At 55.9% G+C, this 139,600-nt stretch overlaps 2 protein-coding genes across 7 annotated transcripts; one reads left to right on the forward strand and one right to left on the reverse strand.

Annotated features, from left to right (window-relative positions):
* Positions 1-5,227: 5,227 nt before the first annotated feature.
* On the forward strand, positions 5,228-85,396 carry Slc45a4 (solute carrier family 45 member 4). Of its 3 annotated transcripts, none has more exons than XM_026403051.2 (8): positions 5,228-5,293; positions 51,173-51,749; positions 76,663-76,851; positions 78,463-78,642; positions 79,108-80,159; positions 80,872-80,971; positions 81,922-82,133; positions 84,580-85,396. In XM_026403051.2, exons 2-8 carry the CDS (start codon positions 51,506-51,508, stop codon positions 84,943-84,945), a joined length of 2,343 nt encoding a protein of 780 aa, XP_026258836.1. In that variant the 5' UTR covers positions 5,228-5,293; positions 51,173-51,505; the 3' UTR covers positions 84,946-85,396. The 3 variants fall into 3 exon arrangements, with proteins under 3 accessions (XP_026258836.1, XP_026258837.1, XP_077657014.1); XM_026403052.2 differs by lacking the exon at positions 5,228-5,293 and adding an exon at positions 6,067-6,126; XM_077800888.1 differs by lacking the exons at positions 5,228-5,293; positions 84,580-85,396 and adding exons at positions 6,067-6,126; positions 83,247-83,421.
* Positions 85,397-90,236: 4,840 nt separating this feature from the next.
* Positions 90,237-138,915, reverse strand: Dennd3 (DENN domain containing 3). 4 transcript variants are annotated; one of them, XM_026403048.2, is made up of 23 exons: positions 138,757-138,915; positions 134,099-134,378; positions 133,095-133,210; positions 130,847-130,989; positions 127,336-127,447; positions 124,757-124,876; positions 124,232-124,450; positions 121,211-121,332; positions 117,388-117,543; positions 115,801-115,897; positions 113,879-113,982; positions 113,242-113,444; positions 111,177-111,698; positions 105,906-106,165; positions 104,663-104,833; positions 103,474-103,603; positions 101,896-102,003; positions 99,855-99,994; positions 98,184-98,341; positions 97,197-97,312; positions 94,394-94,512; positions 94,180-94,317; positions 90,237-93,665 (listed from the first exon to the last, which is right to left on the reverse strand). In XM_026403048.2, the coding sequence occupies exons 1-23, from the start codon at positions 138,856-138,858 to the stop codon at positions 93,465-93,467; spliced, it is 3,837 nt and encodes a 1,278-aa protein (XP_026258833.2). In that variant the 5' UTR covers positions 138,859-138,915; the 3' UTR covers positions 90,237-93,464. The 4 variants fall into 4 exon arrangements, with proteins under 4 accessions (XP_026258833.2, XP_026258832.2, XP_026258831.2 ...); XM_026403047.2 differs by having other exon boundaries at positions 94,180-94,314; positions 97,197-97,330; XM_026403046.2 differs by having other exon boundaries at positions 97,197-97,330.
* Between the last annotated feature and the right edge of the window lie 685 nt (positions 138,916-139,600).

Below are 139,600 nucleotides of genomic sequence, written 5' to 3' on the forward strand. Positions count from 1 at the left end.
CATGAATAAAACTTGTGTGCATATGTATGTGTGCGTGCGAGTGTATGTGTGCCCGCTTTAGGGAGTTGTGACCTCTCAGTGGACACCGGCCCCCCTGTGGTGCTGTCCTGGGGGAAGTGCTGCTCCGTCTAAGGAGCCAGCAGGCTGACCTACCCGGAGAGGGACAGGCAGACCTGAACACAGTGCTGGGCAGCCAGAGAGCGAGGGGCCAGGAGAAAGGGATCCAGGCAATCTTTAGGGAGCACAGAGGCAGCCTGTAATCGTTCCTTCGTGCAGCGTGAGAGTCGCACCAGGGCCCGTGGCAGCCCTGTGCTGCGCCCCGACCACACCTTACCCACCGGCCTCCCCACAGCCTCTCTGGCCTCCGGAAGCCCTTCAAAGCTCCCTTACCCTCAGGAAAACGGCCTGATTCTGAGGCTTCTCCAACTGGACAAAACTGATGCCCTGTTCCATTGTTCTGCTTGTTGGTGGTACATGTTTAACTGTGGGATTTGAACCATTACCCAGATAGGCAGAGCACCGCTGCCAACTCAGGCCAGCCTCTCCTAGCTCCCCTCCCACATGCCCTGCCCCCCATCCCAGGCCCTGCACCCTCGCTCTGTTGGCCTGAGGGATCCCCTGCATGCCTTGTTATCCTCTGGTGGAAACCTGCCCCCGTCTCTCCTGGGAGCCACTGATGGCTGCTGCCTGTTCTGGACAACTGCCCCTTCCCAGCACTGTGGCCATTTATTGATCTGCCTCTGGGCCCTTCTCCACGCTCTGGAAACAGATTCTGCCCACCTCACACGTGTGGAGACGGAGGCTCAGGGACAGATGGGGGCCACCTAGGACGTGGAGCCTCCTGAACTTGCAACAACACCCACCTGCATAGGGAGCCACATCACCCCAGGCATCCACGAGACCTGGGAAGCCAGAGGACCTTGGGTCACTGTTAGACCAGGTAACCAAATAGCTCCTGTCGTAGTGTAAGCCTAGGCAGTTGTATGACTCCAGGTAGCCACATGACCCCCAAACCTATGACCATGGCAAGCTATATGGTCCCTAAGTGGCCACATGACCTTGGGAGGCTAGATGACCCTGAGAAGCCATTGGACATAGAAGTCTTAGGACTCTAGGAAGCTCTAGAGCCAATTAGAGCACCTGGAAGTCCTGATGCGGACTCGCGCCTCTACCTGGGGGCCCCTCTGAAGCCCCTCACTGCCCAGGACACCTGGGCAAGTATGTCTCAGGTCCCATTTGGATGACTGGGGGGCTTGGCCTTGCTGGAAATCTCTTAAGGAGTCAACCCCCTCCCTCTGTGGAGGTCACATCCTGTCCCTCTTACTCATGGCCACCAGGTACCCCAGGTCACACAGCAGGAAGGGGAAGAGTCTTGGGGTCTCCACTCTCCCAGCCATGCTTAAGGCTCTTTTAGAGGGTAAGGAACAGGAAGGAAGGACACTGTGAGGGCACCCACAGCAGCCTGGAAAGCAAGGTGCTCAGAAAAGCCTGCATAAATAAGCATGATAACTGGCATTGGGCTTTCCCAGTTAAAAGTGGTTTTTGTTGTTGTTGTTTTTTTTTTTTTTTTTTTTTTTTTTGCTTAAAAAACTGGTTTGGGGGCTGGGGTTGTGGCTCAGCTGTAGAGCACTCACCTGGCACGCATGAGGCCCTGGGTTCCATCCTCAGCACCACATAAAAATAAAATAAAGGTATTGTGTCTACCTACAACTAAAAATATACATTTTTAAAAAAGATTTATAAATTAGTAGAAGAGGTGTTGACCAGTGTCCAGCTGGAACACTACCTCAGTATCTTCCCTTTCTGGCCACTGTCCCTTCACTGTGTAGGCTGCAGTCTCTGGAGGATCCAGCAAGGTTTGGAAGGGCCTGGGTTGATGAGTGTATGCACATAAAGCTTGAGCCACCTGGTGTAGGAGGGCTTCAACACATACCGCCCCTGCCCTTTCCAGGAGCGGGGAAGTCCAAGGTTATTGCTTATCAGACACTTCCAAGGCAGGAGAGGAACAAGGACACTCCCAGAAGAGGAAATGTCAGGTGCAAAGGTCCAGAGCTGGGCTCAGAAGGGTGGCATGGGCAGTCGGTCCCCTGGTGTGACCAGGCAAGGAGCCAGGAGGAAGAATGCAGAACTCCTCGCCCAGTCAACTACACGGAGACCTGCCATCTCACCAGCCCTCCAGCCTGCACTCTGGAGCCCCATTCCCGCCCTTTAGCTTGAAGTCTTCCTACAAGCAGAAAGACTGGCATTGCTCCCTGAGCCTCAGTTTCCTTGTCTGGGAAATGGGACTTTACTTCTGGTGCATGCAGAGGACTGAGGACAGGGGATGGGTAAATGTGAATGAGTGTTCCCTCTCCTCTCCTGCACACTTTATCTGTTCTGCAGAATACCTTCTGCCTCTACTGTTGCCCAGGGGATTTGCCACAAGACCCAGAGGCGGGAGTCTCCCAACACTGAGCTATGAGCCACTCACACATGACCACCAACCTGCAGTCAGCTGGGATAGGTCACTGCAGGAGGATGTGGAGTGCAAAGTGCCACACTTCATTCAGAGATGAACAGGAAAGAAATAATGTCCAGGGATGACAAGATGGGCATCCTTCCTTCATCATCATACTGTTCACCCTGCACCTGACCAAAGGCACCCCAGCTGTGAATCCTGGCTTGTCACCTACCAGCTGTGCAGCTGCAGGTAACAGCCTCTTGTGTCCCAGCTTCTTTATCTGCAGGATGACACCCATGTCGGGGGATGGTGTGTGCACACAGGGCTAGGTATGAGAGGAACACAGAGCTGCTCAGGAGTCTACAGGTGAGGTGGGAGATGAAGTCACAGACTCAGACAGTGATGGAGTCGTCATGCCCAGGTGCCTCCCAAGCACCAGGGAGGTCAGTGTGCTTTACAAACAAGGATGCAGGATCTGCTTCATAGTTTGTGGGGGTGCTTGTTAGACTGTTGAGCATTTGAAGACAGTGACAGCCCTTGGAACTGAGGCATGGAACTCTTCTGAGCAAGCCCATGTGAGTACACAGGTGCATGCTAGGACAGGTAGTGGCCATGCTTGCCCAGCTCTGGGGCCAGGCCAGATCCAGGTCTTTTTGACTCCTGGGCAAGAGGCCCGCTCTGTGCCAAGCTCGCTCCTCACAGGAGAGGACCTCATTTCCAGGCTTCCACATACAAATGGACAGCAGAGCCACGGACACAGATACATCTTACTGCACTTCTTGGAGGCAGCAGCTGGGATGAGGCCCTCACTAGCCAGGCTGTGACAGAGTGCTGTCAGGGTGGCCCTGCCCTTGTCCTCTTGCATGTGCATGCATACACATGTGTGCAGGACACATGCAAGTGTGGCGACATGTTTTTCCCTAACCCTACTTTGTCTCATCTTTGTGTCTAACTCCAAATTACAGAAGTAAATTAACAGGATGTTTCCTCATCCAGCCTTAGAAAGCATTTTCCAAATTCTGTCTTCATGAAAACTTCTACACACACTTTCATGCATTCATTTATTCTTCAAGAAATATTTCTAAAGCACCCACTGCAAGTCATATCCTACACTGGGCTCCATGTCTGCAGCTAGTTAGCCACTCCCCCACTACATGAGTTTCTGACTCCCTTATGGGTTTCTTAAGGAGAATGACCAATTGTGTTGCAAGCTCCAGTGCCCAAATCCAGGAAGCGTGTGGACATAGTAGGCACATGCTGACACAGTTGCTTGCTGCTGAATGAAAATGGAAAAGGTTCAACAAATGCAGTAACCAGTGAATACATAAAGTTACTAAATCATTACTTGGTGCTCCTTACTGTCTTTTTAAAAAGCATGTTTTTTTTTCATTATTTTATTAAAGCCTTGTGACAACCGTGAATTAGGTATTATTAGAATGCTCACATCCAGATGAGGACTCAGGGAGGTTCAGGAAGGCTCCCAAGTCACACAGTTGGCATGCAGCACAGCTGGAATTGCCTCTGGCCACCAGAGTTAAAATCAACAGGGAAGGCAGATACTTAGCAATGAGACCCACAACTGTCAGGTGCAGCTCTGAAGCCTATGCACACACCACTGGCATCCTGCTTGTCCTTCATGGAGGTGTTTCACACACATGGAAGAGCATACACATCTTGACTGCACAGCTGGAGAAATTGTCACAAACTGAGCACACTGTGTTACCAGCATCCAGACAGGACACCGTCAGCCCCCCACTGCACTCTCCACACCTGCTCCTGGCCCTGGCACCCCTGTCTTGACGCTAACCACTGTCCTGACTCCTAACACCACCCACACATCTACCCCATGTACATGGGAACTTGTATTTTTTAAAAATGTCTGACATTTTTGAGAAGGGATGCTGGTGACTGAATCCAGAGCCTAGCACATATTAGGCAAGCACTGAGCTATATCCCCACCCTTTCTGTTTTTTGAGACAGGTCTGACTAAGTTGCCAAGGTTGGCTTCAATCGTGTGATCCTCCTGCCTCAGTCTCCCAAGTAGCTGGGATTACAGGTAAGCAGCACCATGCCCAGCAATGTGACTTTTGCTCAACATTACTCGTGAGAGCCATCCAATGGAATCAAGTGTGTAGTTATAGGTTATTCACTGTTGTCATTCCACTGAGTGAATATGCCACAATTTATGTATCCCTTTAATCATTGATGAGCATTAGGGTGCATTCCAGTTTGGGTGTACCATAAACAGTGCTGCTATGAACAGAAATACCAAGTTAGGTGTGTTTCTAGGAGGGGCACTGCTTGGTAATCAAGTGGTTCCTAACAGATTTCCAAGGTAGCTGGGTGCCTTGCATCCCCATAGGCAAATGTAGGAGAGTTCCAGTTGCTCTGCTTCCAGGTCAACACTTGGTATTGTCATTTTTTCCCCATTTTAGCTGTTCTGCAGGCTCCATTGGCTACTTTGTTTCTAAATTCCTTCCAAAGTGTTAACGTGCATCTTTACCATCTCTATTTTCAGATGAAGACACCAAAGCTTTGAGAGTGAAGTAATTTGTCCAAAGCCTCTTAAACCCTGGCACAGGCTTAGAGCTCTGATGCAAACACGGCTCTCTCACCTTGCCCATCCTTTTCTCTTTTTGTTTATTTGTCCAGCTGCCTTTCCAACTTCGTCTTGATGGCTTTCCAACAGTCCCCTCCTGGGGGTGATGAAAATTCCACACGTGGGGAGTACCTGATCTTTGCCCCTCACCCCCGCCCCTGGTGCCCCGCAAAAGGTCAGTCCTGTAGCGGGAGGCCATGCCCACAGGAGGCTTGAGTCCTGCGTCCTGCCCAGTACTCCAGGGCTGGAGGAAGGTAGTAGAGGGTAGACTATGAGGAAGGGGTGGGATGGACGTCCCAGTAGGGGACTGGCCAGCGCCCTGAGCAAGGAAGAAAGTTTGCAGGGGTGGGGTTGGGGATGGGGGCAAGTTACAAGGAGAATGTTTGCTGCCCAGGAAGAGGTGCAACCCCTACAGCGGGGGCCCGACCCGTCTCGGTACTGGTAGAGGGCGGTGTTTGCTCGTGGCTGGGGGGCGGGGAGATGGTGACTCCGCTCCCTGACCCCTTGGCTATGGCAGGAAAATGGGGGAAGGCGAGGGGAGTGGGAAAGTGGAGGGGGCGCGCGCAGGGGTCCCAGTCCCGCGGCCACCGAGGGGGAGGGAGTACGCTCTTGTCGCGGAGGGGAATCAGGGATCCAGCAGCCTGGACATGGGGACAGGGGGCACAGCTGGGGGCGCACGCGGAGGAGGCCCGCGGGGCGGGGCTCCAGGTCGTGGGCGGGGCCCCGAGGAGGGCGGGGCCGCGTGCGCCGGAGGCGGCCAATGGGCGCGCGCGGCGCAGGCCCCGCCCCCGCGGCCGCTGCATAGTCATGAGGCGCAGGCCGGCGCTGCGTCAGCGGAAGCGGCGCGGAGCGGCTGTTTCCGACCCGATAAAGCGGCGTTGTCCCCGCGCGCCGGCCGCAGCCTCGCAGCGCTCGCTCTGCGCCAGCGTCGCTGACTGACGGATCCCCCGGCTGGCCGCCGAGGGCGCAGCCGCCTCCCGGACGCCCCGCCGCCGCCTCAGTGCGCCCGGGGCCCGCGCCGAACGCCCGCCGCCTGCCCGGCCGGCCCGCCGCCCCGCCGCCCCGCGGCCCCGGCCGGAGAAGACAGGTGAGCGGCCGCGCCCGCCCGCCCGGCCCCGCCGCACCTGGCACCTGCCGCCGGCACCTGCCGCACCCCCCATCCTCTTCTGCGCGTCCTGGCCGCGAACTCGTGGCCGCCCCCAGCCCCAGCCCTGCGACTCCCTCTCCTGAGGGGCATCCGCACCCCTCTGGCCTGGCGCTGGCCCCCCGACGCCCCGCCCCCACGCCTGGCCCCTTTCCTTCCCGACTGCACCTGCCCTTCCTCGACCGCATCCCAGCAGCCTCCTCGAGCATCCCAGGCCCCCACCCCGCAGTGTACACCCTCTTTTGGATCTACCCGCCGCTTCCATCCATCAGCATCTCCGTCACCCCCAGTGCTCCGGTTCTTTGCCCAGAGAGGAGCCTGACGCCTGTCGTTCTTGTGAGACTCCCCACCTGCCGCGCCCCCCAACTTCTGAGAGTTCAGCTTCTGTGCCCACCACAGAAATGTCCCCCACCCCTTCCCTAACCCTCTCTTCTTCCCAGCACCCACGCTCCTCGGCCCCCTGTAGCGATGCTAGTGTCCCGCCTGGGCTCGGAGCCTGCCCCTTGGGCTGCGGCTCTGCCCTGTGTGTTATCGGTACTGTCCCTTCTAGATGCCCTTATTTCCTGAGGCCGACCTTGTCCCTGGAAGAAGGGCCAGAGCGTCCATGCTCCAGGTTCAGAGTCTCTGTTGTGGAGACCCCTGCACGTATCTCTGGACTTAAGAACACCCACTTTTTTCACTGGCACCCCCTATTCTTTCTGGCCCTTGAGTTTAACCCATTCGTCCCCAAAATGAGCTACTTCAGGGGCTCCCCAGGAGCACAGTCCTGCGAGGGCTTTTCCTGGGAAGGTATGTTCATATGAGGAGCACAGCTTGCTGGTTAATTATCTCTAGTGATTTTAGAAGGTGTAACCAGCAAGGAGTGGGAAGGGGCACTTGGTCTTCTAGGGAGCCTTGGGCCCCTGATGAAGTGTGGCTTCAGATCCACAGACTGAGCCCTTGGGACTGGCCCTCTGCCCAATCTGGCACCTCATCCAGTTCCAGCAGAAGGAGGCTTGTACCTCCTTATTATTGGGTGCTGTTTTCTAGACCAGCACCTAGGGACCCCGGAGGGTGTATAAGCTGAGTGATTGTCGTAGGTCCAGAGGCTATGACTAATGGGGCAAAACATTGCTGGACCTCCCCAGTACTGTGTCCTGTGCTTTTGTTCCCTGCAGTGGCAGACAGGTAGGATGAGGTAGAAATCTTTCTCGGCTATTTCTCGTAGTAGGAAAGAGTAAGAAAATGAGAAACTGGAAGATTGTTTTACTTATTAAGAAGTGTGAGAATGGTTGGCCATCAGCACCAGGAACACCCACCTGCCTTGAACAAATGTGAATGATTTCCTCACTTTTTTGGTGGATCTGAATTAACATACTAAAAGAGCCAATGGAGTCTGAGTGCTCTGGAGACTTTACAAAGGCTGTGTGAGAATGGGGAAGGGCAGCAATTGTGGCCTGAAGCCCCCTGGCTCCAGGTGGGGATTCAGGCATGATAAGAAATCAGATGCTGTGGGGAGAGGCTGGGGAAGTGGGTCGTTCTGAAATCAAGGATTTCAGTCCCATTCAGTCTAATTGTTTTTGTGAATGCCTATGAAAAGGAAAGTAGATCATTTGACATCTTTGAAGTGCATATTAGGTGTGCAGAGGTGGATCTGTCTGGAACCCGTGTCCTGGGGCCCTGGGAGTGGGGACGCTGCCATGGGGGTTGTTCACTTCCCTCCATGTGTACTGCAGCTTTGGCCCTTTTTGCCTCCTGAAAGCAGGTCAGATTGGACTGGGTGATCTCCAGGGTGGCTTGTAGCTTGTAACACCCTCCTAACTTTGCTGATTGGGGAAGAGGGAGTGGGGGAGGGGCCTGTAAACCTGAGTCTGCCCCCTTCAGGGAGCAGGAGATCCCCGCCTCCATCCGCCCTGCAGATCTGCAGGGGAGGAGAGGGCTGCGGCAGTGGCAGCTCCCCCGTGCCCGCTGGAGGAGAGAAGCTTGGGAAGGCGTTCAAGCTGATGCTTAGGTTGCCTGGTGTTGAATTGATTTCATCTCTGCTGTCTGAACACAGATGAGGACAGACGAGGGGCAGCGTTGGGGTTGGGGCTGCTGCTGCTGCTATCATTTTCCAATTGTGGCATTGCCCTCTGCCTGTGCCCTCTCTTGCTCATGTTGAGGGCCCTGAATTCCAGCTTTGGGTAGCTAGCAAGAGTGGTTTGTGACAGCCCCACGGCCTGGCATGGAGTGAGGGCTACTGGTGAACACTGTAGGTGGCAGACAACCTCAAATTGCCAGTGCCCTTCTTGGGAACACCCCTGGCAGAGCTGTGTCTGTAATTTGTGGAGCTGGAATGTGCTGGAAGCCCGTGTTCCTGTTAAGGATGGGCGAGGATGTGGCTCCACACTTGCCTCCTGTGGTTTTCCATGTTCTTATCACATCATAGTTCTGTTTAAGGTATACTTAGTGAAACACATTAGAAGGGTGCTTTGACTTTAGGCCAGGGGATAGGGAACATTTTAGCTGTGCTGAGTGACAGTACAGCAGAGGAACAAGCACCACAGATGAAGAGCAGCCATATGGGGGGGGGGTAAGAGGACCCCAGGAGCACGAGTCTGCAGAGGGCCAGAGTTCCGCACCTCCCCCACTGGCTCCTAAACAAGGTCCCCTTGTTTAGATTAGCGTAAGTGCCCCACCAAAATCAATGAACAAGGATCTTTTTAAATGTGGAACTTTCAAAATGTGCTTCAAGTGGCCTTTTTTTTTTTTTGGTATCAAATTCCGAGCCTCTTTGAAATGAGGCACATTTTTCAGAGAACTGTGAGACCTGCATGCCCGGGGAAGGGACTGGGCTCTGCCCAGAGCCAAGAGAGAAACTTGACCAGGCTGTGCCATAGGCACTTCCAGCCCCTGCCCACTTGGGTGGAGGTGGGGTGAGAAACCTTCAGGGGAGGCCTGATAGTGTTGGTGAGGTGGCTGTCTTGGCAGGGAACTTACAAAGAGGCGTTTTAGGAAGATTAAAGTGTGCTTGGGCTTGGGGGTTGCAGCAAAGCCCTCTTGCTGTGAGTCTTTTGGTGCCCTCCTCCTAATAGATTTTTCCATCTAAAATGTGCATTCCCAGGAGTCCTGTGGAAGCCCTGGATGCCAATGCCCACAGGCCTGCAGTCGGGTGGGTCACCTGTTGAGCTCCTATCTCCAGTTAGGCACATTACTGTTTTCTTGAGGGAGGTGGAGTTCCCTTTGGCTCTGGGCCCTTGGGTGAGAAAGCAGGATTTTTCTTTTTCAAAAAAACCACATTCTCTTGCATGTCGTCCTCAAGGCCACCTTCCTGTGCAGTGAGGGCTCCAAAACTCAGGTTCACTCCCAGAGCCTTTGGGGCTCCAAGGAAGGTGTGCTTTGTGCTGGGCATTTTGCCCCCAGTGCAGGAATGAGAGGGTGCCATCTGTTCCCAAGCGGGACCCAGGGATCCTCACTACCCCAAGGGGTTTGTGAAACTGTCTCAAGTCACAAAGGACGGCCACCGTGCCCTCCCACCTCTGCTTGGCGGGAAGCCCAGGTCGGGGAGGCATTGTTCAGACCGAGGTCTTGGTGTTTTCATCCCCTAAACCTGTTGAAGGATTTTGCTGGCAGCGTGAGGAAGCCACATTCCTGAACCAAGCCCAGGGTGCTTAATTTACCATGCTGGAGTCGCCCCTCCCACCCCCAGTCTGCTGCTCGCGGCGAGTGGATTGCTGTAGTTTATGGTCTCTCCTGGGCTTCTGCCTGTCCTCGGACCACTGCATTGGTTGGCAGAAGGAAAGGGAGCTCTTGAGTGAGACTGACTAGCAGACCCTCAGAGTCTGCACCCTTTGGCGCAGGTGCAGCGGTCCCTGCACTCACACCTTACTCGCAGCTTTAAGCAGTCACTCAGGTGTAATAAGTCCTCTTCACCTGTCCATCACCCATGATAGAGTTATCACTCTGGGGAAATGTGTTAATCTTAAGGAGTGTGAGTTTGGAGTGGGAAGGGAGTATTTTTGCATTGATTTTTGTTTGGTTGTGTTGTTTTGGTGCTGGGGGTTGAAGTCTGCCTCCCAAGCCAGTGAGCATGGCTTTTTTTTTTTTTTTTTTTTTTTTGAGGGGAGGGGTTTGAAGGCTCTGCAGTGGAGGTGAAGCCACTTTTTAGAAGTGTGCTGGGCACAGGGGAAGGGCTAGCCAGCCAGGAGCTGGTAGAAGGCCACTTTCTGATCAGTGGTCATGGATTAAGTTAGGACTGTGTTAGTGTCAGGTCGCGTTGAAGCAGGGCTTTCTGCTCATGAGTTAAATAAAATAACTTTGAAGAACTATGGACATATGTCAATATTTTTCTCATAATTTTAAATAGCTGTAAAAGGTGTTGTTTCTAGAATCTGGAAGGCTTTTAAAATGAGTAGGTCAGTGTGCTGCTGGTTTTAGAAATAAAGTAGGTGCCCTGATGATTCCGCACCCACCACTGGCTGCCTCTAAAACAGCATGAGAATTGCATCTTTCTTTTTTGTCCCTAAACTTGTATGTTTGCTCTATGTTCCTCTTGGAATCTTATCTAATGCAATGTGCCTTTAAACTTGAAAGTCTTTTCAGTGGGCATTCTTCTTTCTTTTTCTGTGACAAAAGTACATGTAAATCACAATTTAAAACATCCCTTTAATCCTCAGGCCATTAACCCAATCCAGAACAATGTGTTTCTCTTTGTGATCCCCCACCCCATTACGGGGATGGAACCCAGGAGTGCTCTACCACTGAGCTACATCCCCAGCCTTTTTAATTTTATTTAAAGTCAGAGTCTCGTTAAATTGCTGGAGCTTGCGATCCTCTTACCTCAGCCCCCTAGTCCCTGGGATTATAGCCGTTTGCCACTGTACCCATTGTAGTTATCGATACAGAATTGGTCACAGAAGCGAAAATGTCATAGATCTTCCTAAGTAGTTATTGAATGCAAAAAATAAAAAGAAGGGGTTCTCAAAGAGCTAGATGGGGGTCCTTGTAAGGTGCCTGAACTAGGGCAATTTCTGACTGCCCTGGTGCCAGGTACAGCTCTGCTGCTGAGTCCCGGTGAAGAACACCTCCCCTTGCCCAGGTGGGGAAAGGGGAGAATGGAGGTGGTTGCATGGTGGTAGGGCCCGCAGGAGGGTACTTCGGCTTCCACCAGGGCTGTTTCTCAGTTTTAGGAAGCAGTTTGTGGAGACTCAGGATCTTATGGAGTTCCCCGGTGGTCTGTGTTGACACACCCTCAAGTGCAGCCTGCGGGTGTGCTGGGTATTACTGTGCTTGGTGCAGGGTGAAGCCCTGTACCATGTCGGCTTGTGACACAGAGCTGCTCCGTTTTGAACCTTAGTATTTAGCTGCATGCTGTCTAAATGCAGTGTGCTAAAGGGTGAAATGATGAATTTCCTGAACATGCATGGCTTGGTTAATGGAGTTGCATTTTTATTTGGTTGAGTTAAAATGTAAGCCTTTGGAATTGTGCCTTGAGTTAAATTTTAATTTGCCAGAAAGATGTGTTAGAAGCAGAAAAGACTGAGGTGGCTGGGTCTGGGCTCCTCAGGCTTTGCCTGGCAGGAATCCAGTGCCCTATCTGCTCTTGGTCCCTCAGGGTCAATGTGTCTTCTCTGCCTAGGGCCATCTGAGTGTTCCTGGGGTCAGGGCCTTTTGGTGGGCTGGGGGTGCTGATGAAGAGGAGATTGGCTGGGGGTTGGAAGGTGGCCCCCTTCCAAAGCCTGGGACGGGGTTGGTGTGGGGAGCCCCGAGGGCTTGCTCAGATCTGGAAATGCTGCCAGAGCAGAGCCATTTATTATTTTTAGCCTAAGAGCCAACTGATATTTGGTATGAGAATAAGTTTAGTAATTAAATGACAACAACAAATTACCTTCACATGTAGAAACAGAACACCATGGACTCAGCCCTGGGGCTTGACACTGTGCATAGTTCATGACCTAGGGCGGGCCTGTGACTGCAGGCAGGGTGCAGGCTGCTCTGGGGTTTGGCCACTCTTCTGTTCCCCCTCAGGGGCCCACTGAGGAACGCTTCAGTGTTTGGGGAGGTCACCACACCCTGGGACTGTAGGCCAGCGCCTGGTTCTGGGGGCCAGTGAAGAGAGCAGTTGGCTCCAGACCTTGTTCTGGGAACCCTGTGGTGTATCCAAGCAGCAAAGAAGAGGCTGGGTGAGATAGTCCCCACCACCCCAAGAACAAGTGAGCAGGCCTGGAAGTTGGCTCCTCCTCGGCCTCCTCTCTCACGCTGCCAGTGCTCACATCTTCTTGGCATTTGGGATTTCTGTACTGAAATTAAGGTTTCAGGCTCTTGAACACTGAGAAGTGCTCTGTGCCGAACGAAGGAGAGCAGGTCCAGCGAGTTGGGTTGTTTCTAGAATCCCCCATGCTCACCTGGGGCTTCTCTCCTGTGCGCATCTTCTCCCAGCCAGGTGTGCTGCAGGAATGCTAGAGTGGCTGTTATTGGCCTTTTCCCTGAGACGCCCTTCCTGGTGGCTGGGTGGAGAGCACGGGGAGAGCATGCTGCCCGGTTCCCTGTCCCTCGGGGGACTAGTGTCCCCTGCATAAGCTGAAGGGTAGCTTAGCACTGTGTATAGCATTTTTAGCCCAGCATTGAGTTATCCAGATGTCTGAAATGTTTTTAATTCCTAAAAAGATGGGGAAGGCCTGTGCCTCTCCTTCAATGGGAACAGTACAGTGCCCAGCGTGACCATGAAGGAGTGCAGGGCCACCACAGCTGGCAGGACCACCGTGGCTTAGAGACCTTGACCCAGAAGCCAACTGGCGCCTACAGCTCCACCTTCTGCATGGTCACTGGGGAGCACAGGGTGTTTGTTCCTAACATTTAGTAGACCCTTAAGGAATAGCAGTGACAACCACTGACTCAGCCCTGGGCCACACTGAGCACTGGGCCCCCTCTCCCTGACAGAGCCCATGGGGGGAGGGTGAGCAACCTGCCAAAGCTGCGTGGTAGAGGGTGAGCAGAGCCTGCCCAGGTGTTGCCTGGCTCCCGGCTCTCACGCTGCCCCTGCTTAAGAATGCTGCTTGTTTTCTGCACAGAGCAACAGGGACGTGCCATTCTTCTTCATATGCCACCTCACTGTTGGTGCCAGGAGGGTGCTGGCCCTGGAAGCTGTGGCACCAGGCCTGCATCCCCACACCACACTTCCCCAGCCAGGAGAGTGGCAGGAAAAGGACCCCAGCAACTGACTCATCCCTTGTGTTGGCGCCGTTGGTCTTGAAGTACCACTTGGTTGAATTCCTAGCCTTGTCTGTCATGCTGGCCAGTCATCTTGCTTGGCTTTGTTGGGTGCCTAGTTCAGCCTGTGACTGTCACTTGCTAGGTGAGGCTATAGCTTTGGAAGTGCTGGGCCGTTGGTGGTCCATTCTTTTCCAAAGATGCTCACCAGGTGAGCCACTCCAAACGAAGCTTCTGGGTGTAGATGCTAAGGAGTCTGCTGATCACAGTCAGTCCTAAACACAGTCAGTCCTAAAGAACCAAAGTTTGTCATGGACGTTTGCAGATGTAGCTGAAAGCACTGAGCATGGTGTGATAATGGCGTCCACACGCCATGGCCTAGCATCAGTGGCTCTGTTGATGTATTGCTTGTCTTGAACTTTAAGAGACAGTAGCTGTGGGAAGATGTGAATATGGAGGCCTGTGGGAACGGGCTGGCCGTGTACCCAGAGTCAGGCCAGTCAGGGAGCTGCCTGGGGGGCTTGGCCCCCTGCCCAGCATGGGAGCCTCATGGGCAGTGTGCTCTCTGCATGTGGACAGTGGGTGGCTAGGTGTGTGGAGCATGTGTGTAGCCTTCGCACACATGTTTCCTCTTTAATGCTGACTGTGTGGAAAGCATCGGTACCTTTTCACACAAGGGGTGCGGTGGTGTGTGGTCCAGGGCTGGGTGCCTCCTGGGGCGGAGCTTGGCACGTGTGCACCTGGTCCATCTCCAGCACACAGAAACAATAAGAAAGTAAGTAAACAAAATGGGAAACGTCTGGAGTGTGTGAGTCGCCGTGGCAGCCCACCGGTATGGAGCAGGGTGAGAAGAGGGCCTCTGCTCCTGAGGTCCCTGGTCGATCGGCGTCCTTGTCAGGCCTGGCGGCTGGCTGGAGGCTGCCGCAGGGGGGTGCCTGCAGATAAGGCTCCTGTGGGCGGTGCTGGCTGTGGCTGTCCAGCTGAGATAGGTCTTGCTTCAGTTCTGTGGCCCGTGGGAGACTGGAAGCCAAGTAAATGTAGGCCAAGCTTTCTGCCTGGTCACCATGTGGTTTGGAAGGTAGCTTTACAGCGTTTAATGTGGATTTCCTCATGGTCTCCCCAGCTCTCCGTCTGCCTGGGCCTCCCCCCCCCCCCCGCCCAGTTCTCCTGTGGCTTGGGGGGTCTTTGGGCTTGGACTGGGATCCCAGGCCTGCCTTCCCCACATAGCATCTGCCTGCACTGCTGCCAGGTGGGACGTTCCTGCATCTAGCCATGTCCCTGAACCCTTTTTGTCAGTGTCTGCATGCATTTGACCTTAATGACTCAGGGGAGGGGCCAGCTGTGATGATGATACTCCTAAAACGCCAAGTTCATTACACAGTGAAGGACCGGTCACCCAGCTGTGTCCTCTGTGAGCCGGGTCTGCTCCTGGAGCAGTGTGCTGGCCCTGGAGCAGTATGGGCCTGGGCGTGGAGAAGCAGGGATGTACCTCCTGCAGTGCTGGAGGTCCTTGGGACACAGTCAGGCTCCTCCCATGGTGGAGGGGCTGTAGCTGCTCCACCTCTTCATGAGGGCATGACCTCTTTCTCAGAGGCCCTGCCCACATGGGCTGGCCACCTAAGGTTACCACCTCCTAACAAACACCACAGCCTGGGAGGCAGCATGTGAATTTGAGGAGACACATGCTCAGACCACGGCTCAGCTGCTGCTAGTGCTGGTAGCCTTCCCCACCACTAGAACCCGTTGCGCTGTGCAGAGGTGGCACACCTTGAAGTCATCGCTGGTCTCCTGCCCCAAGGGAGTCGCTGTGCATCTCCTCAGGCACTCAGAGGTGTGCCCGAGCAGGCTGTCTGCAGGGCCAGGTGGTTCAGAACTGACTTCTGGATCTGCTCCCGCATGTGGAAGCAGTGATATCTGCATTTTGTGGAAGTGTAAGCTGAGGCTCAGAGCCCTGGAGTAACTTGCTGGGACTCCACCCCCTGGCTGGCTGTCCCTGCCGTAAGACACACTCAGGATAGTGGGTGCAGCAGATGCCATCTGGGAAGATGGAACTGGAGTGGCCTTGGCGTGTCTCCATTGGTTTCATGTGTGTATATTTATTTAATTATAAATGGACACAGTACCTTTTTTTTTAAAGAATCTTCTTAAGATGTTTTTTGGACATAGTACCTTTATTTTTTATGTATCTATTTATTTGTATGTGGCGCTGAGGATTGAACCCAGTGCCTCACGCGTGCTAGGCGAGCGCTCTACCACTGAGTTACAATCCCAGTCCGTCTGTTGGTGGTTTTTCTTTAATATTTATTTTTTATTTTTATTTTTTTATTTTGTTTTATTGGTTGTTCAAAACATTATAATGCTCTTAACATATCATATTTCATACATTAGATTCAAGTGGGTTATGAACTCCCATTTTTACCCCAAATACAGATTGCAGAATCACATCGGTTACACATCCACATTTTTACATAATGCCATATTAGTAACTGTTGTATTCTGCTACCTTTCCTATCCTCTACTATCCCCCCTCCCCTCCCATCTTCTCTCTCTACCCCATCTACTGTAATTCATTTCTTTCCTCGTTTATTTTCCCATTCCCCTCACAACCTCTTATATGTAATTTTGTATAACAATGAGGGTCTCCCTCCATTTCCATGCAATTTCCCTTTTCTCTCCCTTTCCCTCCCTCCTCATGTCTCTGTTTAATGGTAATCTTTTTCTCCTGCTCTTCCTCCCTGCTCTGTTCTTAGTTGGACACAATACCTTTATTTTATTTATTTATTTTTATGTGATGCTGAGGATCGAACCCAGGGCCTTGCACGTGCTAGGCTAGTGCTCTACCACTGAGCCACAACCCCAGCCCCACCGTCTGTTGGTTTTTCTAAGTGGCCAGGGAAGAAGCAAGCCTGACTGGCAGGTGTCCTCAGGGCCAGGCCTGGATGGTGGCCTGGTCAGGGGCTGGCCCCCTGGGCTGTCATGCCAAGAGGGGCAGGGATCCCGTCTCTGGACCAAGGAGATGCAGAAGAGATGGGATAGATCCCACAAGTGCTGCTGTCTCCGAGAGACTTTCACCTCCCTGCTGGGCTGTGCTCAAGGGGCACCCTGCAGCCATCCAAGGGGCTGCTTTAACGTTGTGAACCTCTGGGTGCAGCTTGGGTCTGAGGGCTTTTATCTTTGACAGATAGTTTTTCTTTCATTCCATCCTGTGAAATGTCTAGTGCTAGGAAAAGCCCCAGAAAACTGTTGCAGCCTGTCCCAGGCCATCTGCCCTGTGCTTCCACCTGGGAGGTGCAGTGGCCAGGACTCCCTTGCCCCTACTGCTGCCAGTACTGTCTCTCAGGAGAAGAGACTGGGAGTAGGGCTGCTTGGCTGAGCCCACGTGATCCCAGCTTTCTGGACCTCCTGGGTGCTGTAGACCAGGTGCTTTGTGTTGGGCGTCCTGCCCAGGGGAGCCAGGGAGGATCTGCAGTGCCCGATGCCGCCAGGCACCTAGAGTTTGTGATAGTATTTAAACATAAAGGCAGTCTTCCAACGAGCAGTTATGCTCATTTTTTAGATGAAAGCTCTCCTTTTTATCTTCCTGGCAAACCGTGGCCCTGGGAATATTGGCCTCACACCGTGGGCCAGGACCACCAGTGTTTACGGGGCTCTAGGTCTGCAGCAACTGGACATGCATCCCTCCTTCCAGTGGTCTGGGACTCTGGCTGTGCTACTCAGCTCTGTGAGTCCCAGGGCCCCAGCTGTAAAATAGGCATGATACAGCCAGGGCAACGTGCTGGGTGAAGTGAAGTGGGCTGAAGTGGACTTGCCCCTGCCACCCACTTGCCTGGAAGGGTTGCTGGCCTCCCAGCCTTGGGCCCTGCTGCAGCCAGAGACTGCACCTCGCAGCTCTTCTTCCCCATGTTAGGGTGCGCTTTCCCACCCTCCATGGATCATCAAGCCCCTTCTTTTCCAACAGATAGATTGGTAGGTTCGCTGCTGCTTGATGCTCCTGTGGAACACCATGTATCTGGTGTCCCCATTGAGCTTCAGGGCCGCCTGGAGACCTTTGTGTGTGCCTCTGGGCAGCTGTTTGTTGCTGTATCACTCAGGTTCTGGTGCCAGAAAGCAGATGCCACCTGCAAGGAGGGGAGAGGAGGGGAGTTAATGGAAGGTCCACAGGAAGGGGAAGGGGTGGGGATGATGGCCACAGCAGGGAGCTTCAACCCTTGGTCCATGGGCATGGAGAGGGAGCAGGTACCAAAGCCACCTAAGGAAGAGAGGCTGTAGGAAAGGGTGGGTCTTCCCCGGAGGAGGTTAGTGGAGATGGGACCTCCAGGGACCTGAGGCTCCCTGCCCTGCAGCTTCCTGCCCCAGGTCCCTTTCTGGAGGGAGCTGCTGGCTATGTGTTTATGGTATCGGTGGGGTCCTGCCGGGTGGGGGCAGAAGGGGTCTGCCTTGGCAGCGTAGCTGAGAAATCCCAACTCAGAGCAGGGTGAGAAGTTTTAGGGGAGGTTTTAGGGTTCCTTGTGCCTCCTGGGCATGCACCACCTGAATTGAAGCTGTGGGGCCCTGAGAGCATTCGGTGGGGAGAGCTTTTGTTTACGTCAGGTTTCTGTGCGCTGAGAACTTGAGTGGTCTGCCTGGCCCTGTGCACCTGGTGGGCAGGTGTGGCAGGCTCTGAGCACCAAGCAGGGAAGGAGCATGCAGGCTAGGTGCTCGCCTCATCTGGGGGGACGCCAGCATTTGCTAACGGGGGGTCTATGTGGAGTTTCCTCTCAAAGCATGGGAGCTGATGCCATGTGTGGGTTGTCCAGAGCATGCCACCCACCCCCAAGCAGGGTAGGTTCACCCAGGGAACACTCCACACCCCTGCCTGCCTCCCTGATTGGCTTTATCTGACAGGGTGGCAGTTGTTTTATTTGTAGTTGTTCATATTTTGGTCCATGTCTCTGGGATCAGTTCTAGAAAATGTAGTTTGACTGTTGCTGTCTGATGTCATCCAGTGTATGTGTGGTAGCTGCAGAAGGTTCTGGCTCCTGTGATCTGGGCTGGTCCTTACAGTTTTCCCTAACTTAGAGTACCTTTCTATTTTCCTCTCCTGCTCCCCTTTGTGACACGGTTTCACAGTCAACAGTCAAGGCTGGCCTCAAATTCCTCGGTTCAAGCAATCCTCCTGCCTCAGTCTCCAAAGTGTGGGGCTACAGGCATGTGCTAGTTTTGTATTTTTCTTTGTTTCTTCTGCCTTTTTTTTTTTTTTGTATGAACTAAAATTGCTCAACCAAGTCCTAAAGGAAACAAAAGGGAGGACCTACTTTTAAAAAAATTACAAAAAGATTATGTAATAACCACATCACAAAGAAAACTCCTTTAGCCAGTTGAGAGACCAAGTGGCTATCCCCTTCCCCCTGTCTCTAGACTGGGACAGTTTTAATGTTTCCTGGGCCATAAATGCTTTTGAATCTGGTGAAAGATGTGTGCCTCTCTGACAACACAAATTGACATAATTTTTTGTGTAACTTAGGTGACATTTGCAGGTCCCCTAATACCCAGCCAGGGAGAATTCTGCTTGCTCCCATGCACAGGGTGGGCCACTGCTCATCTCTGCATCCAGGAGGGTGATGACCAGTGGTCCTGAGAACTGCGTTGTGCTGTGTTGCACTGCTGCTGAGGCAGATGCTGCTGGTTAGGCCCTCTGCTCCCGGCCCTGTAGAGATCAGCCCTGAGGCAGGCTGCCCTGGCTGGTGCCGCATGTAGACCAAGGTTAAAGGTGACTGTGGCCACAGGACTAAGCCCCTGCCGGGCACTCGCGCATCTGCTGGTTGTGTGGTCAGATGCCATCCCTAGTCACTGCCGGAGTGCTGTGGCAATGTAGCATTGGGGGAAACGTCAGGGATTTAACATCAGCAGTGAACACAGCAGAGAGACAGGGTTGTCCAGAAGAGCTAAGCAGGGTGACGTCGGACATTTGGTGGAGATGGGAGTTGGCAGTCAGGGACTGGCAGGTGGGAGGCCAGGTCCGGAACTGCAGCCTGGGGGGCCCGGTGGGACCTTCCTGCCAGCATGGAAGAGCCCTGGGAGAGGGCTCTTCTATTTTCTATCTGCAGTTCAATCTTTGCATCTGCATGTGTGCTTAATCCCACTCCCAGATGTGCACAGTAGTGCACCGTGTGCCAGGACCTAAAAAATTGCAGTTGTCCCATTTTATCCTTGGGAAATTGCTTCCAGGACCCTGGCCCATACCAAAGTCCAGGATGGCCAGTCCCTGGTGAACAGCGCTGGTGTTTGCATGCAGCCTCTGTACCTGAAGTCATCTGTAGATTGCTTATAACCCTAATACAACGTGAATGCTTTGAAAAGAGTTGTTATACTATATTGTTTAGGGAATAACAAGAAGAAAAAACTTCATTTATGTTCACTATAGATGTAGGGTGTTTTCTGAATATTTTCTTTTTTAAAAAATTATTTTTTAGTTTTAGGTGGACACAGTATCTTTATTTTACATTTATGTGGTGCTGAGGATCGAACCCAGTGCCTCGTGCATGCTAGGCAAACACTCTACCACTGAGCCACAACCCCAGCCCTTTCTGAATATTTTCCATCTGCAGTTGTTTGGATCTGTGGATGTAGAAACATGCTGATTATATATATTCTCTTACACATAGTGGGATGTTATGTTACCATAGAAGGTGTAGATCATGTATTAGTGCATGTATTTATTTAGAAGATGCAAATATTTATGTAATATACTGCAAGTTGTAATATATGCGCGATGCACCCATATAATCATACATGTTATGTCTGGCGTGGTGTTATCTGTGTTCTTTGAGGCTGGCTGGCTATCAGGGTTTTTTGATCTACAGTGGTTCACTTTTGCTGTGTTTCATCAAGGACTGTGGTCTGGAGTCACCTGGGAGCCCTGTGTTTTGGGCCTGCAGGCATGCAGGAGTGGAGGGTCCCTGGCACAGCTTGACCATGGCTCTTTCTGGGCTGGGCTGTAGGACCCAGAGCTGCAGCTCTTTCCAGCATTGACCATCAGTTTCCCAGGAAACCCCCTTTGCAGGGGACACCCAGAGTCTCTTGCATGTGGTTGCTCTTATAAGCCCAGGAGAACCAGATTCACACTCATAAGTCACCTCTGCAAGCCTTTGGTCTCTGGTATGGACAGTTGCCATCTGCAGCTCTGCAGTCAGAGTCCTTGTCTGAATGGTAAGCCACCATCTGAATAGCATCCTTGTCCTCCTAGACCTCACTCCAGATGAATGTCTGCTGCTCTTAGAGGGGCTGAAGTAGGGCTGTTTCATATGGAGGTTTCCATTAGCCCAGGGTTTCATCTCTTCCATGAAAAGAAAAAACCCAGCAGTTTCAGCTGTAAGCACAGCTCCCTCCAGCGGCTGCTCTGCTCTGTCCTTCAGAAGTGTGAGCGCGGCCTGCCTCCTCCTTCCCTCGCCTCAGCCCCTCTGCTCTGGCCTCTGCCCACCCCTCCCTGAAGCTGCCTTAGAAGGCCATTCGCATCCCAAGGCTCCAGCATCCAGTGCCAGTGTGCTGCCCTCTGCTCACTCCTCTTGGGACCAGCCCCTTGCCTTCTGCCTTCCCTCTTGGGAATGGTGGGCCCTTCCTAACCTGGTCCCCACCCGTGCCAAGGACCAGCACCTGGAGGTAGCCTATTAGCTCTCATTGTGCCTAGCTGCCTGTCCTGCTTGTGTGGACAAAGATTCCTACAGAAAAGTGTGCCCACATGGGGCTTCTAGCCTGCCCCCTCCTCTTCCTGCCTTTGGGTGGCACCTTGCGAATAGGTGGGTACCCCAGGGGCAGAACTGCTGTCCAGGCTGAGCACACTGCATGCTGAGGAAGGCCAAAGCCAGGCATCTCAGTCTTGGGCCCAAAACAGTGCTGCATGCTGTACGCGGGCCACAGGCCTGGCAAAGCAGGCCCAGGTAAAAGGCCCAGCCCAAACCCCTGTCCCCACCGGCAGCATGTGAATGAGCATGTGGGCGCAGTGTTGCGAGTCGCCTCCTTGCTGCCGGCTTGCTGGTCTAGTTCTGGGCGGGAGTTAGAGTCAGGCAGCCATTTCCTGAGGGTTTCCGCCCAGTGCAGGGAAAGCAGAGGTGCTGGGAACACTGATCCCAGTTTGTTTGTGACTGCTCAGGGTGACAGGTATCCTTTCTCCTGGGGCTTCTTCTTTCTTCTGGAGACTTCTTTCTTCAGGGCCTTCTCTCCAGAGTGATGGCTTTTCTGTGCAGACATTTTTGCCCCAAGTCTCTCCTCTCATGCAGGGAGCTGGTGAGGGCCGCCTCCTGCCTCCCTTCCAGCCTTCTGTGTGAGCGTGCCGTCTGCTTGGATTTCCTCCTCTCTCTGGGGCTGCTGCCCCTGTGTGCTTTTCTCACCACCTCTCCGAAACCTCAGCCTGCCCCTCCTCCTTCCCACGGGCTTTTCCAGACGAGCTTGAGAACCATTTGGCCCATTCCACACCTGATGAGGAGAGACCCACAGGTGCTGCTGCTAGAGAGCGAAATACCCAGGCCACCTGTGTGCCCTTCAGGACACTGGGGTGCTCAGTGGGTTCCTCGCCTAGGCTGTAAGTGGCTTCTGTGAAGCATGTCCCTAGGTGTCAGTTTAGGGGTTCTCTGTAGGAATGCACAGGCCACCCGCTGCATTGTCTCTCCACAGGGAGGCTCAGGCCATCACTGGGACGGTGCAGATGGCTTGGACCAGAGGGAGACGGCCAGACTGCCTGGGTTCTAATCTCACATCTCTGGGCAAATGACATGGTCTTCCATGCCTCAGTTTCTTTGTCTGTAAAATGGAGCTGATAATGGGATTACCTGCTCCAGATTGCTGTGAGTTAGTAGATATCCAGTTTTTAGCGTGGAAATGGGTTCATAGGAAGTGCTTTCCCAAGTTTTAGTTACAAATGCTGAACACCCACACGGAGCAGTTGAAGAGGCAGACTCTATGCAGATACAACGCTCTGACTACCCAGGAAGGCATGAGGAGGCGTGGCAGAGTGGTGAGGGATTTGGGGGTAAGCTGAGCTCACTTCTGGATTCACTGTTGAACAAAGCCTTGATGAACAAAAAGGGCGCAGCTGAACATTTCGAACTTCGGGACTCACATCCCATCAGGAAGAAGTAGCCAGTCAGGCCCAGGGTCACCTGGCGCAGAGGAGGCCACTGCTAGTAAAGGCGAGCAGGCTGGGAGGCACATTTCTGCCTGCTCAGGCTGGTGCGGGGTAGAGCAGGTGATCCTGGCAGGCCTCCGGAGTGCACCTGGTCCTCCTCTGCGCATGCTGGGTCCAGGCTCTGCAGAGCATTGCAGGAGACCAGCTGGAAGAGGGTTTGGAGGGTTGAAATGGCAAGGGCTCAGAGGGCCTGGGGCGCTCGTGCCCTGGGAGCCGCCCCCACTCTGCCTTCCCAGGTCTGCTTGCAGGCAGCAGCAGGATCTGAAGAGGCCAGCAGCTCTGCCTGACCACTGGTCTGTGTGCCAGGGTCCCGGCTGAGTATCCTTTTTGGCCCAGCAAGGAGCTGCTGCAGTGGTGGCAGCCCTTGGAGAGGGGGATAGGCAAAAGACACATCTCACCTTTCATAGCCTCAGTTTTTTTCTTGCTAGACTTTCAAAATGCCCCAAATACATAAGTAATTTTCACATCTGTAGTTTACTGTCCTTAATTGCGTGCTCAATGACTCTTTGGCCACAGGACCAACATCCCTGCTGGGAGTGTTCCCTGCAGGAGGTGGAGGGTTAACAGGGACCTGGGGAGGGGCAGGTCTGCTCTCTGCCCTGGGCAGGGATTTCCTCCTGGAAAGGGCCTTTTTCTCCCCAGGTTGAGCTCACCTGTCAGTCATCAGGGCAGCTGAGTCATAGTGCCATGAATTAGCGTCTGCCGGGAAGGTTTTCTTAGTTGTGGTTATGTTTTCTACCTGTTAAAATTAGTCTTTTGCAGAAAGAGTTGTGTCGAGTTTATAGCTGTCTTGTGGGCCTCCTGCCTGTCCTGCAGGCCTTCTCCTGCCCAGGTGTGTGGCACAGGCTTTCAGAGCAGCCACTCTGCTTGCACCTTGTCATTTAACTTAGACCTGAGAGGTAACATGACCCAGTCAAGGTCACAGTGGTAGCTGGCCTGAGATTTCTGCTCGCTGCTGTTTCTCAGTGTTCAGTGGCAGGGGCAGGCTGCAGGTGGAAAGCTGGGGCCCACTGGAGGACCTTCCAGCTGAGGTTGAACTGTTAATTTGTTTGGCTTCTCTCTTTTTTTTTCTTTCTCCTTGCACTTGGGAGGAACCCAGGGCTTGATACCTGTAGGCAAGTGCTCTACCAGTGAGCTGCACCATCAGGGAGCTTTATTGCAAGGTTAAGCGGGCTTGGGCTACCTCTGTTTTTCCCCGGTCTAGAATAGAACTTCCCGGGAAGGGGGTGAGGTCGAAGGCAGTGGTGTTGGGGGATGGACTGCAGGACGGGAGCAGCAGCAGAGCTGGCCCCTTTCCATTCCTAGGGGCTCTGGAAGTCAAGGGGCCACGCTGCCGAGGGCAGGGCCCAGGAGCCAGTGAAGGTGCTTGCAGTGTGTGCTGCGTGGGAGGTGCTCACTTTTGAGGTAAACCCTTCTGTTTGTACTCACCCTGTTGTGGAAGGGATCCAGGTAGGGGAGCCTCTTTGCGGCTGTGTTAAAGGTAAGGCATGTTTACAGGCTCCTGGGCTTGCCTTGCTGTCCTTGGTCAGTTCTTAATGGTTGCAGGTGAGGCTGACTCTCAGTCTTGAAGAATCCCCGGTTGGAGTGTGCTGTGCCCCAAGGTGGCATGTGACATGGAGTGCAACCAGTCTCTGCTCTTTGTCCATCCCCACTTCAGCAGGAGCTGGGGCAGAAGGGGAGCTGTGAGCTTCATCCTGCTGACGTGGTGGGGGCTCCTGAGGGCTGTGGCACTTGGGCTCTTGGGAGTCCTTGCTGGAACCCACCTTTTACCCTCTAGGGATTCCGGAGTGGGAACGCCTTCCCTGGTTTTCAAGCAGGCCCTTGGGCAGCCCACAGGGAGGCCCGTCCTCCTTTTTGCTATCTGTAAGCTGGCTCCCAGGCTCTCTGGAGCTTCCCACCACAGCAAGTCTTTCCATCTTGTCCACTGTCCTGGCCTCCTGAGCAGGGCTGATCTGACTGGGGTGCCCACCCTGGGAAATGACAGAGGGGAGTGGCATGCAGAGGTCACGGTGTTCTCTGGATGCTCAGCTGAGCCAGGGTCATGCATCTGCTATGGACACATGGGACACACTCTGGCCTAGGGGCAAGGGCCTAGCCCATCTGTGTGAGGTGGGGACTGACAGTATTTGGTGAGGTGGAACGTGTGTGCTGGGGAGGAGACGAAGCTCTCCGCCTGTATTTTAGCACCGCCATGGCGGAGAGCCTTGGCCCGAGGCGGCTGGGCTGCATGTGGTGACTACAGGCCTCTGAGTACCGGAGCCAGGCACGGCCTGCCAAGATGGGGTGTGACATTGTTGCTTCAGTGGATGTTCAGAGGTCAGGGTGATAACCCTGCAGTGGAGGCAGGAGCCCTCCTCTTACCCACAAAATAAGGCAGCCTGAGAAGGTGAGGCAAGGCCAGGAGGGGCCTGCCCTAAGATGCAGGCCCTGAGCTCCATCTGTAGCCCCAGGGGCTCTGCCCTTGCCAGCCCGTTGTTCTTACCGACTGCCTTCTTGCTGGTCGCTGGCGGTCTGGGCTCCAGGGATGTGCAGGGCAGCTCTGCAGCCACAATTGTTAGTCAGGTTTTGGTCACTGTGATGAAAACCTGAGAAGAACTAGTTATAGGAGAAAGGCCTTATTGTGGCTCACAGTGTCATAAAAGTCTCAGTCCATGGCGTTGGTACTGTAGGCTGGCGATGAGGCGCCCAGCATCATGGTGGAAGGGCGTGGTGTAGAACAGCGTCTGCTTATGGCAGCTGAGACTAGAGAGAAAGGGGCCACGGACCAGAAGGAACCTTCCAGGACACAGCCTCCGGTGATCTCTTCCTCCACCTAGCCTTCCTTCTGAACACTTCTGGACTGGGGACCAAGCCTTCAGCACTTGAGCCTTTGGGGTACAGTCCAGATCCAAAGCATGACCCCTGTGGACCTGGAGCCACGGCTGGACCCAACAGTTGCCCTCACCCACAGGCCTGGCGGAAGCAGGAGCGTGTGGGGCCGGCAGGGCAGATGCCCTCCGCATGAGCTCTTCTCCCTAGGACTCCGACAGACGGGGCTGCCTGGGTGTGGGATTAGGTGTTTAATCCCCCAAGAGGGTTTCTCTTTCACCAAGTAAACAGAGTAGAGTCACTGGGGCCGCTTGCCACACTAGAAATATCTTGGGCCTGGCAATCCTGTTTCTTGGGTTGCTGTTTGCTGTGGAAGGTTCCAACCCCTTTCCTTTCAGAGTAGGAAGAACAGCTTATTTTTCAGAGTGGCAAATAAGGAAAAGAATGAAAGTATCTCCCAGTGTCTGTTTCTAGCAGTCTCCCAGGAGGGACATTTTTATAGACACCAGACGTCCTTGCCAGCCCAGCCAACTTTCCATCCTGAGATGGCCAGAGTGTGCCACCAGCCGCTCTCCTCTCTCTCCAGCTGAGCCAGCCAGAGGAGCTGTGGGCCTTCAGGCGGCTGGCCTGCCTCGGCTCCTGGCCGAGTACTCTCTGCGGCTCCTCCTCTCACACAGACCTCTGGTTCTGCTTACTGACCTGCAGATGCGGGATCTGGGTGTGCTCAGTCCACGGGTAGGCCATCGCCATGGGGTTTTGGAGGGAGCTCAGTGCTTATTCTGCTCTTACTGTCTTGTAACTGCTGTTAAGATCCTCATTAAACACCATCTCTGGCTTTGTGGATCCAAGTGGCACGTGCTCAGGGGAAGTGCTTAGTATGTATGATTGGTTCTGGAGCCCAGTGGCAGGTGTCCAGGGCCGGTGTCACAGCTCTTCTGTGCCTTCATGCTGCTCAGCAGTGGCTGCAGGGCAGTCCCTGAAGCTCTGCCCTTGGGTGACAGAAAGCTGCCCTTCCACAGCCCCTTGGGCATCCTTGGTGTTCATGGCTCCTGGGACTGTCTAGGGGCAGGGTCAGAGTTGTTGTGGATGCCTAGAACTTCTGGGGAAGTTGAGACACCCAAGGATGCAATGTCAGAAGTGCCCGTGTCTTCCTTCCAGCTGTCTCCTCCTGCCTATCAAGGGCCCTGGGGATACTGGGGAGGAGACACAGAGACAGCACCAGTGCAGGAGGCTAGGACGCTGCTGCTAGACCTTGCAGGAAGTGCCCTCCCTGACCTGGCCAGCACAGGCTTCCCGATGTCCATGGGTGTTGGCCTGGGCTCCCACCACTGCACTGTGCTCCACAGGTCTGCCTGGTGGCTCAGGACTAGGGTATTGCGTGCTGTTGAGGTTGTGGGATAGGAGAAGCAGGACAGGACAGATTTTGCACATGGTAAGCTGTAGAGTAACAGAAGTCCCAGAGGCAGCTGGGGTGGCTTATGGGTGCCTTCTTAGACCTGCAGGCTTGGCCCCGAACAGCTTTTCTCCCTGGTGGTGGGCCACGGGCAGGACTCTGGCCTGAAGCTCTGCTTGTGGGTCTGTGAGGGGCACCATGCGGGGCTCCTCTGCTGGCTGTCTCCCCTGGTGGACCATGCATGAGGCCTGTTCTCTGATTCAGGTCCCATTTGACGGGTCCCACCACTAGGTGCACAGATAAGCAAGAACTGTGGAGCCCGGCCTGATGCTCAGAGAAACACAGCAGGCGCCCAGTGTTGCCCAGACCGATCTTGCTGCCTCCAGGGGACACTGGGGACATCCATTATGTGTGGCCTGGATGGGAACCATGAGGAATGGATGTTTGGGGTGGGAGCAGGAGAAGAGTACATAGCAAGGAGAAGATGGGCGGTGTTGTGCTGGGTGTTTGCCGTGTTGTGCTGAGTGTGTCGGGTGAAGCAGCTCTGGAGTTCAGGCGTCCCTCTCTCCCTGAGGACGAGGGCGCCAGCCTTCTTGCCACTGTGCATGCAGTGCTCAGACTTGGTATTTTTGTAGCAACTTGGTATTTTTGTAGATAGTTTACGCAGAAAGCTTAGTGAGTGACAGATAAAATCAGACTGCCGCTTCTGAGAGGTTCTGGGAGGGCTGGTGCTTCCAGTTCCAGCCACAGGTCTGCTGGAGGTAGAACCACCCCGAAAGTCAGCTTGTCATCAGGAGCCAGGGGTCCTCTACCTGCTGGCCCTGGGCCCCTCTACATGCTGGCCCTCGGCCCTTCCAAGCCAACAGGTCCCTGCCCTGCCTCAAGCCAGTTGGAGCAGGGCTGCACAGGGCTGCACGGGGCTGCAGGGAGGCTGACTCTTGGCTGTCCTCATCCTCCCCTGCGCTTCATTCCCGAGGACTGGCCAGCAGCACTTGCTAACCTATAATTTCCAGTTACCACTCTAGGAATGCATCCCTTTTAGTACAACTTTGGGTAGAAATTCTTGTCAAACTAATGATATTATCACTATTAGTTTATTCTTTTGAGCTATTCAAAGAAAAATTCCAGTTTCAGCTAAGCTGTTCTCTGTAGTTGAGTGCTCTCTGGGCTCAGTGCTTGTGTCTGCACACTGTGACAGGAGGTGGGTGGCGTCTGACTCACCTAACTGACCATCTGCTGAATCTCCAGGTGTAGCGGCTGCAGCTCTGCCCTGGGAGCCTATGAGCAGGGGCAGGGCCTGGCTGTAGCTGTTGGAGGGGACACCTCTGCACCCCGAGTTCTTGTGTGTTCCACAGTCACTGCTAGAGGCCCAGGAGCACTGTGCTGTAGGACGTGAAGAAGACAGTGGTGTGGTGCAGCCCGTCTTTCCTGAGAGACAAGCTTGTGCTCGGAGGTCCCCTCTGCCCAGCTGCCTGGCTCAGGAGAACTGCTGCTGCTGCTCCCAGCGCTGATGGGGCCAGTGGCCTGTTGACAAGTATTCAGGTCACCTGTGCCATGCTGCCTGTTCAGGCTGTTGGCATTCCCTGGGTGAGGCCGGCAATGGACAGCCTGGCTCTTTGTGGTCTGGGCTCCAGCTGACGATGTTGGGGTCCCAGGGCCCTCTGTTGGCATGCTCCATGGCCATGCTTCTGTTGGTCACCCAGGCAGTTTACGTGTCTTTTTTTTTTTTTTTTTTTACAGAAATAGTTTCCTTTAATTATGCATTATATACTAAATGCATGGTTCCAATTACAAAACAGCATTATTTGAGGTACTGAAGGCATATTTGTCCATTATTTTTTTTCTTTTTTTAATTTTTATTGGTTGTTCACAACATTACAAAGCTCTTGACATATCATATTTCATACATTAGATTCAAGTGGGTTATGAACTCCCAATTTTACCCCAAATGCAGATTGCAGAATCACGTCGGTTACACATCCACAATTTTACATAATGCCCAATTAGTAATTGTTGTATTCTGCTACCTTTCCTATCCCCTACTATCCCCCCTCCCCTCCCATCTTCTCTCTCTACCCCATCTACTGTAATTCATTTCTCTCCTTGTTTATTTTCCCATTCCCCTCACAACCTCTTATATGTAATTTTGTATAGCAATGAGGGTCTCCCTCCATTTCCATGCAATTTCCCTTTTCTCTCCCTTTCCCTCCCATCTCATGTCTCTGTTTAATGTTAATCTTTTCTTCCTGCTCTTCCTCCCTCTCTGTTCATAGTTGCTCTCATTATATCAAAGAAGACATTTGGTATTTGTTTTTTAGGGATTGACTAGCTTCAGTTTACGTGTCTTTCAAGAAACCTAAGTTGAAGTCAGAGTTAAGCCTTAATGCCCCCTTGTTCCCTTTCATCCCAGTAAGCATCTTAAAATACCTCCTTTTAATTAACTCCTTTCCTACTGTTTGTTTGTTGTGGGCTGGACTCAGGAGACAGAGCTGTAGCTGCCCTTGGGCAGGGGCTTGTGGGGGCAGGGGTCTTGGCGTCCTAGCCTCACTGCAGGATGCTGAGGACCCGCAGGGCAGACAGCCCAGCAAGGTCTGAAGCCAGCCGGGCCAGGCACTCTGCTCCCCTGCAGCCTGCTGCACTGCTTCCCTCTAGAAGGGCTGCTTTGGCAGCTTTCGCATCTCATGTAGGCAAGTCCCAAGCTAATATTTATCCTGCAGAGTATCTTAACAATGCTGGGGTGCCAAGCATTTGCAGGGACTTCATTAATCTCTGAAAGAGAGTCATTGTTACATTGATAAACTGAGGCACTGTTACAATGGCAGATTGTGTTCGAACTTGCAGCCTGTTAGTTCTTGCCAACAGATGGATTGTTTGGAGCTTTCTTGTGCAGGCTGCTTTACCCCTGTGGGTTCCCTTTGCCGGAGCAGGCGTGGGGCGTGTGCTGGGTGGGGCCTGCAGCCCAGGCCCTGTGGTCAGCAGGTGTTGCTGCTTGTGTGATTGGCAGGCTGCTTTGTGGAAGTGCAGAATTTGGTACTGGAGCCCTCTACTTTTTATGAACATCACTTTAAAGCTGGAGGTGCCTTTTTCTGAGGGGAAACTGGTCCTCAGACCACTTGCTCAGGCAAGTTCCAAAGAACAGTGATTGTCCAGATCAGGGAGGCCAGGTAGGTGGCATGTGCCAGTGCCCTGGGAGATGCTGCTCTGAAGGAAAGCAGTACAGAACTGCCCCTCCCTCCACTGGTACCAGGTTGGACCCAGGGGTGGTCTGGCACTGAGCCACACCTCAGCCCTTTTATTTTACTTGGAGACAGGGTCTCAATAAGTTGCTGAGGCTGACCTTGAACTTGTGAGTTCTTCCTGCCTCAGCCCCCCAAGTTGCTGGGATCACAGGCAGGTGCCACTGTGAGGGGCTCGGAAATTACTCCTTTAAAAACGTCTTTCCTTCCCGATGAAAGGAGCCCCTCTGCCTCTTCTCCAGAGCCTCTGCCTTGGCCAGGCCACGGTCCTGGGCTGCTTGGTGTGCAGATGGGAGGGAGGCAGGGGTGGAGCAGGGCTTGGCACTCACCCGCCTTCCTTGTGTGTGTGTGTGTGTGTGTGTGTGTGAGAGAGAGAGAGAGAGAGAGAGAGAGAGAACAGGTGGGTGAGGGAGGCGAGTCGTGGTGTCAGGACAGGTGTGAGCTGAGAGCAGAGAAGGCAGGTCTGAGGTGGAGCCCAGCTGAGCCCCCAGCTTCACCCAGGAGCCAGAGTAGCCAGGGTGAGGCTTAGGCCTGGCTGGCTGGCCTTTTGTGGACAGGAAGGGTCCAGGTGGCTGCTCTGCAGGCTGGAGTCCCTTCCACAGCCCTGTGCAGTGTGCCCTGGGGACTGAGCTGAGGCTGGAGCAGCAGCCGCCTGCTGTCCTTCAGGACCCTGCTGCTCACTGGCAGTGGTGCTGGCTGTGTTGGTAAGCAGCCCTGGGACTTCCTCTTTGGTCAGATGACTCTGCTTTCTTGCTGGCTTGCAGTTCTCCTTCCCCCTCAGCCTGGCTCCTGCCCCCTGGGTGTGGCCAGCGCTAGGCCAGGAGGCAGTCTGCTGTCCCCCCAACCCCCACCAGGTGCCATGCCCATGTCCCTGTGGGTTTCACAGTCTGTTTGAAGTTTTTCTTTTTCCTGCCTGTGTAGTGTTGGGGACAGAACCCAGGGCTATACATGCTAGGCAAGGGTCTGTCCCTGGGCTGCACCCTGGCTGGTGTGTGTTGAAAAGATGGCTGTTGGGAGGTGCGCTAAGTGCCCATGGGGCAGGGGAGGGGTGTGGCTTTACTCTTGCTGCCCAGATGGCGTGTGTGGAAGGCCTCCTGAGCTTGCTGACGTGGGGGGGGGGGGTGCTGCACCTGAGAGCTGCAGCTTTTAAGGGAGTTGCCCTGTTTCCTGAGGAGGAAAACCCTGACTGGTTTGCTTGTTTGTGCCAGCACATGTGTCTGGTGTGACTTGGTTCGGTCTTGGACCCTGGGGGTCTGGCGCTGAGCCACACCTCGGGCCTTTTTATTATTTTACTTTGAGACAGGGTCTCACTAAGTTGCTGAGGCTGGTTCGCTGGGATCACAGCATGTGTCTCCAGGACATAGTAAGTCGTAGCTGCGCCCTAGGGACCCCACTGCACCGCGCAGCTCGACCCTCCTGGCTTTCTGGATTCCAAGCCTCTTGGGCTTCAGTTTCATGAACCTGAGTCTGGTGCTTAGTGGTGAGGTTCTCACACAGGGGACAGAAGCCAGCGGCTGGTCTTCGAGGTGGATCTGGCCTGGAGCCCACGATTGTAGTGACATCCAGTCCTTGATTGATTTGAATCCATATGGGGCTTCCGTATGTGGAGGATCTGACAGTGGTGGCTAGTCCCCAGCATGGGAGCGGAAGCGGCATCGTCGGCATGTGTGGTTTGAGGTGTGTGGCCTGCATTCCTGGCACACCGGGTTGCTCTAGGCACATGTGAGTCACCCTGTCCCAGTGCCTGCGCCCCTCTGCAACTCAGGTGGCTGGGGAACCTTGCCCCTTTGGTTCCCAAGTTGGTTCCTGGCTGTTCTTGGCCTGTTGGGAGGCAGCCTGGTGCTGGTGCCCAGGGTCTGATCTGATGCTGCAGGGCAGTGCTGAGGCCTGGGGTGATGGCACCTGGAGAATTACCAGTGGGAAGGTGCTTGTTGTTGTCTTCAGCTGAGAAACCACAACGGGCCTTTGGCTGGGGAGCCCAGTGCCAGTGGGACCTCAGGCAGGAAGGAAGCTATCGATCACCCAGACAAGGGGTGGAGCTGCCTGATCCCACACTGACCTGCCTGGGGCCTGGGGCCTGGGCCCACGACCCTCTATCTCATCTCATTCTAGAGAAAAGAGAAGCCTATGGCTGGTCCTATCCCTAGCGGGCCAGTGTCCTGTGGGCTGGACTAGGCCATGGATACCCATCGCGCAGGGCATATGGAATAGCCCTGAGCCTGCGTTGGCAGGGCCGGAGGCTCACCCTCACCGTGGGGGAGGCAGGCAAGAAGGACAGTCTGAGCTACAGGTCCAGGAGGAGTGTCCCAGTGAAGTACTGGCCCCTGCACCCAGAGATGGTTGATCCAGTGGAGCCCACTGTCGTCCCTGCAGGGCCTTGGGGCGTCCCCATCAGGCTGCTGGGTGTCCACTGGTTGAGTCTTTCATGTCTGCAGCAACTGAATGGTGTGGATCCCCCAATAGCTCAGTCCACAGGCATCTTTACAGACCTTCCCAACCTACCTCTTGGGCTGCTGCCGGCCTCCCAATGCAGTCCTCTGTGGGACGGGCTGGCTACCCCGAAACAGTGTCATATCTATGTTTTTATTTGTTTTTAATTCCTGGGGATTGAACTTGGGGATGCTTCATTTCTGAGCCATATCCCCAGCCCTTTTTATTTTCATTTGGAGATAGGATCTTGCTAAGTTGCTGAGGCTGGCCTCAAACTTGCAGACCTCCTGCCTCAGCCTCCTGAGTTGATGGAATTACAGGCATGTTCACCACACTGAGCTATATTTTTAAAGGTAATTTACTTATTCTACTTATTCGTTTATTTTCTATACCTTTATTCTATTCATTTATTTTTATATGGTGCTGAGAATCGAACCCAGGGCCCCACACATGCCAGGCGAGTGTCCCACCGCTGAGCCACAGTCCCAACCCAGTTTACTTATTTTAAAAAAATATATTTTTTTAGTTGTAGATGGTCACACAGTATCTTTATTTGTTAATTTATTTTTATGTGGTGCTGAGGATCGAACCCAGTGCCTCACTTGTGCTAGGCAAGTGCTCCACCACTGAGCTACAGCCCCAGCCCATACTTACTTGTTTTTGATTAAAGTTTAGGTCATATAGAAGCACAAAGAACCTAAGTATGAATGAACCACACAGAAATTTGTGTATCCATCTTTTAAAGCTTCTAATGTGGTCATGATGCGCACTTGATTTATGGCCTGCTTTTTACACTTACTATCAGGTGTTTCCTGTCAACTGTTGTACAGTGTGGCTTTCTTTATGGACATGCCACTCTTTAGCCAGTTTCTTCTGGATGCTTGAGATTTCTCTCTTTTTTTGTGGGCCTGAGGATGGAACCCAAGGCCTCACGTGTCACCGAGCCACACCCAGCCCGCCGGGCTTCCTGGGGGTGGAGTGTGCTGAGCTTCTGTGTACCCTGAGCAGGCTGCAGTCCGGGGAGGGAGCTGGTGTTCTCTCCGTGCTGGGGGTTGCACCAGGCCTCACACACTGGGCAGGAGCCATGCCATGGGGCTGCCCAGCACAGGAAGCTGCTGTGGTGGTCCAGGAGGCTGAGCTGGTGTGGGCAAGAGCAGTCCACAGTTCCAGAAGGTGCTTGCTTGGTCCTGAAAAGCCAGCTCTCCCCAGAGCTTTGGGGTCATTAAATACCTGACTGGGTTTCCTCATCACAGAAAATGGGGGGTACCAGATTGGGGGACTCCTTCTCTACAGAGGTGGGGAGATAGTGGTAGGTTTGGGTCTAATTTATGCAGTGAAGGAAGGCCAGGCCACCTCTTCTGTGGGAGGTGTCCCCCGTCCCAGCTGCTTCCCTGAGTGGGGACCAGGAGGAGGAGGAAGCAGGGGCTGTCCAGTTCTCCCCCTCTGCCTGCTCGTGGAGGTTAGCGCCAGGGCCCTGAGAAGGCTGCCACTTGAGGAGGCGCTGAGACTGGGGAATGGTCTCTGCAGCACCCTCTCCTGGTGGGTGGCACTATGGTGACTCAGCCCTGTGGCTTTAGATAAAGTCCTTGGTGCTCTGGGAGCGCCATGCAGGAAGGCTCGTGGTTCCAGCCCATCACTTTGGTCATAGGAAGGACGAAAACAAATGGGACCTCGGGCTACAGCCCATGTAAATTGTCTTCTAAACTTGGCTTAAAATGACAACTAGTTTTTTTTTTTTTTTAACAGTTGTCGAAGAAAAAGTAGTGTCCCATGTCCCACTATTTTAGTTGTCTGCCATCAACCAAGGTCTGAAATATAAATGAGAAGGTTCCAGAAAGATACAGCTCATAGATTTCTAAGTTGTGCGCCCGTCTGAGTGTAGAGGAGTCTTGTACGTCCCTCCCTCCCACCTGGGACCCGAGTGCCACTGCCTGCGGGCAGTCGCCAGATGGCTGCACATATCCAGTGCTGGTGGTGAGGGTGAGCCTCGTCTTACTTCATGGTGGCCCCTGGGCATAGAGCGGTGGCACTGGAGAAGCCAGAGAGCACTTCCTTTAAGTGGAGAGGTCAGAGTCCTCTGCTGTCCTTCACAGGAAGAGTGGCCTCCCCAGGGAGTCGTGGTGGAGGAAAGGGTGTGAGTTGCCCGATGCGCCTCAGACTGCAACAGTTGAGGCCGCGGCCCAGGTGGCAGCTGAGCCTGCATGCACCTGCAGGAGAAAGGACCAGTGCTGGCTTTAAGGCCACAGTGTCAGCGTCCCTGGGGGCCTTGGAGTGGTTCCTGTGGGAAGGGGTGCTGCTGTACGCCCCGTGCTTCTCTTTAAGAATGTCAGTGCTGGGCTGGGGATGTGGCTCAAGCGGGAGCGTGATCGCCTGGCATGCGCAGGGCACTGGGTTCGATCCTCAACACCACATAAAAATAAAATAAAGATGTTGTGTCCACCTAAAACTAAAAAATAAATATTAAAAAAAAAAAGAAGGCCAGTGCTTCGTGGGTTTCCTCTTCTCTTTCTTTGCACTCTGGGCACTTAACCCAGGGGTGCTCTACCTCTGAGCTGCACCCCCAGTCTTTTATATTTTATTTTGGTACAGGGTCTCACTAACTTGCTGAGGCTGGCCTAGATCTTGGGATTTGCCGCAGTCTGGCTGGGCACAAATCACGAGCCACTAAAGCAGGAACAAATTTTATTTTTTCTACTGCAAGAAAAAACCTCACACACGCTCCTGGGGAATCCTCCCGAAAAGCCACGAGGCTCCTCCAGGAACCCCCAGCCGGAAATATCTCCCCGGGAAAACCCTCCTCCTGCCCTTCGCCAACCAATGGGAACTCCCGGGGAATCCCCGTGAGAACTAAAAATAGCGCGAGAACTCAAAATTAGCGCTAGAACTCAAAAGTAGCGGCAGAGGCGGATATTAACGCCTTGCCTGTCAATCAATACTGTTGGCAAAATGCCAGGGGCCATACAGACTCGGCTGTGGCTCTCAGCATCTCCCCCCTTCTGTTTAAATAAACAACAAGTAATGTGGCTTAGGGACCGTGCCTGTTAGGTAGTCCAATTCAACATATGGTCCTTACCCGTCATCGGATGAACTGACCTCTAGGCGTCAGCCTCCTGTCTTAGGTTGGTACCACTGCAATCGGATCATACCCGTCACTGACTACCGGTCCAGCATACAGCCATACTTGTGGATAGGCCTTTGCACCAGTGGGGGGGTGAGGTTCTTTGCCTCACCTCTGTTGGCCCCCAAACTTGTCCTTGGTGCCAATGGGGGGGTGAGGTTCTTTGCCTCACCTCTGTTGGCCCCCAAATTTTAGACCATCACTAGTAGAAGGGAGGAGGATGAAAAATGCCATGACACCAAGCCAATTGAGGGCTCCTTTGAAAAATTGTACCACCGGTGACACCATCAGCAAAGATGCCAGCATTACCACAATTCGCTGCACCAACAGATAGTTCACAATGCATACAAGTGATACATAGTCCAGGCAAGTTCTGCAAGCAGTTCAAAGTAGAGGAATCTGTCAATATGTCCATTTCTTCCCAAAGTAAATCTACTCCTTGATTGAGCATTACTTGTTGAGTTATTATTCACTGATGCATCAGTTTATACAGTTTGTTGATAGCTACCGAAGAAGCTGTAGTTTGGTTTTATCTTTGTCTTCACCGGCACTGGGATGAAGATAGGAATTCTGGCAATGATGCTAGGAAAAAAATTATGTAACATTCCAACAGGCATTAAGAAAACAATTTTTTGAACAATTTACATTATCCTGAACAGAATTATTAAATATAATGAGAAGGAAAGGTGAAAGCAAACAAACAGATCTGTTAACCCCCTTATTTGTTCACATATTAAAACAATTTTCAACAGCTGTTTACCCAATCTAAATTAAACCATTAAAATCACGTGAATAAAAAAAAAATTCGGATCCATTTATTCATGAGCGCTCCTCATATAAGATATATGGACATACACACATACAGACATACAACACAAAACAGAAGTGTGCGCACATAACATACAACATATAAGACAATAATAAAGGCCTTGTAGCTTTACCTAGGTGAAATCTCCATTGCAATGTTTAGAAACTCCACAGTCAAAAAATAAAACACAGTCAAAAAACAAAACTGATCAGAAAAACATTAACCTAGGTTTGTATGAGCTCAAAAAATAAAATAGAACTTTATGATGTGGGAAAAATGCAATAATAAAATAGATATTGAAAAAAGGCACCGTGGTTAATCACTGTCGCAGATGTAAGAATAGCCAAGCTGGAGCTCTGGATATCAGCTGTTATGGATTTCAGTCAAATCATCTTCTTTTTCTGTAGAAATTGTTTTGGTTAACCTCTCTGGAATCCAAATCGGCTGCTGTTCTCCCTGTGGGAACACACAAACGGAACCCCGACTCCAGACAATAACTGGGTCGGGACCTTTCCATTGTCCTGTTAGAATATCTTTCCAAAGTACCTTAGGCTTATGTACATTTTTCGGATACATATGTCTTTCCGCAGCACTAAGTCCTGATGAATCCAAATTTAGAAAGTTTAGAGTAAAAAGGGTTATTTTAAGTTTATCTTTGGGGGATATATACCCCTTTCCAATTCCCTCTTTTTGCTTTAATAAGTACGTTTTAATAGTTTGATGAGCTCTTTCAACTATGCCTTGTCCCTGTGGATTGTATGGGATTCCTGTTATATGAGTAATACCAAAAGATGAGCAAAATTGTTTAAAAGAGTTAGAAGTGTAACCAGGACCATTATCAGTTTTTAACTGTTTAGGAACACCCACAGTGGCAAAATTTTGTAAGCAATGAGCTATAACATCTTTAGTTTTTTCTCCGGCATGAAGGGAGCCCATCAAAAATCCGGAAGAAGTATCAACTGTAACATGTAAATATTTTAATTTTCCAAATTCTGGCAAGTGTGTGACGTCCATCTGCCAAATATGGTTAGGTATCAGTCCTCTAGGATTGACTCCAAGATTAACTTGTGGTAAAAAGGTCACACAATTTTGGCATTGTTTTATTATATGCCTGGCTTGTTCCTTAGTTATTTTAAAACGCTTTTGTAAAGTATTAGCATTAACGTGAAACCTTTTATGAAAATTTGTAGCTTCTTCTACAGTAGAAAAAATATGTATATCATGTGTAGTTTTATCTGCTAAATCATTGCCCAAACTAAGGGCTCCAGGCAATCCTGTATGTGCCCTGATATGTCCTATAAAGAATGGATCTTTTCTATCCCAGATTAGACTTTGTATAGTGGAAAACAAAGAGAAAACAGTAGAGGAAGGGGAAATCCTACCAGCATCTTCAAGGGATATTATAGCATTAACTATATACTGACTATCAGAAAATAAATTAAATACAGAATCTTTAAACATCACAAAAGCTTGTAAAACTGCATTGAGCTCTACCTTTTGAGCTGATTGTTTGGGAACTAAAAATGTAAAAGTTTGATCAGGGGTAACTACTGCTGCTGTACCATTATTAGACCCATCAGTGAATATATTTGGAGCATTCACGATAGGTGTTTTTCTTGTCATTTTAGGAAAAACTACAGGATGCTTAGACCAAAAAGACAACAAAGGATTAGATGGTAAATGATTATCAAATGAAACATTTGATTTACACATGATTATTGCCCATGTATTTAACTCATTAGCTAACTCATCAATTTGCTCCATAGTATATGGAGTAATAATTTTATTGGGAGAAATTCCAAACACTCCCTTTGCTGCTTTTATTCCTTTCAGTATTAATTGTCCTACAGCCTCAGGATACCTAGTAAGAATAGTGTTAGGAGAGTAAGATAAATGTATCCACAATAATGGACCTTCTTGCCAAAATACTCCTGTAGGAATATTTTTTGTTGGTATTACAATGAATAATAAAGGCAAACTTATATCAATTCTGTCCAAATGCATATTTTCCATATATGTTTCAATAATTTTTAATGCCTTTCTTGCTTCAGGAGTTAATATGCGGGGTGAATTTGGATCTGATGGACCTTTTAGGATATCAAATAAAGGTCCCAACTCTCCTGTTGGTATGCCTAGATAAGGCCTTATCCAATTTATATCTCCCAACAACTTTTGAAAGTCATTAAGTGATTTGAGTTGATCTACTCGTATTTGAATTTTAGGTGGACGGACCATGGTTGAGGATAATAGAACTCCTAAATAATTAATTGGAAAATTTAATTGTACTTTATCTATTGCTATCTCTAGATTATAATTTTTTAACAAATTTGTAAGTGTGGCATAACATTCCAACAATGTGTTTTTATCTTTGTGTGCTAACAATACATCATCCATATAGTGAAATATTTGTAGTTCAGGATTTTGATTTCTAAGTGGCTGGATTGCTTTATTAACATAAATTTGACACATAGTTGGGCAGTTAGCCATCCCTTGAGGGAGCACTTTCCATTCATATCTCTGATCAGGACCTTCATGATTCAGTGCAGGGATAGTAAATGCAAAATGTGGACTATCCTCAGGATGAATTGGAATTGAAAAGAAACAATCTTTAATATCTATAGCTAAAACATACCAGGTTTTTGGTAAAGCAGACAATTGAGGAATCCCTGATTGAGCAGGTCCCATAATAACCATCTCATTATTAATGGCTCTTAAATCTTGTAATAATCTCCATTTACCAGATTTCTTTTTAATGACAAAAATGGGAGTATTATAGGGAGATACAGAAGGTTGTATATGTCCCTCTGCTAATTGTTGTTTGACCAGGTCATGGGCTGCTTGTATCTTTTCTTTAGTCAGGGGCCACTGAGAAACCCATACCGGTCTATCTGATTTCCAAGTGATTTTTATTGCCTCAGTGACCCCTTCTGAAAACCCAGTCCATGTCTATTTATTCTTTGATCTATTTGTATTGGTGCTGCTATACCTTGTTCTTGTTTTTCTAATCTTTTTCCTTTCCTAAAACCTTGTCTAGCCATAATAGTGGGTGCATTTTGATTGATATTATTTGTTAATGTCAAACCTAATTGATCTAAGACATCTCGTCCCCATAAATTTACGGGAAGATGATCCAATACATATGGCTGTATAGTTCCTTCACATCCTTCAGGATCCTTCCAATCTAAGACCATTGCACTTCTATGGGGATTAGTTGCCACTCCTAGGCCTCGAAGCGTTTGAGTGGCTTGTTGTAATGGCCAATGTTTTGGCCATTCTTGACGAGATATGATGCTAAGGTCTGCACCTGTATCCAGTAGCCCATTAAATTCATGTCCTTGAATATTTAGTTTTAGCATTGGGCGAGAATCTAAATTCAAAGACAGCATAGCCCAATCTACACCTGTGGAGCCTAAACCCCTGGAACCTCTTTCCATAGTAGTACTGGAAAATTTATCATGTAGGCTGGATATTATTAATAACTGTGCTATTCTATCTCCTGGTGAAATTACTGATATACCCTTTGGAGAACTAGCTATAATTTTTATTTCACCTTCATAATCGGGATCAATTACCCCGGGACTTATCATAAGTCCTTTTAGCGTAGAAGAACTACGTCCTAACAATAAGCCTACTGTTCCTTTGGGAAGAGGTCCTTTTACTCCTGTGGGAATGATTTGAACTCCCATCTCTGGAGTTAGTACTGCTCTGGCGGAGGCGCAGATGTCCAACCCTGCGCTCCCTCTGGTTCGTCTGATGAGAGATCGGATGGATAATGTGTCCTGGGTACTACCCTGATGGGGTTGCTGGGTTCCTCCATGGTTTTTCTGGGTTCCTCCAGTGCCCCGTACATTTGTGGTCGTGGGCCCCGGAGCATTGGGCCCCCCTGTCCGTTTTTTGGCAATGGAGCCTGATGCCTTTCTCCACGATATCGTGGGTAACCACCTGGTCCTTGTCCATTTTTTGATAATGGAGTACCCTCTATGGTGGTTTGAGAACGGCATTCATTAGCCCAGTGTCTCCCTCTACGGCATCGTGGGCAAATATCTGGTGTTCTATTCCTTTGATACCTAACTTTGTTATACCTTCCTCCTATGGGGCAACTCCTTTTAAAATGTCCTGTTTGTTCACAATTGTAGCATGTTTTTGGCCTGGCATCTAAAGCCTGTTGTACTGCTGCCAAGACTTGTCCTTGTTCATTAATGTCTCTACATAATTTAATATATGTGTTTAAATCTTCATGTTTCCATGGTCTAATGACCTCTCTGCAGCAACGATTTGCTTGGTCATAAGCCAGTTGTTTTATAAATGGCATTGCTTGTTCTGTGTCACCAAAAATTTTGGAGGCTGTTTGAATAAGCCTATCTACAAAGTCAGCGTAAGGTTCATTAGGTCTCTGTATTACCTTAGATAGCTGACCTTGTAAATCTCCATGTCCTTGTAAAGTCTTCCATGCCCTAACTGCGTCTGCAGCAATCTGTGCATATACAGCAGGATCATATTGAATTTGTTGCCGCTGACCCTCATAAGGTCCTTTTCCTAGCAACATCTCTAGACTTCTTTGAGGGTAACCGGCTGCTGCATTTCGTCTAGCTGTCTCCCTGCAAAATTCCTCATTGGCAACCTTCCATAACAAATATTGTCCTCCATTTAGCACAGATCTACACATGCTAGCCCAATCTGCTGGAGTCATGTCCAAGTTAGTAATGGATTCGACCATGCTTACAGTGAAGGGTGCATGAGGACCATAGGTTGTTACAGCCTCCTTTAATTGCTTCACTGTTTTGAACTCTAACTCACGGTGAATTCGCTGCCCTCCTGCCTGCTCAAGTACAGGGCATGCTAATCTTTGAGGTCCTGTCTCAGGATCCCATCTATCAACTACGGGGGTTGAGGGGGTTGAGGGCCGCTCAGCTATCTCCATAGGTGGAGCTGTTGGCTGAATTACGCCCTCTGGTGATAGATCGGTGTTAGTAGCAGCCTCCTGTTGTTGCTTCCCCCCTGATAGCTGTTTCTCCTCTAAGCTTTCTTCCTTTAAATTTTCTTCCTCTGTCTGACTAGCTTGAGAGACCTTCTCTTTTGCTTGATCTAAATTGTCTTTCTCCATGGTTTGAACCTCTAACAATTTATTTAACACTCTTTCAGTTTGTTTTTTACTAATTTCTAATCTGTTACAAAGATAACGCAACCCAAAAAGATAACACAAAACAAGACCGAAACAGAATGAAACAAAAATGGAACAAAAAATCGTTGTATCAATTTTCCTATTTTCTGGACATGTGCATTTGTGGTCTATTTCTATCTCTTCCTCAGGGGCAAACAACTTCAAACCTTGAGCCAACCATTTTTCCCAGTCTGCCTGAGAAAATTCTAGGGATAGGCAGCTTGAAACAAAACCAAAACAAATCAAAGCAAGAACATATTGTTTTTTAAAATGGTCACCCATTCTCTTGCCTTCCCTTAGGGGTAAGCAATTTCACTTACCCCGAAGCTTCAGACGTTCCCCGTACGGGCCACCAAATGCCACAGTCTGGCTGGGCACAAATCACGAGCCACTAAAGCAGGAACAAATTTTATTTTTTCTACTGCAAGAAAAAACCTCACACACGCTCCTGGGGAATCCTCCCGAAAAGCCACGAGGCTCCTCCAGGAACCCCCAGCCGGAAATATCTCCCCGGGAAAACCCTCCTCCTGCCCTTCGCCAACCAATGGGAACTCCCGGGGAATCCCCGTGAGAACTAAAAATAGCGCGAGAACTCAAAATTAGCGCTAGAACTCAAAAGTAGCGGCAGAGGCGGATATTAACGCCTTGCCTGTCAATCAATACTGTTGGCAAAATGCCAGGGGCCATACAGACTCGGCTGTGGCTCTCAGCAGGGATTCTCCTGCCTGAGCCTCAAGTCGCTGAGATGACAGGCGTGCTTTGCCAGCCCGACCTGTGCCTGGTGTTTGTCTGACCCTGTGAGCTCTGTGGTTCTGTGCCAGTGGATGGCTTAGTCCCAGCTCTCACTTCTTGAAGCCCTGCGTCCATCGTGGCCTTAGGATGCCTGCAGGATCTTAGGATGCCTGAGTCAGTGAGTCATGGCAGGAACGAGCACCACTCACGAGCCCCTCACGTCCTGGCTGTCCTTGGGGCTGTTTCCTCAGCTGTGCCCATGTCCTCGGTCAGGTCTGGACTGTATGTGTGCAGCGCGAGGGATTCTTGCTTCATTTCCACCCCGCTTGGTCATCCTGCAGGCCGGAGGTGGCTGGCTCTGGCCTCTCTGTGTGATGGGTGGCCGAGGCTGCCTGCCTGCTTGCCCTGGGTCTGCTGCTAGATGAGGCGAGCAGTGATTCAGAGAAACACTCGCTCATCTCCCTCGGGACTCCTGGCTGAGATGCTCGTTTGGCATTTTGGATCCATGCTGCAGCTTGGTTTCCTGAGCCAGCCGGGATTCCAGGAGCTGCGCAGTTTAAACGTTTGCTGCTGTTTCCATGGCAGCCAAAGCTTCTTTCTGACTCCAGTGGCTCAAATCAGCAAATCAGTGCTAGGAACATTTAGAAAGAAAAGGAGAGAAGAACCCCTCACTGCTTTTTAATTAGAAAACCTACTCGGCTGATTGGGCAGATCAAGGAGGCTGTAAAGAACTGTGGTAAGAAGGCTAAATGTTGGGGGACAGTTTTCTTTGGGGATGCCTGTCCCTGGTTCAGGTCATTTTCTCATAAGTGAACTTTCGTCCTGGGCTTTTTATTTTTGTTGGGTGCTTTTTTGTTCCCTTGATGTTTGGGTGGCAGTTGTCTTAGTAGTGTAGAGATTTCTGATTCTAAGTGGATTTTATTGTGGTTTTAAGAGGTGGAAGTTTGGAATTTGACCTCATGTCATCAGTTTGCCTGTCTCCCTGGAAGCTTGCCGTTGGGCCTGCTGTTGATCTGACGGGGTCCTCTCAGCCAGGAGGTTGCTCTGCCTGGAGGCTGTGTGGCCAGGTAGTCTGCGTGGCCCATGAGAAAGGGCTGCTGAGGGAGCAGTCAGAAGTCAGCAGGTGCAGGGGCTGAGGTGGACCCTGCAACACGGGGAGAGCAGAGTGATGGCCAGAGAACAGGTGGCCCTTTAGGGGGACTTTGGGACCAGCCTAGACTAAGGGGGAGTTGGGGCAGGGAGTGGTGTGTCTAATTGGCTTTTTAAGGGGTTGCCCAGGTGACAATATTGAGGACAGGCTCTTAGGGTGAAGGGCAAGCCATCAGGCCAGTTCGGATCCTCCGGTGGAGCCCCAGATGGCCCTGATGGGAGGAGCGGAGGGGCTGGGAGGCAGCCTGCCACTGTGCCAGGCCCAGGAATGGGCTGGCGAGTCAGCAATGGGCTCTAGTGTCCTAGGGCAACCAGTGAGAATGGATTCCCTGCTTTTGAGACCAGGAAGACCTGGGAAATCAGAAGTGGAGAGGTGCTGGCCGTTTTCTCAGGTGTCTCTGCGTGTGCCCCTAGCGGGTTGAGGAGGCTGCTGATGAGCTGTGGATGCTCGGGCAGCCCCGTTGTGGCTGCTGCCCTGGGTGGGTGGCATCTGTTGGAGAGGCTGAGCTACCACTGGCACCCGTCTTCTTGCTCCTTAGACAATGCTTGCAGTTGGCTCCCACCGAGTCACCCCATCAGCCCTCCAGGGGCACTAGAGCTCTGGTCTAGTTGTGCGCCACTTTCTTGGGTGTCTGGACAAGTCTGCAACTGATATCCTGCCCCAGGAGCCCTGGGGATCCCAGTTGCACCCTGGAGCTCTGTTGGCCATCCTGATGTTTTCCTTTGTAGGTGGAAAAGTGGCTTCCAGAAATGGAAGTGCCAGCCGTGAAAACAGAGGCCGTTGGAGTGGACAGCCTGAGGCTTGCAGGACTCTGACAGCCTCTTGCTGTGGGGGAGCCTCAGGGCTCATCCCCTGGGCTCTGTTCCTTGTGGATTCTCTTGCCCTCTTAACTACGGTAAGCCCTGTGTGCTGGGCTCAGAAAGGCTGAGTGTCTCCACTGATGAGTGGCTGTCAGGCCGGGGGCACCTTTCTGGTGTCTGCAGGCAGTGCTGGCATTGTGTGCTGGTTGCAGGTCTGTTGGATCTGTTTGGCAGGTATTGCTCTCTGCCAGCTGCTGGGTCATGATTTGCAATGGGCGGGGTGACCGTACATCACAGATTATACAGGAGTGGCCCCCTGTTGTCATGGGGGGAGCAGGAAGCCCCTGGACTAGAGGAAGCACCCTTTGGTATCTGCAGTTTACCGCTGAGGAAGCAGGCCCAGCCTAGGTGAGTGGATTGCCAAGGTCTGCCAGGTGGTGGTAGCTGCAGACGCAGCTGGGTCATGCCCAGTGGGTGGGTGGGGCATGGGACGGTCTGGGTGGCAGTTTTCTGAGGAACAACAGGTGGCTGTGCAGTCCATGAGGTGCAGCGTGTGGTGCACTTCCAGAGGGGCTCAGCAGGCCTGGTGTGTGTGTGTGTCTTGGAAACGCACTCTTGCTGCAGTGTGCCAGTGTCCCAGCTTGGAACTAGAAGAGCAGTCTCTGCTGCTTGGTGGCAGGTCACACTGGCCTTTGCTTCCTGGCTGGAAGTGGGGTGGGTCTTCTTGGAGCCCTTTTTCTCCTCCTTCTCACTAAAAGAGAGACATTTCTAAAATTTGGTTTTCTTTTTTTAATGGAGTGGTGAGGGGTTAGTCAGGTCCTCTGCCTTCAGTGCTTCTGAATTATTTTTTTGTTTTGTTTTTTTGACCATGTGGTGCCTGCCTGATCTGGGCAGGTACTGCACATGCTTCTGGGCTGGCGGGTGGAAGGAAGAGTGCAGGCACAGGCTGTGTGGAGGACCGGAGGACCCCAGGGTCTGGGAAGACTGGGTTGGCCTCCAGCAGGACCCTGGTGAGGCTGTGGTCTGACTGAGTCCACGGCTGGGCGGCTCCTCTGTTGCTGGGATACTGATTCACTGAGGAAACCTTAATGACTGATTGTGTACAGTGTGACAATGTTTTGATCCCCTCACGCCCTGGGGACTCTTTCCAGGTTTCCTCAATTCCATTTCGTAATGCTCAAGAGTAATTTATACACATAGATAGAGATGCTCAGACACAAGCATGCACGTTCACAGACAGGTATGGAGACAGGCTCACAGGCACAAGTGTGTACACAGATGAGTGACCCCTTGCCTCGCCCCTGCTCCAGCAGCAGGTGGGCAGCCTGGTGTGTGGGGCTGGGGTGGAGCCCAGGAGCCTGCGGTGCAGAAACACCCCTCTGATTCAGACTCACAGGGTGACTAGCCGAGTTTTGCAGAGGCCACAAAGTCCTGCGCCTCGGTTGAACGCCTTAGACCAGAGGTATGTTGTGCAGCCTGAGGGGCCAGTCAGAGTCCCTGCAGGTGACACACAACACCAGGACGGGATCAGCACACATGTGAGCCAGTTTGAGAAAAGCTTTCCCAACCGTGTGACACCAGTGAGTGTCCTGAGTCCTTTCTTGTCTAGAGCATGTTACTTATTTGTTTAAATATAAGGACAAAACACTGATTATTTTTTAAATCCTGCACTTTACAGAGCAGTTTCAAATTTGTAGTAGAATTCAGAGGACTACACAGAGTGTCTTTATGCCTATTGCTCTCAGCTGCGTATAGCCCACCAGAGGGGCCTCCTGACACCACAGTGTCACCAGAGTGACCGCTGCCTGTGGTGTTGTGTTTTCTGTGGGTTTGGACAAAGGTGCCATGATATGCATCTCCCTTTGGCGCACCAGAATGTTTTCCCTGCCCTAGACACTGCTCCTCCTGTCCAACAGTCCCCTCTGTAACCTGGCTCCCGTTGACCTGCTGTAAACAAAGTACATTTCTTTCATCCGGTGGCTCCTTTCACTTAGCATCTGAGGGGCCCACATGACTTCAGTGCTCAAGAACGCATCTCTTTTCAGTGCTGAATAATATTCCATTGTTGGGATGGGCCATAATTTGTCACCTTTAAAGGACACCTGGGTTGCTTCCAGGTGTTGGCACCTATAAATGTAGCCACTGTAAACCTTTGGTGCCAGTTTTTGGACACTAGTTTTCACCTCCTTTGGGTAAGTCCAAGGAACCCAGATCTTGATTGCACTGTTAGAGGATATTCCATTCAAAAAAAAAAAACAAAAAAACAAAAACAGAACCAGCCTTGGTCAGGTTGTGTTTGGAGCAGCCAGACCATTTTGCACTCCCTGCAGTCAGTGGGGGCCTGCAGGCCCAGGCCCTCCCCAGCTCCCAGTGGGGCTCGCATTCTGGGTTTGGGCCACTCCCAGTGCTGTGTGGTGGCCTGTCTGCTTTGTCTGTCTGTCCCTGGTGAAACTGATGTGGAGTGGTCCCTGTATGGTTTGCATATCTGCAATGTCCCTTTTGTGAGCTGCCTCTTGAGGTCTTTGACCTACTTTAAATCAAGTCCTTTTCCTATTGTTTGACTTTAATAGCCACTTGTGTATTTTAGATGATATTTTATCAGATGTGTCTTCTGCAGATACTTCCTCCTAGCCTGTGGCTGTGCTCTCATTCTGTGGGGGCAATGCTGACTTTGCGTTGGGGTCAGTGGAGTTTCTGAAGTGCCATTCAGGAAGTACTGCTGTAAGCAGAACTGCCATCGGCTGGTTTCAATCCTGCCAAGGTGCTTTGAAGTTGCTTGATCCGATTTCATGTTTTTTATGCTCTTGATCCAAAAGCTGGTTTTCTTTTTCTAATTTTATTGGTGCTGCTGCTATTTTGCAGTTCTGTGGATTGAACGTGGGCCCTGAGTGTGCTGGGCAGGCACCCCGCTGGGCTGCACACTACCTTGGCTTCCTCCTTACACACTGCCAGCGTCCTGGTCCCTGGCTTCCATGCTGTCCCCACACTGCTCCTGCCCACAACCATGTGCATGGACGAGAGGACTAGCTGACTAGCGCACATTAGCTGGGTCGTCAGGGAGCAGCTGACAGCTTTTCTAACGGAAAACAGGACAGCTATCCCCAACTTAGGACAGGTCTGTGTGACCGTCTTCTGACTTTGTGACATGAGGAAGTGGCAGGCAAGGTAGAAATCACATTTCAAACTTTGAGTTTTGATCTCTTCCAGGCTAGTGACCTGGTAAGATGCTGCTGTCCACTCTGGGCAGTCCTGTGACGACCAGAGAGCACGTACCCTTTGTGTGCTGCAGAGCCGGGACCAGTAGGTTAGTGAGGTTTCCACTAAGATAGGTATTTGGAGATGATGTGCTGTCCTAAGTCCAGGAGCCTCTGTGGTCCCTGTGGGCTTTCCAAGGGTGGCACACCCCATCTTGTGCCTGTCTCTGAATGATAGAATGATGGGCAGCTGGCTGTCTATGTCTGTGAGCATTGGTATCCTCAGCCCGATGCGAGGCATCAGAGCTGGTGGGACCACCTTCAAGCAAGTATGACTGCCACATCCATGCTGCTTGTCAAGAATTGCAGTGATGGCGTCCACCTAAAACTTGAGCCGAGCATGGGGTGCTGTGCAGATACACTGTCCGGTTGGCTTTTCTTGGGCTCGGTACACAGTGGCCTTCCCCCAGCACACTGGGAAGTCACGTGCTTGGCATCCGTGTCTGTAGATTATAAGAGCAGGACAATAGAGGAAGTTGTTGATTGGAACAATTGCTGTCTGAGTGCATCTGCAGGTCCCAGCAAAGCTGCTGTCCCTGAGCACAGGGCAGTCGCGGCAGTGGGTTCCAGGGGAATGCTTCCCTCGGTGCTGAGGAAGATCTGTCTCATGCAGGGAGGATGCCTGGAGAGGCCACAGCTGACTCTTGAACTTGGCCTTCTGGGCGACTGGAGGAGGCCGGGAGCTGCCGAGGGGGCAGAGCCATCACACCATGGCTTGGCTATTCTCCTCTGGCCCCGCCCTGAAAGGGAGCATCCTAGTGTTTTTTGGGATCTCAGAGACACCAGTGCTGTATGGTGTCTCTGAGCCTCTTGAGAGGGGTCAGCTGCGCGGGCTGTGGCCACATGTTCATGGACAGTGAGCTGGTCACACTGCCCCACTGGTTGTCCTGCAGTGGCGGCCGCTGCCCTGTTGTGCCCCAGTCATCCCTTCTGTATGCCTCGCGGGCCTTGTCAAGTCTCCAGATGAGGGCTGTAGGAAGTTCAGGTCAGTTGGATGAGACCAGCAGCGTCCTCAGTGAGGAAGTGGGAACGCACCCCGAGAGTGAGGGGCGCCCATGCTCTGGTGATGGTGAGAGCTGTGGTAAATGGATTTCCTCTTTCTTTTTGTCCATTCTCAGAGAATGCACATTTGATGATGAAATTAGAACCTAAACATCAGTAGCCCCAGTCAGATGGGCAGGGATGCAGGCCCTCAGTGAAGGGACAGTACCTGCTAGTCTTTGTGTGTGTGGACTGAGCAGCTGGGAAGCGGAGGGCTGGAGATCTCTCTGCCCTGGCCATGCGGATGCGCAGAGCCTGCGGGGCGAGTGCTGGGCTCTCCTGCCCAGTGCTGGGCACAGCAGAGGACGGCCCAGCGGGAAGCTGCCGTGCTCCCTGCTGGTTTAGAAAATGACTGGAATCTCCATAAAAATGCCAACAAAATCTTTTCCCCCAGAGTTCATTAGGCTGCTCTTAAAAGTTCATATGCTCATAAAGTGCTGGGAAACACATGTGGAAGAGCAGTTGGGAGAGTGCTGGGAAAAGCAGCAGGGGTGGAACGGCTCTGCCCAGGCTGAGTGTGCTCCAGGCCACCCTGCCCCACGCAGGGACACTGGCCCGGGAGATGGCTCGCTGGGGGACGGAAACTTGCTGTGTGACAGGAGAGACATCTCAAAGGGCTGGGAACCCACATTCAAGCAGATGGTGTGGTGACACCAGGCTGGCCACCAGGAGACACTGGGGAGGCCCCGGTGCTAAGCAAGTGCGATTATAGCCACCAGCTGCTGAGCCTGTGTCCTGCCCGGCCTAAGTCCCCCGCAGCACATGGGTGCTCCTGCAGGACACCTTGGGCCGGCTGGCACCCATCCTCCTCCTCCTGGGTGCGGGACAGGCACCCACACCACGCATGAGGAGCTCTTCCAGATGGGGGTGGGGCGGCTAGCTCTCCTCAACCACCACCCCCTCGCCCTCCCTTCACTAGATCTCACTGACTCTGGCCGTGCGGCCCGCAGTGCACAAGGAGGGCTGGGAAAGCCGGGGGCAGCCATGGGGCCGAGTCCAGGGGCGGGGGCTTCTCACTGCCTGGCAAAGCACAGCAGCTATGGGAGCCCTTTGTGCGAGGCAGGGGCCGTCCATTGTAAGGAGGGGTGACCCTGGAGGTGACTTGAGCCGAAGGTGAGTGGCAGAGCCCGGTTCCTGGGTGCGGGCAGCCCCAGGGTGCAGCAGTGAAGGATGGCTGCAGTGAGAGGTGCTGCTCTGCAGGACGGTTCCTTCCCTTTGCCACTAGGACCTGGACCCGGACCCGGGGGGAGCCCTAGAGATCAGGGTTCCCGACCGGGAAGGCCGCCTCCTCTCAGAAGACCACATGTGTAGTTGAGACCCTGTGGGGCTGCAGCTGTGTCAGGACGAGCTTCTAAGAACAGGTCGGCAGGCAGTGGGACTGGGCCGCCGGGCAGGGTGGAGGGGTCGTGGTCCTGATGATCAGGCTGCCCTTCCTGCCGCAGCCCAGCTGCTCCACTCCTGAGAGCCAGCCCTCTTCTGATGGGGGATGGCAGTTAAGTCGCTGCCCCTATTTTGGTGTAAGATTGGCTGAGTGACGGAAAGGAGCCTAGTGAAGTTTGTCAGGGTGAGGATGAGGAGGAATCGGGGGTGCAGGCCACTTGCTGGGGTTCAGATTTCAGTGCAGTAAGAAAGGGGGTGGGAAGAGGCAATGCCGAGTCCCTGGGAACCCCAGGGTACCCTGCCGCCCCACCCTGCTCGCACCCCGTCCCCAGGAGAAGGGGAGGCTGGCTGAGTCATATTTCGGTAATGAGATATTACTAGAAATACGCATCTCATAAGCAGTAAAGTATCAAACTACAAAACTGTCTTAACATCAAGTGGGCCCACTGTCGGGTGTGACTTTAGGCCCTTCCTCTAGTGCACTCCAGAGGGAACCCACATCTGAAGGCCCCTCCAGAGGAACACGGGGTGCCGTGCTTGCTGACCTTGCCTGATGGGGGCAGCTGGCCTTGCCCTGCTGAAGCATCTGCAGGGCACTGTCCTGTTGGTCATTTGGCAGTGCCTGGCTGTAACCAGTTGTCCCTAGGAAGATCCTACCTCACAAGCTGGTCACAGGAGAGGGGTGGAGGAGACTTCAGAGCTGGGGCTGCAGGGAGTCCTGGTCCTGCATGCCCGGAAGGTACAGAAGGTTTGGCACTTGGTGTGTCATTTCTTGAGAGAGGGTCTGTAACTGTCATTGATGATCCTTGGTCTTGTGATCTGGGCGGGTCAAGGACCACTGCCCACACAGCTGAATGGGTGCAGGCCAGCCCAGGCTCAGGAGAGATCTAGACCCCCTTTGGGTGGAGCAGGCGAGTCCTCCCTCTGCCCAGCCTGCTTTCCATCCTCCCTGCTGCCTCTGCCCTCCTCTGCCCGCATAGAATCCCTCTGCAGTTCCCTCAGCTGCCACCCTGGCTCCCCTGTGCCTCCCCTGTGCCTCTCTGCCCCGTCGCTGTACTGGCGGGCCACAGGGGTCACTGCCAGCGCCTCCCACAGGACACAGAGGCCACGGTATTGGCATTTGGCCTTTTTCTGTCTGCTGGCCTCCTGTGACCCCGCTTCCCTTATTTGCCCATCTTTGTCCACCCCCAGCATGGAGCTCCCATGAGCAGATGGTGTTACAGCACAGATACGCTCTGCAGCCAGGGCTGGTGGGGCCTGGGGGACACCTTGGAGGTGCAGGTGGGCGGGGGTAGGTGGCACAGACAGCCCACCCGACTCTCCTGACTGGCCGTCCTCTCTCCTCTTGCAGAGCCTCGAGCCACTCGATGGGGATTCACAGAGGACTGCCAGTGTGTGTCGCCTTCCCACCTCTCTGTGGCAGGAGAAGTGACCGCAGCGCCTCCTCAGCAATGACGATGACACTGGTATTAACTGAGTGGCACTTATGGATTTTTAGCCCTCGCTCGCAGTGAGCCAGCGAGCCATGTGCCACTGTGAGGGAGAGCCCTGTGCCTGCAGAGCGGGGTGTGAGCGCGGCCTGCCTGCAGAGCGCACCTGAGCCCCGGGAGGCGTCTCCCTCTGCCCGCAGAGCTTCGTCTCGTCCATGTAGGTGGAGCACACACTGACGCTTCATCTGGTGGTGATGAAAATGGCCCCGCAGAATGCCGACTCCGAGTCCATGCAAGTCCAGGAGCTGCCCGTGCCCCTGCCAGACCTGCAGAAGCCTGGAGACCCCGAGGTTGAGAACCACGAGGAGACCCTCAGCGAGGGGTCCATAGACAGGATCCCCCTGCGCCTGTGGGTGATGCATGGGGCGGTGATGTTTGGCAGGGAGTTCTGTTATGCCATGGAAACGGCGCTGGTCACGCCTGTCCTATTGCAGATTGGTAAGTGCTGCTCCTGCCTGTGGGCTTGGCGTCCAGCACAGCTGTGACCCTGCCACCAGTGGTGGAGTCCTGACACACATCCTGCCCTCTCCCCCTTGGCCTGCCCTCAGGGCTTTCTCCTGTTTGAAGCTTGGCTGGAGGTGGGGCGTGGGCCCCTGTGCTTTGTCAGAGCCGCAGGTAGTGTCTGGAGCAGGCTGAGTGCGGAGGGCAGTGGGCTCCCCTGCAAGCCGGGGTTCTGTCGCGCTCGGGCTCCTCACCTCTGAAGTGGGGAAGCGCAGACTGACCCCGCGGGGATAGGGTGCGTGCTCACAGCAGTGCCTGGCGTGGGGATCAGGGTAGACTTCCAGTGCCAAGAGCAGTTGTTTCCAGAAGTGCTGTGGTTCACAGAGGGACGCTGGCACAGTGGAAAGAGCAGGTGTCCCCTACAGATGCCCCTGGGGAGTCTTGGGCTCCAGAAGTTATGTCAGAACTTTGGGTTTTCCTCCTGGTCCCAGGAAGGTCTGAATCTCTAATTTCATACTCCTTGGCCTCCTGAGAGGGCTGGGTGAGGACAAGACTGTAGAGGCCCGAGCTCTGCTCTGTGACCCCACACGCCCGAGGCCACATGTGTACAGGTCAGTCACTTGAGGGAGTTTCTCACCACGAGTCTGGTGCTCTGCGAGAACCGCCTCCGCCCCGCTGTATGTGACAAGCGCAGGTCTGAAGTGCAGTGCAGTGGGAAGATGTGCAGCTCCTCCCCTTGCAAGTGGCAGCCCCAGTGTCATTGGGCTTGACCCAGGTTTCTGTCCCCCTGTGTGAGAGCAGCCTGAGGTGCCATGGGGCTCCTTACCGCTGCCCCGCCCCATCTGTCAGTGCAGTGTTCTGCCGTGACCCCTGGGTCAGTGCACCGCCCCGTTGGCCCTGTGTGGAGCAGGCCAGCCAGCCCACAGGCGTGCGGCAGGAGGTCCTGGGAGTTGCGGAGCGTGACCTGTGATGACTCTTCATTTCCTTTCTCATCCCTTGGGTGTTGCCATGCTAAGGCACTGGGGTGGACAGGACACCACCTCTGACTTTGTGTAGCAAGCTGTCCACAGCATCACTGTAAAAATGCCCCGAGGGAGCTGGGTGTAACCTCACATGCCTTACTCCCAGTGACTGGTGGGGCGGAGGGGTGGGGGCGAAGCAGGAGAGCTCAAGTTCAAGGCCTGCCTCAGCAACTTCAAGGCCCTAAGCAACTTAGACCCTGTCCCAAAATAAAATATAGAAGGGGCTGAGGTTGTGGTTCAGTGGTTAAGCACACCTGGGTTCAGTTCCTGGTATCAAAAGCCCCCAGGGAATGAAACGCAGACCCTCTTTGGTGGTGGGGTTGCTGATTTCTCCACAGGAGAGGGGACCAGGGCAACAGGCCCCTAGGCCTGAGGAAAGATGGGCTTTGGTGTGTTCAGGGCTGGAAGCCCACCTTTGAGGCTGGTCCCAGGGAGGGAGTAGATGGGTTGCAGCCTGGCCTATCAGACACTGAAGCCCCTTTGGTGTATAGGGACTTGCAGCAAGGAAATCCTGGGAGCTTCATGCTGGTTTAGAAAGTGGTGCGTCCTTCAGTTGTAGCCACACCAACTACTGAGAAAATGACTGGATTCGATGAGCAAATGTTCCCTCCCAGGTCTTCTCGGTGCAGGGTCTGTGCATTAGGGCTTAAACCCCGAACCACAACTTCTTGGACATCTCACACCTTAGGGGTTGTTTATTTCGGGATTTGGGGACAATTTCTCTCTTGAGTGGACAGTCCCTTGGTCTTGACTGAGTCTGCTGCAGGGTGGCCACCACAGTGCTGGCTACCCCACCCTCGCAGCCCTCGGTGCTGGCCCTCTGTCAGGAACCCCATTTCCTGTGGTTCCCTTGGCATCCCCCTGTGGGTGGTGCTCCTGTGTCATCCTGGTGGCCTCCAGCGAGGGTCTGCTGGGGGTTGTCCTCTCCTAGCTCCTGCACAGGAGCCCTGCAGCAGTTGCAGCTCTGCGAGGTCTGCCTCAGGCTGGGGCTCGCCTTTTCATTTTTTTCCTGGTGTCTTTCAAAAAGCACTTTTTGATTTTGATGAGATCTGGCATATTAATTCTTTCCCTTTATTGTTCTTTTTAAACTAAGAAATCTTTGCCTGGCCCAAGGTCATGGTTTTCTCTCAGCTTCTCCTTCTAGATGTTTTGCAGTTTGAACTCTCCCACGAATTCACTTTTTCGCAATGAGCACTGAGGACTCCCCCTCCCTCGGGCGAGTGGGATCCAGCCATGGCAGACACACCGGTTCCCGCGGTCCTCCCCTGCGTTGGCTCTGACTGCCCTCTCACAAGAGAGCCCCCCTGTGTCCGTGCCTGGTGCCAGAGCCAGAGCCAGCGGGCTCTGCGCTGCAGCTTGGGGTTGGGAGGAGACCCGCCCTGGCCTTTGACAGCTCCCTCTGGGCATCTTGGGACCTCCCGTTCCCACGGGAGCTGTGATGCCATCCGCCCATCCCTCCAGAAGAGCTTCCTGGGTTTCCATTGGGACCCAGTCGAACCCGTCAGTCAGCGTAGGGGAATCGACACATGGCGAGTCCTGCAGTCTTTGAAAATGGGTGTCCTCTGTGTACCTCTACGGTCTGGCTTCTCCTTGGGGTGCTTTGTGGCTTACAATGTGTATATCTATCCTGCTTTTTAAGTTTATCCCTGAGCATGACTAATGCTGTTGTGAACACTGTTTTAATTTCAACTTCTGATGGTTCATCACTACATAGAGGAATGGAAATGACTTTCATCTATTCTCTGGTAGCTTGTAAAGTTTATGAGATCTGTAATGATGTTCCCTCTTCTCTGATATTGGTAGTTTGCATTATCTCTTGTTTTGATAAGTCTGGTTAAAGGTTTATTAATTTTATTGGTCTTCACAAAAGCTCAGATTTTAATTTTGATTTTTTCCCCCTGCCATTTGACCATTTCTAGCTTCTCAAGGTCAGGGTCAGACTGATTTTTAGGTTCCCCCCGACTCAGGGATTGAACCCAGGGCCTTGTACATGTTAGAGGGCACTCAAGACTGGGGTCACAGAGCAGGGCCAGGGAGGAGCATGGATGGACTCCAGGAGGCCCCTGAGATAGAGATGGCCCCTGGTCTTTACCTCCTGCTTTTTTGTGACCTCTTCTAGTTCCCTCTCCTCGAGTAAATTTTTGCTAACCAACAGAATATGGCAATGTTGGGGGATGCAACCACTTTGTGGTTAAGTTACAGAAGACTGCAACTTCCATCCTGCCAGGAGACACTGTGGCCTTCTTGGCCTGCACATTTTGATGGACCAAGTGACCTTCTTAGAGAGACCTGGGGGGCAAGAAACAAGGAGGAGCCCAGTTAGCGAGGGCCTGCAGCTCTGTGTCTGGAAGCCTGTGAGAACCCAAGCCCTGCCTGCGCTTGTCATGATGGTGACCTTCCCAGATGAGCATGGAGGTGGCCACAGCCAGGGCCACCTCCTTAAGTGCAGCTCTCCAGGGCCCCTGAGCCAGAACCACCCAGCTGAGCAGAACCCTTGAGGACTGATCAGGTGTGGCCCGTTACACAGCAGCTGCACTGTGCTGAGCGCAGGGGAGGCGAGCCCACCACAGCTTCCAGTAGCTCTGCAGCAGCAGGCGTGAGGGCAGGGGTGCCAAGCACTCTTGGCCACCTAACGAGACTGGGCCAAGGACTTGTCCAGGGTGCTTTCAGCTTGACATCAGTGCACACTTCTCACCCTACTGTGAGCCCAAGTAGGCGACCACCAAGGAACATTTGTTCTCATGAGAGCCCCGGGTTCTTGTACCCAGCCCCATCTGTTCCCAGGCCCTGATAATGGAAGAGCACCGTGTTTTCACTTTTGATACAGGAGCCTGCATTGTTAACTACAGCTTTCTTCCTTGTTCTGAGTGTTCTTGTAGGAAACTGCTGTAGACCATCAGAAGCAGGAGCCAGACCTTCCTGGTGTAGAGGACATTGGGTTGGCCTGTTGGACATCTGGGCTTGAGAAGTTAAGAAGTCAGTAATTCCAGTGTCGATGCGGTTTTGCTTCTTGACTTCCTCCTGGGAGCTGGTGCTCCAGGAGAACCCTGGCCCTTAGAGTCTGCTGGTACTCTTAGTTATTCAGGTTTTTGCCTGTTTTCTTCCACAGTGAAGTTGGAGGCTGTGGATTTTTATTTTTGGTTACAGGTCCTCCTCTCTGATTCTTAGCACTGTGCACATGTGCTGGACCCTGGACTTGGTGGGATTCTGCATTTCCAAACTTTGGGGAAGATATAGTCTGCCTGTCTGGTCTTCTAGAGGGAGTCTGAGCAGGTACCTGACACCTAGAAGAGGCCTACCCTTCCTTTCTCTGATCCTGAGACAGGATGGGAACTTGCCTCTCCCCAGCACTCCCGAACACCACACTGTGTGTGCTCAACAGGGAGGTCTTCGTCAGCATTTGACTGGGCCAGGTAGGCACCTGGATCCAGCTCTCTGGGTTCCAGATGACCTGCCCCTTTCCTGAAAGTGGTTTGGCCTAGCTACAGTGCTGGGCCTGGTGCTGGAGAGGCTGCTGCCAAGTTTCTAGGTGGGGGGCGGGGGATCCTTGATGAGGAGGTAGGTATGTAGGGAGTGTGGCCAGCTGGGAGCAGAGCCGGCCCCTCCTGTCCCAGTCCTGCACACCTGGGACTTGGCCGACAGGAAGTCTATACAGGAGGGCCAATCCACTGTCCCTGTTTGCACAGGATGTGGTCTGGCCTTAGGAGTAGACCCACCCACAGTTCCCCAGCCCTCCCTGGTGGGGAGCTGTTCTAAGAACACCAGTCTACTACTTTAAATCAATAGCATTTAACATCCGATGCAGAGTGCGGAAGTTGCACTCAGGTAGACAGTGAAGTCTGTCACTCCTGTCTCCCAGGCACCAGGTTCCTGTCCCCTGTGTTGCCTGCCTGCTACACAGATCCCCTGTGAGGCAGCATCTGTGTGGCTCTTGGAGAGCATGTGCAACAGGTGGAGTCAGAGCAGAAAGCCTGCCAGCTCCCTCGAGGCCTGCTGTCATGTGCACTGGCCCGGGCCACCCTGGCTACTATGCTTTGTGCTGTTGCAACTGCCTTCAGAGCTTCCTGGCCAGTTTGAGATGCCACATGTAGGACATACAGGATTTCCACACCGTTTACTGAATGCTTTAACTGTTTTGGAAGAGACTTTTAAAAATGCATGCATTCTTAGTTCCAGGCTCAAAAGATTTGGATAGAGCCCATCAGAGATTCACCTAAAATCCTGTGTTTTGGTTTTGGTCTTATTAGTGCCAAAGTTGTTTGTGATGATAAGACCACAAGATGGGTGGGGGTGGTAAGACCCTTGCCTGACATGGAGAACCCTACAGAGCCTGAGTGGTTCTCCCAGCACACCTGTCCCTGCCCCCCCCCACTGGGGGGAGGGACACCTGCCATGAAGACCCTCACTCAGTAACAAGCCGGCGGTGCACCTGACATCTCCAGCTTGGAGCAGGACTGCAGTCTGTGGCAGGCGCTCTGGGAGGTGGGCAGGAGCAGGCGCCGGGAGCAACCGGGAAGGCCTGTTCTGGAGAGCCGGCCTGGGTGCTGAGTCACACGTGGCCTTTTGGGGAGCCCTCCTCCGTTTTGTTCCCATGTAGTCCTTTCCCTTGGGAAGGAAAAGTCCAGGCTCCCCTCCGTTTATTGTTTCCCTCTTGGCTCAGGAAGTATACTCCAGGGAAAGAGAAAAATCAGATAACAGAGCAAAAGGGCGTCTTTGGTTTCCGTCTCTAGGGGCTGACTCATGAATGAGAATGGCATTAGTGTGGGATCCTACCTGTTCCCTCCTCAGCCAAATCCTGGGGTAGCATCCAGGGGTGAGCAGTCATGTCTGGGGGTTGTTTATGGGGGAAAGCCAGATGAGCCTGTCGTGAGGAGGCAGGTCTGATGGCCAGAGCTTATGTTCTTTTTGTAAACAACCACTTGGTCTTAAGCGTCTGCACTTTTCCTGGTGGCCTCTTGTGAGTCGGAGCTTCGAGGTGCGGTCTGCTGTGGTTGAGAGCTTGCCTTCCCTCCCTGGTAATGCTTGCCCCTTAAAAGCCACCTCACAGCAGATGCCCCAGTGCTGGTGCCTTCTCCACTGCCAGGGTGTGGAGGGCAGGACCTCTGAGGCTGCCTTGCAAGAGTCACCTGCAGGCAGATGCCTCCCAGGTCCAGGCCCGGCCCACCCCACTGTAGGGACTCTGCACACTGTCTCCAGAGCACTGCTTTCCTGTGCAGCTGACTGGTGGCCTTGTGTTGGAATCCAGGGACAGTGACCCTTGGCAGGAGTCGAGAAGCTTGCCTTCCCACCATGAGTGGAAATGCCACTGGTGACAGGTGTGCTTGCACGTGGGTGGTGCCTATTTGCAAGGGTGCCCAGATGTCTTTTTTTTTTTTTAAATTCATATCAGGGATTGAACCCAGGGGCACTTAATCACTGAGCCATATCCCCAGCCCTTTTCCTATTTTATGTTGAGACAGGGTCTCTCTGAATTGCTTAGGGCCTTGCTAAGTTGCTGAGGCTGGCTTTGAACTTGCGATCCTCCTGCCTCAGCCTCTTGAGCCACTGGGATTGTAGACGTGCACCACCACACCTGGCATGTCTGTGGTTTTTGATCATGCATGTGTGCATGTTTTGATCTGGGGAGCTGGTGGGTTGGCATGACAACATTGTAGCCCCTTGCTGTGGGGTGCAGGTATTTCAGTAAAGCACTCCTGCAGCTCAGAGGCACTGACACTTTCTTAGAGTTCCCAGCATGGCTCTTGGAAACAAAGGCAGCAGCTGGCTGGAGGGGCTCCAGAGGCAACATGCCCCTGGGTTGCGTTTTCCTTCTTTGAGAAACCAGGGCTGGGGTGTAGCTCAGGTGTGGAGTACAGTGCTCCTAGTGCACGAGGCCTGCGGGATGGGTGCAGCTAAAACACTGCAGGTGTTTTAGCCGAGTGTGCGCCTATAGCTCTACTTGGGAGGGTGAACAAGGGGGTCACTTGAGCCCAGGACCTCAAGACCCGCATGGGCAGCATAGTGGAAGACCCCATCTTAGCTCCCCTAAGAGGCACCCCTGTCCTGCTTCACTTTGTCCCGGCAAACATGACAGCCCAGAAGTGCCAGCATTCAGGTGGTGGAGACCTGCTTGGTGTGCCTCTGCCTGGCAGTGCTCCCTCCCTCAGACGGCCACCTCTGCAGGGCTGGAAATGGCACTGTGGAAGCCCAGGACACCTCACAGTGGGTGCCTTGTGGCACCCACCTGGGCCTCGACTAGTGTGCTTGCTTGTCTGCAGCCCCCCAGACTGGCCGCCTGCTCTGCCCCCACTGGTCCCCTGGAACTGTGGCCAGGGCTGGAGCACACAGCACAGAGCCTGCGCCTGCGCCTGGTCTGGGGAGGTGCTAGGCAGACACTTGGGGACGCCTGCGGCTGAGTGAGGGACACACGACCTGCAGCCCTTCCTGTGGCTGATGCTGGGGCTGAGTCTGCGTCTGCCTGTGCCTCAGCTTCCAGGAGGCAGGAGGGCAGTGGGCCAGCGCTGCTGAGGAGGAGGTGAACGGCCACAGTTGGACAAGCTTGGAACGTGAGGATGTTGTGCTCAGTGAGACGAGCCGCTCACAGAGGGACAGATACCACAGGATGCCATTGAGTGAGGTCCCTAGAGGGGTCACCTCAGAGGCAGGAGGTGAACTGGTGGGTGCCAAGGACCGGGGAATTGGTTGGTGTCTGAAGGGGCGGATTTGCAGTTCAGGAAGAGGAAGGAGTGGCAGGGTGGACGACGGTGACAGTCAGGTAGTGTAATTAAGCCACTGGACCTTACACTTAAAATGGTTCAAGTGGTAAATCTTACGTAGTTTATCACCATGAGACGTGGGGAAATGGGTGAACCATGGAATTCCAGTAATGGTTGGATGGAGAGCCCGAAGGGACCACAGCACAGCCCACACCAGTCCAGGGAAGGGGGCTGGGGGACGTGTATGGCCGCATGGGAGTCCTTGTGTGAAACCCAACTGCGCAGGCCTCGCCACATCCAGAGTCAGTTAAAACCCACCAGAGGACATCCCAGCGTGGGGTCTGGGCGTGGCGAGTCTCCTGGATTTTGACCACAGGGCTGAGAAGTCTCTTGTGCTGGGGGCTTTGTTTGGGCTGGGAAGTCTGCATTTCCTTGCCTTTCATCATTGTGTTTATGAACAATGAAATGTTCACTGCAATTGTTTTTCCCAAGGAGTTAAATGTGTATATTATTCTTATATCTGATTCCTACCAAGCACCTGCCTCGAGTTCTGGGCACCAGGCCTGGCACTGGAGGTGACATGCACCTGGAAACCTGGGGCTCACCTGGACACCGGGCTTTGTCACCTGGGCAGTGAATTTGGGGAGGTACAAAGGGCCTGAGGGTTTGTGTCACAGTTCAGATGGGGAGGCCTCAGGTGAGACTGTCCACTTAGGTCCCTAGCCAGTGAGTGTCCACCATGTGCTAGGTGCTCTGCCAGGCTTGGGACAAAGGTTGTGGTCTTTGGTCTTTGCCCTGGGCCCTCCCAGTGTGTGTGGGGTGGGGGAGTGGGAAGGACTTCCTAAGGAGAGCAGGGGGTGCAGCAGGTTCAGGATGGGGAAGCCGGCTCAGCACCGAAAGAGGGCACGGGCAGTGGGCGTGTGTCTCCAGCTGCAGAGGCCTGTTGGCCAGCAGTGGAGCAAGGTGAGGAGGCAGCACAGCAGGGAGGGCACTGGGCAGGGGAGCAGCCTGAGACTGGCAGGGCTCCAGAGTTGGGCGAGCCTCAGCAGTAGGCCACCTTGTCCTGCAGCAGTTTCTGAGCTTCTGGGTCATGGTGAATGTCAGAATACAGTGACAACTTGAGCCCTCTGTACTCTGGCTTAGGAAAGACAAAAGATCTTATCAGTTATTCCTGCAGAAAATGATCTTTAAACTCCAGTAAAATCCAAAAATAAGTTAGATTTTAGCAGAACATCATGGGCATGTGTTGAAAGGACAGGACAAGACGGGAGACCAGTGGAGCCACGCAGAGGCCTGTGGGTCCAGGTGTTCAGTGCCACTCACAAACAGGAGAGCGACTCTCTGGGAAGGGTGAGCCGTTGCTCAAGGGAATTACTGTATGATGTTTAGTGTCTAAAAGCAGAGTTAGCTTCATGGAGAACTGTATTCTTCTACACTATAAATTTCAAAATAAGTGTTGTCTTTACTCTTAAAACCAACCAGCAAAGAATGTGTCTACCAGGGAAGTACTTCCTAGATGATGGTGAATTTTAATTAAAAATCTCACTTTTAGTCTGGGGATGTGGCTTGGTAGAGGAGCTCTTGCCTAATGCACTTGAGGCCCTGGGTTTGATCCCTAGCACTGCAGAAAAAAGAGTTATGTAAATCTCACATTGTTGTTTCTTGCTTAAACACTCTTGAGGGTCACACACCTGCACTTTTCAGTATCGTCTGGAAACATGCCAGTGAGGAAGGCAGCCCATCTTCAGAGGACTGTGTTTTACCTGGCAGCAGCTGGGGGCAGTGCTGCTCTCTTCCTCTTCCGGAACCCTGCCCGCGCTCTGCCAGGCGTACTGCCTAGCTCAGTAGGCACCGACTTGGCATCCTCAGAAGTCCTCACCAGGTTCCAGGGGGCCTCTGTGCCCAGTTTTCTCACAACTGCAGACGTCCTGTCTTCTCCTGTGTCCTTGCTAGGGTGTGACAGCCAGGTGTGATTCTGCTGCAGCCTGCAGCTCATGCTCTGCAAGTGGGGCCTCTGTGCAGCTCGGACGTTTTAACTGTCACTTCTACATGAAGCAGGGGCTTCTGAGTGGAGTTAGTTTTGCATGGATTGTTTTCAGCAGTGCTGCTGTGGGTCAGAATACTTCACAGTGTGTTGACCTTGCACAGGCCCAGCTGCGGCTCTGTATGTGGGTCACTTGCATCTCTGTCCCTGGCATGTGACCTTCTCTGGAAACTGGGCAGCAGTGACTAACTCGGAGCTGAGGAGTCAGTTTCCTTTTGCAGCATGCATTTTGAGAGCCTGTTAGGAAGCAGCTGCTGGCTGCCAGGCACACCCTGTCCCCCTGGAGGGCAAACCGGCAGGGGCATGCCCCTCCAGGGACAGCCTGCCCAGTGGTGAGCAGAAGCCTGGGGTGAAGTGCTCTTAGGAGGTGAGTTCACACCCAGGAGATACCACCATGCTGGAAGCAAGCTGAGCCCTGGGGAGAGGCCTGTGGTCATCGGGGCTGGTTCTCAGGGAGATGGTCTGGCAGTGTGTGGGCTGGCTGATAGGTCTTCTCAGACCACTGCCACATTTGTGCGGGGTGAGGATCCTGGCCCTGAGGCGGGAGAATGACCTAGAGCAAGCTGTCCATTTGCGGACGGAACTGACAGGCCGGCACTTCCTGCCCACCTCTGGAACCCTGTGTGGGGGCATGTGCCGCTAGAACACCCAAGACCCCATTCGGGTGGAAGGACTCAAGCAGCACCCAGAGCTGAGTGTCAGGATGGGGCAGGGAGCAGGTCTCAAGGCCACTTTGCACACTGGCCCTTTCAGGCCTACAAAGCTGCGACAAGACGAGGCGGCCTCTCAGAGGTCAGAATCAAAGCTGAAGGGAAAGTGACCTGCCTGGGGCCCCAGCCAGTGGGTGAAAAGTGAGAATATGAGCTTTTCTACCAGCCGCTGCCTCTCACAGGGCCACCAGGCCGGCTTCCCATGCTCCTGACCATGCTGGGCACATCAGGCCCCCACCGGGAGAGAACCCCAACAGACCTGACACCGCAGCCCCGTGCCGAGGCTGTCCACCGTGGTCTCAGCAGCTCCAAGGTTGCAGTTCTCACAGCGCTGGTGAGAGTCCAGACTACAGTGCCTGCTCCTTCAGGGGCCTGCACAACCTTGCAGGACAGCTTCACCCATCAGCGGACCCACAGCCCCTCCCTGCTGAGGCCCTGCACCCAGAGAGCAAGAAGGCAGGAGTGGGGGTGCCTGGGAGCAGAGGTGCCATGGAGGCAGATGAGGCTGGGGGTGAACTGCAACAGCAGCCATTAATAAGAATTTAGTCCTCCTAATTTCCACTCCCTTGCTAGTTCCAATTCAAAAGCATTCTCAAGCTACCTCAGAAACTCCTTGTGGAAGGGCAAGGTGTAATCTCTGAATCCTGGGATTTCCAGCTCCCTCACCCTGCTCTGAGTTGGAACTGGCTGGTACCAGCTGGCCAGAGGCAGCCCTTTGGGTGGTTGCTGACATATCTGTTATTAAAAACTAAATTACGTGTTCACCAGTTTGAATTGTGTTAGCAACAAAGGTGGTAAGGATTCCCTGCTTCCTGATCAGCAGCCTTTGCCCGTGCCCATGGCAAGGTCATCTGCTGCATCCTGTCAATGGAACTCTGGCTGCCACCCTCCTCAGCTCCTTGCTCGGTGACACCCTCGGTGGTTGAAGTCGGCCCCGGGGGGTGTTTACACCACTGGGTCCATGGCACTGTGGAGGAGACCCTGCGGCCAGTAGAGTGTCCGTGCCCTTGTTGTGGAGGCCACACTTGGCCTTGTCATGTGAAGACGGCACCAAGCACCCCTGGAGGTTTCTGGCCACTTGTTGGAGTCAGAACTATATACAACACTGTGCAAGCATGGTGCCTGGGTTTCTGGCCTGTCCCTCTTCAAATGGCAACATCTTGGGGTAAAAGACGCATTTGCTGTGTTCTTGTCCTCGTCATGGATGCGAAGCCCTATACCCCCAGAGTTGGAACACAGATTAGGGAGATTCCCAGAACCCAAGTGTGGAGGGCAGATTTGGGTTCCTACGTGCTCCATCCCTAGTAGCTATGTGACCTTGGCCGTGACAGAATCTTCTGGAAGCTCAGCCCCCCTCTCTTTAAAGCTCACCTGGACATGCCATCTGCAAGGCGGGGCAGGGTGAGTGGAGACCCTGGCCTAGTGCCTGGCACCTGCTGTCCTGCTGCTGCCCTTTGCCCTCAGCCCCATGTGGCTGCTGGTTACCCAGCACTGTTGTCCAGCTCCCACGGAGGGAAGAAGAGCTGGTCCTCTGTGAGCAAACTGCAATTTTCAGATGCTCAGGCCATTTGCCCTTGCATGCCAGTCCCTGGTCTCAGCAAGCCAACAGGTTTGCAAACTAAAATCAATTCTCATTGCCAGAGCATCCAGGTGGGGGTCTGATTTCCTGCACCATTTCCATCTTGCACTGGACTCTGCAGGTTGCAGCTGGGTGCTGGCCTGTCTGCTGAGGGAGGACCCTCCTTGGTCCTCAGGCCTGTTCCTGTGCACCAGGGAGTCTTGCTCCAAAGAAGCCAGGTGGCCTGATCATTCTGGATGTGAATCTCCACTCTTGGCCTCCTGCTATTGCCCTGAGTGCTGCCCAGCTTGCTGCCCAGCTCAGGGTAGCTGGCTGCCCTCCAGGAGTGGCTTCTTATAGCTGTTCTAGGGTCTTTGATCCATGTTACCTGGCACCTGATCTTTGGTGACTTGGTAGGTCCTCTGATCCCAGTATTCTGAGCCCTCCCAGTAGGCCTTGTTAGCATTATGCCCCGCCCTGCCCTGCATCTGATGGACCAGAAATTTTTGAGGCGTTCCTGCTGCCTGGGGTACCAGGGTAGTGCCCTGGCCTGACACAGCCACTTTCGCTCTGCTGGCCCTGTGTTGGACCCACGGCTCCCCTCCACCAGTCTGCTCGTCCCTCAAGAAGCACACCTGTGCCCTTCTTCTCATCAAGCTACCTCAGGTCCCTGCCTGTCTAGTTGGCCCTAGGCCTCAGGCATGGGAAAGGAAAGGTCATCTTTGAGGAGGGCTGGAAGTACTTCTAGGAACCTAGACAGAAAGCTGAGAAGTCTTGGCTCAAACCTCAGGGAGAAACAAGAGTCACCCCCAGGCTGTTCCCGTTGCCTTCCCATGGGTCCTTGGGACCACAGCTGCTGGTCACAGAGCCCACTAATGCATCCCCTGCATGGCCATGGATCCCAACTATGTGCCATGAACAGGGTTCATGTGCAGAGTGGCCTGTGACACTCTAAGCCCAGTGAACCAGACCTGTGCTCCCGGGGGGTGACACAGGTAGAGTTGGCTGCACTTCCTTCCTGGTGCTGATACCACCTGCAAAGGTCCTGACTCTCTTCACACTGTTCCTGTTCTGCCTCCCCTGATGCCCTCTTCCTCATCACCAGGCCATGGATGCCAGCCCTGGGCCCTTGGCTAGCAGGAGTGCCTCAGAATTCTAGTGAGGCAGACACGGGGTGAGGCTGACAGGGAGGCCTCTCCTGCCTCCTGCCTGGTCCTCTGCCATCTGATAGCTCCTTCTTTGTCTCAGCTCCCCACACCCCACCCACATCTCACCATCCCCAATGTCGCCTGGTGCAGCAGCTCCTTCCTGCTCCCGGTGAGTCCCTGTGCCTGTCCCAGGGCCCTTTATCTGTTTCCCCAGTGGCAAGTGTGATGAGGAACTCTCACACCAGCATTGTTGGGGAGTTCCTATGTGTCAGACTCCTCGTGTGACTTGGTCCTTGGAAATCGGGCACTTCCCCAAGTGACAGAGAAGAAAGCAAGGCTCCCCAAGGTCATGGGAATGCCTTACAGCCAGCACAGCACCGGCCCTGGTAGGAGCCCTCGGGTGCCCTGTCTGAGTCCCTCCACAGGGGTCGTGGGTCAGACTTCTTTGGGACACCTCTCTCCATGGCATCCCTGTTCTATGTGTGACATATGGGTCCCTGTGGCATTGCTGTCCCCAGGAGGTGAATTTGCCAGTTTTGCTACCTGAATACACAAGAGACTTAAGGCAGCTGGTTTCACAGGAAAGAGCATCAAATTGGACACCCGTGCAGGCCTGAACCCTGATCCTTGCTAAAGGAACCCTTCCCTCTCACACAGGTGTGTGGGGTGCAGGGACTGCTGTGGGTTTGTAGGGTCCACCCAGGCATTTTGGAGCCTTGGGGATGAGGCCGGGGTCTGGGAACTGTGTCCTGTGTGTCCTCTTCCTTGCTGAAGAAGGGGTTGGGTGCTTCTTGGATGGCCTAATTGCTCAGGGTTGTGTCCACCAGCTTTGGCTTGTGAGTAGCTCCCCTCCCACACCTGGTCCTCCTCCTAAGTTCTTAGGGAACTCTGCTGTGAAGTGAGCTGTGGGTGAACGCTCACCCAGGACGGGCTTTCACTGTTCTCTGTAGACCAGGAGCTAGTGGACTCCTCCAGCGTGTCGACCTTGGCCTCTGTGGAATTTGTTGCAGTACTGGGGCCTCGAAAGTACAGAGGGACTCCAGATACACGGCGTTCCTCATGCGAGGCACTGAGCTAGGGTTTCTGCTTTCTTTAATCCTCTGTGCGTCTGCCTTTTTTAGTGTGCCCCCTCTTTGCCAGGTGACAGGATGTCCGGTCTGCTCCCTGGGTCCCTCAGCTGCAAAGTGGGCTCAGCTCGGGTCTGCCGTGGAGCCCGAGGCCTCTGTGGCTTGCAGCCTGTTGTGGGAGGTCCTGGCATATCTCTGGTCTGGCAGCTGCTCTAGAACTCTTTAGCAGTCGGTCTTCAGGCCCATCTCCCACATGCCGTGGGTGTGGCAAGGCCCTGGGAGCCTCTGGTGTGTATCTGGCATTCTTGCTTAACAGGTGCTGCCTGGGAACCTCGAGACAGTGGATAAGGCCATGCCGTCTTGGAGCTTGCACTTGGGCAGTGAGGAAGCAGATGCACAGGCACCATGAGTGGGGATGGTGGGTGGCGCAAGAGCAGGAATGTGGGAGCACAGTGGAGCCACCTGCCGCGGTGGGGGGGGGGGCTGAGATTCTGAGCTGGATGGGAGCCCCATGTTTCCGGGGAATAGGAGGTGGGTCCCATCGGCTGGGGCAGTTAGGAGGGAAGAGGGCTGGAGGACTGGCCAGCCAGCAGCCGGGGCAAGGCCTTGCAGCCTTGGGCAGGAGGCTGGACTGTCCCGGGCCGGCAGTTTGTGCAGGGTACAGACCTCCTGTGAGGTTTGAGATCACTGGCTGCCAGGTAGGGCTGGGAGGTGGTGGGACGAGGGAGGAAGGGAACACCAGTTGGAAGCCATGGTGCTTAAGTAGAACTCATGACATCACAGCTGTTTTAGGGCACGTGGGAGGGGAAAGGCAGAGAGCTGGGGACAGAGGCAGCGCATGAGCTAAGCCCTGTGGGCAAGAGGAGCTGACAGAAGCTAAGTGCCAGGCTGGTACATGTGGCCAGGAGGCCTGTGGCATCTGGCACTGCATAGGCTGTGGGCTGGGATTGCTGGGTGACCCTAGGGTCTTGCCAGCAGAAGTGGATGGATGATGGGGTCTTTTCTCTGACTCAGGGACCCCACAGGAGGGCAAGAGATGGGTTCTGTGCATACTAAATTTGAGGACCTTTCCCTTCTCTGAGGCCCAAGTCTTGCTTGTTAGAGGCAGTGGGGTATGGCCGTGTGGACCCTGGGTTTAGGCTGCCGGGTATGCCGTGTGTGCATGATGTACTCTGGGGAAGCTTCAGGAGTCCTAAACCAAGTGCCATGTGATGGCTTACACAGGACAAAACACCTGTTCTACTTGGTTTTTTTTTTTCAGTGCTGGGAATTAAACCCAAGGCCTTGCACATTCTAGACAAGTGCATTACCACTGCACTACGTCCCCAGCCCCAGAACATCTGTTTTAAAGAGTTGTGAGATGGGCAGCTATTAAGAGTCAGAGAGCACCTCACATCCCAACTTGCCAGTCCATAAAGACCCCTGTAAGCTGGGCGGGCCAGCTGAAATGGCAGAGGAGCAGGTAGGGTGACCCCAGCTTCTGGGGGGCAGCACTGGCTAGGTGCATCCAACCTAGTTGGACTATTGAGTTTCCTCATGGTTCAAAAACAGGAGCAACGGCCTTGCAGAGTCGCTGGGAAGCCCTCGGCGTGGGCTAGGCCTAGAGCCACACCCAGCACTGGCTGGCAAGAGCAGCTAGAAGTTTACTTTATCACAGGAAGGACCATTCTGGACCATTCCACCCCCGCAGGGAGCAGACCTGGGGAGGTACCGGGGGTCCCAGGATTCCACCTTCTGACCTTTTTGGCCTCATAAGACTGGGCCCACTGTCCCCTGGGCCACTCTCCATGTCACCCTTGCTCATTGCTCCCAGGGAATCTAGAATAAGGTAGAGTGATGTGATGGGGTCGCCTCCCTGGCCCTGGGGCTTCTGGTCGCTCATCCTAAGATTTAGCTACTCCACTCCTAGGAAAGCCCAGGGGGGCAATCCAGGGCCCCCCCTCACCCTGGCCCTTGGTCCCATAGGACTCTGAGAATTGTAGACCTCTAGGAAGGCTTGGTGGGTGGCAGGCAGGGATACAGAGGTGACTTACAAAAGAGCCTGGCAGCAGTCCTGCCCCTCCCGTCTCTGGGAATGCAGTGTTTGAAATGGGGCTGGGGGACACCACCTGGGTGTCCCTCCTCCACTCTGACCCCTCTCCAGAGCACTCCTTGCAGCCCTGTGCTCCCCCACAGCTGGAGGTGTCCCTTCCCCACGGCAGGGCCCCTACCCGACAAGGCCCCGTCACCCATCATCCTGGGTTCCGGGCCTGGTAAGGGGTGGGCTGCACCCCTGGCAGCCTGACTGGGGCTTGGCTTCTCCACTGAGTGGCAGGCCTGAGGTCACTCGAGGATGCAGAGCCGTTCCCATGGAGGACCGGTTCTCACGAGGCTGCTATCGTGAATTTTTGTCTGAGAATACAAGCATATCTGGACATGGCAGGCTTTGGCTATTGAGTGAAAGAGCGTGAGTTCCTATTCCCATCCCAGACCTTTTGTTAACATTTATAGGCCACTTTCCCAGCCCCCTCCCCCTCAAAAGCACCAGTTTATCAAAAGTGCCCTTGTGAATAGAAGTCGCCCCACGTGACCCGAGCGTCGCAGTGACCTCATACAGCCCACCGACGCGCAGTGACACAGTGAGTGTTTCCTGTGAACGGGGAGCCTTCCGGGTCCCACCATTGTTGTTCAGCTTTTGCCTGGAAAAAACAAGAGTTATTTACTAGGGACCGGAGTTGTGTGCGGCGCTTTGCTGGGAACTGCCTGTCTGGGGCATCTCAGCCTGCAGGGGGGGTGGGGACGGCCCGGGGGCGGCCCAGGGGGGTGCTGGGGTGTCTCAACCTGGGCCCTGGGGCATCTCAGCCTGCGGCAGGTGCAGGGGGCTCGCTCATCCAGGGCTGCCTTGGAGATGTGATGGGAAGTGTTTATTTTTCTTGCCAACGTGTGAAACAAAAGAGAGCTGTCACCCTGTCACTTGGCCAGCTCTGTGGGCTCTGTCCCATTCCTGGGACTTGTTAGCTCAGTGGCAGGTAGCTTTGGAGCAGAGGCCCTCATTTCCTGCTGGTCTGACCCTTGGCAGCCTGGAAAGAACTTCCAGGGGAGTTGGGAGAAGGGAGAGGCCGCCCCTGCTGCTCTGTGGGCCTGGGCTCAACCCCTCTTCCAGCCTGTGCTACCCAGGTCCTTCAGCCTTCCTGCCAGAGCCCTGGCTGTGCCAGCGGCCTGCCTCACCCAGCCATGGTTTTTAGGCTTTGGTAGTGTCTTACTTACCCCAAGGCAACACCTGGGAGACCACAAGCCCACCCATAGGTGTCCAGTAACCTGTGTCTGATGCCATGGTAAAGAGCTCTCATCTCAGGCATCACACTCCTTCCGGGGAGGAGAGTTGGGGGTCGGATTGGCATGGCTCGACCCCACACTGTTGTCAGTCAGCGTTGCTGAGCACAGAGGAATTGGCTGCGTGGCCAGCCCTCAGGAGCTAGTGGGCTGCTAGGGAGGTGAGGTCCATTCAGGGTGGGGGGCCACACGTGCTTAGGGAACCAGGCCACATGGTTGGCGGTACTGTGATCCCTGCTTTGGTCTCCTCTTCTAGACACCTTGTCTGTGATAGGCTCAAGCAGATTAAGTAGCACCTGTATGCCCAAGGGGTTGGTTGGCTGCCCGTAGTTGGGTGTGTTTGTTTTGTGCAGTGCTTGGGATAGAACCCAGGGCCTCCCACTTGCTAGGCAAGCACTCTACCACTGAGCAAATCCCTGGCCCTTTTCATTTAATTTTGAGACAGGATCTCGCTCATCTGCAGTCCTCCTACTGAAGCCTCCCAAGTTGCTGAGACGACAGGCATGCGCTGCGGCACCTGGCTGATTTGATTTTGAGATGGGGTCTCATTTGCCCAGGCTGGTCTCCAGCTCCTCCATAAACCATCCTCCAACATGGTGGGATTGCAGCAGTGGGCTGAGCCTGCCACCAAGCAGTGTTGTATCCACTGAAGGGAAGCAAAGTGTGTCCCCGATCACTGGGAGCTGGTGCCTCAGCAGGTGTCTTCATGCCCAGTAGGCTTGGTGTGACCTCTGCTGGAGCAGACCTGCCCAGGGCCTGTTGTCTCAATACCGTGATGCTGTTCCAAGTAGACTGGGTGCCCAAGGGGCAGGGGAAGGGTGGACAGGAGAAGCCCCTAAGCTGCTGCGTCTGACCAGGCTCTGAGGACACAAGGCTTGGGAAGATCTAATCTGGGCCCTCCACCTTGTGTGTTAAAGTAATTTATAACATCAGGCCAGGAGGAGCTGCCAAAGGCTCTGAGCATGGGTCTTCAGCAGCTCTGGCCTTGAGGAGGCCCTCCTGGGTTGGTGGCCTGACAAGAGAGCTTGGTTGACAGGGCAGGGCAGGGCAGGGCAGGGTGACTGTGGGGGTCAGGACTGAGAGAGAGGGAAGCAGCCCCCAGGTGGAGGTGCCAGCACATGCTGCTCAGCAGAGCAAAGCACCAAGCCAGAGACACAGATGGGGGCATGTGAGGAGGGGAGGGGAGGGTGGCTGAGGACAGGAGGAGAGGGGTGGCCTGAGCAGGCCACCCAGGGACCTCTACCTCCTCTGGGGCCCAGGTGAGCTGGTGAGCCTGCGAGGACTCTGCCCAAAGGCTCAAGGCCACGGCAGTCAGTAATGGCTGGCCGGGTGAGCAGGTGGGGTAGGAACAGGGAGCTGAGAGCCTGGCAGGTGGTTTTCCCCAAGGCCATCTCTTTTTGCCCCTCAGGCATCAGGCTTGCTGTGAGCTGGAGAAGGCAGGCTGGTGCCCAGTGGGTCTGTGCATCCCCTGGAGCCATCAGTACCAGGCCGGATGTAGCTGGTGACTGGGAGCATTCTCCCTGGGGGCGTGGAGCTTTGGCCCACACCTGCAATCTCCTTTTGCCTCCCTGATCCCTGGCCACTGCTGCCCAATCATAAAATACTCTCTAGTTTCAGCCCTATTTTCAGAAGAGTGGTGGGCTTTCCCAGCTCCCATCTGAGAACTCTGTGCCTAGAGCCACCCGCATCCCTCCCAGCCAGAGCTGCAGGTCAGTGCAGGGCTCTGCCCAGAGAAGCACACACCCACAGAGCAGGCTCGCCCCAGCACCCTCTTGCCCTTGGGGATAGCCTCTGGAGAGCAGCCTTGGGGTGCAGCCTGTGGGTGGACTGAGAACAGTGCCACTGGCCCTGGGGAGGCTGCATCTGACCCCCGCCAGGGTGTTAGGTTGAGTGGGTGCTAAGCCATGGCCTCTGTGCCTCAGTCTCCCTGACTTCCTGTGGTTGCAGCTTTGAAAAGCAGCTGCAGCTATTCAGCAGAGCACAGGGTGTCTGTCCCTCATGCCGCGACTCCCACCACTTCCTGAGCCGACCCGTTGGCCTGCAGTGAAAGAGTCTCTGAGGAGAGGAACGTGGGGCAGTCGACCCGAGGCTCTGTGGGGTCTAATGACAACCCCCAGACATTTTCTGTGGGGCTCAATGGGCAGGTTCCCTCTGCCTGTCCTTATAGTGGGGCTTCTGCATGAGTCCAGCTGACACGGGGCCTTGCACACACTCAAGAGGATGAGTTATGGACAGTCCCCTGTGGCTAGGCCCTGTGCGTGTCCATGCTTGGTCCAAGAGTGTTCATGGCTGACCATGGCCCTACAGAGGCATGTAGCTCACTTCTCCAGGTATGAGGCCTGGTGGTCTCCCTCCACCCTACTGACCTCAACCTGAGAGGCTGAAGTTGGCTGGAGCTTCTGCCAGGGAGCCTGGTGTATCTCTATTCTTACATGGAGAGTGTTCAGTGGGAAGGGGATGAGTGGCATGTGTCTACGCCCATCCTCCTGGTGCCAGCTTGCCCTCCTTCTGCCTTAACACCTACCTTCCCAGCCACTTCCTGAGCCTAGGCTTCCAGCCCTGAGACCCGCTAGTAGCAAAGCTGCCAGGTTGGCCAGTTGGCCCAGGTGTAACAGAGGAGGTAACAGACCTGTCTCCAGACCCCAGCTCGAGATTCGAACCAGTCCTGGTGCTGCTGCTGGCCCTCAAGTGGCTGCACCCACGCAGAGCTGACAAGGGGTGTTGGGATCGTGGGTGCTGGCGGATTATCTTTGTCAGGCCATTCATTGGACTGTCACTATGTCAGCAGGTCACCTCTCTGAGCCTTCCTCTCCTCACCAGAAAAGCAGGAACCGTAATGTAAGCCTCAGTAGTGATTGTGAGAACACAGTAACATGTGACCAGGCTCTGTAAATCCTGTCACAAGATCATCACCATCGGTAGGTCATGGAGAGCTGTCCCTGCCACCAGTCTCCCTTCTGGCCTGTGTCAGTGACTGCAGTTCACCCTACCTGCTGGCCACTTACCAGTTACCCTGAGTCAGAAGGTCAGGGCAGCGTGGCATGCAGAGAGAGCTGGTAGTTGCTGCATGACACAGTTTGGTTTAAGGGAACAGGACATGTTGGTTGCCTCTCTCTGCAGCTTGCAGTGTGACAAAGCAGGGCAGAAGGCAGATGGTCACGACACAGAGTCCATGAGGCCAATAATGGCTGCCAAGGGTCAGGCAGCCAGAGGTCACAGAGAAGCACCTGCAGTAGCCCTCCCACAGGTAACGGGCGCTGATTGTGGACAGGATGTAAAGAAAGACTCCCCAAAGGCAGTAGAGTCACAACAGAGGGCCAGAACCTGGAAGAGGAGGGGCAATTGGAAGAAGGGAATGGTATGGGCTGACCTGTGTGTCTGTCTGTCTCTCTGTCTCTCTCCAACTTGAACTGAAAATTCCTTAGTCATGCCACAGGGTGGCGAAGACATGGCAGCTGCCAGCCCTCTTCCTGTCTCACGGAACCAAAGACGCAGGGAGGGACCCAAGCCTCGCATGTACACTGCTTGTGGCTCTGTTTGCTTCCTGAATGGCCTGTGCACATTCATAGCCAGATCTCAGGCTGCGTAGCTGCAGCTGGTAGAACTGCACGGAGTTCTGCCGTCTCACTCTGCGGGGAGAACAGAGCTCTGAAGTTTGAGTCCAGCTCGGGTAATTGTGTACAGCAGAAATATCGATAGTCCTGGAAGGAACATAACAAGAGTATGAAGTCTTCGTGACACACTGTTCGCAATGTCTAGGGCACAATTCAGCATTTCTTTTTCCTTTTTTTTTTTTTTTTTTTTGTGTGATGCTGGGGATTGAACCCAGGGCCTTGTACATGCAAGGCAAGCACTCTACCAACTGAGCTATGTCCCCAGCCCCACAGTATTTCTAGGCACAAAGAAAAAGGACTGAAAAAATAAAAAAGAAATGTCCCTTTACTCTAGAGAAAAGGCAGCAGGGGAAACTGACCCCAGGGGAGGATCAGATTGGGATTGTCAGGAGGCCCACGTGACTGGTTGTTACATGAAGGGAAACACGCTCGTGATGTAGAGTTCTAGCACAGAAACAAGTGTAAGAGGGGAAACTGACAAACTCGAGAACCAAAAAATACTACATCCGAATTGAAAGTTAACCAGTAGGATTAAGAGCAGATTGGAGACAGGAGACCTAAAGATTCCTCAGTAGAGATCATCCACAGCAAAGGACAGAGAATAAAGATCGTAAAGAGAGATGAAGAGAGCCTGAGGAAACGGGGACAGTATCAAAGAGTCAGTCTGTGTGTTGTATGCATATAACCACGTATGATAGTCTATAATTGGAGTCGTAGAATAGAAGAAATAGAGAACAGATCATCACAACATTGTAAGAGTTGTAAATCTACAGATTTGTGAAGTCCAGCGGGCGAGCCCGAGCACGGTACGTGTCAAGCACCTCTTCCCTAGACCCATGAGAGCCACACTGCTGAGAAGCAGCAACAGCAGGAGGCTCTGGAGAGCAGCCCTGCGCATGGTGAGCAGGGCACAGCCTCCTTGAATGACACAGTGGAGCTGCACCACTGGGAACCCTCCTCAGGGTTCTCAGTGAAGAGGGTTGGAGCCCAGACTCTGTATCCAGCAGAAATATTCAAGAATAAAAATGCAATAGGAGATTTCAGAGTCCAAATCTGAAAAAAAAGCATCAGCAGATGCTTTTTAAGGAATGCCAAATAAACCAAAGAAGCGTCTTCAGGTACAAAGAAACAGATCTTTCAAGAAGGAAGGAATTGTCCTGCAAATGGTGAAATGTGTAGGTATATACGATTGTTTCTTCTGGATTCCTTTAGAATAGATACAACTGGTAAAAGCAAAAGCATATGGTGGGGTCTGTGTTATGTATTATCATGTTCACTGAGTGGGCTGTAAGTGTTTGATAGATAATATCTGTAGTGATCACTGAAAGTACCTACCACTGAAGGCTACAGAATATTGGGATTTGCCTAGATATTCAGTTAATCAAAAGAAAATAGGAACAGAGAAGCAAAGAAACAAGGGGGGTCAGACAGAAAGCAAATAGCAAATGGTAGACCTAACTCCAACCTAATCATAATTACGTTAAGTGTAAGTAAACTGAATATGCCAACAAAGATGCATAGAAAAATAAGAGCCATTTATATACCGTGTATTTAAAAAGTGCCGTGAGAGGGGGACTGGTGAAGACCCAGCTGGCAGAGGGGTGCCTCGGCGGGGTGGCTGTCACCTTCAGGTGAAGGGCCTCCAGACAGAGTGCAGCTGGGGAGCCGACGGGCTGGCAGCAAACTGCAGCATCTAACCTGGGGACTCCAGATTTTGAATCTCATAGCTTTTTATGTCAGGAAATAGTTTACTTTGATCTTTTCAACTTGGTAAAATGTAACATCCATTCTTAACTGGAAGGCCACACAAAAATAGATGGCAGAATCTGCTAGCCATAGCTCTCGAGGAGGAGCTGAGCCTGGGGTGCGCCTGTGAGCTCCTGCAGATAGCACAAGTGATGACCGACACCTGGGCCCTGAAGAGCCCACGCTGGAGCCCTGCCCCTGCCCCTGCCCTGGGCAGCCTCCTACCAGCCACACACACCTACAAGTGTGAGGAGGAGCAGTGTGTTCCTCGGGCCCAGGCACAGCCCTGACTTGAGCAAGCTGCCCTGATGTGGGGGCAAGCGTGTGGGGCACACAGGCTCGGCAGGACTGTTCCTTCAAAGCCTGCTCTGTCAACCTGCTGGGAGAGAGCACCTGCCGGACTGCCTGTGTCCCCCTCTGAAGACTGCGACCCCACAGCCCCACCCTCCATGGGCTCAGGTACCCGCTCCTGCCTCGCCCACAGCCCAGTTCCCCTGTCCACTCCTCTTCCCTTGGCTGAATGGTGTGGCCTCCCAACCCTGTCAGCCACCCTGAGCAGCACAGTCATATGACATCTCTCCACGGCCGGCTTCTCAGCCCATGTGGTGGCCTGGGGGCTGGAGGCTGCCTAGGCCAGGCCCAGCACCAGGCCTGCTGCTGTTACCCAGGGGGACATGCAACAGGTCCCCCTCATGTCTGCTCATCCCCTGCAGCTGGACCAGCATCAAACAAATGCGTCTGCTGTAACTTGCACACTGATGTGCCAGGTGTGTGTGTGTCCAGGTTGATGGAGCCACAGGGTCCCTTAGGTGGCACTTCAGTCTCACTGGGAAAGGTCTGATTTGTGGAAAACCTGGTCTCAGAAGGGACTTGGTAACAGACCACACTGCAAGGCCTCGAAGTGGAGTGCACCCGAGGATTTGCACTGAGGGCTTGGCCAGCCACAGCCCAAGACAGGATCAGAGTTTGGTTAATGGGTCCCTGAGCAGCATGGCAGGGACAGAGTAGGAGTCTTAGAAAAGGAATTGAGGCTATTGGAGGCTGAGCAGAGAGGTGACTTCTGCACAGGGCAGACTGACACTCCCTGGCCAGCATCTCTGTATGGTTTGGGTCAGCAAGCCTTTTTCTCTGTGGGTGTCATTTGGCTCCAGGCTGGGAGGGGAGAGGGCTGCAGGTGAGCTGTCACAGATCTCCAGGGAGCCACAGCCTGTCGGCAGTGCATATGGTGTCTCAGGTGTTCCAAAGTGCACCCTGTGCTCAGGGTGGGCGATGCTGCAGGCAGGGCAGGAAGTGGGTGTGGGGCCTCCTGAACAGGTGTCCCACCCCCCCACCAGGAGTTTGAACAGTGACAGGTGAGTGCTTCTTTTTGGCATGAACGTGAGAGCCAATGGGGTGCTAGAGGGTACCCCAGCTATTTGGAGGCCTGCACCAGGGGTGCAGGACCCATCGAGAGAAGCAGGGAGGTGCTGAGCACAGGGATGCAATTTGGACTCGACACTTGTCATGAAGCTGTGACAGTCTGTGGGGGTGATGTGTTTCCCATTCTCTGAGTTTTTAGCCTCACTCTAAATAGGTTTGGTCAAGAGCTATTTTGGAGAGAGGATTCCTAACGTGAGCATCGTTAAGGGTGGTCGGGGTAGTGTGGCCAGTGGCAGCCCATGTGTCCCCCTCGTGTGCCCCTCAGGGAGAAGCCAGAGTCTGTGCCTACCGTGGTGCCACCTCTGGTGCCCCAAGGGCCTTCATCAGCCCTCTGGCACTTGGCAGCACCAGCAGCTTGGAGCGTCTGCCCAGGCCATGCTGCCCCAGCACCTGTGGCACGCATAGCCGGACCACACAGCTGCGCCCAGTGTGTGCTGCCCTGGTACTGTATGCAGCAGGTGGGCCTGGTCACCCACACCAAGGCCCCTGGCTCGCCTGGCCTCCCTCAGGAGGAGGTGTGCCCTAGGAACCTTGCACGTGGGCACATGCCCGCTTCACACCACGTGTTCCCCCAGGGCTCCCGGAGCAGTACTACAGTCTCACCTGGTTCCTGAGCCCCGTCCTCGGCCTGCTCTTCACGCCGCTCATCGGCTCTGCCAGCGACCGCTGCACCCTGAGCTGGGGCCGCCGCCGGCCCTTCATCCTGGCACTCTGCGTGGGCGTCCTCGTGGGCGTGGCGCTGTTCCTCAACGGCTCTGCCATAGGTGAGTGCTGCTGCGCACCCTGTGCAGACCGGGGACTTCACTCTGGCCCCCTGGCGGTGGCCAGGCCCAGGCGGCTGCTGGAGCCGCCTTGTGGGAAAGCTGGAGGAACCTGCTCACAGGGAAAGGCTTCCTGCCCACCGACTGTTTGTTTTTCATGCGTATCTGACACCACGTCCTGTTTCCAGCTTATTTCAGTAATTATCTCTTCTCTTTTTGTTCTCCTTTTCTCAGAGTTGGTGTTGAAAGCGTCCAGAGCTGGTCTGATACTTGTTTTTTGTTTCAGGCTCTCACGTGCTGTTTTTACTGGTGGTGGTTTTGTTTTTAATCAAAGCAACTATGTGTGGGAAAGTGTGTTTGCCTTGAGGGCATTTGTCAAATGGGGTAGTGAGCTCCCCGCACATCCTGAGGTGGAGGTGCCTGTGCACGCCCAAGGAGAGAAGGACTCGCCTGAGGTTGGGTGCGGGGCCAGGAACCTTGGTGCAGGAGGGCTACTGACTCAATGGGCCTGGCTGCAGGTGGGACTGTGGGCTTGGTCCTGCCCACCTCCTGAGCCTAGCGTCCTCCAGCCAGCCCAGGCCCGGTACAGATGCCCTGGGGCCGCTTGCCTCCCATGCCTGTTGCTGGCTCTGGGCTTAGCCTCCCCTTTCCCATGAGCAGGGAGGTCCTCCGATAGCTGGGTGGCTTTCCTGGGCCATGTCTGGGGTACAGCCCCATCACATATAGCCAAACACAGCCAGCCCAGAAGCTCCAGCCCTCAACCTGGGTGCTGTCACTGTTTGCAGTCTGAGGCCAGTGGGGTGCTTCCTGGCAGAAACCCCGTTTTCTGTGCCTCCTATGGACCAATTTGTCCAGATTTGGCCGAACAGTGCTGTGGGGCCAGTCCTGGGCCCCAGGCTTCAATCCCACCCCATGCCCTCTGATCCTCATACAGGAGGGTGTGCTTTTTTCATGGGAACATGAGGCCCAGTTTGGCTGGTCAGGCATCGGGGACAGGAGGGCAGTTTGATGTCTGGGTCAGGGTAGACCCCTGAGGAGCTTCCTGCAGGCTCACGCTATCTCCATAGGACTGGGACCAGGGTGCGTGGCCACTTGGGTCCCTCTTGGCTGCACCCTCCAGGGCCAGGCTGGTACAGGCAGCAGGCAGAAAGCCCAAGGGGCCCTCTCAGCATGCGTCAGAGGTCTTCCAGCCCATGGGCTGGCCCTGGGGGCTGGCCTTCCGGGGCCACAGGCGGCCTGGAGGCTGGCCTTCGGTATCAGTTCTTGTTGAGAAGGGCAAGGAGATGCTTTTCTCACAGAAGCTGAAATGGCAGTGCTTAGCTGGCACTAGCTGGCACTCCCAGCAGGAGGCCACCCTTAGCAATGGTCCAGTGAGCCCGGCCTGCTCCCCTTCCTGCTCAAGCACAGGGCCCGGAGCCTTTTGGAAGAATCTCCCCACATGCCACACGGCGGGAAGAAGCAGCTCGTTTCTTTCCCAAGGGTCTGCCAAAGAACGAGGCTCTTGCTCTGGAGAGGTCCCACTGTGCCAGCCGCCTCCCTGCAGGGGACTGCTAGCTCCCCAGTCCAACGGGGCAGGTATTGCAGTCTGATCACCCCCTCCCATTCTCTGTCCAGGTCTGGCCCTTGGTGATGTCCCCACCCGGCAGCCCATCGGCATCGTTCTCACAGTGCTGGGAGTGGTGGTCCTGGATTTCAGCGCTGATGCGACCGAAGGGCCCATCCGCGCCTACCTGCTGGATGTGGTGGACAGCGAGGAACAGGATATGGCCCTCAACATCCATGCCTTCTCTGCTGGTAACGCCTTGCCTGGGGCAGACCGGCCTCCCTCAGTCATCTGCCAGGGTTCCGGGACGGGGTGGGCTTCTGCTGCCCTGTGTGCAGCCCTAGCAGGATGAAGAGGCAGGAATGGGGACAGAGTGTCAGGCCAGTCCTGCCTGGGGTGACGTGCTCACAGGGCAGATGGGCAGGCCCCATGCTGATCTCTGCCCTCCGCCAGGCAGTTCAACACGCATCCAGTAGAGGACCCTGAGCCTATGGCCATGTCAGATCTGGGAGTAGTTTGCATTTAGTTAATTAAGCAGGGATTTGTGAGACCCTAGTCCTCAGTTCCACAGTCAGGGTCCCCTGTTTTGTCCCCTCCCTCCTGGCCCCCACTACCATCTTGTACTCCATCCCAGCCCCTGTGTCCTGACTCACTCAGGGTGGGCCTGGGGATGGGGGCCGCAGTGGTCACTGGCTCACCCCTGCTCTCCCCACCAGGCCTCGGCGGGGCCATTGGCTATGTGCTGGGCGGGCTGGACTGGACGCAGACCTTCCTGGGCAGCTGGTTCCGGACACAGAACCAGGTGCTTTTCTTCTTCGCTGCCATCGTCTTCACGGTGTCAGTGGCCCTGCATGTCTTCAGTATCGAGGAGGAGCAGTACTGCCCACAGCAGGACCGCAGCTCGGAGGAGGCCGCCCTGCCCAGCACCAGGCTCAGTGGTGCCCTGGCCCCCACCTCTGGCCTTGCACAAGACGGCAGCCCCCTGTTCCCAGACGAGGTGCAGTCGGAGCACGAGCTCCCCCTGGACTACCTGGACGTGGACCTGGTGCGCAGTAAGAGTGACTCTGTGCTGCACGTGCCGGATGCTGCCCTGGACATGGAGCCTGAGCTGCTCTTCCTGCACGACATCGAGCCCTCCATCTTCCATGACACCTCCTGCCCCAACACCCCCCGGAGCACCAGCCAGGAGCTACTGAAGGCCACACTGCCCCGCCTGTCCACGTTCCTCAGGGAAACGGCCAAGGAGGACGAGACCTTGCTTGATAATCACTTGAATGAAGTTAAAGTCCCAAACGGAAGTGGCTCTCCGCCCAGGGACCCCCTTGGCTACGTGAGGGTAGGCATGAAGCCCTCGGCCACATCTGGCTCCATGAGGCGGCGGAGGCATGCATTCCGCAGGCAGGCCTCCAGCACCTTCTCCTACTACGGCAAGGTCGGGTCCCACTGCTACCGCTACCGGCGGGCCAATGCCGTGGTGCTCATCAAGCCGTCCCGCAGCATGAGCGACCTGTACGACCTGCAGCAGAGGCAGCGGCAGCGCTGTCGGCACCGGAACCAGAGCGGGGCCACCACCTCCAGCGGGGACACAGAGAGCGAGGAGGGCGAGAGTGAGACCACCGTGCGCCTGCTGTGGCTGTCCATGCTCAAAATGCCCAAGGAGCTGAAGCGGCTGTGCCTCTGCCACCTGCTCACCTGGTTCTCTGTCATCGCTGAAGCCGTCTTCTACACCGACTTCATGGGCCAGGTCATCTTCAAAGGGGACCCCAAGGTGAGCACCTGGGCAGGCGGCTGGGAGCGTGGGGTGGTGGGGAGGAAGTGTGGCACGCTGAGAATGAAAATAGGGCCTCTGCCAAGCCTGCCCTCACTGCCCCGTCCACGTGGACCAGGCGCTGTGCAAGCCTGAAGCAGGTCACCATGGGGCCCCGGGAGCCGTCATGCCCGCCTGGCACTCCACCAGGAAGGCGCACTTTGAGAAGCCCAAGTGAGGCTGTCTTCAGCTGTCTGCCGCCCTGTGCCAAGCTCACCCAACCTGGCAGTTCAGGTGACCATCTGGCGTCACTCATGCCAGCTGTGCTGGCGGTTCTTCCAGCCCCTGTGGTACCAGTAGGGCACACCCTGTGTTGTGTTTGCTACCTGGTCAGGAGGGCCTCAGAGATCAACACACACCAGGCCCACATGTCCACTCCTCTTCAGGTCTAACCTGGGGCTTAAAGAGGGCAGGGTCACCCCTGGGTTTCTGAGCTACAGAGTCAGATGTGGCAAGGAGGGACCCGAAACCACTGACCCACTGAAGACTGGACCAGGGAGGGCCCCCTTCTTGCTTGGAGCGCTTCTTACCTCCTGTGGACCAGGGAGGGCCCTTCCTTGCTGGAGTGTTTCTCACCTCCTGAAATACAGTCAGCCACAGTTGAAATGCAGAATCACCCCTTTGTCCTGAGCACGCAGCCTATGCCCTGCTTACCCAGTCTCCTTCCGAACAGGACGCCTCCAACTCAACTGCCTGGCACGCCTACAACGCTGGGGTGAAGATGGGCTGCTGGGGCTTGGTCATTTACGCTGCTACCGGTGCTATTTGCTCAGGTGAGAGGTGTCCAGTTCAGGTAAGCTGTAGCCCTAGAGAGTTCTCGGCAGTCAGATGAGGGGATCCCGTATCTCATAAGGCTCAGGTGTCTGTGGGACACTGACTTCTGTCTGGGCAGGTGAGAAGCTGTGGGAATAGCTGCTCTTGGCTGTGCTAGGAAGGGATGTCTCTGAGAGCCTGTGGAGGCTGTCTGTGCTGTCCCACAATGCTGTCCATATGGACCGCACCTCTGTCTGGGCTGTCCTGGGTCCTGCCGGTTCCTGCCCAGGGCTCAGCAGGAGGAGCAGGGTCCAGGCTGTCATGAGCATGAGGCCTCTACCTACAGGCACAGCTTTATCCTGATGGATAGGGTGGGGTGACAGGCACCCACCCCAGGAGCAGCATGCTCAGCTCAACCTCTGGGACTAGACATGATCATGGTCAGGGTCCCCTTGCCTACCCATACTGTCTAAACCCTGGGGAGGAGGCCAGCTTTACACCAGCCTTGAGTGGACTTGGGTGGCTAAGGTAAATGCCACGAGGTCAGCCAGGCACTGGAGCAGCTGTGACTCAGCTGTTGCCGCTGCTCTGGTAGAGGAATTCTCAGGAGCTTGGGAGGCACCTCCTGGAGGAGGTGTCATCTAAGCCACCAGGTCAGGATGGGTGGTGCAAGGCAAGGTCCTGAGACGACGACCTGGGCTGCCCACGTCAGGAGAACAAAGTAGTGCTGGGTCAGGCGAGCGAGAGTGTTCTGGCAGGTCAGGGAGGCCCAGAGCTGTCGGAAGGGCCAGCTGCTGGCCTTGCTGAGGTGCCAGAGCCACGGGGGGCCAGGCAGATCCAAGACTGCAGATGCATTCAGGAGCAGGCAGTACCTGTACCCCAGACCCCATTTCAGCTGGAGGAAGCCATGTTGGAGGAGACAGGACAGGAGCGATGAGCTCATCCCTGTCCCTGTGGTCCCTCTCTGCAGCCTTGCTACAGAAGTACCTGGACAACTACGACCTGAGCATCAAGGTCATCTACGTGCTGGGGACACTGGGCTTCTCTGCAGGCACAGCTGTGATGGCCATGTTCCCCAATGTCTATGTGGCCATGGTCACCATCAGCACCATGGGCATTGTCTCCATGAGCATCTCCTATTGCCCCTATGCCCTGCTGGGACACTACCATGAAGTCAAGGAGGTACGTCCATCCCCAGGGTGCTGGGGTAGGGGTGGCAAAAAGGAGGCCTAGGGAGCCACACTCCAGCCAGGGACATCCCCATCCCAGACTATGCTGTCCATCTCCACTCCCAGAAGCCTTCAGCTGCTGCCTGCCCTGGTCAGTCTCTGGCCACAGGATCCCTCCAGCACTGTAGGCCAGTCTTGCCAAGAGGCTTCTGGAAGTGCTCCCTGGAGGGTCACTCCCTGCCCTGCTTGAAAGACCCATCAAGCATAGTCATCTGCCCTAGTACAGAGTTCATCATACACCTGGGCATGGGTGCGGACCATGACTGTCCAGCACTGTACACCTCTGAGGGGAAAGGAGGTGCTCGTTTCTCCTGCCTGAGCCTCAACTGTGCTTACTCCCAGTGTCTTGTACAGTGGTCCAAGCAAAGTGGATTTACTGAGTAGCTGCATAGATGCATCTAATCCAAGCCAGAATCCCTGGCCTCCTTGCCCTCACTCTGAAGGTGACCGTGATCCTGACCTCTAGCACTGTCCTCTCCCATCTGGCCTCTTTCTTTCACCTCCTTCTTGTGACAAGTGCATTGCCAGCAGCTCTGCGTGCTCTTAATCCCCGTGCCCTGATGGGCTCTGATACGCCCCCTGATTGGCACTTGGGTTCTTCCGGTTTGGAGCTGTTTGAGATACTGCAGTAGTGAGCACCCCTCCCTATGCCTTCACGGTCTTTCATGCCCCATCTGATCCTGTGGCTGGCTTGAGGTGGGGACAAAGGAGACAGCCGTGTGTCCTCCCGCAGGTGGCTGGGTGCTGGCCAGTCATCTTCCTCTCCTGGGACAGGTGCCATGCTGGCTTGAGGGAAGCGACTCTGGCTCTTCAGAAGTGTCTTGGCTTCTCTTAACCATTTGTTTTTCATCCACTCTGAGCTTTTGAGTACGCCTTTACCCGTATGCATCCGCCTGGGACCGATTGATAACATGGCAGAGCCAAGCCCTCCTGTGCACAAATATGTTATTCTGTTATGAATTCTCTTGATTTTCTGCATACAAAACCACATTAGCTGTGTGTAATGAGAGTTTTAGTTCTTCCTTTCTAACCGTGGTATGTTTTCTTTCTTTTCCTTGCCTTCTAGTCACGACTAGTACCTCCAACGTGAGGCTGGGTACAAGTGCCGTCATTGTTTTCTTGTTCAAACTCTAGCCAGGAGTGCTCACGTCTCACTACAGAAGTCAGGGTTTTCTGGAAATTCATCCATTGCATCCGAAATTTCCAATATATTTACATTAAATTGTTCAGAATATTTCCTTACAATGTACTGCAGTAGCATCGTTACCATTTTTGATATTGTCTGGGAATCAGTGGAGTCTGTTTCCAGGAGCTTTTTGGACCCTCGGTCCTCTGTGGTACGTGTTCACTTTGTATCTGTTTCTGCTCTTTACGGGTCTTTTGCTTTCTGTTATTTTTTAAAATTTAATTTGCTATCTTCTAATTTCTTTCTTTGATTCTAGCTGAGTATTTGCACTTAAGGGTACTAATTTTCCTCTACTCACAGCTTGAGCTACACTCTGGGAAGTTGTAATTCATTGAGTTTCAATCACTTAAAAGATTTTCTAATTTTTGTGATGATTTCTGTTTTGAACCATGAATTATTTTAAAGTATGTTGATGAATTTCTGACATATGGTGGATTTTCCAGTTTCTAGTGTAATTCCTCAAGGTCAGAAGACAATCTTACATGACTTCAGCCCCTAAAATTAATTGGGCCCCCCCTTGTGGCCCAGTGTGTCACAAATGTTTATAAACATTCTTTATGCTCTTGGAAAGAAAGTGTGTCCTGTGCTTAGTGCCCTGAGTGTGTTGAGCTCTTCTGCTCCTTTCCGTCCTGTGTCCACTAACTCTGTGAAAGGTACATTGGAACCTCCCTCTGTAGTCATGGTACACACACATCAAGGTTGCTTTGCCTCCATCAGAATATGTGGTCACTTAGTGTGACCACAAGTGTCTATGCACCAGGGTTCACTTGTGTCTTAGGAAACAGATGAAGCCCCGTGTCCTGTTAGTATGATCTAAGTGTCAGTGCATTCAGAACGCTGTGGGAAGCATTGGCATGGACTCGGAGCCCCTGCCCTCCAGCCCTCACTGGAGACCCCCTGAGTGGGCAGAGTCAGCCCTGCTGACCTTCCTTGGGACTAGAGGCTGGGCCCCAGGGAGCCTGTATTCTGATGGATGGGGCTGACAAAGCTGCTTCCTCACCTCTCCCCTCCAGGGAGCAAGAACATCCCCCGTCTCCTGTCTGCGTGGTGCGGAGTCAGAGCTGGGGTGCGGGAGGCCCAGGCAGGAGCAGCTGCCTGGAAGCTGAGAGGAAGGCAGGGCTGTGTGCAGACCCCTCAGCAGGGTCACACCTCTGAAACCCCGGCAGGTCTCCCTTCCCCGGAACCCCTCACTCTGAATTCTCTTCTCTTCTAGTACGTTCACCACAGTCCTGGGAACTCGAAGCGTGGGTTTGGCATCGACTGCGCCATCCTCTCCTGCCAGGTCTACATCTCCCAGATCCTGGTGGCGTCCGCCCTCGGGGGTGTGGTGGATGCCGTGGGAACTGTGCGTGTCATCCCAATGGTGGCCTCTGTGGGCTCTTTCCTGGGCTTCCTGACGGCCACGTTCCTGGTGATCTATCCTGAGGTGTCGGAGGAGGCCAAGGATGAGCAGAAAGTTCTGTCCTCCCAGCCTGCCCTGGAAGGTGAAGGCCGCGGGAGCAGTGAGAAGCCCACTGTCCTGAAGCTGTCGCGGAAGGAGGGCCTGCAGGGGCTGGTGGAGACCGAGTCTATGGTCTGAGCACTCCATTGGCATATTCCGTGTGGGAGACCGTGGGCAGGGGCTGCTGGGCCCTGTCCTCACTGGGGCTTCCAGGCCAGCGCAAGCAGAGGTCCTTCTCAGAACAGTCGAAATTCCGTAGTTGTAGGGGTAGGTTTGAGCTCTTCAGGCAAAGATATCACACTAATTACTTTTTCCACAATTAAAAAAAAAAAATCATTTGAAATCTTTTTTTTTTTAATTGAAAAAGATCTTTTAATTTCACCTTTTATTCTGCAGGTATATTATTCTGCATGTTTTTAAATTGTAAAACAATATAGCCAATAAGCAATTTAGAAGAAAAGATATTGCATTTCTAAAATTATAATTGAAAATGCAGAAACTCTGACGTCCTTGACATATCTTGTCATACTGTGTCAGAAAATCACAGTGCAGCTGGTGACGGGGACGTACACCAGACGACCCTCACTGGCGCTCAGGTGTGGATGTCCATCGGGTCTTGTCACATTTTGTTGGTGCTCCAGCTGTTGGAGAGTATTTTTCTTTATGAGCATTTTTTAAAGTTTATTTTTCTCCTTCACAACTGTGGTTTTCTTAGAAGAACAGCGTCTCATCTCGTCCTCAGAGAGTCTGACGAATCGAGCCTGGGGTGAGCCTGGGCTGGGACAACTGCCCGCTCTGGCAGCCACACACCCGAGCTGGGAGGCCCAGTGGTGGCTGCTGGCAGAGCGGCCATGTCAGATCAGCTGGCACCTGTGTGTGTCTGCGTCCAGACCCCGGCATGCCCTCCCAGGCCCGCCGCCTGCAGGCTGCTCCCATCGTCAGTCCCAGGGCCCTCTGTCCCCTCTGCCATGTGCTGGGAGCCCTGGCCAGACTACCTCGCGTGTGTGGGTGGTGGCCTTGGCCCACCTGCTGTCGGACTCCCTGCTGGAGCTCATCTGAACTCTCGCGGCTTCTTTGCTGCTTACCCGCTCGTCACGGGACGCTCGTCACTGGACGTGGAACCAGTGCAGAGAGAAACAAGTGTCTCTTCCTGGGTCAGCGAGTGTGTTTCTCAAGGCCCCCGCTCGGTGTGGTATTCCTGGTTTCAGCGAATCAGCAAAACTCAAGCTGTGGGGAAGAACAGTCACCAAACGCTGCGGTGGCTGGAGTGTTTTCAACCACAATCTCTATGAAAAACTCAGCCGTGTCCACTTGTTTGAAACGGTCGGTCTAAGCTCACTGAGGTCAGGAGGAGGAGGGCAGCCCCGCAGCCACCCAGACAGAGCCAGACCTTGTAATGCTCGTGTTGCCACGAGTTGTTTTTTAAATAAAGTACTTTAAGATGCATGAGAATCATGCTGCAATATGATCATTCTAAAGCATATATATACACATATTTATACATATATATATATATTTCAAGATGAAGCTAAGCAGTTTTTAAATAAATTACTTGAATTTTCTGTGTACTTAAGGAATGGCTGTTTAATGTCCATAGCAGGCCACTGCTCTTGCCATGTCTCCTGCCACTGGTGGCACTTTGTAGCTTTTATGTTTTGTGTACAAGAAACAGTTTGGTGCCTGTTTATGAGGTGTGTACTCAGGGCGTAAGGGCGCGTTCCACCAGCTGAGGACAGGCTTCCAGCCCGGATGGTTTCTGTACGAGCCAACTCTTGAGAATGGCCTTGGGAATCTTGTGCTTGGATGGGGAAGGTCTCAACTACTGACAGCGCCGCTGGCATATCGTTAGCCCTCCCACCAGCCAAGCCCTACCTACTGGGCGCTTTGTCCCTCTCAGGGTGACGGGCACTCCTGGGCTCCTCCTCGGCTGAGCATCCTTGGTGGGGCCCTCCTGTGCAGCCTGATTCTCTTTAGTGCTCAGAGCTTGTAGCAGGTCCTCCCTGAGATCCCACCTTGGCTGTTGGCTGCCGCTGGTCCTTCCCCACCTAGTGACTAGGAAATGGGGGCCAGAGAAAGCTGGACGGGCAGGGGCTGGTCTGAACCAAGAAGTGGAACAGCCAGGCGCAGCCTGGGGTCTAATCGGAAGCCATGCACTGTGCCCCTGTCACCTGTGCCACCTGAAGGTGGTTCACCTGCAGCTCTGCCTGGCCAAGGTGTGCGGGTGGAAGCTTGGGGCCACCACCTGCCATGTTGGCCCTCTGACCTTGGCCTTGACTGGACTGTGATCTCAATTGACAACCGAAGACGTCTGTGTTCCCATACAGGCCTCATCAGAGCCACTGTGAGATACCAGAAAGGAAGCCAGTGTCCGCTCATAGGTGACACCAGTTGGCTCACACCTGCTGGAGCTCCAGAGCTATAGCCCTTTAGATATTTGCAACCAAAGTCTGTTCCTGTGAGTCTGGTCAGTGTACTTAGTTCCTAGGGTCACTGGTGGAGTCAGTTCCGGTTTCCCCTGGTAGGTAGACGTGGGTGACCCAGATCCCTGATCTCTGGGCGTGGGTCTGGTCTGGGCACAGGACCCTTAGGCCCTCCTGTGGGATGAGTTGACTGCAGTCCGACCAGCCTGAGGCTGTGGGCATTGGAGCCTGGGTCTTAAGAGCCAAGGAGAAGGGCAGGCTGGCTGTGCCTGCTGCTTCAGAGGACACGCTGGCCTGGCGCTCATGCGCCGTCCACACCTCAGGTCACAGCGGCAGGGGAGAGGTGGGAGAGCCAAGTCCCACAGGCACCCCATCTGTGGCCTCTTAACTTGAAAGACTTGGGCCTACGGGACCCTGGCAGAGCTGAGGACACAATGTGGAGTGAGCCTGCAGCACCCTCAGGTTTGGGCCGGGTAGGCCCCTGGCTGTGCCCCCGAGTGCCATGTGAGGGTTGCGTGGGGTTTCAGTGGCTGAGCACTGTTGGCTCCCTGGGTAGGGTGGCCTTGGTCTGATGGGTGTTTTTATGTGCTGTAAAGAGCCAACTGAGTATCTTATCTTTTGGCAAGATGGTTCTTACACGTGGGAAAGTTCCCTCTGCAGGAGCGCAGGCTGGTAGGAGGGGGAAGAGGCGTGGGCTGCCCCTGCCAGCCTCCAGCTGGCCCCCTCTGTTGGCAGAATGGCTCTGACACGCCCTGGTAGCTATGGAGCTGGCGGTGGGCGTGGTGTTCTCCTTCTCTTAGCCTAATGCAGGGGTCTTAGCTGAGGTGACATTGCCCACTGGCTTTAGAGCTTTGGGGCCCCAGCAAGGGCCAGGCCTGGGGAAGGCACTGTGTCTAGTCATGTTCCTGGGTTAGGCAGGACAGCTACGCCCTCTGCAGATCGCCAGTAGCTTCCAGCTGGGCTCGGTCTTTCTGCAAGGCTCTGGGTAGGAGAGGCAGCGCAGCAACTGCTCCGATGCCCAGAGCTGAGTCCCCTCCTCCAGTGCCCGTCCCTCTGTGGCCTGTGGTACTGGTCGCACGGCTGAAGAGTACTCTGATTCCCGCTGCTCTCTGGGGGCGTGTGCAGCAGCAAAGTGACTCCTGCTTGGCTGTTGGAGCTGGAACTGGCCAGGCTCAGGAAGGAGGCACCCTGACTTGTCCCCAGGCTGCTCCATCTCCCTGAGCGTCTGCCTACCTTAGCCACCAAGACTAGGTGTGTGAGTTGCCACCAGAACAGCCTTGTCTGTCTTTGTACATCCATCAAGCCGCTTCTGAGACTTGCGCCCCTCTGCCAGTGTCCAGCCTGTGTCCAGCTGGGCCCCACCGGCCTGTCAGGTTGGCCTGCTTCCAAGAACTCCTGGGCACTGCCCAGCACCACCTGGGAGTGTTGTCTGTTCAGTTCCAGGTGAACTGGTCCTGGCTCAGGTGGTGTGTTGGGCCCAGCCTAAGTAGCACTGGTCACCACCTCACATGAAGCTGGCATCACCATCCTGGCCAGAGCCCCAGCCTGAGCAGCCCCTTGGCCTGCCCATCTTCAGACCTCTAGGAGAGCCTGATGCCCTCCTCTGGTGGCTTCTACTGCCCTCCCTGGAGCTGACGGGGCAGTCACTGTGTGCACTGGACTGAGACTGGATGGTCCGTTTGTCTGAAATGCCTGGTACCAGAGAAACTCCCAAGCACCTCGGAACAAAGCTATTTGGTTCCATTGTGAACTGGCCACAGGACAACTTTTTAAATCAACTTATTAAGTTGGAACACTGTAATAGCTCTTGCTGATTTTAGCAACGGTTTAAGTGTGTGTTAAACACATGATGTCATGTTTTATGAGAAGAGGGATTATAAAGAAGAGTAATGTCACACATGACTTAGTTTCTTCTCCTGTGTGTGTCTGTTCTCCGCAGAGCCTGGGCTTCCTGGTTCTCTGCAGCCACTTGTTGCACGCATGGGGCTGCAGCACTGACCTCCTGCAGAGGAGCCTGTGCAGAGGTCAGCGCCACCCCTTCCTCTGTTCCTCTGAATAGACCTTCCTTCCCTCTGAGCCGCCCATGTGGGTTTCTCTGTCACTTCCCCATGGCTGCCCTCTGCCCTCCTTGGGCCTGAGGAGCAGGGAGGAGGGCTGCTCCCACGGTTGAAGGTAGGGGTGGGCACAAGGAAGGTCTCCATTTCCCTGAGGCTCCCCCAGCTACAGACCTGGGCCCACCTCTGAGTTCCCCAACCCTGCTTCTGCTGCACTGAGAGCCCCAGCTCCGCAGCCTGGCCGGGCTGTTCCGGTGGAGGAGGGGCTGGGAAGTTGCAGACTGCCCCCCCGGGTCTGGTGACCCTTGGTCGTCCCTAATGCACGCAGGATCCTGGGGCAGAAAACACCATCTGGGTCTTATGGCATTCCACCCAAGAGGGTTGTCAATGTCACAGCCAGTTGGCAGCAGGGGAAATAGGAGGCTAGTCCCAGCTGGTGGGATTTGAGCCAGAATGCACCCACCTGCTGGCCAGGGGTGAGGCAGGGGCGATGGTGGGGAATGCAGGCAAGAGCCCCTCAGCACAGCTGGGTAGGGTGAGGTCACCGAGGGACATGAGGCCAAGTATTGGGAAGGCTGCAGCCCCCGCACCTCATGGGCGAGTTTCTCTGCAGGGAACCCACATGGCAGGACCGAGCTCGTTTGTCCCCAAGACCCGGTGTTCCCCCTGCAGCAGGGAGCTGTGGACACATGTGACTGGGGCGACACCGGGAGGGGGCCTCCTCCACAGCACATCTCGCGCCCCAACTTGGGGCCACCTGAGTAGCACACCCAGAGGTCCACGGGTGTGCTACCTGAGCTCAGAGGGGACAAACTGGCCACCGTGGGGCAAGGAGCAGTCAATCATGTAGAAAATGGCACCCCAACCCCCCCCCCCACCCCGAGCTGCCCAACCTTTACATCTTTGCATGTAAAATAATGTTAAAAAGAAGTTTTTATTTTACAAAAAGCGGACACTCCAGTTCTGCACTGTGCAGCGTTTGGGTTTGGCTGACACCCTGCATGACCAGCGCTTAGCCCCACACTGCTGGTCAGGGTCTTGTGCTTTAACCACGTTACTTCACACACAGTAAAACCAGCAGGTATGCAGTCAGCAGTTCTGTGAGTTTTGACAAATGGCACCTGAGAAACTGACGCCCCACTGCCCAGGACTCCCTGGACTGCAGCCAGTTCACTGCCACCCAGACAGCCATGAACCCAACCAGCCCGGTAAGTGCCACCTGTTTTGTGTCTGGCTGCTTTTGCCAGCCAGGTGAGCGGTTCTATTTTTTCTTTTGATTTCACATTTCTTTTCCTGTGTTCTCTAAAAAAATCTCTGTCTGCACTAGGTTGCAAAAACATTCTCCTAGGCTACTTTCTAGAACTTCTAGTTCTACATTCAGATCTGTGAACCTCCTTGAGTTAAGTTTTGTTACTGAGTTTTCATGTGAGGAGAGGGTTGAGCTGCTCTTCAGCGTCGTCCTCTCTTCGCTGTCCAGCCGGGGCGGCGCTGTGGGCTGAGCAGGTTTTTCGCTGAATCGACTTTTTCTTCCTGAAAGTCAGTTGACTGCGGACTGTGCTAGACCCTGCACTCTGTCTGTGGGTGCATTTGCCATCAGGTCAAATCCTACGGTGTCTCAATTCCTGTCGTTTTTAGTAAAGCTTAAAATCATGTAATATGACACTGTTTTTCCTTCCCTTGAGCAATCTTGATAGTTTGTCATTCTTTACAGAATGAACTCTTGGTGTTGTCCGCTGTTTTCCCTTTTCTTTCCCTCCCTGCCCCAGGCTAAGAGGCAGGGGCTACTGACACTCTGGACCACCCGTCTCCCACCCACTAAGAGCCAGGAGACTGGCTGATAGGACCCCCCTCCACCCCGTCAGAGCCAGACCAGCCCTGAGCCCCTGAAGAACCATCGACTCCAGGGAAATGAGGAGCAGGTGCTCCCTGCAGCCTTGCTGTCAGTGCTGGGGCCAGGGGGCCCTGACAGATCCCGTGGGGACAGTGTTCCTCCATGTGGTAAGTGTTCTGAGCACCAGGCACGATAGTGCATTTGAAAAGCCTGGCAAGCCCTGCCCAGAGCAAATGCTCCACAACAGCCCTGGGAGTGAGTGTCCTGCAGCTGCATAACCAGTGACCACCACCTGGGGGACTTCCTAGTTCTGTAGGCTGCAGAGTGAAATCCAGGCATGGGGGGCTCTGGGGGCTCTGGGGATGAGCCGTCCTGCCCCTCTAAGCCCCCACGGCTGTGGGCTGGCTTGGCTGCATCTGTATCCTCTGCTCCACCTACGCAGGCCTCTCCCTGTGTGCCCCTGTCCCCCCCTCCTCAGGCCAGTTGTCCACATTTGAGATCATCATTTCATCCACAAAGACCCTTTCTCCAAGTCAAGTCAGGATGTGGACATACCTTTGATGTCATTCAACCCTCTGCAGGAGCTTTCTCGGTTTTGTATGTTTTTATATATTTTCATGAGAGCCCAGCAAAGCAGCCCAGGTGGAACCTCTGAGCAGTTCCTGGTGGATCCTGATGGCATCAAGGTGCCCTTTCCATCCCAGCCAGCGCTCTGCAAGGACTGTTTACATAAGCGCAGCGGCCACTCACTGTAGCCCACTGCCCCTCGACTCCGGTGCTCACCACTCCCTCTTACATAAATGACCACCTCGTAAAAGCCTGTGGTTCTGCACTGGTTGTTTCAAACCCAATCACCATCATACACAATCCTGGAAATTATCACCTGCAGGGAGATAACTTATCTGGTGCTTGGCATGAGTCAAGAGCAAGTTCAAAATGGTCCTACGCTGCCTGGAGACCTCTTCCAGTTGATGATGGCTAAAATCAACTGGACATTAGCAATTACTAAATAAAGAATTTATTATTCACACTGAAGACACCTGGCTACACGTGGCTTGGTATTAAACAGTCATTACTGTATTCCTGACAGACTCTCCCTGGACATTCGCACGTGTTTACAAAGGCAGAGCTCAACCTCTGGCCTCTGCTGTCAGCCCCGCCTTGCAGATGTCGGGAGCACCCCCGAAACACAGACAAGCAGGGTGCAACTCTGTGCCCTTCTCTGTGCCACGTTCCAGGACACTGAAAAGCTGGTGGCTATGCAAAACCACACTTAGGGGACATGCTGTCCAGTGATGCAGGCCTTTCAAAACGTAGATCCAGCCACTTCTAGGGGCTGGTGTTCACGTGGCACCCGGGTGCTGCCAAAGCATGGCCCTGGTCCAGGGGCCCACAGACACCCTGAGCAGCCCTTGGCGAGCAAGATTAGCATGTGTCCAGCTAAGTCCCAAAAACCTGACAGTGTCCAGGTGACCCCATGACTGAGCCCATGGATGGCCACAAGCCACAAGTGTGCCAGTGGACAAATGTTCCCTCTGTGTCCAGCAACAAGGCCCAAACCTTCTTTACAGAACGTTCTATTTCAGGAGTGAAGTCTCAATTGCAGCATGAAGATATACACAGACCTCCTTGCGAGCATTGGACTATCTACAGCTCCTCTCGGGTGGTGCAGCCTCGCCGGCACGTCAGTCCACAGCCTGCGTAGGAGGCCCACAGTGGCCTGAGAAGGCAGGACTGGTAAGTGGTTCTGCACCCAGGCAGGGCCACGGGCTCCCCACCCAGACCTGCCGAGGTCTGTGGTGAAACAGAGTCTCTGGGTCTCTTCATTATAGAAATTTTACTTAACAAGGAAAGCAGCAGCAGCTTGTCCCAGCTATTCCACCAGTCTGGACAGCAGATCACAGCGCTGCCCCGCCCCTCGGGCAGCCCCAGCCACCTGCTGTGGCGGGACAGCCTGGGCTCCTAAAATCCCCAGAGCCTCCCCAGAACGAGCAGTCATGGAGGCCGCAGCCCTTGGCGCTCCTCCACGTGCCCGCCACACCCCCTGTGATGCCCACGTGACTCCTGGAGTGGATGAGGGAGGCGAAGGAGAGGCCAGCCTGGTCGGCTCTGGGCCCAGTGCTGTCCCCTGGGCGTGGGTTCTGGAACTCTGCAGACGGCACAGGACACCTCTGGCAGAGGTGGTGGGAAAGGAGATGTGGCGGCCGGCCTGAGCAAGCACCCACACGGACCGTCCAGAGACGTACAGGGCCAGGGCCCCGTCACTGGCACCCCTGCCCCTCAGGCTCCTGCGGAGGGGAAGGCTGCAGAAGGTGCTGTCCCCACCCAGGGCGGCCAGCAGGCCCTTCGCCTTCATTCCACCTGCCAGATGGCGATCTTGCCCTCCTCCCCGCCAGACCCGCTCAGCACGTATCTGTCCTCGGCAGAGCACAGCGTCCTCACGGTGTCCGCGTGTGCCACCAGCTCCTTTTCCACTGTCTTCCGCTGTCCATCGATCACGTAGATTTTCCCCTTGAGTTTCCCCTGTGACAGTCCCCTGCCGCCCACCCAGATCTGCAGGGAGAAACGGGAGGCATGTCAGCCAGGATCCAAGAGCCTCGAGGGCGTGGGCATGGCCCAGTCCTGGGTTCTGCACCCCGAAGCTGAGTCCCTCTTGGACAGGCCACCTGATGTACCTACAGGACAGAGCCGGGGGCCACAGCCCTCTGTGGCCTCTGGAGCCCTCTTCTCAGGCCTCCCAGCCCAGGGACCACAGGGACCATGTGACCGTGGTCAAACACACTGTGGACTTGACACTTGCTAAGCGCTTTCGTGCCCTCACCCTCAACCCACTCAGGCCTGAGGGCAGAGGTCTAGTGAGCGGCTGAAGCCACCCAGAATGCGGTTCTGGGACGTCCAGCTTCTAAGAAGCATGGAGACTCGAGAACTGAAGTGAACATCACCAGGAGGCTCACAGCCAACCGCTGCAGCTGGGCCTGGAACTTCCCAAAGGCCCACGTGTGGAAGGCTTATCGTCCTCCACCAGCCCCACTGCAGGGAGGACCCCTGAGGAAAGGCGGCGGCTCACCTGCCTCTTCACCAGCAGCAGGCAGTGGATCTGGGAGCAGTCCTGAAGGGGCACCCTCTGCGGCGGCCGGGCCAGGTCCTTCAAGCTCCAGACGTAGACCTCACTGTGACCCACACGGGCCGCCCAGAGCTGCTCCTGCTGGACAGAAACCACCGTGGGCCCGTGGCCAAGGCAGCCCCGCCCCTGCAGCGGGCAGCTGGCTGCTCCCCGGTACCTCGTGGAAGAGCTGGAAGCCCACGAAAGAGGTGCGTGTGTCACTCGGGGTCTCGTCCATCCTCAGCTCCCGGCAGAAGGTGCCCTGCAGGGTCAGCACCACGATGCTGTCACCTGTGCCTGCAGGAGGAGAGCTTGGTGAGGAGTGGCGGGTGACACATGGTGGGCTGGAAGGGTCGGGGCAGCGAGTGTCCCTGTGACGCGGAGCGTGAGCCCGCCCACCGCTGCTCCACGGGGGCCCTGGGCCCGAGCTTGCCAGGGGCCTCTCGGCGTGGGCAGTGGGGCAGAAGAAGGCAGGGCGGATTGGGCACCTCGGGCCTCTGGTGTTTGGGGATTTCCCTCTCCAGAAGCCAAAGCGGGTCCTAGCCCCACTCAGTGACACCCAGCTTCCCTGTGCGCAGCGCCAGCACAACCCTCGGTCTGTCACCCTGCAGGTAAGGGGCCTACCTGCAGGCCAGCAGTGTCTGCCTCTCTGCCAGCTCCAAGCCATCAAAACCAGCCCAGGAGGCGGTGCAAAGCCGGCCTGGTCAGGCTGGAGTTGACCTGGCGGAGCCACTGCGTTGTCCCCTGCCCCCTGGCACGCCAGTGTCCCGTGTGAACAGTGCAGGCCGGAGGGCAGGAGGACAAGCCTGGCTCTCGGGTAGCATCCCGCTCACAAACAAAGAGGCCTGGGTACACGGGTGCTGGGAGACAGCGGGTCCCAGGAGCTGGAGAGATGCCGATGGCTTTACACCATGGGGACGCTGCACTGCATTCCCCTCTAGCTGCCAGCCTCACCTGACGAGTGGGCCCTGGGACTCACAGGGCTCTCCTCTCCCCCCTCTAAGCCTGGTTGGGAGCTGCCTCTGCTGCTGCCCAACAAGCACCGCACCCTCCAGGAAGCCCTGGCCGGGTGCTGTCACCTACCTGACCTAACAAGTGCTATGGGGCCAGTGGGAGTGTGGGGCAGGGCCACAGGAGGCCAGAGTGGCAGGGACCAGCTCCCAACCACTGCAGGAGCTTCACCGCCCACCCCCACCGTACAGACCCAGAGAGCAGAGAACAGGGGGTAGGGCTCAGAACGTCACTGGTGTATGATCGTCCCAGGGTGGGCCCAGCACACAGGGACAAGGCCAGGTGAGGGCACAAGGAAGTCAGGAGAGAAATGGAGTCCTCCAAACAAAAACCAAATGGAGACTCGAGAACTGAAGTGAACATCACCAGGAGGCTCACAGCCAACAGCACGCAGAGGGACCTTCCCAACCGCTGCAGCTGGGCCTGGAATTTCCCAAAGGCCCACGTGTGGAAGGCTTATCCTCAGCCTGCGCTGGGGCCTGAGAGGAGCAGAGTGGGTCACTGCTGGGTGCCCCTGGCCCCTCTTCTTTCTGTCTGAACCCTGCTCTGAGTCCCTCCATGGTGTGTACCACAGATGTTCTTGGACTGTGCCTGCCCCAAGCTACTCCATACTACAGAACAGAAGCTTGCCAGGAGGTGACTCTGCACCTGGTCTGTGCAAGTAAGCGACCGCCATCTGCCCAGCACGGACACAAAGAACCAGGCAGTAAACAAGTGATTCCTGCCAACTGATCAGACGAAATCAGGAGCCTGAGGACATCCCAGCCCCTCAGGAACACCAGAATGCAGGTGGTGGTGGGGGTGGTTTGGTTGGCTATTTTCTGTTTTGGTTCAGGGACTGAACCAGGGCACTTCACCACTGAGCTACATCCCCAGCTCTTTTTTATTTTTTGATACAGTATCACTAAGTTGCTGGCCTTGAACTTGCAATCCTCCTGCCTCAGCCTCCCAAGTCACTGGGTTTACAGGATGTGCCACCACACCCAGCTCACACTTGGGAGTTTATCAGCCTCATCAGATGCAAGCCCCTCATCTAAGACCCATAAAAGGAACCCCCCGACTAAACGCGGCAGCATCCTGTCACCTGGTCACTCGTCAGAAAATGTCTGGTTCTGTCCTGGGCTTCAGCAGAGGGCTGCTTTTCCTGCCCCTGACAGTGACGCACACCTCACTCCAAGGTCACACCTCCAACTGACATTCCAGAACTGGCGTCTTCTAGAGCCCTGCCTGACGGCTCTGGGGAACTGGCTGGTTAAAACCCCTGCCCACCACAGAGACTCTGACTCTGGCCCCCACTCTGCCTGCTCTGGGAGCAGCCTCCTGCAGCTGCCTTAACCTTTCTTAGCCTTTCGTGACACTGTCATGCCAGGTAGGTAAGTGGCCCAGAGGTGACGTAAAGCACCAGGAGGGTGCACGCCCCAGGACGAAGGCCGTGAGCAGCCCTGGGGCTCCTGAAACCGATCCCCTGCAGAGACTGAGGGGGGTGTGGAGGGTCCTGTGCATCTCGCTATACTAAAATACGCTTCAATGTAAAAGAACTGGGGACAGCCACACGCCCTGCCTGGCCACGCCCACAGGGAGGCCTTCAGCCACAGGCAACATCTGTGTCCTGGATGTCCCCCCAGGGCAACATGAGCCACCAGGCAGAGGCTATGCCTCCTGTCACCCGCAAAGAGCCTGGCTTGGCCTTGAGGATGCTCAGGTCCCAGGGATGTGCTGGGAGTGGCAGGGGTGGCCCAGGAGGTGGCTGTGGAGGGTGATGGGGCAGAGGGGACTCAGGGACACCTGGGCCAGGTTCACCCCAGAGCATGTGTAGCAAGAGCACAGGGAGGCGGGCGTGGCTGGCACAACAGGGCGGCAGGGGCTTGGGCACAGCCAGCAGGGAAGAGTGACAGAGAGTGCCTGGAGGTTGCCCGAGGCAGAGGGAAACGGGCTCTGAGCGCAGGGTCAGGGTGGTTTGGAGGACTTACAGCACCACAGATGGCCACTGTGTAGACTGATGGACGTGAGACCTCCGCTTGGCAGCTGGAACCGGCTGGTCACCTGCAGCGTGCTCACGTTCCACGCCAGGACTGTCCCGTCCAGGCTGCAGGAGAAGACCTCGCTGGAGGGATCAAAGGCACGTGCACACACTGAACAGGGCCCCTGGGCCCCAGGCCTTCAGCCCCAGGAGAACCAAGTCGCCATTAGGCATCCATTACACGGAAGGCGAGTGCCGCCCGGCCGTCCGGGGCAGGAGCAGGCTGTCGGGGCACCCAGTCGCACCGAGGCTGTCCTGGGCAGTGCTGGGCAGAGCCACAGCAAGACCATGGACTGAAACAAGGCCCACCAAGGGCCGCCCAGCCCAGAGGGGCCGCAGAGGGCCTGCACTGCAGCTGCAGGGAGGCGGACTGGCCAGCGCCACCCCTGGTCCTGCCCTAGCCAGCCTGTTTGTCTTCCAGGTGAGCCCCTGACCCGGGCAGTGCTGTGCCAGGCCCTATCCTCACCACAGGACACACGTGGTGAGCAGAACCAGAGCCTGCCCTCAGGTAATGGGAACATACAGTGAGTGACACAACCTGGGTTCTCACCCCAGGACCTCAGAACGGGACCTGACATGGAGGCAGGGCCTTATCCAAGTCAAAGTGAGGTCACTGGCCCAGCAGGAACAGAGACCCTGCCAGGCCTGGGCAGGCTACAGGCTGCTGGCCAGCAGGTGGCTTTGTGGGAGCTGACTTAACCATGACAGTTTTAAAGAAGACAACAGGGAAAGCTCGGGGGATCTCTCAAATACAGGTTTCAGTGTAACAATGAGAAAGCTCATCCCTTCGCCACGCCTGCCCGGGCTGGTCACCGAGGGTCAGCGCCTTCCTCTGTGCCCACGAGCAGGGTCGCTGCCCACCTCTCCTCTGGACCCGCGTTGCTCTGAGCCCAGCACCCTTCACACTGGCACCCCTGACCCTACAGAGCCACCGTACCTGGGCTTCTTCCCATCCTGCACAGCCAAGCCCGTGACAGCGGAGCGGTGGTCCGTGAGCTGCTTGTTGCAGGACATGCTGTGGGTGTTGATGATGTAGATGACGGAGTCCTCGCAGCCAATCCACACCTGGCTCTGCTCCGCCATCACCATGCAGCTCTAACGGGGCGAGAGGCATGACGGGAACTGGTGGCCGCTGCCCCACTGGGCTCCCAGACACAGACGCGCACTCGTTTCCCAGGACTAATTGGAGGGCGGCGGGGACTGCGACCAAGGCAGCCTTTGGGGCTTACTGTCATTGGGATCTTATTAAACAGGCCCTGGGGGGCTCTCAACTCAGAACGAGGACGGTCCCCTCAGTTTCTCTTTCTGCTTCTGTCCAGTTCTGAGTGTGATCAGATGCACACATTTTCACTTCTGGTAACTCAGACCCTCCCACCCTTCCACTGAGACCTGCGGACTATGGGAAGGGTTCGGGAAGCAGTTTCATGGCCTCTCCCTCCCCTGCGCGCTGCCGAGTCTGACATCCAGGTACCTGGACGGCCTGATCCCAGGCACTGGGTGCCCGGGCTGCAGTCACAGGGTTTTTGGCTTTGAAAGCACCCACTGGAACAGTGTGAAAACTCATTTTCTGCTCACGCCATGAGCGTCCTGTTATTTTTAGATAAGATGCAACCACCAAAATGGACCCTAAGCAGCTCTGATGCTTCGCTGGAACGTCCTCTTCACGTTACATGTGAGCCCAGCGGGTTGTGCTGTGTGAGGCACAGGGCAGGGCATCTCCCTGCAGGGTCCCTTGGAATGGTGGCTTCTCCTGGACAGGGTGACAGCCCCTGCACAGTGGGAGTACAGGGCACCAAACCACCTGGCAGCCAGCAAGGGGAGAGCAGCACAGACTGGACAGAGGCTGGGACTCCAGAGAGGCCGCAGCTGTGAATCTTCGAAGGGTCCTCAGAAGCCAGCCACGGTGGGCCTGGAGTCCCAGCTGCTCAGAAGGCACAGACGGGGAGGGGGTGGGGGGTGTCTGGAGCCCAGGAGCTCAAGGGCAGCCTGGGTAACACGGTGAGACCCCCCAGTCAAGGTGAGGGCAGGCAAGACAGAGAAAGACGGTCACGAGCGACCGGAAAAATGCAAACAGCTCAACGGGAGGTGCTTCTCACACCCCCAGACTGGCCAGAAGGCACAGTCCTCCAGCAATGGGGGTCTGAGGACAGGGAAGGACTGCCAAGCGCCTGAAGAGACGGAGGACCCGTGCAGGCTTAGGGGCACCCTCAAGCTGCTGGGTCCACAGGAGGCCACCCCATGACCAGGCCAAGAAACTCCCAGCCATTCTGGTTATAAAACCCTCAACTTCATTCAGACTCAAAGGAACAAAAGGACCAAGCACCCAGGACAGGCCTGGCCTCTGCTGGCTAGGACGCAGGGTGGTTGGACACCCTGGAGGGCACCCACTGCCCCTCACCAGGCATCACCAGAATCATAGAAAATACCACAGGGGTTCTGTGACCCTGGGCCCGGCACACCTGGGTGGCACGGAGCTGCCCCCGCCATGAGCGTGCCATAGTGGTGGGAGGGGCAGGCCGCATTCAGACCCCAGCAAAGACGAGACTGTTTCCCAAAGCTGGGGAGAAGCTCTGGGCCCATCTGAACCTGAGGGCCCCCACCTGCTCACCACTTTGGAGGTGCCCACTTTAAAGCAGTGCTGGTGGACAGTCCAGGAGGAGGCATCGAACACGGTCACCTTGCCCCCACTCAGGGCACACCACAGCTTGGGGCGGGCGTCCTCTGCCTTCTCTGCTGGGTCAAGATGCCCTGAAGAGGAAATCAGTGGCAGAGACGTGAGGGGGTCCCAGGCACCACCAGGCAAGGAGGCCACACGCCTGCCCCTGGGCGCAGACTGGCTGCCGAGAACCACACAGACAGAGCACCCGGGGCAGGTGCCCTGCGTGGCACCAGGCAGGTGCGTCAGGGCCTCTAGATAGCCACAGTTCCAGAGCAGGGGACAGCAGGAGGGGCTGGTGAGCACTGGACACAGAAAGCAGGGGTCAGCTGGAGAGGCCTAGGCAGGAGCCACCAAGTGCCATGCCAACCAAGGCGTAGGAGGGTCCCCCATCTCCCTGACGCTCAGTGGTGGCCTTTTAATTTTGGCCACTCTAAAGAAGTAAAAGTTTCGGGGTTTTGTTTTCAAGATGGTTCTCTACGTTACCCGGGCTGGTCTCAAGACCTCCTGTCTGGGGCCCCCAGGGGCAGGGGCCACAGGCACACCACATGTGGCCTGCTTTCACATTTCCCTAACCATTAATGAGGCTGAGGCCCGAGCCCCTGGCCACTCTGCCCACCACAACTGGTGCTGTTCCTCCTCCCGTCTACTGTGGCCCAGCAGACATCCCCTGTGAATCCTGCAGGACCTTCAAACCCCTTTACTGCACCGTGGCCAAATCCACCAACCTGCCCCAGGGTCAGGGCTTTTTAGGCCCAGGGGCCATGGGCTGCCCTGGGATAGAGGCCCCTTCTGCAGGGCCTGGTGCGCAGGTCCGCTTGCTCTAATTTCTTGTTGCTAAAATGCCCTTCAAGTCTAGATTTCAGTCCCCTGGAACTGAGCGTGGGGAGAGGGGGTCAGGATTCGTCCTTGCCCACCCCCCTCCCAAGCACTGCCTGTCACCATTAGGAGGAGCCACACCTTCGGGGTGTCTACTGCACTGGTCCGTGGCTGGCTTGGCAACCCTGGGAGTCCACCGAGAGCCAGGGTTACCAGGACTCCCCTCTGGCAGGCCCCGGCCCCTCCACACCACCGTCCCACAGGGGCAAGACGCCCAGAGGCTGGTCAGTTGTAATTTAAGGGAAAGGGCCCTGGATCTGAAAACAGCCCTCAGTCCAGGCGCCGTGGCCATGGAGCCAGAGCCAGTGAGCACCACGGTCAGCAGCCACGTAGTCCGGGTCCAAGGCACGCGCTGGGCTCTGCTCTGCTCATTCCCCACCACCCCCTGCTTTGCTGCTGCTCCCGACACGCGGCCCTACCCCGGGAGAGCACGCGGCCACCGCCCCAGAACGTGCGCCCATCGTCAATCAACGGATCCGTGAGGCCACGCGGGAGTGTTCTGTGGTGCTCCTGTTAAGTCCTTCTGGAGCAAAGAACTGACAACAAACTGAAAGTTCCTCCTGCCTGAAGCCAGCGGCCCCACCTGCCACCACCTGCTCTCGGCGTGGCCCCTGCTGCTGTCCTCCGCCATCCAGAGCCCAGTGCTCTGATGTGCAACCACAGCCCAAGGAGGGCCCCTGCTGGTGCTTGGAGTCGGGGTGCACCACGTTCTCCCTCCGACCATCCAAATGCAGCTCTTAGAGAGCCAGAAAGTCATGTGCAGAAAGGCACCAAACAGGAGGCGGGGAGGGAAGGGCAGGGCAACTCCTGCCCGCCAGCCCCGACCCAAGTACCAGGCCCAGTCTCCTTGTCACAGGGCAGCCTCAGTGACTCCCAGCGACCCACGTGAGCCGGTGGGAGCCAGTGCCCTGCACCTGCTCTGGAGGGCAGGGGACAAACACGCTGGGACGGGTGAGCCTGGGCACGGCCTTTGCCTCTTGAGGGCTCACCCCCCAAGCCCCTGCCCTGTGCCGCTTCCCACGGGTCTGCAGCCTCTGGCTTCGGGGTGACCTCGCACCCAAACCCTAACTTGGCCCATGAGCTGTGAAAGAGCAGCCCGACGGACAGCCCTCACCTGGAGTGTAGAGCAGCACGTCCACCGCCTGCGGCGCCGTCTCCCCCACCCAAGGGCTGATCTTGTGTTTCAGGGTCTCCGCGGTCGTCATGGGGAACGCCGTGGGCACTGAGGACAAAACCTGGAGTCAGTTCACTGCCACAAGGACACAGGTGGCGTCCCTGCAGCCCGGCCAAGGAGAGCAGCGTCAGGCCCTTCTCGGGGTAGCCTATGTGCGGCAGCATGGCCGTGGGGAGCGCCCCCTTCCCAGCCCGAAGCTGCTGCTGAGCAGAGAGGGCACTTGAAACATCCCTCAGTAACAGAACAGCCCCGAGCTGCAGCCACCAAGGAAACTAGCTCAAGAGCAGTCTCTCAGCCCCAGAATGACGATGCAGGCTGGCGTCCCTGCTGCGGGCTGACCTGTGTCCCTGGCCGTGCCCCCCAGACGCCAGCAGCACCCCACACACACCCTCGATGTCTCTCGGCACTGCCGAGGCCTCTCCCCAGGGAGGGGGTACAGAGCCGCCCCAGTTAGAAGCCACTGGCCCATGGAGGAGCAGACACCCCCTTCTGCAGAAAACCCCCGTCTCCAGACAAAGCTGCCTCCATCCGGGCTGCTGGCACCACGTGCTGTAACGGGGTCCTGCCCCGACCGTGAGTACCAGGCACCGTCTCCTTGTCACAGGGCAGCTTCAGTGACTTCAGGGGACTTCCTGGCCGCAGTTACCCACTGATCACGTGGGCACCACAGTCTGGGCGGCTGTCCTCTGGTACCTGCCCAGCTGCCCTCTGGCCTTATTGTGTCAAGCCTCACAGACTGACAACGCTGATATTATCGTCCCAATTCAAACAGACGAAACAGAAGCACCGGATCCCACCCACCAGAGGCGACAGACGGGCAGTCGGCCAGGACTCCCACGGGCTCTGGTCCCTCTCACCAGAGGCCATGGCATACCCCTTGGAACCCTCCAGAACCACTGAGCGTCCGCTTTACAGGACAACACACGGACTCTATCTCAGAAAACCACTGCCCACAACCCCAAGGGCCCCAGGCAACATGCCGCCACCCGCTAGCACAGAAACCAGTCTTGTGCTGTTGGCCTGATTCCGGTGTCGATGGTAACAAGTGTCCTCGACATTCCCACCTCTCGTGCACACCCCGAGACAGCTGGCCCCAGAGATCACATAAGATGGGAACAAAACAGGGGCCAGCACTGAAATGGTGGGCACTTCACCCGTGGGCACCCGGACTGAGAACCATCTTCCGGAAGGCAGCTCAAGCCGGGCCCAGCTGTGCGGCCTGGGAGCGAGGGCCAGGCAGGAACAGCCTGCCCACGCAGGTGGCCCCGGCAGAGGGCCCAAGCCCACCAGGCCTGTCCCTGGCGTCCAGAGGCACCACACCACTCAGTGGCCGTCCTTGGATTTCCAGCCTGCTTCAGCAGCCAGGCACCCCGCTGGGACCGGGAGCCAAGGCGGCCACCGGAGGAGAGGCAGGGTCAGGAGGAGGCCAACAGGCCAGGAAGCCAGGGGACGGCCAGAGTCATCTGACACACCTCGACACGCCCCAGACGCAGACGGTGCCCGGCCAGCTGCTCTTACTTTCGCTCTTCATCTTATCAAAGTAGGACAGCTTGGAGGCTGCGTAGATGGCACCAGGTGACCGCAGTGTGCCCACGACGGCATCCATCAGCAGGACGTTGGTCAGTGCTTGCTGGATGTACTGGGGGTCCTGGGGTGGAAACGGGTGCATTTCAATGCAGGAAGAGCCACAGAGGTCCCCAAGGCGGCCGCAGGAGGAGCAGCGCGTCCCCAGGCACGCCCACAGCCCATGGCCGCGGTCAGTGGACGAGGAGTTTGGGTTTATGGGGTGCAATTTTTAAGACAAACGTTGACGGTTACACGGGGAGCCGGCAGCGTCCCCCCAAGCCTTGCCGTGAGGAGCCCAGGCCGCAGGCTGCTCCTCCTCTGTGGCGGGCCCAGGGCACAGACGTGTCGCGGACCTCAGTGAGCACACAGGGTGGCTGCGCTCAAGCCAAACTGCCCAGCAGCCCACCCGCCCGCGGCTGTAGCCAGATGGCACTGGTTCAGGTAAATAAGCAGCGGGTGAAGTCAGTGGCTTGTCCAGACACCACGGAACACTGGCCTGGTACAAAGGACCACCCTCCCACTGTGCGACTGGGAGCCCCCGTCAGTGGTGGCCTGTCCTGAGCCTGCCTCCCTCTGGGACCTTAGGAACTGTTGCTTTTGTGTGAGCTCCTTTCCCATCTCGGCCCCTTTTTAAATGGGGTTTCCTGCCTCATTTTGGCATGTAGACGATACTGACACCACGGGCCCGCCACCTGCTTCCTCCTCTCCCTGTGTCCTTCAGCTTGTCATCCGGGGTGATCAATAAAGTGCCAAAATCCCTAGGATATCAATAACCTCTGGAAGGATTCCAGTGCCACCCATCAACTCCCAGATCCTGTGACGTTAGAGCCACTCAGAGCAGCGTGTGCCCAGAACACCTACCTCAGACCCCAGAGGGCAGGAGGTCAGCACAGCCCAGCCCTGTCCCTCCACTTGCTGGGATGTCGCCAGAACAGTGGGGGCATGGAGGGAAACGAGGAGGCATGGTGTCCGGCCACCTGTGCCCTGCAGCCTTCCCACAGGCCGTGAGCCTCCAGCTGGGTCCAGACCACCACAGCTTCAGGGCCTCCCTCCCTCCACCAGGAGGGCCAGGCCTCACCCCGGCCCTAAGCGCTGGCGGGCACACCCGTCAGCCACAGAGTGGAGACCCCCAGTCTCGGACCTTGTGCTCCTCGGCCAGCTTCTTCCCAGCCCACATCTCCTTCACCATCAGGTGCCAGAGGTCGCACTCCGACTTCAGGTTAGCTTCAAACACTTCCTTCCTGGACGCCATTTTGATTTTTAAAGTGGGTATCCTCAGAAGGAAAAAGGTGGACGTGGTGCTTCTGACTTCCTGCAGAGGCAGAGAAAGCGGAAGCCTCGTGTCAAGCCACGGACCAAGGGGCACTGGGGCTGAGGGGGAGGGCAGAGAGAGCTCTGGAATGCAGCACAGCGCCCCGGCAGGGACCCCAGGCCATCTGTCAGCGGGGCTCGCACAGGGCCTGCACGGGGCCTGCACGGGGCTCGCACGGGGCTCGGACAGCCTGCTCAACACAGCCCCGAGCTCTCGTCCTGAGGTCTCCGGACCTCAGCTGCCACTAGCCTCAATGCCTCCCCGTGGCCACCGTCATGTGTCACATTAACAAAGCCAACAGGCCTCCCAGTTGAGGAGACGAATAGAGCAAGGCACAGGATGAAGCAGGAGCACAGTTCAGCTTCCTCAGCAGTGCAAATGACTACGCTAAAACACACGTGGAACCGCTCATTCAAGAAGCAACAAGAGCCAGGTGGCCTGATGAGAAAATGTGAGGTACGTGCTGGGCACACGCCTACAACCACAATCCCAGGGCTCGGGAGGCTGAGGCCGGAGGATCACAAGTTCAAAGCCAGCCTCAGCAACCCAATGAGGTCCTAAGCAATTCAGCAAGACCCTGTCTCAAAATAAAATATAAAAAAGGGTTGGGGAGGTGGCTCAGTGGTTATGCACCCCTGGGTTCAATCCCTGGTACCAAAGTAATAATAATGATAATAAAATAAAATATTAAGGTAAAGTGAGGAACGGTGGCTCACGGGGGCTGGCCAGGTCAGTTTCCCTTTAAGGAAGTAGTTCCTATGCCTCTAGGGTCTGCAGCGAGAAGGCCAGTCTGCCTCTCACCTGGAGCCTCCCAAGCACAAGGCAGCGGCATCAGAGCTGGCCATGGTCAACACGCTGCTCACACACACGCCTGGTCCATCCTCCCCATGACCCTGCCAGGAAGGCACCCACCCCGTCATTCCCTCTGGCAGATGGGCAAACTGAGGCAGACCAGGGGCCGCGCGCGGAGGGTCTGCACCAACGCTCAGCTCAGCTGGGCGAGTGGGCATGGCTCCGGCCACACTCCCTGCTGACCGGCTAGATTCTGGAACTGGCGGGTGGGCTCACTGACCTCTATGTCCCGGAAGGTGGAGATGTCCACGTAGCCCGGCCTCCCTTCTGTTAGCAGGAACAGGCGCTTCTGGGTCATGGCAATCTTGCCGACGCCGCGGCTGGTCTTGACGGAGCTGGACAGCTTGTAGACACACTCGTTCTTATCCAGACGCTCCATCACCAGCAAAGGCAGACTGACCTCTTGGGCCTCTGCTTCTGTCTCCTTCCAGCAGTTGTAGAAGTCTCTGAATGTTTCTGGGTCGATTTGTTTCTGATGTCCTTTTATAAGAAAAGAAATGACCTTAAGAAACAGTGCACTACTCAGATCAGACAGCAGGTGGCGACAGTGAGCAGGTAGCCCTGGATGGAAGCTCAGGACTTAGCTGCTGGTGGCCAGGTGTCCAGGGAGCCCATCTGTCCTTTCCAGCCACGAAACTTTGGGTGGGAATATTGCGTCCAGGACACTCTCTTTTCTTATGATGCAAAGACTTGGTTACTGGTAGACCTGGGGACAACCATCTGGGGTCATGATGGGAGATCATCCACGAACAAAACTGAGGAGGTCAGATCCCTGGTGACACTCCTATGCCACTGGATCAAGCCTTGCCTGAAACCAGTCCTGCCTTGGTGCTCCTTGGTTGTGCACAAATAACATACCCAACTGTTTCAACCAAGATCACCTTAGCCAATGCAGTCACCTTTCTAGGGTCAGAGACAGACCCCTGTCAGCTGCCACCATCACCTGGGTTCTGCAGGGAGGGAAGGTAGTCCTTTACTTATAGAAGGGAGACAGGATCCCCTCCTGCTCGGCTCTATGAATACTGGACTTAGTCCCTGTACCTGCACCTGTACAGTTGGGCCTGCCTTGGCCATGCACCCTGCACCTCTCTGTCCTCTGGCTCACACGGCCCCACTCAGTCCTGCCCAGGGAGACACTCCCTGATGCTCCTGCCCGGCAGCTGCCCCCTCTGGGGCCCAGAATCACTTCTCTGAAGGCAAGTGGGAGCCGACCTCCTGGTTCAAACACGGCAGGCTGCGTGCTATGCTTCACCAGGCCCCAGTTCTCCAGGATCCAACTCCCTCCCATGCCCACATTCCAGTCCTACCACCGCGTCCCCACAGGCAGACCGTCACCCAGGCTGTCACCACTGCGCATGCCCAGACCAGGGCACTCCTGCTCATCCCTCCCTCCAGGAAAACACCCCACACGCAGCCTCCCTGGAAGCAGATCACCCTGGCCAGGCGGCCGCCAAGCGGCACGCATACCACCCTCGGCACCCATGCATCCCGCCACACGGAACACGGCAAGCCACGCTCCAAGCTCGCAGAGGGCCCGTCTGGTCCTCACCACCGCCCGAGGTGGCACCACCATCAGGCTCTCGCACAACCCAGGAAAGGGAGGCATGGAGAGGAAAGACCCTCGCTGGCACAGCGGGCCTGAGGACCGTCACCTGAGTGGGTGGATCCACCCATCCCCAGCCTGGCCAGAGGCCCAGAGCCAAGTCCCAGCTGGACTCGGTCCCTGCTCCAATCCACAAGGTGATGGCTGTCTGCACTCGTCCCCGCAGTGTCAGGACAACTGAGCCTTCGCCACAGCAATTACTGGACGGCCGTGACCAGGGTGGGGCTGTAACAGGTTCAGGAAGGGACTCATCTTGCCTCCAGATAGGGACGGCTGCAGCCCAGGCAGGCGGCAGAGGCTGATTCTGCGGGATCTCCACCAGGGGGCGCCATTGTGGGCTACTGTGTTCCCTTCCCTATTTTTTGGGTGGTTTACAAAGATTGAACATTATTTTCTTTTTAAGTTTTAAAATCACTAAATCCAAACAGAAACAATTCAGATACAGGCATCTGCAGTCACCAAAGACCAAGTACAAGGGTGCCAGGTGCACCTGTGGACAGGACCTGGCAGGCCAACCGGCCCCTCGCTGGCCAGAGCCCCCTTCCACCTCAGGAACTCCGTGAACAAGGCCGGGCAGCCCAGGCTGACTTCCCGGGCGGGGCTGAGGGACGGGTTCGTCAGGAGCGCCTATTGCTCCCCCAGACGCCACGCAGGCCTCGAGGTGGAGCAGTAGCAAGGAAAAGCCCAAGAAGCCGGGAAGAGAGGGAAGCGCAGCGAAAGGCAAAGCCACTACCAGGGAAGCAAGTTGCAGGGGCCGGAGCCGGGGAGCCTGGGCGGGGCGCTGCACCCCAGCCCTCGCAGGCAGGGCCATGTCACCGAAACCCAAGAGCACTCTCACACAGGCAGACATTGGCGGGGCCTCAGACGTGCCCCACCGGGCAGGAGAAGCAAGGACAAGGACCCTGAAGCCCCCCTCACTGCAACCCACCGCCAGCACTTCAGCAGAACTGGCCTGTGCCCAGGGCCAGGGTGCCCACCTGGCCCTGGGCACAGGCCAGTTCTGCTGGGCATGCACTAGGCATTCCTGCAGCTACTGCGGGGCACATCCACAGCCCCTGTGCCCACACGAGACGCCCACCACACACATCTAGCCCAGTCCACAGCCAACGTGTCATCCCAGCCATGGTCAGAGGCACGGTCACTGCATGCACACATGCAGGCACAATGACATTCCTTGTGTCTCAATTTTGCACAAAAATACCAACTGCACATCTCCCTCCCGTCACACGGTGCCGCACCCCAGCTCCTCCAGCGGCGTGCAGACAGCAGCCCCTCCCAAGCCAGCCCCAGCCCTCAGTCAGGCACAGGCAACCGAAGGCAGCCCACGGTGTCCAGGAGAGCCAGCGGCCAGGGTGGAGCTGTACCAGGAAAACGTGTGACGCGGGCACAGGAGAAGTCAGGTCAGAGCCAGGCCTGCCTCCCCTGCGGGGCTGCCCAGGCGGGGCACTGGCTCTGGCGCGGGCCGTCTGCAGCCCAGCTCCTGGCTGCAGCCCCCTCCATGCGGCGCCACCCGGGGGCGTCAGGCTCCTGGACGCAGAACCCGAGGAACCACCCAATCGGCAACATACACGACGCCAACAGGCCAGGGGACAGGGCCACTGAGGCTCCTGGTCCTTACCCAGGCCTGCCAGTGCCCTCCTCGACACCACCCACCTGTGCCACAGGCAGCCCACACCTGCTGCAGAACACCCTTCCAGGTCCCAGCAGCTGGGTGGCCACAGGACCTGCCGATGCTGCCCATGGGGAAGAGGTGGAGATGCCTGAGGGACAGGCAGGCCTCCTTCTCCCGCCAGGGTCCAGCCACCTGTAACTGGCAACGGGGCCATGCCAGGGAGGGAGGAGCCCGGCCCTGCAGACACGAAGGGAGGAGCCGTCACCTGGAGCCCGTGGCTGGGGACAGTCACCAGGCAGGTCCTACAGCTTCTGTTCAGGCCTCCACCAGCCAAACCCAGGGCCTCTGGGACCCCGTGAAGCCCCAGCAGAGCCCCACACCCCTCCTGTCCTCCTCCACACGCTGCTGTGTCCACCTCCCCTGCCTGCCACACCCCGGGCAGCTGACCACCAACTGCACACCTCCCTCCTGTCACACGGTTCCCTGGGGAGACCCGGCCAGGGTGGCCTTCCTCAGTCTCCCCAGGACACAGCACCTGAAGGGACCAGAGCCACCCTCCCATGGTGGGGTGGGCTCCAGGACCCCATGTCCCCCCACGAGGACGAAGCCCCCCACACCACTGCCTGGCCGTGGGACTCTGCAGGTCACCTGCCCACTGCGCTGCTCAGGGAGGAGTGGCCAGGGAGCCCTGCGCCCGTGCAGGTGACGTCTTCCAGGGAGACCGCTGCAGGTGGTGGAGCCCAGGCGTGCTGGGCCCCTGCGGGGAGAAAGCCGCAGACACCCCAGGACAGACCCTGCGGGGTGCCCGGCGGAGCACTGCCCCTGGAGGGCTGCTGTATCGCCCACTTGGCCTTGTGGGCACTACGCTGACCACTGGGCAGTCCAGTTGCTTGGCCACTGGGAGAGCACCCGAGCAGCTGGCCCTTCCTGCAGAGGTGCCAGGACAAGGTTCCGTCACCAGGAGGGCACGCTGCCCAGCCCGCCCGCAGCAGGGAGACCCTCTCCAGAGCACGGAGGGCAGCTGCGCATCTGCAGGGGAAGAAAGGCCCACACACGAGGCAGAGAACACGAAAAGAACCAGAGGGTGGGTCAGCAGCTGAGCGGACGAGCCGCACCTACATGGCCATCTCACGCACCGTGGGCAACACCGGTGACCCCGACAAGCCCTCGCTGCCAGGAGGTGACGGCATCACCTAGGGCAGGCATCCCTCAGGAGGCCAGGGCAGCACGCAGCCAGGGTGCCGGCCCTCACACCCCAACCCACAGGACGGGGTGCACAGGCTTCTGGGCACACGTCTAAGAGGAAACAACCCACAGGACACTTGGGGTCAGTGTGGTCCAGTGTGTGCCACTGGACGCCTGCCAGGGCAACATGCAGACAGCCCGCTTCCTCCCAAGCCCCACGGCTAGCAGTGAAAGACGAGGGCCAGCACAGGGAGGCCTGAGCCGCGGGGGCGGCCGGAGCGACTCCTGGACAGCGCACACCCACACGGGCGTGCAAGTGCTCCACGCACAGTCTGTGGTCAAGGAACCAAACAAAGGAGAGCTCGGGTCTCAGATGGGGACAGTGCTCCTGGGGTAGGGGAGCCAGGGAGCACACAGGGGCCCACCCAGACCTCAGAAGCGAGGCCCTGCAGGAAACGGGCAGCAAGACACGCCCAAATCTGGGGTGCCTTGTGTCTGCTACTGTGTCCCGGCGCTGCTATGTGTGACACAGTACAACAGTCACCGCTGTGTAGCCAACAGGCCCCAGTCTGGGACGAGGGAGTGTGGGGAAGCTGCCCGTGTCCTCCCACCACCAAGGGCCTCCCAGGAGGCAGGGCCAGGGCGAGATGGAGCAAGAGGAACACGGCCTGGGCATCGCCGACCTGCCCACCTGGCATGTGCCCAGCACAGGGTGCGCCGTCACCCTGCGGCTCTCACCTGCCACAGGCGGGTGCCTTTTTGACTGTCCCCTGCTGTCCTTAAGTCCAGTCCCCCTTGGTCTTGGTGGGGATCCAGGACCTCCTGCCCAAACCAGTCCACAGTTGCCCACGCGAGACAGGCCGTGGCAAGGTGCCTGCCACACCCACCCACAGACCCAGTCCCGGGGTCACTCTGACACCTGAGGCTACCCGCGGGCTCCGGCCAGCCCTGCACCGTTCAGGTGGCCTGTGCCCCGCAGACGCAGCTCCTTTAACCCTTCAACCTGTACTTGGTTGGACCTGTGGGTGCAGAACCCACAGCTAAGAGGGGCCGATGCAGCCACCTGCACGGATGCTTCGAGGTCCCCTTACCCACGGTCAGTGCGTCGAACAGCCGGTGTATGACACTGGTGTCCTTCACGATCCCAGACTCCTGCACCCTCTTCACAAAGTCGCCCAGCTGCATGTGCTTCTTGGGCAGCTCGAAGTGCTTCACGGGGTCGTCCACCTTGGGGGCCTCGCCCGGCTTGTCCAGCACCTGGGTGATCAGTCTCTTCAGCTCGGGCGTCTGCTCGGCCTGGGTGCGCTCAGGGACCGACATGGACTCCACCATGCCCTTGACGAGGGCGTCTGGGAAGATCCGTATGTCCGTCCTGTAGAGGTTCTGGAAATCCGAGAGGGCACTCAGCAGCTGCCCCCGCATGAGCTGGACAAGGCCTCGCAGGTAGAAGTATCTGGCCAGGAGCAGGGAGTTGTCGGGGGCCAGGAGGCTCATGGCCTTGCTCAGCAGGCTGACCAAGTCGCTGTGGTAGGCCTGCACGCACTGGCTCACCAGCGGGAAGTGCACCTCTGGGATCTTGAAGGTGTACGTGGACTTAGGGGCCACGTTCAGAACTAAGGACCAAGGGAAAACAAGAGTCACCCAGACCTGTCCCGAGAGCACGCGGCCCAGGGCCACAGAGTGAAGCACGCGCCCCCACAAGGGCCCCTCGCCTTGCTTGCAGGGCGCCCAGGGACAGCAGCAGCTGGCACTATGGACAACTGACCGCCCAACTGCGGAGCCAGCTGGAAACGCTGGCTGGACTCAAGGTGTGTCAGGTCGGCCTGGCCTAGTGCTGGGGCTGGACTCGGGCTCACACAGGCCCGCCCAGCGCCCAGCCCCAGGTCCAGCCTTCTCAGGACCGTTTCCGTGACAGGAACAGTTCTGGGAGTGAGCACTGTGATCCCACTGCCCGGGGGGGGTGAGGCCCTGCAGCTCAGGTTCCTGTGCCGGGGACACGGCCACCAGCTGCACCTCATGCCAAGTTCATCTGGTCCAACATGACCAGACCCCAGGCTCCTCTTCTCCGGGCAGCTCAGGCAGGCTGGGGACCTGGAGGAGGCAAGAGGCCACCTTGCCAGGACAGGCCGGCCCCTCTGCTGAGTGGCACCCCCAGCAGTCTGCCTTCAGATGCCCATGCTGGCTGCCAGGCTCAGCACTGAAGGGCAGTGCTCCCTTCCCTCACATGCTGTGCCTCGGCCACACCAACCCCAGGGAGCCACAGCAGGGCGCTGCGTGTGCAGCTTCCTGGGCTTCCGCACACTAATCACAAGGCACTGTGGGGCTCCTGCTGGCGTGGCCCAAGCTAGGCCCCCAGGGTCCCACTGGGCAGTGGTGGTGCCCGACCCTGACAGGCTTCCCACACTGTGCCCAGCAGAGGTTCCGTCCTGCCGAAGCATGGGGAGGGACCTGAGGGTGAAGAGTGGCATCGTATGTGACGCACTCCTACAGCTCTGTGGGAATTAGAGCCGAGCTGTGCACACCAGGCTGCCCTTGCACTCTGCGTGCCAGGGACCGCCAGGCTGCGCGGCCGTGCACGCTCACCTTCACGACCCCGAGCAGGCTCCGCGGTCCCTCTGCTGGGGAGCGGTCCCCCAGGCACAGCTCCATCTCCCCACCCACCTGCACTGCACACAACGCATCAGGCCAGGCCGCTGCCCAGCCCTGCTGCTCTTACCCTGACCTTGAAACCATGTGTCTGTCCTTGTCCTTGTCTCCAGGACCATCCCTGGACTGCCCGCTGCATGGGCAGGGATGCCAGTCCTTTACCCCAGTCCCTAGAAAATGCCTGGTACTTGGGCACCAGGGGCCCAACAGGCATTGTCTCCCATCAGACAGTGCATGTGACACACACTCACACATGCCCTCGCGCACACGCAACGCACACTGTGGACACGTGTGGACAACACCCAGCTGCACGCCACCCTGGCAGGGGCTCTGGAGGATGTTTCACAATAGATGTGGCTGGCAAAGCAGACCCTCCGAGAGGACTCAGATGATTGTGCTGGACTCCAGAGTCCAAAAGACCCTTCCCCTTCCCCAGGAGGTGGACCTCATCTGCTCAACGACCGGCCGGCAAGGCGAGAAGGCGGGGCGCAGGGAGGGCGGGGTCCCCACCTGGGCCGCTGCTGCTTCTGCAGCTTGTGGTGTCTGATATCCGCAGAGACAAGTTTCTGGGCAGCGGCTCAGGCAGGGTGATATCCTGCAGGTCAGGCATGCTGACCACCATGCGCCTGTGGGTGATGTCCAGGGGCGAGGTCCTCCGCGAGGCCATCTTCTGCACCGTCGGTCTCCTTGGGCTGACGAGCATCCCGCTTATTCTGGGGGGAAAGCGAGGCTTGGCTTTACAGACGCAGTAAGGATTGAGGAACAGGCCCTTCTTCCTGTGCAGTGACGGTGTGGGACAGCCTGTGACCAGAATCTGGCCCCGGGAGGGCCCACAGTCAGGGGCGAGGGCAGCGCCCACAGCTGATGCATGTTCAAGATCAAGGAAACAGCAGGAATGGACAGAACATGAAGAGAACAGGCTCTGAGGAAGGGGAGGGGAGAGGCCCGCGGGCAGCGGCACAGGCAGACCCGGGCGCTGCTGCCCGACGGGCTCAGAGCACTGGGCCAGGGACACTGTGACATGGAAAGGGTGGGTTTCCAAACGCAGACTCTTCCCAGTGAACCTATCCCCTGTCTGTCCCAAGGAAGCCATGCCACCCTAGCACTCGGAGGCCCAGAGAGCCGTGTCCACGCAGGGATGAGGCACCTGTCCTCCTCAGACTGGGTGTCGAGGTCCATCTGAGCAAAGGCGTCCATCGTTCTGTTGAGCCGAGCTTTTAGAAAAGAGTGGAACATGTAGGTGTCCAAGACCTGAGGCAGACGAGACAGGGCACCCATAAGGGCCTTGGGATCTGCTCCCTCCACCTGGAGCCTGCAGCCCTGGACCAGGACCTGTCCAGCACAGGCTCCTCCAGACCGAAGTCCCTGGAACAGGGAGCTGCCCAGGCCTTCCTGTGCCCAGCACGTCCTCAGTTCCTCGCCTGCCCCTCTGAAGTAAGCAGCCACTCTGCACCCAGAAACCATGAAACACAAAGGCCAGTCCGCCTGGCCACTGCTACAGCCGTGCCGCGGCGTCTGTGAGTGGCCGGGCCTCGGTCCCCCAGCCCCGCGCCCCCATCACACACACTGCCTGCCACACCTGCTACCATCAGGCTCCTCCTCCTGGCTCAGGAGCTGACACCTGTGGGATTCTCACTTTGCAGGGGACCCTCCAACATCGGGGCCTTTGCTGCCACCTGGACACCTGCTCTCCACTGACCGTGACATGTGCGCAAGAGGCCTAGAGGAAGATGCTAGAAGGTCCACAGCCTCCCCGAGCCCTGGCCAGAAAAGGAGGGAAAGGGGCCCAGATCCACACTGGAGTCCTGAGGACCAGAAAGGGAAAGCAGGTGACCTGAGCTGCAAAATGTTGGCAGAAAACACAGGAAACAGGCCACACAGCAGGGCCAGGGTGTGCACTCCTGGCCAGTTGAGGACCTGGACACAGCCCTGGTAGCCCAGCCTGCAGCTGAGTGGCACAAGTTCGCCATGAGAGCACAGGACACCAGGAAGGCCTCGGAGCAGAGCACAAGGGGGGCCGAGAGCTCAGCAGAGACGGCCAGTGTGCAGCCAAGGCAGGCACCTCCGCGCAGCAGGCCCGGAGCTGGGCACTCTGGGCACTCTCTCCTGGGAGCCCGTGTCCCTCTTCACCTCCCCCATGCTCCTGGTTGGTTCTCACACCCTGAGCAGCAGGGGAAAGAGAGGGCAGGTGACAGTGGCCCCTACACGTGCCAGTACAGCTGCCGTAAGCCACACGGCCTGCACAGGCGCAGAAGAGGCCAGGGCACACGTAAAGCAGAGCAGACTGGGAAAGCACAGGAGCGGGAAGAGCAGAGAGCAGCAGGGACTGCGGCTGCGCCAGGAGACGGGCCGTGGCGTTCAGAGGGGCAGTGTGCGCTGGGCTTCTCCGCGGTGTCACCCGCGTCTCCACGATCCCCAGCTTACTTCTCGCTCCTCCAAAGCCAGGTGGGGCCGGCAGCGCTCAGCTGGTGCACAGTGGCACAGCAGTATCCAAAGCCAGAGCTCCCCCAGGGTCAGCAAGGAGGCTGCCCAGGACCTGGGGAGGGGCAGGTGGCGGGGAAGGGGCACCGGACTGGGTGTGGCCTGCAGATTGAGGATGTGGTCACACAGGTGTGCACATCTGTCACGGTCCACCAAACCTACACTGAAAATGGGTATATCCTCATATGTAAAATATATTCTGAAAGCTGAGCAAAACGTCAGGATCGGAAGGAACCATGCCGAGCTGGGTGTGGTAGGGCACACCTGCAGCCCTAGCAGCTCACGAGGCTGAGGCAGGAGGACTGTAAGTTCAAAGCCAGCCTCAGCAACTTGGCAGGGCCCTAAGCAACTCAGCAAGCCTCTGTCTTAAAAAGTAAAAAGGGCTGGGGAGGTGGCTCCGTGGTTAAGCGACTCTTGGTTAAATCCCCAGTACCATCAAAAAGGAACCATACCGAAAAAAACCTTTTAGAAAACCCAACACACTCCATGAAATATTAACACCTTGAAAAACATCCATTCTGAAGAATGTTTAAAAACAGAAAAGTAAAGCAGGAAGGACGGCCCGCAGGCCTGCTCCACGCGGCTCACCTGCTTATAGAAGTGCTGCTCCCCTGCGGCCCTTGTCTTGAGGAACTCGTCGCTGTTGAACACCCTGTGTTCGTAATTCACGTGGTTCTTCACCTCCCTGACAAAGACCAGGACAGCCTGCTGCCTTCGTCCCCACGTGGGAACAAGTGCTTTCAGCAGCAGGTGGCCAAGAATCACACTTTGAAAACTGCTCTTCCGAGAGGTTGGCGAAAGCCCGAGAGGGAGCGTGCACACGGCGTGGGGCCAGACGCGACTGCTCCCAGCTGCAGCGAAGCCTGGGGGACAGCCAGTCGGGAAGGCACCAGCAGCCACCTCGGCCAGTGCTGGCCACCAGCCACGTCCCGGCAGGTGTCCCCACCCTCTGCCCGCCTTCCACAAACAGGACGGACGGCCTCCCGGGCCACGCCAGCACCTGCCCATGTCCCCCTCCCTGAGTACTCTGGGCACTCTCTCCTCTGCCCGGTGTCCTTCCCCGCCTCCCCCATGCTCTTGTGGCGTGGGTCTTTGTAGCGACCTCCTGGGTTCTCACACCCTGAGCAGCAGGGAGGAAAGACCCACAGGGAACCGTGGCTGGGCCCAGGGGACGGGTGGTGGGCGACAGGAGCAGCCGGGCTCAGGGTGGGGGACTCAGGCTTCACCCTCTCTGGTCGCAGTTTTGCTTCTTTATCAAATCATCAATCTCGTGGGTTTAGAGAAGACAACCACCGCCACCACAGAACATTTCGTCCCCCAGAGCAGAAGGGCAGAACCAGGGCCTGGCTACTGCGGCCCTGGGAGCAGAGACAACGCAGCCTGCCCGTGACAGTCCCTCCTGACCAGTCTCTGGCTCCAGTAAGTAGAGACAGGTACAGAACAAGGCCACGACAGGTTGGGTTTTGAAGTAATCAGGGAACGGCAAGTCGGTGGCCCCACCGCCCCTCCCGCCAGCCAGCGGTGGGCACCCTCGCTCCTCAGGGAGAAGCAGCCGGAGGACGGGCGGGGCGGGGGAGGAGGGGCAGGAAGGCCGGCCCAGGAAGCCCCAGAGTCCCCAGTCCTCAACGGCCCCGCCAGGTCGGAGAGGGCAAGCCGAGCCCCCACCCTCGCTCCTCGTCCACTTGGCCAGCTGCAGAGAAATGCGAGGGAGCAAGAGCAGGCGGGGGCGTCTGCGGTGGGAACTACGAGATGTGGGAGAGAAGGCCCCAGGGCCAGATCCCAGGCCCTCCAGCCCAGAGACGCCCTGCAGATGGCATCACTGGTTCACAGTGTGATGGAAATGCCCACCTGCCCCTCCTCCCCGGTGCAGGCGTCCCAGGCAGCCCTGGGCCAGCACACGACCCGCTCTCCCAGCAGTGGGACCAGGCTCCACCTCCCTGGGGACACCTCTGAGACAGCCCTCCGCGGGGCCACTGACAGGGGAGATGGACAAACAGGGCCAGGCAGGACTGGAGGACAACACCAGCCGCCTAGCCCTCGCATGGTGATGATCACAGAGCATCATCTCACACCTGCCAAGTGACCTCAGTGCCTGGGCTCTGGGGCCGCAGTCACCAGGAGGTCCAAGGCCGGATGGCTACCCTCTCCCAGGTGCTAGAAACAGCCGCTAGATACCTGAAGATGCCCACGAGCAGCTGCAGGGCGCTGTGCTGGATCTGGCAGTTGAGTGTCTGCTGCCAGGCTCGCCTGCGGGCTCGGGCCTCGTTCAGGTCTGTGCTGGAGCCCAGGTGGGCCAGGTGCAGCTCGGGGTGCAGCCGGAGGTTCTGGACCCTGGGAGGAAGCAGACACGGCTGCACGGCTGAGCCAACAACTGTCACCAGGCAGAGGGACACGTCAGACGTTGGGAGTGCCTGGCAAAACCTCTGGGGGCGGGCAGATCACCAAAAACACAGAGCCCAGGAGAGCATTCACCTCCGAGCACCACCACACCAAGCCCCGGCTCTGACCCCGCATCTGAATCCCAGCCTGCTCCTTCACATCCCAGGCACTGCCCCGCAGGGCCCGCCCATTTCAGGACACCACAGGACAGGGCTTCCTGTTGGGCTGCCCCTGACAGGCCGGGCAGGGCCACAGCAGGCACAGGCACGGCCCCCGTGGCTCCTCTCAGCCTCCCTACCAGGCAGCTCCAGTGGCCCTGTGCCTGCACCCAGCACTCCCCGTCACCTCTCTTGGACCACCAAGGAAGGGCCACCGGCTCATCTTCAGGTCTTCACTGAGGGTAGGGACTCAGTTACTCTGTCTACCCCAAGCCGCCATTAAACACGGGTCCTGGCCCTCCCAACACCACTCTGGGCTGTATTGAGAGGTCTTTGGCCATCAACCAGAATGTCTGTGGTTTTAAACATGTAAAATCAACAGCCAGCACAGACGTGTTTGGCAGAGACCCCTGGAGCACCTACTGTGTGCCAGGCATGGCTCTGAGCGCCAACCACAGCAAACCCTGCCTGCACAGAGCTTCACGTGGGAAGAAACGCATAAAAGCACCACAAACAGGAGGAGCGGAGAGATGCCAGTCATGATGGGCCGGCCTCAGAGCAGGTTAGAGGGGCAGAGTGACCCCACGAGAGGATCGTGAACCTGCAAGATGAGAGGTGAGACTCAAGCACAGGAACAGGAGGGGCGCCAGGGAAGGGCTCTCAACTGCCCGGGGCCTCTGTTGGCCAGTGGGTTTGCTGGCCCTGCATGGCTCCGGCCTGGGGCCAGGCTGCAAAGCCAGGTCCGAGGGGCCAGGAGGCCTGGTGCAGGACTGGGTGTGGCTTTGGGCTCACTCCCACTGAGCCAAGAAGCTGCCCCCGAGGCAGCTGTCCATCCCTGGCCAGTCTGACCCATCAGATATCAGGTGACCGCCCTGCAATGTTGCTGCTCCTGGGCATCAACCTAGACTTCACCTAGCAGAACAGACAGGCAGCCGGGCAGGAAGGCAACGCCAGGGCATCCAGGAGGAGCCTCACACTGCCACAGGGGGCGCCTGTGCCCCCTACTTCCTGCTGCAAGCCCACCTGCACCCGGGGAAAAAGGCCCAGGGCTGCCTCCCCAGGACGCATCCTTCCCTGCCATCCACGCGCCGAGCAGGTTCCCCATCCTTGCCTAGGAGGGGCTGGTGGCCGCCAAGAGGCCATGATGAAGTGCGGCGCCCAGGGTTTCTGGGGGACTGGAAGAGGGGCCACCGGCCCTCATTCCCTCCTTACCAGTGGATGCACTCCCCATATGGGACCCCGTGAGGAGACCCCACTGCAGCCTGGCTACAGGCTGTGAGGCTCGGAGCACGGGCATCCCAGTGCGCTCCAGTCAGTTCACGCTTCTAAACCACCCTTCGCAGGAATGCAGCAATGCCGACGTGGGCAGGATCCTGGCCAAGCACACTCCTGAGAGGTTCTAAGACCTGGCAAGGTCAGGGGAGCAGCGCCTGCTTATCAGAAAGTAAATGGGCAAGTGTTGCCTTCCAGGTCCCTGTGGAGTGGGGGCGGGTTCATTCCCAAGGGAGAACAGCCACTCAGGCAGCCCCAGCCACACAGCTGGAGGGCAAATGGCCAAGCTCCCGGTCTTGGGGGGCAAGACTCCTTGTTGCTTAAGACGGCAGCAGTGGTAACAGAGGTGTGGTCAGCACAGATCAAGTGTCCCTGATCCAGCGCACGTGTGCTGGGGATGCAGCTCAGAGGTAGGCACGGCCCAGCACGCCTGAGGCCTAGGTTGATCCCCAGCACGAGGCGAAAGTGCTTTGGCCCACAAGTTTCAGAGTTGGAATATTTGCATGAACATCACGAGATACACTGGGATGAGACGAGGTCCAAACAGGACACTTATTTATGTTTCATATGCACCTTGCTCATGGACTGAGGGTATGTTGACAATATTTTCAGTGAAACTGTGTTTTGACTGTGACCCGTCACGTGAGGTCAGAGGAGGACTTGGAAACAGCTCAGATCTCAAGCGTCTGGGTTAAGAAGGCTCCACCTGGACTCTGAGACACCCTCCAGGCAGAAAGGGCGTCCAGCTCCCAGGTAGAGGCACCTCTGTCCTGCTCCTAGCTCAGCCCCTGTCCCCTGATCCCCCCAAAAATGGCAGAAAGCCGGTGGGTCCCCAGTGTCCTAGACACAGCCACAGCTCAGCTGCAGCAGACCCCAGGACAGCCCAGCTACTTGCCACAAGGCCAGAGAGCAGCTGCCGTCTCACTCACGTCCCCACACCCTCAGGGCCACCTCCACAGCCCATAGGTCTGGAAGCAGTATGTCTCCTGCCGCCCTTGTATGAAGCCCCCAAGGGGAAGGTGTTCAGGAGCACTGGACGCTGACCCTCCGCATTCAGTGGATGCTATCAGGGGGCCGAGGCCCACACTGTCTGTCACTAGCACACAGATCCTGCCTGGTTCCAGTATTCATGACCGAATGGACCAAGCAGGATCTCCAGCATGGGGTTAGGGTTGGGGTTAGGGTTAGGGTTGGGGTTAGGGTTGGAGTTAGGGTTGGGGTTAGGGTTGGAGTTAGGTTAGGGGTTAGTGGTAGGGTTAGGGGTTAGGGTTAGGGGTTAGGGTTAGGGTTAGGGGTTAGTGTTAGGGGTTAGGGCTAGGGGTTAGGGATTAGGGTTAGGGGTTAGGGTTAGGGGTTAGTGTTGGGGTTAGGGTTAGGGGTTAGGATTAGAGCTAGGGTTAGGGGTTAGGGTTGGGGTTAGGGTTAGTGTTTAGGGTTAGGGGTTAGGGTTAAGAGTTAGGGGTTAGGGGGTTAGGGTTAGGGTTAGGGCTAGGGTTAGGGGTTAGGGTTAGGGTTAGAGTTAGGGCTAGGGTTAGGGATTAGGGTTAGGGGTTAGGGTTAGGGGTTAGTGTTGGGGTTAGGGTTAGGGGTTAGGATTAGAGCTAGGGTTAGGGGTTAGGGTTAGTGTTTAGGGTTAGGGGTTAGGGTTAAGAGTTAGGGGTTAGGGGGTTAGGGTTAGGGTTAGGGCTAGGGTTAGGGGTTAGGGTTAGGGTTAGAGTTAGGGCTAGGGTTAGGGATTAGGAGTTAGGGGTTAGGGTTGGGGGTTAGGGGTTAGTGATAGGGTTAGGGGTTAGGGCTAGGGTTAGGGGTTAGGGTTAGGGTTAGGGGTTAGGGCTAGGGTTAGGGGTTAGGGTTAGGAGTTAGGATTAGGGGGTTAGGGTTAGGGGGTTAGGGTTAGGGTTAGAAGTTAGGGTTAGAGTTAGGCACAGATAGGACCTGAGACACAGTACAGAGAGGGGTGGAGTGCTTTGCAGGGGATGTGACTGTCCCATCACTGTTGGGCTGTAATTAGTATTTAGACAAGATTAGAATAAAGACAAACCATTTGTATTTTTAAAATACTTATAAATAATTTCCAAACTCTAAATATATAAAACATCTGTCAGCAATATAAAACTGGAAAAGATACTCAAAGTAGCAAGTACGTAATGTGTCAAAGATGTTCTCACACACATGCTGTTTCCTGTTACCTCTGAACAAACGTCTGTGCCGCCAGGAGAGGGATGTCGGGAATGTCCACGTCACACTCAGAGGACTTGGAGCAGGTGACGCTCCCGTGATCAATATCTATCAGAACTAAGCCGTCAGCTTCCTAGAAGGAACACAGGGTCTTTTAATCTGTGTGCTCCTTTTTACACACACCAACACAGTTTGCATTTGCTGGGACGGGTCCTCTGGACGACCCTGTGGACACAGGCACAACCTCCACTACCCTGGGAGCAGGTGGCGGTGCCAAGAGCCGCGCAGTGCCTGGGTCTGCCGGCCGTGCTCCCCGTAGACACCCGTCCTCAGGAGCGCAGTCCCACAGTGCGCATCACGCCAGGGTCCTGGCACCACCACCGTCCATCCCCAGGGCTTGCTCGCTCTCCCAGACTGATGCCCCGCAACCCGCCAACACAGCTCCCCATCCTGCCTCCCGTCGACCCCGCACTCCAAGGCCCTGTCTACTGCTCCACCTCTGGCTACTCAAAGGGCTCCAGACACACGGACACACAGTGTCCTCAGGAGTGGCAATGTCACTTTGCACAGTGCCTCCAGGCTCAGCTGGGCTGCAGTGTGGTCACAACCCCTTCTCCGCCACACTGAGTGCCCCACAACATGAGGACCACATGGCTTCCCTCTGGGCCCCAGTACAGACCCTGCACGTGCTTCTGCATGGAGTCCTGGGGAACATTCCAGACCTCCAGGAGCACAGCCCCACCCTGAGTGCCAGCCGGACCACAGGCAGGGTCCTGGGCTGAGTGACACACCCAGACATGTACAGAGGTTACTTGTAGAGTCTTATCTGTGACAAAATGCACAAATTATGTGAACCGCGCCAGAGATCTGAGAGTCTCGTCCCAGAATGTGACGCCTGAGCTCTTTGGAGGTGGCGTGCCTTTCAGTCTGGGCCTGCCTCTGCCCAGGTGGCACAGGAAATATGTGCAAACACCAGCGTCCTCTGGACTTAAGACCAGGGTGGGGGCGTTGCCCGGGGTGCTGGCGGTGTGGCGAGGGGTGTGCGTGCTCAGGAAACAGGGTGCTTGTGGGTCACTCCAGCTCCCTCCTGAGGAGCCTGTGGGGGGAGGGCCCGAAACACACCCAGAGGAGCTGCTGCCACTGTGCTCCCGCACGCCTGATGGCCAGAGCACCACGTAGGTGCCAAGCAGTGTCCCTCCTCCAGAGCAGGAACAAGAGGGACTTTCCCAGTGACTAAAACAGAAGCACAACCTAACCTTCCGAGCCTGGCCCGGCTGCTCTCCTCCACCAGGGCCACCAGTGACATGGTTCCGTTTCTCCCCCTCTAACTGGTCTCTTCCTACCACGTGTCTTCCCCGTGACTCACAGGTGTTGGCATGAACACAGGGACCAGTGCTCCTTCACCTTGGGGAAGCGCCTGGGGGCAGAGATTTGCTTTAGCCCCCAGGAACGAGGTGGACAGGGGACAGGCTGACGGCAGCCTCTGGACGATGCCAGGAACAGCAACCTTGCACAGTTTCCTGGACAAAAAGTCAGATGCAGACCTACCCCGTACGACTGCCTGCCAGGACGCACCCCAAGGGCCTGCAGAGAGCCTGCCGCCAGCCCTGTGGACACATGCCTAACCACCACGGGCTGCCTGTTCCCCCAGGAGGGCCAGGATCCAAAAGACGGGAAGAGAACCCGGAACCTTCTGCTCGCTGTGGGAACGCACCCGGGGCAGCTGCGCCCACCCGGCTCACACCACTGTCCTCCACAGGGCATGCCCACTCCTGGGAACGGGCCCAGGGGCAGCAAAGCTGGCATTCGACAGAACCTATGCCTGCGACACAGCAGTGCTCTCCCCATCTACCACGTCCCAGCAGCAGGCGCCACGCAGACGCCCAGCAAGTGCCCTCTGCCTGGAAGCTGTCCATCAGCGCTAGCAGACACAGCACAAGGGACCCTCCTCAACACCAAGAACACAGTGCTGCGGAGGCCACGACAAGGATGAGTCCTGGAGGAACACTGAGTGAAGGAGGCCAGGACCCACAGGACGCCCGGACAGCAGGCCAGCCACACAGGGCACTGCCAGGGCAGGAGGGAGGCAGTGGGGGAGCCTCGTGGGCCTCTTGGCAGGTGGTGAGCCATCTGAACAGACAACGAAGGCTGCATGACACTCCATGAGGATGAGCAACTGGCCTGTGGATGTGAACCAGGTGGCCTTTGCGGCACACAACTGCTGCCTGCTGGCATCTGCGCAGCGTCCCCACCATCTACCACGGCTCACCACTGGAAGGCTCCCTCTGCAGTCAGCATGCAGTGACCAGCTCCCCCGTGGGCAGGCGCCGTCCCCCGGCTTCCCTGGACCCCGCCCCACAGCAAGGAAGCTCACCACGGCCTCCTGACCAGGAGAGGAGGCTCGGGGCACCCCAAGGGTCACAGAACAGACAGCACACCACACCGCCGTGCGTTCTTCCAGGAAGAGGGTCCGCGGGACCAGTGGACACAAAGGCAGGGTTTAAACTAGCCAGGAAGTCCGTCATGGTGACCAGGAGCTGCACGTGCAGCCCCAGCCAGCGCTGGGGTCTGCCTCAGCTCTGAACCCTGCTCACAGGACGTGTCCTGCCCCACTCAGAGGAGGAAACTGAGGCTCGGCAAAGCAAGGAACTTTCCCGAGGGTGTGGAGTGGGGGAGGCGAGGCTTGAAATTGGGTCCCCTCACTGGGGCCCGCGGGGCAGCTGGACCTACGGGAGGGGAAGCCCCTGGGGCTGTGGTGCTCACAGGCTGAGGGGGAGCGCACGGTGGCTACACACAGGAAGGTGCACAACGGTCTCGTGTGGCCCGCAGCACAGGAGCCTCAGCATGCTGGCTCCCCCCCCCCAGAGCGCCCTCCTGTGTCCTCCATTGTTCATGCTTTCCCTTTCCTGAGGCTGGGACTGAACCCAGGCCTGTGCACCCCAAGCACAAGACACCACCAGATGCAACTTCCCAGGACTCCCTCGGGGGACGCCCAAGAACCTCACGCTCCAAATCGGACCCCTATACCTGACCTTGCTGACTTCTTCAAAGTGGTCCAGGTGGCAGCCCATGAGAAAGGACGTAGGTGCCATGATAAAATCCAGCATCTGAGCCGACAGGATGGGCACAAAGGTGTGCTGCCACTGCAGAGGGTGCAGGTAGACCATGAAGCACTCGGCGATGAGCGTCAGCAGAGCCCAGTTGGAGGAGAAGAACACGATCCGCTGCTCCGTCAAGATGCAGGTCAGGATCTGGGGGAGAGTCAGGTCCGTCTACGCTCTTGACGGGCTCAGAACACCTGAGACAGCCGTGCACCGCCACCAGGCAGACACAGTCCAGGCCTCTCCCGATCTCCTGTCCGCTGCCCAAACCAAGGAGACCAGAGATCCCACGGAAAGCACTGTCTGCAGACACATGCCCCTGGGAAGCTGGCTCTGAGCAGACGGACGGACGCCAGGAGCAGCCGGCCCTCGGCTGTGACTGGCTTCTCACCACCTCTGGCAAGCAACACTTTTGATGCCATGATGCCACCTGGCAGAGGTGCCTGAGCCACCTACCTGCAGCACCTTCTCAGGTGAGAAGCACAGCAAGGGCAGGTGAAGGTCCAAGTCGATGACGGGGCTCTGGGGGTCCGCTCGGGAGGGGAACACGACGTGCAGGGGCTTCATGTTGAACACCTGTGATGGCCAAGGACCACAGCAGGTTCAGACGGTGGCTCCTGGCAAGGCTGAAGTGCACCATTTTGGTGTAGAAAACACCTGAGTTAGAAACCACTTTGGAAGACTCGAGTCACCACGCCAAGTATGTCACAGAATAACACACTGGTCCACAGGCCCTCACCAGTGCCCTGAGGCTCACACAAACAAGTCCTCAGGACCTTTTCTAAGTCAGCGAGCTCCCTTCAGCTGTCAATCACAACCTGGCCCCTGCCAAGACAGAGATAAACCAAAACCCAAAACTCAGCTCCGCTGCGCACAAACTCTGAACCCAGCTTGTCGGGCATCTTGGGTATGAGCTGTTCTTGTGCCTCTTATGTATTCTCAGCATCTTCCAATTAATAGTCTCCTAAAGACTTAAAGTCTCCTAAAGACTTTAAAAGACTCCTAAAGACTTGTGATTCCAAAAATTTAAGAAAGTCTTTTGCTTTTCTAAGTGACATTATTTAGAAATAACGCTTCCCTTCACAGAATGCTCTCTGAGTGTAAAATCCCTGTGGGGGCGGGAGGCCTCGAGAGGAGGAGGTGTGACCCCTCCGGAAGGGGCTTCACTGCTGTGGGGAAGACAGACGCATCTCCAGCACCAGGTGTCGGCACCCAGCGCAGAGGGTGAGATGCAGGGTCGGGATGAGGGGAAGCGGGCAGACCAGTGCTTCCCACATCACAGACGGGGACCGGCTGGCTGGCAGGTGGTGCTGGCAGGGGCGTGGCCAAAGGGCAAGTGAGCATCAAAGGTGGCCCGCTGGGCATGAGTGGCAGCTGGACAAGAGGACACAAGGAGGATTGAGCACTGTCCTGCCGCTGGCACAGTGGGGAGCGCATCGCAGACACAACAGACCAAGGCCACAACACGGACACTCTGTGGACACCAGGCGGATGCTGCTGAGCTCCAAGGCACAGCAGGCGACAGGCCACCGTCACCGCTCCAGACCTCACCCAGCACCGCTGAGCTCACAGGACCCCACGACTGAGCCAGAGCACTCCACCTACAGCAGACCACCATCCAGGTCCAAAGCCCTCCGAAGCCCGGAACTTTCTGAGCACTGGTGTGACACCACAGGTGGGACAGGCTGCAGCCAACCCCGGGCACACCAAAAACACGGCGTGAAAACACCTGGGCCAGGTGTGTGCAGTGCCCAAGACACACGTGGATCCACGCTCAGAGGGGTCCCATCCACAAGACCCCTCATGAAACAGTCAGCTCTAAGATGCTTCAGCCCTGCCCTTCAGATAAGGGGGTCCTCAGCCTGCACCACAGAATGAAGCTGTTCTGCCCTGTGGGCCCAGGGGGAGGGAGGACACCTGCTCAGCACCTGCGCTGGAATGCACCGGCCAGACCTTCCACCCGCAGATGGCTCGGTCTGGAGTAATATTAAAAACACATTTTAACCAGACACACGCCGTCATCCCAGCAGCTCGGGAGGCTGAGGCAGGAGGATGGCGAGTTCAAAGCAGCCTCAGCAACAGCGAGGTGCTCAGCAACTCAGTGAGACCCTGTCTCTAAATAAAATACAAATAGGGCTGGGGATGGGGCTCAGTGGGTGAGTGCCCCTGAGTTCAAACCCTGGTACCAAAAAAAAAAAAAAAACACAAAACAAAAAAAAAAAAACCACATATCTTAAGTCAGGATTGCATGTCTCCCTGATAAGAAAAATTCATTTTTTTAATAGCTATGATAATTTTTTTTAAAGTACAGGAGCAAGATGTGTATGTATGATCTTCTAGAAGGGACTAATAAAGTCAAACTCAACTTGATATGCACTAAACATTCAAGATGCTCAATAGGTGTCAAAAAGAAAAAAAGGAAGCACAGGAGGTAGGTGTGGAAAATGTGGAGTCACAGGGCCCTCCTCTAGCTCAGCGGTTTGTTGTTACTCAACAAAAGGGGAACGTGGGCCTTCTCCACTTCCCAGCCTGACCTCACCCAAAGGCCCTGCGCTGCGGGGCAGCCCGCGACACTTCCCCAAACAGAACCGGCGTGGGAAACGTTCGTCTATTAATTCAATGGTCCAGTGGCACTTCCAAGAACAACCAACATCAAACTAGTTATCAGACAGGAGAACACACCACCAAACACCATACTCATTGTTTAAGACAAATAAACAAAAGGAGAACGGCTAATTTATGTGAATTCTTCTAGTGATAGGCCGGGGTGTCTATTTTCTGCACAGCAAGAAGTGAGCCAACAGGTGAGCACTGCGGTTCCCCAGGACACCTGACCAGCTGTGCTCCTGAGGCGCTGGCCAACATTCCCCTTCCAACCTTGGAGAAGGCACAGAGAACACTCTAGAAGGACTGCATGCCCGCACGGGAAACGCAGCAGAAACCTGAGAACAGTCTAGACACTCGGGCCATCTGCAGCATATCAATTTCACTGTTTGCCAAGAAAAAAACGTAATTAAATTCCAGATTCAACTTGCCAAATGGAGTGGTCCAGGTGGTGGAGTAGGAATCAGGGACAGTCTTGCAGCAAAATCTTTTATGTGATTGTCAACTTCAAAATCCTTACAGAGCTTCAGATGAGTCAACAAGCTGAAAAACAGAAACCAAGTGGCTGTCATCCTCGGCTTTTCCAATCAGCGGTCTCCTTCAGGGTGTCCTGGGCAATTCCAGAGCTTCCCCAAGTTATGGGGGGGTGGGGCTGCCTTGTACGGGCTCGGGGGCAGGCCTTACCATGCTCTGGTTCTTGCTCTGTGCTGGGAACATGGGTTGTGCTCAATTTGTGAAAAACAGTTGGAATTGTGTATTTTTCTGCATGAATGTTACACATCAGTAAGAAATAAAGAACCAACAGCACTTTGAAAGAAAGTGCTTCAGAACACTTGTTTCCAAAATGCATTCTAACTTTATTTAAGAATGTGATTCCAAAACCATGAGCCTCCAGGCATGGGGGCACACACATGTGATCCCAGTGTCTCGAGAGGCCGAGGCAGGAGGATTACAAGTACAAGGCCAGCCTCAGCAACTTAGTGAGACCCTCAGCAAGACCCCGTCTCAAAATGAAAAATAAAAAGGGCTGGGGTGTGGCTCGGTGGTAAGGCAACCCACATACGTATGAGTATGTATCGATCTCATATATTTACACGAACATGTGTAGACAACAGGCAAGTGGTCACCTGGGGCAGAGGGACTAGGTTCTGACCACAGAGGCCACGTCAACTTTTGGGGAGTGAGAAGACTCCTGTCGGTCACAGTGGGGGTCACGCTGTATGCGTGCACATTTGCCGAAAGGCTGACCTTTAGAACTTCACGTGTAAAAGTACAATTGCTGGTATCCGAGAGGCCTCATCCAAGAGCCCTGCAGAGGCCCAGGTCCTTATAGACAAGGACACACCTGCAGAGAGCCCAGGCCTCCGTGCCCTCTGTCCTCGTAGCTCACTCCCAAACCTGACCCCGGGAATGTCGGGCGTCCACTGGTCTGGGACTGAGACGGGGCGTCCTCATACGTTCAGGGCGACACTCCTCCCCAAACACGTTTAACATCTATCTTTTAGCTGTAGTTGGACACAATACATTTACTTTATTTATTTTTATGTGGTGCTGAGGATTGAACCCAGGGCCTTGCGTGTGCTGGGCGAGCGCTCTACCGCTGAGCCTCGGCCCCAGCCCTTCCCCTGTGGATGCAGCCGCCGCAGGTATGCAGGTGACAGCACAGATGAGGGACACAACACCAGGCAGGAGGCTGGGCACTCGGGGGGCGCGTCGTCTGACAAATGTTCCCCTGGACAGATCCGTGGGCCTTCTTGTTTGCCTCAGTCATTCACTGGACAGACGTTTGTGAGGACACGGGTGGTGTTCCACATGGGCCCACATCAGGGACAACCTGTCCTGAAGAAGACGGTCTGACCGGGAGGGAGGATGACCCTGGCTGGGAACCACATGAGGCAGGGAGGCCACCACTGAGTGTCCCGGGCTGGCTGTGGGATGACAGTGTCTGATGGGGTCCCACCTGGCGGGCTAGTGACTCAGGAAGGACACCACGGCCTGCATTCCCCAGGGTGGGCTGGACATCTATCCCCCTGGAGTGAGACTGTTACGTGGACAGTGTGACAGTTTAGCTGTGGTGTCCCCCAAAAGCTCACGTGGGAGACGATGCAAGAAGGTTCGAGGAGAAATGAGTGGGTTGTGAGAGTCTTAACCCCATCGGTGAATTAATCCTCTGACAGGGATTCACTCCCAGGGTGACCGAAATGGCAGGGTGTGGCTGGAGGAGGTGGGAATGAGGCCTGGCTTGGGGGTATATATTTGCATTTGGAGAGTGGCGTCTCTCTGCTTCTTGGTCACCGTGGTGTGAGCGGCTTCCCTCTGCCGCCCTCTTCAGCCACCTTCTTGGGCCTCACCTCACTCCTGGAGGAATGGAGCTGGCCTTCTGTGGAGGGGGACCTCTGAAACCCTGAGCCCTCAAATAAACTTCTCCTCCTCCATAGTTGCTCTGGTCAGATCCTCAGCAGTGAGAGAGCTGCCTGACACCCAGCAAATCCATGTGCTCTTATTTTTACTTGAAGTAAGAATGAAGATTCACGGGGACAGCGCCAGGATCTGGAGATAATTCACTGTTCCTCCGCATTTTCACTTATTGTAAAATATCTAAGAGTGTTAACAAAAAGTTTAAAAGGAAAAAAAAACTGCCCCTGGTCACACAAGGAGAGCTTCCCTCCCAAGAGCACAGCTCGAGGCTCCTTTGCATAGGCACAGCTGACAGAGGAAGGGGTCACTTGAAATACAAATTGAGCCGCCCAGCCACAGCCCCAGAGTCTGGTCCCCGCATGAGCTGCGCAGCCTGGCTCCAAGCCCGGGGGCCACCACCCAGAGCCAGGAACTTTCATTACATGTTTGCCTCAATGCCCACAGGAGGGCAGGGCTGCCAGTCTCCCACAGGGCAGGCGGAATCAACGGGCAGGACTTGGGAGAGACAGACGCCGCTTCAGAGAAGACGACACTGGAGCCCGTGAGGAAGGGCTCGCCTTCAGGACGCAGGGTATCAGCCGGGTGCCAGCCTCACTGCCCATGACCTGCACTTGCTCAGCTCACTGAGGCCATGAGTTCCACGCCCCGTGAAGTGCTTCATGTTGACGGCGACTTTAGGGGGCTAGACTGTGTTCTGAACTCTGTTCGAAACCCAGCTATATTTTAGAAAGCAAGACGTGAAAGTGCTGGAACTTAAACTGTGGATTCTGTGAATCTGAACCCTAAGATTCCTGCTCAGGGCTGGGCTGGGGCTCAGTGCAGAGCGCTCGCCTCGCACACGTGAGGCGCTGGGTTCGATTCTGGCACCACATAAAAATAAATTAATAGATATTGTGTCCAAAAAAAAAGATTCCTGCTCAGTGGCTGCTGGCCACTGCCTGTGGTCCAGGCGCAGGGTCTGACGCCAGGGACCTGCCACGGATGGCCCTTCGTGGTCACGACACAGGGGCCTCTGCTGACTGTCCTGGCTCAGGCTTTGGTCACAGCACAGGTTCCAAGGTGTGACTTCATCAAGCAAATGGCTCTGTACTCCTGGGCCTGGGGGCTGACGCGGTCCAAACGCAGGGGCACGGCCTCCCACATCCCAATGACACCCTTGGACAACGGGAATCCGCCAGGTCCTGCAAAACGCCTCCTGACTTATGGGAAAGTCCTCACGTCCTAAGGCTTGCCGCTCAACAGCAGCAGCAGGACGGTGCAGAGTCCAGCTGAAAGGCCAGTTTAAAAGGCAACAAGACCCCTCAAAGAGCAGCCCCTGGTCTCCTCCAATCGCTAGGAAAAGAGCTTTCCTGAGACCCGTCTTTCAAAACACAAAATAAAACCCTCCATATCAACTCCCTTCCACAGTTTGGGGTCACCTTCAACCCACACCCACCAGTCCCCCACCCGTCTTCCCACCCCGAGGGCCAGCCACGCCCCTGCCCCAGGTTCAGGGGACAGCCAGGTGGCCGCCAACCAGCTCACCAGGAGAGGCAGTCCTTGAGGGAGTTGTAGTAGGGGAACCTGGAGACCACGCACACCGCAGAGGGCACGAAGCAGCCGGCAGCGCTGGCGGGCGGCCCGGACGGCTCCCAGTGGGCCTTGCCGTTGTAGAAGCAATACTCATCCTAGGGGAAGAGCACGGCCATGGTGACCGTCACCTCCCACGCCGATGTCCTCGGGCCCTCAGGGGACGGTGAACCTCCCCAGGGGCTGGGGCCACCTCGATGAGACTTGTGCCCACCCTGGAGGAGCCTAGGCCTCAGGATGAGGACACCTGTTGGCACACTGCAGGACCCCAGGGACCAGGCCCTGCTCAGAAGGCCCAGCAGGAAGCAGCATGGGCACGTGCGGGAGCCTGGCGAGAGGAGGGGCTCACGCACCCCTCCCTCCAAGGAGCTGCTCTCCGTGAGACCCAAGTGGCACAAGATCGGGGCTCACCAGCTGGGCCGTGTGCGAGGGTGGTTTGTTTGGGGATTTTATTTTTTATTTTGGGTAGGGATGGAGGGACATGATGATAGCTTCAGGGTGCGTTCTTCTTTAATTTGAGATACTTACAAGATATCTAAGCAAAGAAGAAGCCAGAAGACAGCCGTCATTTGTTTATCCACCAACATTCAATGAATGTCCACTGCCTTAGGGTGGAATGGCCCCCATTCAAACCCTCATGGCTGTGTAACCTCAGGAAAGTAACTTAACCTGTCTGTGCCACCATTTTGTCTATAAAGTGGGGCTGATGCTAACATTTCTACTCTTGCTCATTGGGTAAAGATTAAGTGAACCACACAAGGTGCTTGGGGCTGGCCATTCACACACGGGGGCTGTAGTCACTGTGGCAGTCAGAGAAAGGCAGGGGTCACCCTGAAGTTCCTCTCGTCAGCACTGCCCAGGAGCAAACAGGGGCAGAGTCTGTCTGATGATACCTTGTGCCCCAGATGCCTGGACACAGTCTTGGTGGAAGTGTGATGGGACCCAGAGAGGAGCACCCCCCTGGCCTCTGGGGGCCCAGGGAGCTGGGTCCAGGCAGCCCTGTCCACTGCAGGGACCTCCAGAACTCAAGCTGGCCCTTCACCGCGGAAGTGTGAGGTGAGAAGCCCACCTGCCCTGGGGGGACTGGGGGGTCTGCTGGGCACGGGGGCCTGGAAGCATGAAGGAGCGCGGCTGCCCTCCGAGCTTTCCAAGGCCAGCTGATGCCCATGCAGAGCCTGGCCCGGCCACCCCCACACAGGAACGAGGCAGGCGCAAGACCACACCAGGCAGATTGCTCAGCAGGCGGAAGGACACATGTCCATCAGCAGACAAGTGAGGACCACCCCGGGAAATGGATAAAAGGAATGAGGCACTGACCTAGGCCATAGTGTGGGTGGCCCTCAAGGCCATCCTGCCACCAGGAGACACCAGACACACAGGCCCCCTGGTGGCTCATGACTCCTGGTATGTGACACACCCAGAGAGACAGAAGGCAGAGGGGGCGCCAGGCCTGGCAGAGGGGAAGTGGGCAGTGAGGGCTGAGCAGGCAGGGGCCTGGGGGATGGAGAGCGTCTGGAACCAGACAGTGACCGCAGGGTGCCCTGAGCACCGGGTACACTGAGCACGGTGTATCCTGAGCACCAGGTACCCTCAGCACGGTGTACCCTGAGCACCAGGTACCCTGAGCACCAGGTACCCTCAGCACGGTGTACCCTGAGCACCAGGTACCCTGAGCACCAGGTACCCTCAGCACGGTGTACCCTGAGCACCAGGTACCCTGAGCACCAGGTACCCTCAGCACGGTGTACCCTGAGCACCAGGTACCCTGAGCACCAGGTACCCTCAGCACGGTGTACCCTGAGCACCAGGTACCCTGAGCACCAGGTACCCTCAGCACGGTGTACCCTGAGCACCAGGTACCCTGAGCACCAGGTACCCTCAGCACGGTGTACCCTGAGCACCAGGTACCCTGAGCACCAGGTACCCTCAGCACGGTGTACCATGAGTACCGGGTACCCTCAGCTCGGTGTACCCTGAGCACCAGGTACCCTGAGCACCGGGTACCCTGAGCACGGTGTACCCTGAGCACCAGGTACCCTGAGCACCAGGTACCCTCAGCACGGTGTACCATGAGTACCGGGTACCCTCAGCTCGGTGTACCCTGAGCACCAGGTACCCTGAGCACTGGGTCACTGCGCTGTGCACTTTAAGATGATCATGTGTCCTTCACCACAAAGACCCACAGGAAGGAGTGGGCACCTACGTGCAGGGGCCGATAGTACTGGGCAACCACGCCGTAGGTTCTGTTCCCGCAGATGTCCGTCAGCACCAGGAAATGCACCTGGTCCTCCTTTGGTTCTGAGGCAACGCACACGCCCCCTGCAGGCAGAGGAAAAGAAAGACACTCATCCTGCCTGTGCGTCCACTGCAAGGCCAGGGCCACTTATGAACCAATCTCAAGGTGCATGACACACACCAGCTGCCAGTGGTCCACAGGGCACCTTGAGGCTCCCCCATCCTGCTCTAGTGGCTGAACCCCCCACCCCCACGACCCGCCGCAGTTTCTTTAGAGCCGCTCTGGCTCTGAGCGATCCAGTGTGTGCGCATAGTGGGGCCAACGCCCACAGGGTCAGAGGTTCACCTCTGGGCCACTGAGGCCAAGGCCGTGGGTGCTTCTGGGCACAGCAGCCCACTCCACACCTGCTCCCCAGTTAAACCCTGTGACCAGGAAATGGCATGAGGCCCTCGACAGGAGCTGTGAGAGGAACTGGGGCCAAGCCCTTGGTCTGAGTGTCTGGCACAACCATTTTGAAATTCTTCAACACAGAGAAAAGAATGAAGCCCAGAAACACAAGCTCCTGTCGGCAGAAGTGGGGGCGCTCAGGGAAGGATGCACGCCTGTGTTCCCTGCTCCGGAGAAGCGGAGGGGGCTCCGCACACACTGGGTGAGAGCCCCCCACGCTCCGGCACCCCTCAGCTCAGCTGCCAGCGCTCTGGGACGTGCTTCAGGTCAACGTGGAAAAGCCCCAGCCCCGCAGCTCGCCGTGGCCAAGATGCAGCCCCGCTTCCTGGACCCGGCTTTCCAGGGATCTAAATTTCCTGTTAGCTTTAACCCTCCCCAGACTGAAAGAACAGAACCCCCTGAACTCACCCAGAGCAGCCAGGGCACTGGCTCAGCTGCGCACCCCACTGTCCTCAGCATGGGGACCTCCACCGCGCTGCAGCCAGCCAGCGCTGGGCCACCCGTCTGCCACCTGGGTACCGTACCTGGGAAGCACAGCTGGGGCAGGGCGAGGAGGTCCACACCGCCCGGGATGCTGATGTCTGCAGAATCCAGCCCTTTGGGGTCCCCCGGGCCCCGCTTCCCGTGCTCCATCTTGGGCTTCTCTCTCCTCTTCCTGAAGGAGCGCCTTCTGCCCTTCCCCAGAGTGCCGCAGCTGGCACCGGCCACCTGACTGTCCTCGTTACTGAGGAAAGGAGGCACAAAAACAGACAGGACCTCTGGGTCAAGGGGAGAAGGGCTTCCGATCCCCCTCCTCTGGGCAGCCTGGAAAAGGGAAAGTAGGGGTCACTGCGGAGTCCGTCCTCCTCTTGGATGTCCTTCCCAGCCCAGCGTCCTCCTCCCAGGTCTCTGCCTCCCCAACTCCTTGTCCTTTAAAGGTCTCAGCAGGAGTGGCTTCCCACCCAAGGCTCATGGCAGGAAAGAGCCCTGAAGATCCCCAGGAGCCCCCCGGCCCTGCCACAGCACCTCCTGGGGCTGGGTGCTGCCGCTGTGCAGCATGGAAGCCACCCCCTTGCCAAGCACTGAAGTTAAGAGCCAGGTGCTGGGATCCCAAGACCTGAGTTCAAAACCCGGCTCTGCCCTGCACAGGTCACCTGGCCCTCTGAGCTTCCCTCTCGAGAGACGAGATCAGGGAACAAGGGCAGCCATGTAGGTCAAGAGCTGAGCCAGCAGCGAAGCCTCAGGAACACCAGAGCCACCCAGCAGAGGGAGGTCAGAGGGCAGACACAGAGAGAGGCTCGGTGCAGCAAAACCCCTGCCAAACACGGTCCCAGGCTCCAGGTCCACTGGTCACCAACTGCATAGGCAGCTGGACAGAGCAGTGGAGAGGGCTCTGACAGACACAGCCTCCCCCGCTGCCCACGGGTCCCTTGGGATCAGTAAGAGAGGTGTGCTTGGACTGAATTCTACAGGATTTCAAGCTGGTATGAGATCTGTTTGTGTCTTTATTCTCTCCATTTTCCCCCCAAGTAATGCCAAGAGCAGGCAGAACCCAACTCTCCTACCAAACCCAGGGCCTGACACAGCCCACGACAGAGCTGGGTGAGCACGCAGTCTGTCCATCTTCCACAGAGCTTGGGCAGAATGCATCCCATGAGGCAAGGAAGCGCTCTGGTGCGGAGCTGGCTAAACACAGGAGAGCCCCCATCCGCAGTTCTGGATGCACAGGATTCGGGAGGACAGGAGACGGCCGGTAGGGCTGGGAGTGGGCACTGGAGGGTTTCTGAGGGACACCAGAAGGGCCCACTGTCCCCAGCAGTGAGGAGACCTCAGTGTCAGAAGGAAAGCCAATAGTCAACATTCCACAGGACCCCAGGAGCAGGGGCACGCTTGTCCTGGGAGGCACCAACGCTCAGGTTCTGCCAACGATCTGTTTCTATTTGGGGAAAACACACTAGTAGGAACAAAGGCCAAACATGGGAGACCCGAATCACTGCATCATCTGAACGTCTCTCAGTCCCTCACATGAAAGAAATGCACGTCTCTGGTCGCACAAAACCTCCTCGAAAACTTTCCCACCGAGACCCAAGCTCTGAGCCCTTAACTGGAAGTACACACGTCTTTATCTTTCTCCCTCAGAGTTTCAGACACAAAGGCCGCTCTCTCCTGGTGGGATAAGCAATACTGTGCCACTGTTCACAAATAACAACAATGTACTACTAAAGGAAACACCAGGGCGGAAGGCCTCCCGGGACACCCAGCAACACCCTCGGCACAGCCCAGGACACTTCCTTCCATTTTTTCTATCCAGATGTAAACCCAGGACATTTCTTTATAATACAGTCATGGACTTGACTACCTACCCTGCAGCGTGGCGGCCCTCCCCACTCACAGCACAATAACGCATCACCCACCCTGGGCAGCGGCTGGGGGCCGCCAGTCTTCACCTGCTGATTAAACAGCAATGCACAGTCTCACCAAACCTGGCTGCACACGTCCCTTGTTAGACCACCTTCCAGGAGGTGGGAAGCCCCAGAGAGCGCAGGTGACTCAGGATGCGGCACACAGGCCAACTGGCCCTTGTCACCCCTGCCAGCCTACACCAGGGCTCGCAGCTGCCACCGCTTAGAAAGTCCCAAGCCCTGACTGACTAAACCTCTCTCAGAAGCCCTCATTTTAGTTTAAGCCATTTTGTCCCCTCATCCCAGATGGGGAACACCTTTAAAAATGTAAATTGAGCAACAAATATGCACTTCTGGTAAGTCTGAAATAATATATGAATATTTATTACGTTCAGAATTGAAAACTTGGGAATAGGTTTTTTAAAAAAGCTAACTACAAAGTAAAAACCATAACAGTCCTACTCATTCAAGCCACAGATTTATTTTTAAATCAGACTAAACAGAGTCATTACTTGTCACTACAGGACTGGTAATGACAAGTAATGAAACAACAGGAATTAACAGACTTGTTAAAATGCTCCAGAACCATGCTGACAGAGGCCACCTGCGGCTGCTCAATCTAAACTAAGCAAAACTGGGGGAAGCAAAGCCCAGGGGCAGCACTGGCCACGTTTCAAGGGCAGCCACCCAGCCAGGGGCTACCATAGGACAGAGAGCACAGGGCCATCCGCCAGCAGGTTCTGTTGGAGAGCACTGTTCTAGGAACAGAAGGCCAGGCAGCCTGCAGAAGACCACAAAACCGCACCTCCATGCCCCAGAGCTCTGCCGGTGACCGGTGCTGCAGAAGGCACTGGAGCTCTCTTGGCCACTCTGGACTCCCATGCACCAAGAAAGGGGAGCCCTCTGCAGGTGGAGGGGAAGCCCTCACAAGCAGCCCACCCCGAGTTCCTTGCCACAACAGACCAACACCCACCCCCACCTGAGGCACAAAACATAAAGGGCACCAGGATACCCGAATCTTAAACTGGATATCCTCAGACCTCTGGCCTCTGTTCTCCCATGTGTGAATAAATGCCTGAACCAGAGAAATGGTGATTTTTAAGAAGTAAAACTAAAAATTATTTTGACAACCTTGGACGTTCAAAAGAGAATTGCTACAAAAAAAAAAACTAAATAAAATCATATGATTGGTAAACTGTAACACTGGTGTTGATTTAGAAGTAGGGTTACCGCAGAAGTTTATCCATCTCCTCCCTCTTTTTTCCCTAACCCTTGACTGATTTCTTTCCACTCTTAACCAATCCCCTAGAAGAATCAGAGTACAGTAGCAACTGTGCCCTCTCACTTGACCTAGAGGAAGGTGCAGCCTGTTTTGTTCAGGAAAGTACCACTGTAAATATTCCAGTTGATTCATCCTGTGCTCAGAAGACATGCCTCACACTAAGCCACCAAGAGACGTGCAGTAATGGCTCGGGAGCAAAGACGATGGCCTGCCAAGGAGACCACAGTGGAACCGGGTTGCTTCCTGTTCTAAGAAGGGGAGGCAAAGCCACTCGGCAAACTGAAGGCAGAGACAACTGAATCAATCATGCTCATCAAACAGGGATACCCTGGCATGGTGGGGGATTTAGAAGTTAAAAAAAAGGAAAGGAGATGCAGAAATAATCTCCATATAGAACAAGGCTTTCCACCCAAGTCAAAATGGGCTCTGTACTAAAGCCTAGCAGTAGAAACCACCGAGACATTAGCAGACATTCACCAGTTAAGGTTAGTAATGCTTAACTTTTCCTGGGTGACCTCCACTCAGCACATGGTTCACTTTTCCTGGCCATCACTTAATCACTCATGCCCCTCCTGGAAAGAGGGGAAGGGGCTACTAGGAGACACAGACATGCTGGGCCAGGAGAAAAAGGGGCAGAGGCAGATTCAAAACAGAGCCCGGATTCCAGAAAAGGTGAGAACACGGAAAGAAATTAGAACAAGATTTTCTAAAACTGCTGTTTCCCGGAGAAGGGGATTTGAATTTACTCTTAGGGGTCTAGGGTTGGAGGGGGAACTCTGATGGTGGGGAGTTACTGGTTACTGCAAGTGACAAAAACAGCTAGGCTCCATTGCACAACTACAGGCAAAGTATCTGAAGCTGCTGGTGAAACCTAAAACTTGAAGTCTCTTTATTCTGAGCCTACTGCAGAAGCCACTGTTTAGGAGATGATAAATCTTTGTGTAATGAAATAAATCATTAAATCGGCTAATTGCAAGGAGTTGGTCCACTAGAGGTGAACTCCGGGGGTCCCGAGGCTTAGCACCTTGCCCCAAGTGGGGGGGATCCCGAGGGCAGGAGAGACCTGGAAGGCTAAAGGACACGGAGAAAGGCTCCAACGAATGCGAACCCTTTTGCATCATGACAATCACTAGGTGCAAATCCAGCCAGCGGCTGCCCCAGAGAGAAGGTCCCCAGGGAGAGTAAGGGAAGGGGCCCCCATTAGGCGATGTTTAGCGAACAGCTGCTGGTCTCGGCCCCAGGCAGACGGCGGTACCCGCCATGGCCTCGGGTGCCCTGTAGCCCACTGAGCAAGCGCGCGGGGGGCCTCGCGAAGGCATCGTGGACTTCATGGGCACAGGAGAGCTGGACCCGCGGGGAGTCCCGGACCCAAAGGGGGCAGAAGCGGGACGGGCGGGGACATGGCCAGCAGGAGCACAGCTGGCGGAAGCCTGCGCCAGCCCCCCGGTGCCTGGGCTCCCCCTGGTACTCGCCCGGATCTGACCCACTCTGCGCCTCAGTTTCCCCGCCAGCCCCTTACCTGCTCGAGGACGCGGAGGCTCTCCTGGGGGGCGCCCAGCAGAGCGCACAGCTCCAGCAGCCCGGAGGGCAGCGACAGGTGCTTTAGCTTGGCTTCCGCCATGGCCCGTCCGCGGCCAGCTGGGTGCGCCGAGCTCGGGCGCTGGGGCTCGCCGGCACCCTAGAGAGCCACCGCACCGCCTCGGGTCGGTCCCCCCCGCGAGGGCCGCCCACGGGGCGGGGCCGGGGCGGGGCTTGGGGTTGAAGTGGGCGGGGCCTAGAGTGAGCGGTGGGGGGGCCGGCGAGACGGGGCGGGGCCCTCGGGGAGGGGCCTTGTGGTGGGCGGGGCCTGCAGAGAGAGCCGGGCCGGCGAAACGGCAAAGCCTGCGTGTGGGCGGGACGAGGCCGGGGGGTGGGGCTTTAGCGGTGGGCGGGGTCTACGAGTGAGCGGCCCCAGCGAGACGAGGCGGGGCCTGCGTGTGGACGGGGCGGGGCCTTGGTGGTGGGCGGGGTCTCAGAGTGAGCGAGGCCCTCGGCGAGATGGGGCGGGCCCGCTGGGCGGGGCTGCGTCGTCACTTCCTAACCGGGTCCAACGCGTGCGCGGCGTGAGCGCGAGCGGCCACCCCTTCGGCCCCGCCCCTCCCCTGACCCGGGGACGGGGGGACGCTGGGCGGGTCCCCAGGTGCCTCGCCACGTCACCCGGCCGTGGGCGCCGCTCCCTCCGGCTCTAGGCCCGGGGCGCACGCTGCGGGGTGGGAGGGACGGGGAAAGGGAGTGCCACCACGGGTCCTGCTTAGTGACTGCGGCGGTAACCTGAGGCCGCCGTGTCCCGCCGGAGAAACGTGCAGCAGGAACCTAGCTGGATG

This window comes from Urocitellus parryii, chromosome 7 (genome assembly GCF_045843805.1).
Source record: "Urocitellus parryii isolate mUroPar1 chromosome 7, mUroPar1.hap1, whole genome shotgun sequence".
NCBI lineage: Eukaryota > Metazoa > Chordata > Mammalia > Rodentia > Sciuridae > Urocitellus > Urocitellus parryii.

What these genes read in the sequence shown, in the direction of transcription:
- Dennd3 (XM_026403046.2), bottom strand. Translation starts at nt 138,858, where the DNA reads ATGGCGGAAGCCAAGCTAAAGCACCTGTCGCTGCCCTCCGGGCTGCTG. An exon ending in GTTCGACGCACTGACCGTGG is followed by an intron (nt 106,166 to 111,176) that starts GTAAGGGGACCT and finishes TTCTTATAAAAG; the next exon opens with GACATCAGAAACAAATCGAC. An exon ending in CAGGATGGGAAGAAGCCCAG is followed by an intron (nt 97,331 to 98,183) that starts GTACGGTGGCTC and finishes TGATCCCTCCAG; the next exon opens with CGAGGTCTTCTCCTGCAGCC.
- Slc45a4 (XM_026403051.2), top strand. Translation starts at nt 51,506, where the DNA reads ATGAAAATGGCCCCGCAGAATGCCGACTCCGAGTCCATGCAAGTCCAG. An exon ending in GCCTGTCCTATTGCAGATTG is followed by an intron (nt 51,750 to 76,662) that starts GTAAGTGCTGCT and finishes GTGTTCCCCCAG; the next exon opens with GGCTCCCGGAGCAGTACTAC. An exon ending in CATCCATGCCTTCTCTGCTG is followed by an intron (nt 78,643 to 79,107) that starts GTAACGCCTTGC and finishes TCTCCCCACCAG; the next exon opens with GCCTCGGCGGGGCCATTGGC.